The 144,132-nt window shown below is 39.4% G+C and overlaps 1 protein-coding gene across 1 annotated transcript; it reads right to left on the bottom strand.

Moving 5' to 3' along the window:
* Nucleotides 1-63,056: 63,056 nt before the first annotated feature.
* LOC134532346 (nose resistant to fluoxetine protein 6-like) lies at nt 63,057-134,119 on the bottom strand. Its single transcript, XM_063368772.1, has 8 exons — nt 133,992-134,119; nt 132,538-132,698; nt 125,905-126,073; nt 115,785-115,978; nt 103,071-103,212; nt 78,364-78,553; nt 65,849-65,991; nt 63,057-63,658 (listed from the first exon to the last, which is right to left on the bottom strand). Exons 3-8 carry the CDS (start codon nt 126,052-126,054, stop codon nt 63,515-63,517), a joined length of 963 nt encoding a protein of 320 aa, XP_063224842.1. The 5' UTR covers nt 126,055-126,073; nt 132,538-132,698; nt 133,992-134,119; the 3' UTR covers nt 63,057-63,514.
* Nucleotides 134,120-144,132: the final 10,013 nt, after the last annotated feature.

Below are 144,132 nucleotides of genomic sequence, written 5' to 3'. Positions count from 1 at the left end.
GAGAAACTTTAATCCTTTGTCTCTTCCATTGACATTGGTAAAATATGTTTCGTAGTTTGTGCCGTCGGTGCTTCCTCTGAGAGCACAGACCGTTATCTGTCCTCAACACCTGAACCAGTGTCAGTGCGACGAACACGACCGCGTGTGTAGTATAGTGCAGTGCCTCGAACGGCGTGACGTCAGTCACGGCCGGCTGTATACACGAAGCGCCCGGCTGGGAGTGGCAATGCGCAAAAGGGGGGTTCAGTGCATATGCAAGTTAACTAACAAACACAAACTAAAACTTTTAAGATGTCAAATAATTCTTATTAATTAATTAATGATTTTGTAAACTCTTGTCGTTCACAAAACTGGCCAGCATAATCTTCCTGCGCTCCGAGGTTTCCCGCGGAATTTCCTCCCTTCCTGGCCGGGTTGCCAGGGAGAATCATCAGTAGCCTTCCAGCACTCACCAGGGCCGGCAGCCCCGCGCACGCGGAGCCTCCAACTTTTCGCGCCTGATCCAGTATGTAACGTCCATAGATAATATTTCTAAATCTTCTTTCATCAACTCCACGGTCGGCTCTAATTCGGCCGTATGACGTGTCGTACGGTCCATAACTAAAATGTGTGACTCGACTACGAGTCTTTTCAGTGTGCTACGTAAACTTGAGTGTTTTTAGGTAGCCCGCTGAGGTGCCTGCACTTCACGCCTTCATAACTCCATACGGAGAACTTGAACATTGCCCATGCGGGGCGGTATTGCGCCTAACGCGAAACCTAACTTAAGAACGCATCACATCCTGGGGCGTGCCGCTGTCGCGAGTGAGGTACCACATCATTTACCACCGCGCCCGTACCCAGCTTAAAGTGGCCCATGCCACTACGAGGACGAGCCTCGATTAACGTAATTTCCCTGAATGTAGGGACTAACTTCATCCCAAGCCCGGGATTCGCTTGTTGTAACTTTGTTGTCAGATTTCAGGGTTAGTGTTAGTGTTCGCCATCAACCATGCGTAAGTGTCCATTTCAGTGTTATGTATAATTTCCTATTCAGTAATTATTAAATCTACTGTTTAACGCACCGTCTGGACTACCACGTGCTAATCACTTAATCCGCCATGCACCTTAATTATCGCCGACATAGCTCTCAGGATAGGCTGCACCCCTCAATATGGTAGTCTCCTGGAATACCGCCAGATGCTAACCAGTACCGCCAATCAAGGGCCGTGTGAGCGGAGATAAGGTCGACGATGATACGGCCAGCCACGTGAAAGTGTATTATGCGAAGTGAAGTACTGTAATGTGTGTCAACAATAAAATCAGTAACGTTCACTTGTGTTATTTTAATAGTACTGCATCCTGGGTGGCCATAACAGCCCGGGGGGCCCTTTGCAGACACGTCAATTGTCATGTCCACCATTTTGGCCTCGGCTGGTATGATAGCACAAGCCCCAAGTGCGCCACCCCTCCTACACACTCTATGGGCAGGACATTTAGTTCGCCACCCGCCCCTAGATAGCAGACAAAGGGGAATGTAAAGTAAGGTGACTTTGTCTACCTGCCCCGTCTAACTCAGGGCAAATATGTAAATATATGGTGTTGTGACAAGAAACTGTTAATGATACAAGTGAATGTAAAGAGTTTTGTAAGTCGAATATGTATGCACAGGAAGGGTACAGATGTGCCCTCCCTACTGAATATGTACATATTTTGTATATTTACCCTGGCTGAGCTAAGCCAGGCAGAAAGCTCTTCCCAGTATTTCTGGGCCAATAAAAGTGACTGAATACTTGAGCAGTATTGTTTTAGGCAGCGACCTCTCTGGAGGACCGCTCCTCCCCCTTCCTTCCTCTGGTAGGCAGCGACCTCTCTGCAGGACCGCTCCTCCTCCTTCCTTCCTTCTCTGGTAGGCAGCGACCTCTCTGCAGGACCGCTCCTCCTCCTTCCCTCCTCCTCTGGTAGGCAGCGACCTCTCTGGGGGACCGCTCCTACCACTCCCTGCTCTTGGGCAGCGACCCCTGCTCGGGGACCGCTCCCGCTCCTCCCTGTGCCCCTCTCAGAAGCCCGGGACAAGTCAATTTGGCGCCCAACGTGGGGCCAGTCAGCTTGGATAACCTGAGGACCACGCCCTGCCTCTACGAGAGCTATCAGCACAGCCGGAGCCACATCCACTTCCAGGAGTGCAGAAAACACCTGGTGGCGCCCAACCCAACTGAAGGATGTCTTCTGGAGCCTGTGCCGCACCTCGCTGCAGTGCACCGGATGGACCCAGCATTCCCTGTGTATGCTGCAATGCCCAGTTTCACCTACAATGCCTTGGTATCGTGGAACAAGTCAGTGAACAGGCATATATCCACATATGCCAGCCCTGCAGACAACTTCTGGTAGAGAAGAAGCCAACAGTTCCAGCTCCCCGGCGCTGCTTCGCGCCAAACTGCCCGGAGACAGCCCTAGTCCTCGTCACCTGCCAGGCCTGCCATCGCGACTACCATCTCGCCTGTCTAGGCTGGGAAGATACACCACTGGACCTTGCTGGGATGTCGTTTACCTGCGCCCAGTGTAGAGTGAATCCCACTTTACCTTCAAGTACAGGATCTGCAAGTGTACCTCGGCCCTTTAGAGGGCAGGATCATGAGGACCCTGTGCAATCTGTCCTCCAATGGGAGCAAGCCCTACGGGCACATGCAATCCACCCCACCGAATGGGTGGACCAGATAGGTCCATTACTACTTGGGGAAGCCTCTAGATGGTGGAATAACCATGAAGGGCTGTATGACACCTGGGAAGAGTTCACAGGGGGCTTCCTGAACCATTTTGGAAACCAATCAAGACTGGCAAAGCTTACTGCCCAATTATATGGTACCAAACAAAAGGAAGGAGAGGATGTCGAAAGTTTCTTACTACAGAAAAGGAAACTTTATAAGAGGCTACACCCAGGGAGAGACCCAAATGAATTTCTTCCTACCTTGTTGGAGCTGGTGCGGCCCAACCTACGGCCATTTCTACGGCATCCGCCTCCCGAGAATTTATCCGAACTTATGGTTCGAGCCACTGCCGTGCACCGAGACTGTCTCGAAACTAGGGGCACTGTAACAAGTAAACCTTGTTCACCACCAACCCTGGTACAAGAATATGCTACCCCCAACAAAAGGTTGCCGAAGTGTTGGCACTGCCCTGAACAACACTTTCACCAAGACTGCCCAGTGCTCCGCTGCAAACAGTCTGAAAGGAACAGCCTCAACACAGTAGACCCCTGGAGGGAAAGAGTGGTGCCAACGAGCCCTACCCCTACACCGAAGGTAGAAGACCTCAACTCCCAAGCTCGGCTCGAAGGTAGACCGACCCCGAGCCTTATGTGCGTACAGCACCACCCACAACAAGAACTGCCAAGAGTCAAGGTGCAACTGGACTCACAGCCCATTCAGGCTCTTATCGACTCAGACGCCACCACTAATTATGTGCGCGAGAGTGTTGTGCAGATAATAGGGACCCCTATTAATTCCCAACCCCAAATGGCACAGCTTGCCACCCAGGGATCCACCATGACCTTACTGGGCAATGCTGTGGTACAATGCTGCATAGCCGATGTGGAGATGGAGATCCCATGTCTAGTCGCAAAGGACCTTCGAGAAGAACTTGTGCTGGGCCAAGATTGGCTCACGCAGCAGCAGGCGATATTGGACTTTGAAGATCAAACTATACACTTTGGACGAACGTCCCGCCGGACTCTTGACTGGGGCACCAAAGGAATGGGTGACCTGAATGCCCCTAATCAAAGTGGTGTTAACCCTAATCCTGGAATCTGCACTGAACAACACAGAGACCAACCTATGGTTGTGTTGACGCAAGGGGACCAGAGACCTCAAGAAATTCCTTCCCTTCGCTCTGCCACAACCAAGCTAAGCCAAAATAACTCGGGCAGTGGTTTTCAGTGGTGCCAGAAAGGAGGAACCCCAAAGGGGAAATCGACCATGCAGTCATGGAGACAGCCGCTGAGCGGCACCCTCTCAAAGGCAAGATGCCACTGGAAGAAAGAGCCTTTTCCAGAACGAGGAATATGGTTTCCCCAGAACAGGATTCACCTGCAGCCATGGAGACGGAAAACAGATCTGTAAAAAAACCCCGAACCCCAGGAACCTACTAGCCCCTCTCCACCAGGACAACTACCTCCAGGACCCTACGACCATGGGAACGGCTGGGCAGCCCAACCCGCTACCGACTAACCTCCGCGAAGTGTAGTGGCCAGTGTAGAGGAGCCAGCCCTGGGACTGAAGCCCAGCGTGCTGACTCCTGGCATGTGCAACGATCCCAGCCAAGGCCACAGAGGGAGGGGGGCGAATTGTCATGTCCACCATTTTGGCCTCGGCTGGTATGATAGCACAAGCCCCAAGTGCGCCACCCCTCCTACACACTCTATGGGCAGGACATTTAGTTCGCCACCCGCCCCTAGATGGCAGACAAAGGGGAATGTAAAGTAAGGTGACTTTGTCTACCTGCCCCGTCTAACTCAGGGCAAATATGTAAATATATGGTGTTGTGACAAGAAACTGTTAATGATACAAGTGAATGTAAAGAGTTTTGTAAGTCGAATATGTATGCACAGGAAGGGTACAGATGTGCCCTCCCTACTGAATATGTACATATTTTGTATATTTACCCTGGCTGAGCTAAGCCAGGCAGAAAGCTCTTCCCAGTATTTCTGGGCCAATAAACGTGACTGAATACTTGAGCAGTATTGTTTTAGGCAGCGACCTCTCTGGAGGACCGCTCCTCCCCCTTCCTTCCACTGGTAGGCAGCGACCTCTCTGCAGGACCGCTCCTCCTCCTTCCCTCCTCCTCTGGTAGGCAGCGACCTCTCTGGGGGACCGCTCCTACCACTCCCTGCTCTTGGGCAGCGACCCCTGCTCGGGGACCGCTCCCGCTCCTCCCTGTGCCCCTCTCAGAAGCCCGGGACAAGTCACCCTACCTGCAGCCACGAGGCAAAGAACCCCGCCCACGAGAATAAATTCTAATCCACGTAATTTAATTATCATCTTTTCAACGCAGGCAATGGGGACGACGTCATATGCTTACTTAATAATTTGAAGATGAAATACAACATGCCAAGGTAAAATGACAATTATGTTATTGGACTTTAATCAGCATGTTGAATAAGAATAAAACTGACGTGTCCCGGCAACAGCGTCTGGTGCTGGAGTGGACTGAAGGACTCCCTGGGTTGTTCAGGCTAACCAGGATGCCATATTAAATGAAAAGGATACATGGAATACTTATAGTGGTTTATTAACACTGGCATGATGTACACAGTGCTATTGTACTCCTGATCTTTCCTAACATCTCTGCACTAATGTGGGCTCTACCTGAGGTAGCACTGATTATGTTGTTAGTGAAGGTCTCTTCCCGACGAGTGATGCGGTGGACGTTTCAGTGCGGAACTAAGTCACCACAGCTAATACTAAAGCGCATACATGAAACCCTTACACTTTAACTTAAGATGTAAACACTTCTATGCTGACTGGCCACGTGATGTGCGGCACTATACTATCGTGGTGGATGTTCCCGCTTTGAGCAAAGTTTCTAAGCTACATAGGCATAGGCATAGATGTCTACGTGTTAACTGTGCACGTGATGTACAGTACTATACCGACATGACGGATACGTCCACTACATGCTCGTTTGCACGCGAAGGCGGTGTTCTGAATGGCATGGAGACTGCTGGCCTCTGTCAGCTCCCGATGGTGACTACCTTTCTCCCCACCACTGGGCCGGAGGGAGACACTACCTCCTGCCAAAAAGCACAGAGCGTGGGAAAACAGAAGCGGACAGTTTTACGACATAGCCGTATGTTGAACAATTTGTATTTATCAGAAAAGTAATTTAAATTTGTTACAAGTTTTAGTTTGTCCCTGAAAAGAAATACATAAACCCTTTTGCCTAGTTCGGTGGAAGTGTCTCGCCACACACAGTGAAGTGATATTGCTAACATGGCCGGTAGCGGTGCTATCTTTGTAGCGTTCGCGCACTGCTCACACCTGCACTCCACTGCATAAATGGGCGCGTTCGTCGCACACGCTTCTGGGCAGGTGTTTATGATGCATAATGGCCTGTGTGACGAGAGGAGCACTGACGGGTGGCATCAGTAGGTTTAATAATATATTACTAACATAGACTCTACTCTTGTTGTTAGTTATGCCATGCACCTGAAACCGAAATAAAATATATTAATTTATCTTCTTTGTGAACGACCTGCCTCCCATGCACACGACCATCCTATACACTAAGGTTGACGTCGTCTGGCCGACGACCACCCCAGAGCCCGACCTGCACCCGCCAGTATACGCTCCCGCTAACGGAACACACCCCTGGCCATGGCCCACCCGAGTCAGGCGAGCCGAACAGCAATTAAAGGCAAAACCGCGGAAACCTGAGTAGACAAGAGAAGAACCATACCCATTCCTCCTGAAACATTAAATTAGGATTTTAGCGACAATAAAATCTCTTCCAGACACACCCGTTTGGAGTCTAGCGTAATCAGGTCACGCCTGGCGCGAGAGAGGCCGAGCCTCCCTCGGACGCCATGCCAGTTCGGCAGTTCAGCGCAGCTCACGGACGGGGGCGGACCTACGTCCCACGGAGAGGCAACATCCTTTGTCTACATCGAAAGTAACGTCCGGTAAATATAGTCACTAATTAACAGAACCCCTTTTATAACTTAACCTCTCCGTGAGTACCCGGTCCCTTTTTTCGGTCCAGGACCTAATCCGGCCGCATCAATTTAAAGACACCCCGCACCACACTTGGTCAGCGGGGCTGCTCTTCAGTATACGGCACGGGCCGCCTCCCGCAACTTACAGAACTTTATTTAAGGTCACGCGCACGGCGCTGACCACAAACCCGCAAGGGAACTTGGACAAACTTAATTGCGGTGCGTGTTTCACCACAGTGGGCACAACACCCGCGCCGAGACATTTGCATACGGGATTGGCCATCTCCAATCGTCCGCCCCCTTAATTCAGTGTATTTTTGTATCCCGTATTTTGTATTGCTAACTTACGTTACCCGAGTAACGAGTGCCACGTAACTTGTGCGCACCCCCTTAATTCAGTGTATTTTTGTGTCCCGTATTTTGTATTGCTAACTTACGTTACCCGAGTAACGAGTGCCACGTAACTTGTGCGCGCCCCCTTAATTCATTGTATTTTGTGTCCCCCCTTTGTGTTACGAAATTACGTTACCTGCGTACCCAGTGAGACGTCTGAGACGTAACAGCGTCCGAGGCCACGTAACGCGGAACACAAACAATACGGCGCCACGGAATAACGAGTAAACCCCCCCCCCCCCCCCCCCGGGGACCTCTGTAGAGTGTTGTATTGTGTACGACTCGTTCCTATGAATAAAAGGTACGACACCACGACCTCAACTCCACGTCTCTTATTTAAAATCATCTCACGCAACACCGCCGCCGGCCCTAGTGGGCCACGCAGGGGCACATACACCCACGATCCCAAATTCACGACTAGAAACGAGCTAGTCTGGCGCCCACCCGGACAACACAGATCAAGAACCGCCTTTTCCCACTAGGAGCCACACCGGGACTCGAGCCCGAGACCCCGGACGACGGCAAGGTGAATTAGTGGGTTCGAAAACATGGCAATGAAATCTTGTGCACATGACCTACTGTTTCTGTTATTTTTTATAATGTACACCAAGCTTAATGCAAAAGCTATTATCAGACAAAAAAATTGGTTGTCTGTAAAGTCGGTATACGGACGATTGTTTAATGTGACATCATCATAACAAAACATTGATTAAATGATTGCATACCTACTTTTATAATAAAATTGAATAATTTTTATTTTAATAATAAAAGAATAAATACTTGAAATTATACTAGTAATCAGATTTTTAAAATGCAAGAATAATTAACCTTTATTGCCGAAATTGTTGTTGTAATAAGCAATAAAAACCACATTTCTTCACTTCACTTTATAAACAGTCGACGAAACAGTTTACGTGTAGATGACTTGTAATTAATTTTAAAAACTGGTGTTTAGCTATAAAGTTTTAATATAATTATGAACAAGTTTTCATATAAATAAATTTTAATCCAATATCTATCATCAATTATATGAATCACCATAATTTTTTAGTCAATTGTAACATAACCTATTATTACTGCACTCGCCGACAGATGCTACTTTCTTTTAATAATAAAAGAATAAATCCTTGAAATTATACTAATAATCAGATTTTTAAAATGCAAGAATAATTAACCTTTATTCGTGGATTAAGGCAAAGTGGCTGACATCTGGTGGTTTGATTTTGAATCACCGAAGACGGTATAAACAAAGGGAGCGTATGCTTGGTTTCAAGGAGCGTTAAAGGATGGCAAGATGTTTTGGATTCGTGGTTTGAGTAAATTTTTTTGAATTAAGCAGTGTATGAGATATGTTTTAAGTTCGGAAGATACAAGATATTTGTGTAATGTATTGCTCAGTTCCGGACTGTAGAGTTTATTCAGGAAAAAATGTTTCAATGCATCGTTTTCTTAAGGACGCGAAGTTGAGAAGACGATGGGCGCATGTTTTAAGAATAGGCAAACCAGTAACCAACTATATGTATGTATGTCAACATCATTTTACGAAAGAGGATTTCTTTTATAGAGGTAGGTAATTGTTGTTTTTCTTCTTACTTACTAGGCTCTTATCAATAGTGGGTACTATAAACAGCAATTTCACCAAAATGGTAAGGAATTCCTTATCTCCGCCTTTTGCAATAAATTCAGAAAGGTTTATATTAATAACTAAAATTTTTACAGAATTTTTTACTTTTGTTTTAAAGAAGAGGGGCAAAACTAAATAATTACCATACTACAGCTCATAACCTATAATTCATACTCAAATCATAAAAATGAGATATTTAACTTGAATATAGGTACATATATAAAATAGAAAGTAGTTTTTAAATGATAATATCATCTAATCCAGGCCACCATAAAATGGCTATACATTTAAAAACTGTAAGCATTCATGACATTTTAAATATATTTTTTTAAAGACTCGTATAAAAGCGAACTTAAAACACTTAAGAATAATCTATATAGGAAATTTAATACTAAAGATGTTTATTTATTTTTAATTATTTTAATTTTTTGTAGGAACATGTTTTATTCTCAAGTATCTTCTCATTTCTCACAGGATACTAATAATTCTGTATTTTGAACTCCTTTTGCACTACATTGTAACCTGTTTTCCCAGCAAATCATTTTTCACACCAACACCACCTTCTACTGTGCTCTATTAGCACTTATCATAAGTCTTAAGGAAAAATATAAAATATAACCATTTCTGTTAAATCTTAAGTCATCATGTGGTTTGCACACGACCCGTCAAAATTCCTACACAAAAATCATAAACCATTCCACTACCATGCATTGAGTCATATTAAGTACACAACTAATTACGATTCATAATTCATAATTCTTAATTTTCAATTATAAACCCAGCTTAAGTACATAGTTACTATAACATGTTATCGGCTTAGAAACATTAAATGTTACATTTGGGTTACATTTGTATGTAAATACATTTTATAATTATCACCTACAGACACACGATAACACAAATATCCATTACAAATCTACAATCTCAATGCCGTCTTTGCCCTCCATTTTGTTATATGCAGTGCTGCGCTCTAGAAGTGCTAAATCCGCGATTTGCCTAAATTGTTGTTGTAATAAGTAATGAAAACCACATTAAATTTTCGTTTAAATATAATTATGAACAAGTTTTCATATATATAAAATGTAATTAAATATTTTACATAACCTATTAATTCTGCACTCGCCGACAGATGCTACTTCCGGAGGGGCCGGCGGATGACAGCGTGGACCAGCACTCCGACAAGAAAAGCACTGCGGGACAGATCACTCACGGTACCAACCAGCTCCACCCTGACACCCGTCAGCAGGATTCCGCCACCGACTACTGAAGGTTGGCCCCTCGCCAAGGGGGCCCACCCCCGCCTCCAGGAACGATCTTCCAGACCTCCACCCCCGTGGCCCATCAAAAATTGATTAACTTCCAAGGACTCAATCAATTGGAAGGAGTTTTACCGTGTACCTAATGAAATAATTGTAAATACCATGTATATGTTATCTGTGTCAAATGTTACTCTTCATGTGTGTACCTTACCAACTGATCCTATTAAAGGACGGGAATTTTTTGGCAGGGTGGACCCCCTGGGGGGGTCCCCCATTTATATATAAAAAAAAATGCAAGATTAATTAACCTTTATTGCCGAAATTGTTGTTGTAATAAGCAATCAAAACCACAGATTAAAATTCGTCGAGAATATTTAACGTTTTAATGTCTTCCAGTGCTCAAAATGCTATGCAATTGTGGCCCCGGGCACGACATTGTATTTATAATTCATTAATAATAACACCCATCGTGATAAACAAAGAAAGATATGTAATAACGAGTGCCTGGTTTTCGCGGCAGCTGATAGAGAAAGCACGATTCGTTCGGTTCGCATCCGTCACCGTAGATAGCAGCACCTGAGGGGAATAATATTATTTAGTTTTGTGCTGGGGATCTTTAAGGTTTCACAAGGATATGAGGAATGAACAGAAACAATCTGTGATTCCGTCTGAATATAATTACTCCATACTTAGGAAACCTATCAAAGATATTAAAAGATATTAACATACAATATAAATTACATACTTAAAGAGCTCTCAGGTATATTCAGAAAGAAAAAAAATAATATGGGCCGACCCTATATTATATTATAAAAAGGTTTCATTAAAAAATGCATAAACCAATAAAAAATACAAATATGTTTAAACTATTGTGCCGTTTCATGTTTCGGCACTCGTAAAATAGTAAAAATATTTTTGTTTTCTGTACCTAATAATTATTTTATATTGAGTCTTATAATGTTTACTTGTGTTTAATTACATTTTAAACCTAATTTAGTTTTTTTTTAAATTTAATTTTATTAATGATATTTACTTTAAATTTTTTTTATTATATTCCATTAAGCACACAATTCTATTTTTCGTTTGGCTTCAGTCAAAACCTTCCATTTGTTCGCCGGATGTTCTGTGCTAGCCTAAGAGTTTTTAGTAACGCCCGCCTGTCCGCCGTGTCCCGGCGTGCTGTCCACGTGATTGTCAGCAGTTGCTTGCAGTTTCTCCTCGCTTCTTCACGTGATTTCATATAAAAAATCTGTACTCTAGACCATTTTTTTTCCTAGAGCATTTTTTTTAGTACCGTCCACGCAACCTGGTGGCAGTTCGGTAAGCTTCCGATGCTCCATTGTTTTAGAATTACTTACCCGTTTCGTCCGTTGTTCTCGGCATTCGTCAAGATGGCTCCGGTCAGTGATGGTGGTTGATTAATGTACCTTTTCGCACCATAGTTTTTTTTTGGTAGACATCTCACGTAGAAGTGGTGTTTTTATTTGGTTTTAAAAGATGACGTAAAGTCAGTGTAAATTTCTTCAGCCTCCGATTTCGGTAAGTCACGAGAAAGCATGAGAGAGAGTGAGAGTATTTTTTGTTGTTGCCTTTTTTTTATTTAATTTTTGTTTCTCTGCAACCTTATGTTGCAGGAGGTTAACGTTTTGGATCCTCTTCAAGTTCTTTACGTTTGGGTTATTCTTTAACCTACCTTCAAACATTTTGTATTGAATCTACGTCCTGTCGGCCCGGGAAGCATGGTTCTGCGCCGGCTGCTGTACATGTTCTCGTCTTGAACATGTCACGGATATTTATCATCTTCAGCTAAGTCCGTTCTTTTTTTAATGAATTATTATTATTGTTTGTCGTCTAAACGTTTCGTCACCTAACGCTTACAAAAGAAAAAGACTTTCGTCGCCTAATGTTGGGCAAAAGATTTTAATTACCTAATGTTTCCAAAAAAGGACTTTAATTACTTAAATGAAGTATTTTTGTAATATGTTTTGTTTTGTTCCTGAAGAAGTTTTTAATCTACATGTAAAGTTATAGACTCAACTAGTAAAATCCTAATTATGGATATAACATGATATTTAAATTTATTATAAAAACTAAATAACTAATATAAAGTAATTTTTAACATTATTAGCCTGTAATTTGGGTGCACCCTAGGTTTACTATTGATAACAAATATTCCATTTTAATGATAATTTTATGATTTTGTTTACTTTTTTAGATGAGTCATTGTTTTTTTGTTTAGTTTAAATGTATTTTCTAACTAAATATATCACCACTAATAGATGAAGATACGTATGTTGTTGTCATTTACTAAACTAAGTTCCTCTGGACTTACGTAATTATAATTGATGAGGTGTATTCTGTTGTGAAGCTGGTTTACCCTGACACGTTTCCAGTCAAGCATTTTACTTACATAAACAAATAATTTTATAATATCAATATTTATTTCATTATAATTAGGTAGCAGTAACAAGTCAAATCAAAATCAAATAAAATAATAATTATAATAAACAACCAGTTGTCACAAGATGGTAGCAGAGCATGGTTACTTTATACGAGTCTATAGATAATATTATTATTTTGAAAGAAATAAGTTTTATGATGTGAGTTAATTGTTTTTTTTAATGTTTGATATGTTCTATTAGCCTACAAGCAAAAATTCATTATAATATATATTGACTTTATTTTTATTGATAATTGAAGCTTAAATGAGTTTTTTTAAGTTATTGTTTTCCATATATATATTCGTGTAAAGGTGACGAAACGACTCGTTAATGATGTTTTAATTAATTCAGTAGTATGTGGTACGAGTGCTTTGTCTTGCATGTTGAAGTGCTTTGGTGCAGGTTTTTATCTTGAGGCGTCGCCAAGGTCGCGTCACGTCTTCGCACACGTCTTTTTTTTATTCTTGTCAGTCTATGTTGCGTTTCAGTCGCTAATGTAATGAGTTAATCGAGTACGTTCATTATTTAAATTATGAGTTTTAGAACGATCGTTTGTATCTTGCGTTTAACACAGTAATATAACAGATTTTTCCTAGTGCTTCTCTCGTGACTTATTCTATCGGTGTTATTCCCAACTATTATGTGGATTATAATATTGTTTTTTTAAAAGAATTACAAGGTATGGTAGAACCTCTTATTTTTCTCTCCAGTGGATATGTTGAGAGTTGTCATTTTTTTTATCTGTCTTGATACGTCGTTTTGTTTACAGTAAGCCATTTATTTAATAGGGGAACTATAATTATTTAATAGCTAATATTAAGTTTATGTGTGATTTTGTCTTCGTTCAATATGAATTTTACTTTCGTTGTTTGAACTCCTGGAGTTTGTTTATAAAAAAATTCCCAGCCAAGATGGAGTCTTTCGCAGCACAGTGCTGCCAACTTTGAATGTAGTACTTTCATACTGACCCAATGTTGTGGTGTGTTTACTTCTGACATTAGTAGTTCTCAACTCTTATTTGTCATTTTCATTATTTTTTTTTTTGGCTTGACTTTGATGTCCAGGTTAGGCATTTTCTTAAAATAGTGGTTCTTCTTTTTGTGTTTTAGTAAATCATGAGTATATGTATTTTTTTTTGGAGGGTTTTATATTTGTAGTTACCTAGTATGTTATTTAGGAGTTAAGGTGTGGAGAGTTATTTTGTTTTAACACTTTATTCCTGCTTTCAGTTGAAGGTCCACCATTCGGGTCCACTGTTAGCGAATTAGTGACTTTAGGGTCCTTGACTCAGTTGATCGTGGACTGATCACCCACGTGTCCTAGTCTTTGAGTCCCTCGTAACTTTTGTACTCGAGTCATAAATAAATAAAAAACCATGGTACTAGTTTTTAAGTTGTTGCAACATTTAATTTTTTTTAATATATTATTTCTGGGGAACAAGTTTGGTTATAGGGTTTTCTTAGTTTGAATTTTTATGTTCAAGTAATCATGTGGTTATTAGTTGGTATTTGGGGTATGTATTTTCGTACAAGTTATTTTGTTATCATCTTCATGTTTGGTTTTCATGAGTTTTTTTTTGTGTCCATTTCACATAATTTAGGGTTTGGTGTATCAACTAGATTAATATCAACACTGATTTTTTCTGTTTTAGTTAATCATGTAAGATTGAGGTTATGTTTGGTAATTGTCGTTTAATTTGTCGCAAGTTGTTTGAGAGTTTTAAAATTTATATTCCTTCTAACCTATAAAATTGTCGTGGTTTTAATTACATAATTTGCATATTCTTTATTAATATAATTCTAAATGAAATTTCAATTTTATAAGATTGCAGGTTTTGTTCGTGAGAGAACTGTTTAAGCATTATTTCTCGTTTTCATAATATTTCAATGTTTCTGATTTTTTTTTGCAGATTGCCATATGTTGAAAAGTCTGTGGTTTCTTCAGTAATATTTAATTGATATGATGTTTGTTTACTTTTCGTGTATCACCATTTGGGGCACGTTTTTCATAACCTAACCATGATAGGTATATTTTCTTGTCTTGTTGCCATCGTTTAATAAGTTCCTTTTTTAGCAGGTGGTTTTAATCATTTTAATGTTGTTTCCTTGCCCATGTTTTGTTGTAGGTCATCTTGGGTATGTATTTTATCTAATTTCTTTTCAGAGACATTTTCTCGTTTTCTTCATATGTTCATTTAATGTGTGTCCCAGTGCTTTTATTGCACGATTTAATTATTGAGGTTATGGTAACCTAAATTTCATTAATATTATGGTATTGTCTTATAAGTATTTTTTTCCAGTAAACTTATTTTTGAATCAAGTATTTGAGTAATTTTTTTTTAGGTTGTGTTGATCTTCATTTGAAATTTTTCCTCTTGAGCCTATTAATTTTTTATTTTAATTTCACTATTTTGCATTTGTTTTGTTTTAATTATTTTGTTTCAGTGAGATGCAGTTAAAGGTCAGTGGTTTTCTTGTTAGAATTTTGTCGTTTTCTCTTTTGAATCTTTTCTTTAAGCACTATTAAAAAGTTTTATAGTTTTAATGTATTGTATGTAAGCAATTTTCTATTCTGGGAGTAAGAGACTTCCAGACGATATTTGGGTTGTGTTTTAATTGTGTTGTCGACTTTGGTCAAGTTTAGCCAGAGAGCAAACTTTTTATTTTAGGCAGGTCCTCTGAGCCAGAGCCATGAGCCAGTGCCAAGTCCTGTTGAGAAGTGTTTAGGCTTCACCAGCACTTTTCATTTTTGCAGGCCTCAGTCATTTTTTTATCAAACCATATATCTGCCATGGAAGATCCAATCACTCATTTTATAATAATAGTTTCATTTTAGATTAATAACATTTTGTGATTTTATTTGTTTTTAAATAATAATTAATTTTTTTTGGGTGCTTACTTTGATTCATTTCTTTTCTAGTTTGTTTGTCTTGCTAGTGTCATCTTTTAAAAATAACATTTTAATATATCCGTTTTGTTTCATGTCTTGTCATCCAAAACATATACTTTTTTTTTTTGAAATTTCTGTTTTGTAGGTTATGTGGTGAGTTCATGTGGGGATGTGGTGTGTTGTGTTGGTGTTGTGTGTCTTGTACATCTCTCCACACGACACAGCTATTGCACATGTTTTCCACACATTACACAGTGTAGTTTCATCAACCTAATCAGTCTTCAATTTCTTGCAGGTTTGTTTTGTTTTGAACTTAGATAATGTTCTTGTTTTTGATTTGTGTACTAGGGTTGTTGCTGTATGACATCTCTCCGGTGGGGTGTCTGCTGCATGGAGTTTGCTAGGGTGGTTGCGGCTTCGGCTCGGTGTTGCTGCGACTCACCGTTTCAGCCATCTCTGGTGAATTTCGTGTAGTGGAGTTCTGTTTGGTGGGATTGTCTTATAGTGACACATTCTTCATTGTAAGGTATGGTTTTTACTTTGATTTCTTCTCATAACATTTTGTTCGATTAACTACAGGCAGTTAGTTTTGTTCACTTCCCTTTTGCTGAATCTTAAATTTGTTCAGGTTATATTTTGTGTTAGTGGTCAAGCTTGCTTTTGCAGGTACTAAATTATTTCTTGAGTGTCTAAGGTATGGGACTTAGTCATTCACCTTTGGACGACCGTTTTCTTTGTTTTTATTTTCAATTTTGTGTTGTCGCTGAATAAGCATTTTGAAGATTTTTGTTTTCCTTTTGTTTGGGCTCATGTTTATCTTCATGTGTTGTTTGAGCTGCAGTCTTCAGAGCGGTATCATAAGATCAGGATTTTAGTGACCAGGATTTAAGTAGGGGTAAAGAATCCCCAAGTTTTTTTTTATAATAAGAAGGGGTAGTGAATCCCCAATTATGTTAATATGGAGGAGGTAGGAGAACCCCCAATTAAGCTGAATAAGTAGGAGGTAAAGAGTCCCCACTATTCTGAATAAGCCGACGGGCATTTTTTTATATGAGGTATGGTCCTCTTTTAAATATATAGTATGTAACTGGATGTCCTGGGTACTTGTACCACCATTCTGTCCTGTTTGTTCTACAATCACACATAAAAAAGTTTCGGTATTTTGGTAGTCTGATCTTCGATTAATTTACACTTTAGCTTTGAGATTTTTCTCTCGCAGGTATGTGAGCATCCTACGTTCAGCTAATTGATGTTGATGTCGAGACCAAGTTTTCTATAATTTTCTTGAGCGAGCATTTAAGTATTTTTTTTTATGATGCAGGGGTGAGTAGTCCCCATTTTGATGTAGAGGTGTATATTCCTCATTGAGTATTGAGTTTCTAAGGATAATATTCTATTGTTTCTCAGTAATTAACTGGGTTTTATGCTCGTGTCTGTGCTGTTTGTTTTTTAGCAGTATTATGATTTATTTTTGATTTCTATGTTTAGTATAGACTTTTATTTTTGACATTATTAATGCTTATGTCTCTTTTCTTTTGGGTAAATTGAATTGTTTTTGATGGCAACTTTTAAAACTTAAAATTTTTTTTTAAGACGGTAGCGTCTGTTTTGAGGAAAGGAGTCTGTGCCGTTTCATGTTTCGGCACTCGTAAAATAGTAAAAATATTTTTGTTTTCTGTACCTAATAATTATTTTATATTGAGTCTTATAATGTTTACTTGTGTTTAATTACATTTTAAACCTAATTTAGTTTTTTTTTAAATTTAATTTTATTAATGATATTTACTTTAAATTTTTTTTATTATATTCCATTAAGCACACAATTCTATTTTTCGTTTGGCTTCAGTCAAAACCTTCCATTTGTTCGCCGGATGTTCTGTGCTAGCCTAAGAGTTTTTAGTAACGCCCGCCTGTCCGCCGTGTCCCGGCGTGCTGTCCACGTGATTGTCAGCAGTTGCTTGCAGTTTCTCCTCGCTTCTTCACGTGATTTCATATAAAAAATCTGTACTCTAGACCATTTTTTTTCCTAGAGCATTTTTTTTAGTACCGTCCACGCAACCTGGTGGCAGTTCGGTAAGCTTCCGATGCTCCATTGTTTTAGAATTACTTACCCGTTTCGTCCGTTGTTCTCGGCATTCGTCAAGATGGCTCCGGTCAGTGATGGTGGTTGATTAATGTACCTTTTCGCACCATAGTTTTTTTTGGTAGACATCTCACGTAGAAGTGGTGTTTTTATTTGGTTTTAAAAGATGACGTAAAGTCAGTGTAAATTTCTTCAGCCTCCGATTTCGGTAAGTCACGAGAAAGCATGAGAGAGAGTGAGAGTATTTTTTGTTGTTGCCTTTTTTTTATTTAATTTTTGTTTCTCTGCAACCTTATGTTGCAGGAGGTTAACGTTTTGGATCCTCTTCAAGTTCTTTACGTTTGGGTTATTCTTTAACCTACCTTCAAACATTTTGTATTGAATCTACGTCCTGTCGGCCCGGGAAGCATGGTTCTGCGCCGGCTGCTGTACATGTTCTCTTCTTGAACATGCCACGGATATTTATCATCTTCAGCTAAGTCCGTTCTTTTTTTAATGAATTAGTATTATTGTTTGTCGTCTAAACGTTTCGTCACCTAACGCTTACAAAAGAAAAAGACTTTCGTCGCCTAATGTTGGGCAAAAGATTTTAATTACCTAATGTTTCCAAAAAAGGACTTTAATTACTTAAATGAAGTATTTTTGTAATATGTTTTGTTTTGTTCCTGAAGAAGGTTTTAATCTACATGTAAAGTTATAGACTCAACTAGTAAAATCCTAATTATGGATATAACATGATATTTAAATTTATTATAAAATCTAAATAACTAATATAAAGTAATTTTTAACATTATTAGCCTGTAATTTGGGTGCACCCTAGGTTTACTATTGATAACAAATATTCCATTTTAATGATAATTTTATGATTTTGTTTACCTCTTTAGATGAGTCATTGTTTTTTTGTTTAGTTTAAATGTATTTTCTAACTAAATATATCACCACTAATAGATGAATATACGTATGTTGTTGTCATTTACTAAACTAAGTTCCTCTGGACTTACGTAATTATAATTGATGAGGTGTATTCTGTTGTGAAGCTGGTTTACCCTGACACGTTTCCAGTCAAGCATTTTACTTACATAAACAAATAATTTTATAATATCAATATTTATTTCATTATAATTTGGTAGCAGTAACAAGTCCAATCAAAATCAAATAAAATAATAATTATAATAAACAACCAGTTGTCACACTATCCCAGTATATATTCTTAAAGTCCAGAAATGATTTTTATATGATTCACTTCTTCGAAAGTCGTAATTTAAAGAATGTTAAAAAAAAATGGTTTATAAATACTGTAGCACCGGAAGTCGGTGCTTCGCTTCCCGGAGACTAGTAGTCAACATGGTGCAAATGCGCCTGTTTGTTGAAGAGGAAGAGAGTGAAAATACCAATTCGGCGTCCAGCTCTTGGACCCTGTCTATGAACATTCCGAATCAAACATGATCAGAACTAGTACACAGGCAGTTAGCAAACTGGGCAGAAAATGCCCGCAAAAGGTAAGGGGAGTTGGGGAATGTCGCAGATAGTAACTCACCAGACAGGGAATTGGCTTCTAGTTTCTGATGCGCCGCCAGTCCGGATCTGGAGCTCGCGAATATGCGGCAGGCGCTAACGTTTCCATTATTTAAAAAGAAATTATATAAAAGAAATAACTATGATTATTTGTACTGAACAGATGGACTAAACAACTTAAAGAAATTTACAGGGATAGCATCCCTTGTCTAATCGACTACATCATCGGTTGCGGCCGGATGGAAGTCTTGTAGTGCGTCTCGTCGATCCGCTGGTAATCACAAACAGTCCATCTGGAATCGCGACGCGAAGTGTCCGCGGAGGAGCCGCGTCTCGTAATTAAAATGTAATGCTCAAGCCAAATTTTGGAGGGGGGGGGGGGGAGGGTAGAGACTAGGGCGTCCGGACCGAAAGGTTCCGAAGTTCCCCGAGTGGGAATCACAAAAAACTCTGACTTTGATATCTCGAAGTTGGTAGCACTGACCGATTTTAGCGTTACCTGTTGAGAGGTATCTGAAAAAAAAAAGAATCGACTTGCCCAAGACGTCTGCTATAGCCTGGGGCTAATGGCGCCGTCTGGTGCTGCACTCTGGCGGCCTACAGGGGAAGGTAGCTGGGAGGTTAGCAAAGTTGCCACCAGATGTCGCGGGCGTCAGCTCCATGCGCTGGCGACAAGAGAATAAGTTACTGTTTCTGCCGCTAGATGTTGTGTGTGGTCCATACTTGCAAATTTTTTTTCTATGGCAAATCGTCCTTGAAGTTGGTCGCTGCATGCTGGGTTCACGTCAGGGCAATGATCCTGGGCTAAATTCTGAGAATCGAGAGGGAGCTGGGAAGGGGAAGGGGGGACAAAAAACGCAACGACGCTGGGAACGAGCGTCCTAGCCATGACTTTCTAGGAGAGAACCTAAGACGTATGTGTGACGGGAAAGGCTATGGTAAGCTTGTCTCTGAGAAAAGGCAACAACTCGTCCAGAGCTGCTGTATGCAGTTTTGGTCATGCAAGGAAATAATGTTACAGGTCGAGAACATGACTGCAAGCGGGAGAAATGTCAAACGGGCTGCCAACGACGTCTTAGACTTGCATAAGATCAGATTGGTCCCTGAGAAAAGGTGACTCAGGCTACCGGCAAATTGTTTAACTACATAGAGTACACCAGCCTAACAAAGTGTAAATCACCCTTTTGTAACCAAATTATATAGAAAATAAAATTTCCAGAAATAATTAAAAATTATAATAACAATTTAAAAAATGTGCCGAAATACCTAATTTCCGGCACAGTTTTTATAATACGATTTTATAACAAATACACATCCCAAATACACAACACTTAATTATAATGTGTTACAATATTTTTTAAAACATTGTGCAAAAGATCCTGGGTGTAATTTGAATTATTATGAGTAATTGTAAAACACCATTGTTCGTTAATAACGTATTTGAAAATTCAACATTACTTTTAAATAACCGTACCGATTGTGCTGAAAATCGGTGGACGATCGTTAAATTATATAATATTAATAATTCAAATGACGAAAACATGATTGAAAAGTCAAATCGATTGTTGTTCTAATCGAGTGGAAGAGAGATACAGCGCATGCGTACAATTAGCGTAATGGGACACATCCGTAGTGGGACAATGTGCGTTACGGGACACTTTTTCATGCGTGCAGCCGGGGTTCATCGATTTATTAGACGTTGTCACGTCAAAAGCAGTGGAAATTAATTCATTTAATTTTGGTAGCCACATATTTTGTGGTGTGGCATATCAGAAATAAGTACATCCAATCCTTCTCATTTGATTTAACAGTTTTTATTACAAAAAATCATTAAGGGTGCTATTAATATGTATGCTTTGAGTAATTCCTTCGACAAGAAAATCTTATATCCAATCTTATTTAAATGTATGTGTGGCATAAACATTGCTTGAGATGTTCTCAAGTGATCGCAAACAAGATGGTCTTATGAATACCATCATAAGATTGTCCCATATTTCTTATTTCTGAGAAGACATTCTGTCTCATAGTCTTTGCTTGAGAACACCGTCGCAGAAACATGTTTCATAGTCACTGAGATCATGCTTAAGAACACGAAAATATCGTATTTGCCAAGACCGCTGCAGACATGTCTTAAGAAATTACTTGTTCAGAGCGCAGATTATGAACCTCGTATTTTTAAACTTATATAAATACTGTATGAAGTGTTGAAGCAATTTAATATGTTGTCGATGTTTGGGCCATTCCCGTGTTTCGGAGTCGCTGCCCAGCTGCACTGGCAGAGAAGGTTCATGCCACGTGGCAAGGTAACTAGCCTAATTTGGGTGAAATAAAAGAGTTTATGACGTTAAGTTGTGTTTACTGCAAACGTCACACACTGTACATGGGCTGTCACGGCCCCCACCTGTGACAGTCCATCAGGGCGAGGACCGGCTTCACGCACTTTGAGCGCGACACGACACTAGTAGTGACCTGACTGGCGGATACACGACATTGACGCGACTGACAGTGGTGTGAATGACGGTGACGTGACTGGCAGTGACGTGAATGACGATGACACAAAAGACTGACATAACTGCCGACGCGAACGATGGTGACGTGACTAACGGTGACGTGACTGACAATGTGAATGACAGTGATGTGACCGACGAAGACGCGAATGACGGGGAGGTGACAACGGTGACGCGACTGACAGTGTCCGTTCTGCTCTCACTCACAACTTCGTGACCGCACTCTCATCCCACTCAGGCGACTATCTATACCCACGCTCCGCGGCCTCTTCCCTTGCCGTGCACACATGAATCCCCCCTTCCCTTCGTGTGCGAGTGCGTGGACCCCACATGGTCAAAGGTGGGGAGACGCGACTCAATCGCCCGGGAAACACATCTACAGGTACACAACAACACAAATAGATATTTACACACTCACATAATTACATAAACAAAACACTTATGAAAAGACACATCACTGTTATGGTGGCGCCTCTGCAGGGTGTTCCCCTCTCGACCAAGGTCGTTTGTTACACTTTCGCGTACGAGCGCCGCGCCGGCGCACACGCAAGCCTGAAGCAGCAACGGGCAATAATGGCCTCAGCGAGCCGGAGGAGCACTTGGGACGACGTCAATGTGTTTCAAATGAATTTAGTGTTTGTTTGTGACCAGTGGTTACATTTTCAGGTGCCAAACAGACACTTTAATTTAAATATCGATTGCAGAACGAGTACAATGAATGTAGAAGACAGTACATTCAATGATGGTAGATCATGTTTATATTACTATCAAAAGAATTAAATATATATTTGTTACACCCATTGAAAATTAATAAGAAAAAACCTATGGCCTTACACTTGGGATGATATGAAATCACCTCCATGACTTCCTCAGAGCCTCTGTAGTGTAATGGTTGAAGTGTGCGATTTCGGACACAGAAGTAATGATTTTGATGTGATTCAAATCTCTTTACCTTTAAAACTAATTTTTTTAAAATAAAAGATTATTTAATAATACAATTATTACTTAAAGAAACAAAATGTATTAATAAATTATTTTATTTATCTAATTGCTATAATATCTTTAAGTAGATAAATAGTTCAGTCCATTAATTTCGCTATTTCATACTAAGCAGGTTTAATGACATAATGTATTATTTATCTTGAACTTATATTAAAAATAAATTATATAATCGCAAGTATTCTGAAAAAGAAAAAGGAACCTATATGATGTTAGGAAATAAAAATGCCATACCTATTATTGATGAATAAATAAACACTTCATAGGAACATAAGTCTTAATTTAGCAAGAAAAAGTTTTTTGTTTTAATTTTTTTTGTGATTATTTTTATTTGTTGTGAATCGTAATCGCTTTGCCGAGGTGGTGACATGGTAAGTTTGGCACTGGTTAGCAAGTCGCATGGAGACTCTATGCCCACAGGGCTGACTTCACCATGTGGCTGCAAGGGGGCAGCAATGGCGCAGACAAAAATACCCCAGGGTGTAAGCCCCTTAGGATGCTATGGTACTGAAGACACAATTACAGAGAAGTCCGGGTGAAATGTACATTTATTGTACAGCACGCTCGTATAGAATTTGCTCGAAGTCGTGGGGTTGATGTAATATGGAGTTAAATATTGACATGAAACACTTCCCTAGCACAAAATATATGCATTGCGGCCCGTTGCAGAACGTGACAACATGCGATTGGGTAGGCAAATTAAGAATACAGAGAAAACTGCAATACGGTGAACGAATATATTAAATTAAGCGGCTGGTGAATTTGTGCCAGCCGATGAACTAACCGCGAATTCTGAAAGAGAGAAAAAGTTCAAAAACTTACTATTACAGAGTAGGAAGATGATCAAAAAGGACGACGGGCTACACGGTGCGACAGGCATATAGTCCCACCGACAAGGGATGATGAACTGCCTGCTTACCCCGAATGGCCACAGCCACTAAGGGTCCCTTCCTGCGAAAAAGACCCACGGAATTCCGGAGTGGATGAGGCCAGGACTTTTGAGCGGATTCATATCATGTCAGAAATGATTAAATATGATGCCTTAAAAGTCAATAAAACATTCCCTCTTAAATTGGTGCATACTTAATGAGACATATCAGTGAACATAAAAATCCCCAATCGTTTGTCGCATGGGTGACAATGGTTATATCGATGGCTGCATTCATTCGGTACACAGCACCATGTTGTGCTCTCCTGGCACTGAGCATGTTAACCACATGCGCATAAATGCACAAATGCCCCTGTGAGGCGACAACCAGCCATAACCAATTGTGTGAGCCGAGAGAACACTAACTAGTGTCGTCAAATTCCCCATCTCTCCAAAGCCACTATGGATTTTAAGATTTTGCTTTATACACAAAGACTGAAGTCCCCTGCCCCTTCATTGCACTGGGCATGCACCTTTATGGTAGTTTGTGTGGGGTTTCGATTGTTTTGGGCCTCCAGCATAGTGGGAACGATTGTTGCGAGCCTCCAGCATAGTGGGGACGATTGTTTTGGGCCTCCAGCATAGTGGGGGAGTTGGTGTACACTGTTTCGAGGGGCTGGTGGCTCAGGCCTGTGGCGCGTTGTCCCGACACTGATATGGTGATTGCCAGGAATATTGGCAGTGGGGAGAGGACTGCACCACTCGCAATCGCAGAGCCAGCTTGGAAAGGTGTGTGTTCACTCTGACCTGTGCACCACTGGGTAGGGAGTTTGGTACAACGAAATATTCGTCTTCTATTTGGATGACCACTATGGTGTCGCACACTGATGATGTGGACTTTCTTCTGCCCCCTTGGTTGGGGTCCTCTTCTGCATCCATGGGCATTATTGTCACAATAGGATTACTCTTGGGGCAAACCATCTTGTACGGGGTTGCTGTGTTTGGTGGGGTCGGGAGTGCAGGGCTGCTGCTGCATCCAGATCCTTGGGCTCTTTAACACTCAATGTGAATGTGAAGTTAGTGAGGCTGGTATCCAATTAACACACTGGGGCTCCGTGCTTGGGTGAGCCTGGCCATAAGTCATAATCTGAGTAATGAATGATGGGGTCATCTGATGAGTTAGCCTCATCAGGGATACATTGCTGCATGGTATCCATTCATTGTTGCAGCTCCCATGTGGATGCTCTTCGCAACCGGTACCAAGGGGTTGTTAGCATGGTGGCAGCATGTTGAGGTGTCGCCCACAAGCTAGTGATGTCAGTTTCTGGGCACTGAGGTCTCTGTGGGCCCTCTGGTTTGATGGGTGGCATGTTGCTGATGGTGGTTGTGTTATCTCACTGGAGAGGCGGAGTTTGTTCTAAGTCCCCTTGGGTCAGAGTTACCTCATTGATGGGGACTAGAGAGATGTCATCCAGTGCACCTTCGCCACTCGTCCACTAGGCATTCGCTCGGCATAGGACATGGAGCCTAGCCGGTGTAATATCTAGTGGAGTTCTGTCTATTTGGGAGTGAGGCTAACATAGAACTTGCGACCACTCGTGGACAGTGGGTGCTGTCGCACATACACTAACTAACCAGGTTCCAGGGGAAGGGGTGGTCAGCTGGATAGTGAGTCCAGGTTTCGTGGAAGTGAGCCTGCTGCTCTCGCATGTTCCCGATGTGTCTCTATCGAGAGGTGGGGCTCATCTCCCTCTATGTCTCTCAGCCACTGTATGGCTACTCTGAGCTCGCCAGTTAGGGAAAGGTTCTCTTCCATGAAGAGTTCTGCAGGGGTGTGACTCATTACCATGTTCGTCCACCAGCGGAGGTAGTACAGCAGTTTGTGTAGGTGTGTGCTCTACTTAGATTGATGCTCCCACAGGCAGAGTCTCAGTTGTAACTTCAACTCTTGATTCCACAACTCTGTTGGATTGGCTTGGGGTTGATACATGGGGATGGTATGGTGGGGGACCCCCCACATGTGACAGTCATCCTACCAGTGCCGGCCAACAAATAAAACTGGGTTCCACTGTCTATAAGTAGGACCCAAGAAAGCCGTAGCAGGGGAATACCTCGGAGTCGAGCCAGGCTGCAATGGTGCCAGCCCTCACTTTCGATACCGCGAACGCCTTGATCCTGCAGATGAACAGGTCAGTCACCAAAATCAGGAAGTACTTTCTCTGCATGGTCCACGGGTACAGGCCCCTAATGTCGAGCGAAACTTTATGGAAAGTTTAGCACAGGTGCCTTGGCCTCTGTTGTTATACCCTGTCAGACTTAAGTGGATTCTGCTGTTGGCAGACTTTGTAGCACTCATATAGTCACGGATGTCCTGGGCGACTATGGGACAGTGGAATGTCTTACTTATCTCCCGCTGCATCTGGTGACGAACTGCCTGCTAACCCCGAATGGCCAAGGCCACTAGGGATCCCTTCCTGTGAAAAAGACCCATGCAACCTGGAGTATAAATGGCCAGGACATTTGAGTGGATTCACTTCAGGTCAGAATTTCTTAAAGATTATGTCTTAAGTGTCAATTAAAACATTGACTGTTAATTTCGTGCATACTTAATGAAAAATATCTGTAGACATAAAAACAACCCAACCTATTGTCGCATAGGCGGCAATCGATATATAAACTGCTGTGTTCATTCGGAGTGCAGCACAATATTGTGTTTATCCGGCACTGAGCATATTCACCACACACACATAACTGCACACATGCCCCTGCGAGGCGACAACTAGCCTTAATGGCATGTGTGAACAGAGGGATCACTAACGACTGTTGTCAGTAGGAACTAACTACTGTGTGTGCCAGGAATCTTGCGAGCTGTCTGCACGGGGGTGAAGGGGAAAGAGTGGTTCAAGGCCGGCAGGGGAATTAGGGGTGAAGGGGAAGGGAGTGTCATGCGATAGGAAATTCCGTCTCCTTCCTGCGTTACTAACCATGTGAAGTATATTGGCAGGTAGTGTGCGATGAGTAATGGAGGCGAATGCAAAGCGTAGGAAAAGTAATAAAGTGATTCACAGCAAAGAGAGAGAAATCATTAGTAAAGTAATACAATTTGTGATCAAGAAGCTCGTGAAAAATGCCTTTCGATTCCTATTCACAAAGCAACGGAACGTGCTGCAAATTATACAGATGTAAGGAAAGCAACAGGGATGCGTATTCGAAAGAAACAAATTGCAATGCCAAAAGAACCGCATACAACACCAGGGAAAAAGAAGTAAGCCATGAATTTTAAACATGTGTAATGTGCATTAGTGATATTAAACAAAGGGAATTGACTTGTCCCGGGCTTCTGAGAGGGGCACAGGGAGGAGCGGGAGCGGTCCCCGAGCAGGGGTCGCTGCCCAAGAGCAGGGAGTGGTAGGAGCGGTCCCCCAGAGAGGTCGCTGCCTACCAGAGGAGGAGGGAAGGAGGAGGAGCGGTCCTGCAGAGAGGTCGCTGCCTACCAGAGAAGGATGGAAGGAGGAGGAGCGGTCCTGCAGAGAGGTCGCTGCCTACCAGAGGAAGGAAGGGGGAGGAGCGGTCCTCCAGAGAGGTCGCTGCCTAAAACAATACTGCTCAAGTATTCAGTCACTTTTATTGGCCCAGAAATACTGGGAAGAGCTTTCTGCCTGGCTTAGCTCAGCCAGGGTAAATATACAAAATATGTACATATTCAGTAGGGAGGGCACATCTGTACCCTTCCTGTGCATACATATTCGACTTACAAAACTCTTTACATTCACTTGTATCATTAACAGTTTCTTGTCACAACACCATATATTTACATATTTGCCCTGAGTTAGACGGGGCAGGTAGACAAAGTCACCTTACTTTACATTCCCCTTTGTCTGCCATCTAGGGGCGGGTGGCGAACTAAATGTCCTGCCCATAGAGTGTGTAGGAGGGGTGGCGCACTTGGGGCTTGTGCTATCATACCAGCCGAGGCCAAAATGGTGGACATGACAATTCGCCCCCCTCCCTCTGTGGCCTTGGCTGGGATCGTTGCACATGCCAGGAGTCAGCACGCTGGGCTTCAGTCCCAGGGCTGGCTCCTCTACACTGGCCACTACACTTCGCGGAGGTTAGTCGGTAGCGGGCTGGGCTGCCCAGCCGTTCCCATGGTCGTAGGGTCCTGGAGGTAGTTGTCCTGGTGGAGAGGGGCTAGTAGGTTCCTGGGGTTCGGGGTTTTGGGACAGATCTGTTTTCCGTCTCCATGGCTGCAGGTGAATCCTGTTCTGGGGAAACCATATTCCTCGGTCTGGAAAAGGCTCTTTCTTCCAGTGGCATCTTGCCTTTGAGAGGGTGCCGCTCAGCGGCTGTCTCCATGACTGCATGGTCGATTTCCCCTTTGGGGTTCCTCCTTTCTGGCACCACTGAAAACCACTGCCCGAGTTATTTTGGCTTAGCTTGGTTGTGGCAGAGCGAAGGGAAGGAATTTCTTGAGGTTTCTGGTCCCCTTGCGTCAACACAACCATAGGTTGGTCTCTGTGTTGTTCAGTGCAGATTCCAGGATTAGGGTTAACACCACTTTGATTAGGGGCATTCAGGTCACCCATTCCTTTGGTGCCCCAGTCAAGAGTCCGGCGGGACGTTCGTCCAAAGTGTATAGTTTGATCTTCAAAGTCCAATATCGCCTGCTGCTGCGTGAGCCAATCTTGGCCCAGCACAAGTTCTTCTCGAAGGTCCTTTGCGACTAGACATGGGATCTCCATCTCCACATCGGCTATGCAGCATTGTACCACAGCATTGCCCAGTAAGGTCATGGTGGATCCCTGGGTGGCAAGCTGTGCCATTTGGGGTTGGGAATTAATAGGGGTCCCTATTATCTGCACAACACTCTCGCGCACATAATTAGTGGTGGCGTCTGAGTCGATAAGAGCCTGAATGGGCTGTGAGTCCAGTTGCACCTTGACTCTTGGCAGTTCTTGTTGTGGGTGGTGCTGTACGCACAAAAGGCTCGGGGTCGGTCTACCTTCGAGCCGAGCTTGGGAGTTGAGGTCTTCTACCTTCGGTGTAGGGGTAGGGCTCGTTGGCACCACTCTTTCCCTCCAGGGGTCTACTGTGTTGAGGCTGTTCCTTTCAGACTGTTTGCAGCGGAGCACTGGGCAGTCTTGGTGAAAGTGTTGTTCAGGGCAGTGCCAACACTTCGGCAACCTTTTGTTGGGGGTAGCATATTCTTGTACCAGGGTTGGTGGTGAACAAGGTTTACTTGTTACAGTGCCCCTAGTTTCGAGACAGTCTTGGTGCACGGCAGTGGCTCGAACCATAAGTTCGGATAAATTCTCGGGAGGCGGATGCCGTAGAAATGGCCGTAGGTTGGGCCGCACCAGCTCCAACAAGGTAGGAAGAAATTCATTTGGGTCTCTCCCTGGGTGTAGCCTCTTATAAAGTTTCCTTTTCTGTAGTAAGAAACTTTCGACATCCTCTCCTTCCTTTTGTTTGGTACCATATAATTGGGCAGTAAGCTTTGCCAGTCTTGATTGGTTTCCAAAATGGTTCAGGAAGCCCCCTGTGAACTCTTCCCAGGTGTCATACAGCCCTTCATGGTTATTCCACCATCTAGAGGCTTCCCCAAGTAGTAATGGACCTATCTGGTCCACCCATTCGGTGGGGTGGATTGCATGTGCCCGTAGGGCTTGCTCCCATTGGAGGACAGATTGCACAGGGTCCTCATGATCCTGCCCTCTAAAGGGCCGAGGTACACTTGCAGATCCTGTACTTGAAGGTAAAGTGGGATTCACTCTACACTGGGCGCAGGTAAACGACATCCCAGCAAGGTCCAGTGGTGTATCTTCCCAGCCTAGACAGGCGAGATGGTAGTCGCGATGGCAGGCCTGGCAGGTGACGAGGACTAGGGCTGTCTCCGGGCAGTTTGGCGCGAAGCAGCGCCGGGGAGCTGGAACTGTTGGCTTCTTCTCTACCAGAAGTTGTCTGCAGGGCTGGCATATGTGGATATATGCCTGTTCACTGACTTGTTCCACGATACCAAGGCATTGTAGGTGAAACTGGGCATTGCAGCATACACAGGGAATGCTGGGTCCATCCGGTGCACTGCAGCGAGGTGCGGCACAGGCTCCAGAAGACATCCTTCAGTTGGGTTGGGCGCCACCAGGTGTTTTCTGCACTCCTGGAAGTGGATGTGGCTCCGGCTGTGCTGATAGCTCTCGTAGAGGCAGGGCGTGGTCCTCAGGTTATCCAAGCTGACTGGCCCCACGTTGGGCGCCAAATTGACTTGTCCCGGGCTTCTGAGAGGGGCACAGGGAGGAGCGGGAGCGGTCCCCGAGCAGGGGTCGCTGCCCAAGAGCAGGGAGTGGTAGGAGCGGTCCCCCAGAGAGGTCGCTGCCTACCAGAGGAGGAGGGAAGGAGGAGGAGCGGTCCTGCAGAGAGGTCGCTGCCTACCAGAGAAGGAAGGAAGGAGGAGGAGCGGTCCTGCAGAGAGGTCGCTGCCTACCAGAGGAAGGAAGGGGGAGGAGCGGTCCTCCAGAGAGGTCGCTGCCTAAAACAATACTGCTCAAGTATTCAGTCACTTTTATTGGCCCAGAAATACTGGGAAGAGCTTTCTGCCTGGCTTAGCTCAGCCAGGGTAAATATACAAAATATGTACATATTCAGTAGGGAGAGCACATCTGTACCCTTCCTGTGCATACATATTCGACTTACAAAACTCTTTACATTCACTTGTATCATTAACAGTTTCTTGTCACAACACCATATATTTACATATTTGCCCTGAGTTAGACGGGGCAGGTAGACAAAGTCACCTTACTTTACATTCCCCTTTGTCTGCCATCTAGGGGCGGGTGGCGAACTAAATGTCCTGCCCATAGAGTGTGTAGGAGGGGTGGCGCACTTGGGGCTTGTGCTATCATACCAGCCGAGGCCAAAATGGTGGACATGACAGTATTTATCATTGGTTATGTTAGTTTTACAAAATATAACAGACGTGCATATGTTTTTATTATTATTAAGATTGCTACAGCATAATATATTTATGTGCAGGACACAAAAAAAAAACGCAAGATTGAGATCGACAGCTTCGTTAAATGTGTCATAAGAGACACAATCCAGGAATTCTATGCGGTTAAAAAAGTTGTCCCCATAGTATGCAAATTGATTCCCGTATTAAAGGAAAAGATAGGTTGGCAGTGGAGCCCTTCGTCGCTCAAGAGATTATTGCGAAGTATGGGCTTCGTCTGGAAACGGTGTGAAGACAGACTGCGTTTGTTAATCGAACGAGCTGACATAGTGATGTGGCGCTCCAAGTACCTCACTCAAATTAGACATTGTAGGTCTGAAGGTAAGGAAGTGTTTTACCTTGATGAGTCGTGGGTGGATACTAATCTCACATTACAGAAATGTTGGCAACGCAAAAATGACGTAACGGGAGTAACTAAAGGAAATGCAACCAAGAGGCTAATATTGGTTCATATTGGTTCAAAATGTGGATTTCTCCCAGGGGGATTATTGATGTACAAGTCAGGTACGACAGTCGGAGACTATAACGGGGAAATGAATGCTGCTAATTTTGAAAAATGGCTGTCCGAACGTGTTCTACCAAACTTGCCGCCATCTTCTGCTGTAGTAACGGACAATGCGCCATATCACTCCAAACAAGAGGATAAGCCTCCTTCGAAATACAGTACAAAAAACGAAATGATTACATGGCTAAAACGCAGAAGTGTAGAGTGTGATGAAAAAATGCTGAAATGTATGTTGATGGAACTAGTAGAAAAACACAAACCAAAGGAGAAAATATTTCGGGTTAATCAACTTTTAAAAAATGCAGGACATCATGTCATTCGACTCCCACCATACATGTGTGAGTTCAATGCTTTTGAATTAGCGTGGGCAAAGATAAAATGGTGCATTCAGGAATGTAATACCATGGGAGAATTCTCTGCGCAAGCACTTCAGATGCACACACTGGATGCTGTTAACTCTGTAACAAAGGATGACTGGGTAGGCTACTGCAATCATGTTCAAAAATTGGAAGACGAATACTGGAAGAGGGACTGCATCATAGACATGGCAATGGACCAGTTCTTAATAAATTTACATGACGACAGTGACGATGACCAATTCCTTTCATCAACAAGTAACACTGTAATGGACAACAGTGATGAAAATAGTGATACTGACAGTGCTACATCGTGTTTGGCTCAGTCTTTGTAAGAACTGGCAATTTGGTTTGTGGGATGACGATACTTTCTTATGATAATGTTTTGTCATGTCCACCATTTTGGCCTCGGCTGGTATGATAGCACAAGCCCCAAGTGCGCCACCCCTCCTACACACTCTATGGGCAGGACATTTAGTTCGCCACCCGCCCCTAGATGGCAGACAAAGGGGAATGTAAAGTAAGGTGACTTTGTCTACCTGCCCCGTCTAACTCAGGGCAAATATGTAAATATATGGTGTTGTGAAAAGAAACTGTTAATGATACAAGTGAATGTAAAGAGTTTTGTAAGTCGAATATGTATGCACAGGAAGGGTACAGATGTGCCCTCCCTACTGAATATGTACATATTTTGTATATTTACCCTGGCTGAGCTAAGCCAGGCAGAAAGCTCTTCCCAGTATTTCTGGGCCAATAAAAGTGACTGAATACTTGAGCAGTATTGTTTTAGGCAGCGACCTCTCTGGAGGACCGCTCCTCCCCCTTCCTTCCTCTGGTAGGCAGCGACCTCTCTGCAGGACCGCTCCTCCTCCTTCCTTCCTTCTCTGGTAGGCAGCGACCTCTCTGCAGGACCGCTCCTCCTCCTTCCCTCCTCCTCTGGTAGGCAGCGACCTCTCTGGGGGACCGCTCCTACCACTCCCTGCTCTTGGGCAGCGACCCCTGCTCGGGGACCGCTCCCGCTCCTCCCTGTGCCCCTCTCAGAAGCCCGGGACAAGTCAATTTGGCGCCCAACGTGGGGCCAGTCAGCTTGGATAACCTGAGGACCACGCCCTGCCTCTACGAGAGCTATCAGCACAGCCGGAGCCACATCCACTTCCAGGAGTGCAGAAAACACCTGGTGGCGCCCAACCCAACTGAAGGATGTCTTCTGGAGCCTGTGCCGCACCTCGCTGCAGTGCACCGGATGGACCCAGCATTCCCTGTGTATGCTGCAATGCCCAGTTTCACCTACAATGCCTTGGTATCGTGGAACAAGTCAGTGAACAGGCATATATCCACATATGCCAGCCCTGCAGACAACTTCTGGTAGAAAAGAAGCCAACAGTTCCAGCTCCCCGGCGCTGCTTCGCGCCGAACTGCCCAAAGACAGCCCTAGTCATCGTCACCTGCCAGGCCTGCCATCGCGACTACCATCTCGCCTGTCTAGGCTGGGAAGATACACCACTGGACCTTGCTGGGATGTCGTTTACCTGCGCCCAGTGTAGAGTGAATCCCACGTTACCTTCAAGTACAGGATCTGCAAGTGTACCTCGGCCCTTTAGAGGGCAGGATCATGAGGACCCTGTGCAATCTGTCCACCAATGGGAGCAAGCCCTACGGGCACATGCTATCCACCCCACCGAATGGGTGGACCAGATAGGTCCATTACTACTTGGGGAAGCCTCTAGATGGTGGAATAACCATGAAGGGCTGTATGACACCTGGGAAGAGTTCACAGGGGGCTTCCTGAACCATTTTGGAAACCAATCAAGACTGGCAAAGCTTACTGCCCAATTATATGGTACCAAACAAAAGGAAGGAGAGGATGTCGAAAGTTTCTTACTACAGAAAAGGAAACTTTATAAGAGGCTACACCCAGGGAGAGACCCAAATGAATTTCTTCCTACCTTGTTGGAGCTGGTGCGGCCCAACCTACGGCCATTTCTACGGCATCCGCCTCCCGAGAATTTATCCGAACTTATGGTTCGAGCCACTGCCGTGCACCGAGACTGTCTCGAAACTAGGGGCACTGTAACAAGTAAACCTTGTTCACCACCAACCCTGGTACAAGAATATGCTACCCCCAACAAAAGGTTGCCGAAGTGTTGGCACTGCCCTGAACAACACTTTCACCAAGACTGCCCAGTGCTCCGCTGCAAACAGTCTGAAAGGAACAGCCTCAACACAGTAGACCCCTGGAGGGAAAGAGTGGTGCCAACGAGCCCTACCCCTACACCGAAGGTAGAAGACCTCAACTCCCAAGCTCGGCTCGAAGGTAGACCGACCCCGAGCCTTATGTGCGTACAGCACCACCCACAACAAGAACTGCCAAGAGTCAAGGTGCAACTGGACTCACAGCCCATTCAGGCTCTTATCGACTCAGACGCCACCACTAATTATGTGCGCGAGAGTGTTGTGCAGATAATAGGGACCCCTATTAATTCCCAACCCCAAATGGCACAGCTTGCCACCCAGGGATCCACCATGACCTTACTGGGCAATGCTGTGGTACAATGCTGCATAGCCGATGTGGAGATGGAGATCCCATGTCTAGTCGCAAAGGACCTTCGAGAAGAACTTGTGCTGGGCCAAGATTGGCTCACGCAGCAGCAGGCGATATTGGACTTTGAAGATCAAACTATACACTTTGGACGAACGTCCCGCCGGACTCTTGACTGGGGCACCAAAGGAATGGGTGACCTGAATGCCCCTAATCAAAGTGGTGTTAACCCTAATCCTGGAATCTGCACTGAACAACACAGAGACCAACCTATGGTTGTGTTGACGCAAGGGGCATAGAGACCTCAAGAAATTCCTTCCCTTCGCTCTGCCACAACCAAGCTAAGCCAAAATAACTCGGGCAGTGGTTTTCAGTGGTGCCAGAAAGGAGGAACCCCAAAGGGGAAATCGACCATGCAGTCATGGAGACAGCCGCTGAGCGGCACCCTCTCAAAGGCAAGATGCCACTGGAAGAAAGAGCCTTTTCCAGACCGAGGAATATGGTTTCCCCAGAACAGGATTCACCTGCAGCCATGGAGACGGAAAACAGATCTGTCCCAAAACCCCGAACCCCAGGAACCTACTAGCCCCTCTCCACCAGGACAACTACCTCCAGGACCCTACGACCATGGGAACGGCTGGGCAGCCCAGCCCGCTACCGACTAACCTCCGCGAAGTGTAGTGGCCAGTGTAGAGGAGCCAGCCCTGGGACTGAAGCCCAGCGTGCTGACTCCTGGCATGTGCAACGATCCCAGCCAAGGCCACAGAGGGAGGGGGGCGAATTGTCATGTCCACCATTTTGGCCTCGGCTGGTATGATAGCACAAGCCCCAAGTGCGCCACCCCTCCTACACACTCTATGGGCAGGACATTTAGTTCGCCACCCGCCCCTAGATGGCAGACAAAGGGGAATGTAAAGTAAGGTGACTTTGTCTACCTGCCCCGTCTAACTCAGGGCAAATATGTAAATATATGGTGTTGTGACAAGAAACTGTTAATGATACAAGTGAATGTAAAGAGTTTTGTAAGTCGAATATGTATGCACAGGAAGGGTACAGATGTGCCCTCCCTACTGAATATGTACATATTTTGTATATTTACCCTGGCTGAGCTAAGCCAGGCAGAAAGCTCTTCCCAGTATTTCTGGGCCAATAAAAGTGACTGAATACTTGAGCAGTATTGTTTTAGGCAGCGACCTCTCTGGAGGACCGCTCCTCCCCCTTCCTTCCTCTGGTAGGCAGCGACCTCTCTGCAGGACCGCTCCTCCTCCTTCCTTCCTTCTCTGGTAGGCAGCGACCTCTCTGCAGGACCGCTCCTCCTCCTTCCCTCCTCCTCTGGTAGGCAGCGACCTCTCTGGGGGACCGCTCCTACCACTCCCTGCTCTTGGGCAGCGACCCCTGCTCGGGGACCGCTCCCGCTCCTCCCTGTGCCCCTCTCAGAAGCCCGGGACAAGTCAGTTTGAGTTTTTTTTTTATTTATCCATATGTTTATCTGGGATAGCACGAAATGAAGATAAGCTGTAGGTTTTGTTGTCCCATTTTATTTTAGTATATTAGTATATTAGTTTAGAAAACTAATTGTTTTTTCAAGACAGACTAGTTTGCTCAGTTAATTTAATAACTAAGATAAAAAAAAATGCTTAAAATGATATGTATGAGAGAAAGCCTTGAATTAAAATTTCAATTATGTGTTTAAATTTTCTTTTGTATCTCTGAAGAATGATTTTATATTTTAAAGAATTTTATTTTAATGGGATAATACATTTAATAAAATTTTCTTGGTTAAGTATGCCCCAGGCTTGTGATGGAGTGGGAGTTGAACCACTTTCCCCCATAACCTTTCTATCATTACCTACTGCTACTAATAAACCTACTACTTTGCAAGAAGTGGGAGAAGACTGGAAGATTCATATTTCAGTTATTATGAACTGAACTTGGTATTGATAAGCAGCAGTGTGCTAGGATGGACATAGTCTGTCACAATTAATTTGTTACCTTATTGGATGCATTGTTTTCAAGAAGTACTGATGACAAACACTTCAGAAGAGGTAGATTACTGTCATTGAGGTTTTCGGAAGCTAAGAAGCAGAATCTGAATTTGTTCTGTTCGAGAAGCTTGAGAGTGTTATTTTCCCCCGAGCTTCTATTTACTTTATTGTTTCCTCTTGTAGGCTAGCTGGACCAGCACCATGGAATGATGTTGGTGGCAGTAGCGGCCGGTGATGTTAAATTATGGGTGTTCACACACTCATACATACACACATGCTAACACATATGCACTCATAAAGAAAAAAAAAGACCTCCTACCTTACTGCGTACTAGAAGCCTGTTTTGGTGTCAGATTATCTGTGTTGGTGCGGCACCGTAGCAGTTACTGCTTATCTTGGAGTCGTGAAAGATATATTTCGTTTATTACACAAATTCATGTCTGTAATTGTAGCCCGAATTAACACAACGGAGCTTATTGAGCTGACTAGTTGTTTTTTAAGAGATTTTAAATTGTAATTCAAAATGGTAGATCGCTGATCAAGCCTCACATAAATAATAATAAATTATGTTTGAAGTTCTTGATTTTTCAAATTTGTAGCTGGGCTTAAGCTTATCAAAGTGTTGTGCCTGAAAGCAATGTGAAGCTAAAAAAATATGATTTTACAAACTTTAATGCTACAAAGGTATTGCACCATTATTTATTTGTAAAAAAATCCATTCTTCTGGTTTTCAGCTGAGCAAACTTGTTGATGACTTTATGATTAAAATCATGCATGCTATTTATTAGTCTTTTTTCTATTGACAACATTGCTAAAGCAGTAAGTCTTTCTTCTGACATAGTGTTCCTAAATTTTTAATTGTTAACTTTTCCTTGTAGTACGTTTTCTGTTCGCTAAAATTGTTTGTACGGAATTCATTATGGCGATTTTAAAAAATTGTACATGTTTGCTATACGCGCTAAATAACGCAGTCACATTTTCACAGTTAAAGTCTTACAACAAAGGGAAACTTTATAACATAGGTACCTCAGAAAAATGTTGTACTGCGTAAGGTACAGAAAAATATTTTACAAACGCACAGTCACACTAATTATTTAAAGATATTTACGCTCGCATTGAGCCACACGCAACTATTTGTTTCTACTGGACGTAAAAAACTGAAAACGAAAAGTTTGTTTGGTTAGGGGTGATAGTATTGGAGTGGACAATCCTGGCATCTACCGGGCTGATTTATAAGTTATGACTTACTTCTCTGATCAGTGCTGCTGTGCGTGCTGAAATATGGAACTACATCAATGAAACGCCAGGACAATCACGAGCACACCAGAGCCGTGCACTTGTCCAGTGTTAAATGTCCCGTAGGAGGTGACGTAATTCCTTCGTGCGCATGCGCAAAAGGACCGAGGCAGGCATGCAGGCAGCGCGTTTCGTGCATAGATACATTGTGAACACTACAGCGTTGCCGTATCGCCGCAATCGAAAAAATAAAAACAAACGTCCATGACAGATGCAAACAAAGCGACGAGTGTTACACGGGTAGCTGCCACTGGTAAAAGTAGATAAAAAGGAACTTTTAACTCTACAAAATAAATAAATGTTCTGTAGAAAACTGGGTGTGCACGTGCACTTGTGCTCTTTAATACCGGCCGCTACTGGTTGGTGGGCAGTGTGGCTGTCACTGGAAGACAAGTAGAAGTAGTTGAGTTTATGGTCGGGTCGTGTGTAGTGTGACCATCAACCCAGTTACTTTGTTACAACATTTTGATGGCGTACCGAGAATTTTTCAAGATTCCAGTGCTAGGAAAAGTCATCAGAGGTCAAGTTTTCTTCCTAAAGTTTTTTCTATGTTATCCAGTAATGCTGTTACCTTAGTTGGAATATTTTGAGGGTAAGAGATTTTATTGCGGTTTTCCAGTATTAGCTTGACAATTTTTTTGCGTGTATGCATCCTTATCTTCCCTGTAATTTTAGGTGTTGGTAAAGTTAACTAACCTAGGGTCAAATAAATTTTCATTAATTAAAGAAATAAAAGAAAAGTTCAATAAACAAGAATATGAATATTTGTTTGCTATGCTTGTTGGTAATGCTAGTTGATGATGTTTCAGAATTGTAAGCAGATGTCATGGGGACGAATCAACTTCCGAAGATGGTGTTGGAGAAGATGTGAGCCGCCCTGGAAGCCAGTCCAGTAGCCATTGCAGTTTGCAGTTTTGGCGAGTGTTCGTTCATTGTCAGCCCAGGGAGCTGCTCTTCTCGACAACATGCTGCTATTCTCGACAACACTGACTTCGAAGGGTTGCACCAACCATCATGAGATAAGATTAAAAAATTTTTGAGACACTGATTTAAAAATAGTAAGAAAATTGCACTTAGAGCATGGAATAATTGTTGTGATAGACTGCAACTCAAAAGATAATGAAAAACACCTTATAATTTTTTTTGTAGAAGCCATGATAATAATGGAATTGAATTATTCATCAACAAATACAGAGAAACAAACTTTTAATTTTACACATAAAGAGAGCCTTACTAACTTGACAATTATTTTTGTTGGGATCTCCAGCCTTATCGAGTTTAATATCAGAACGATCCAGAAAAACAAAACACCTTTTGTATTTTCTTCTATAAGAGAAAATAGGTACATAATTATGAAATACATTTTTTTTGGATAAATAATTTAGGCTTTTAATACTCTATGCAGAAGCTTGATTGTTTGTAACTAAGACAGATAAAATTGAATTTTTCGATACACGAAGAAAATAAGGTTATTTTCTGGTTGAAAAACTTTAAATTTCAGTATGGATGTAGCTCGATAGGGCTCGAGCTCCTTGAGGGGAAGGTCATGTCGCGGGTTGAAATTTTCCAAGGTTTTAGAAATAAAATTTAAGGAATTTACTGATGGACTCTGGGCTGGCCACTCTATTCACTCGCTGCTCTGGTGGCATGACCGGGTAATTGGGGTATGGGGCTGGCGCAGTGATCTGCTGGCATGCAGAATGAACAATTTCTTTTTTGAAGTTTGATTGTTCTGCCGCACACTTTGAGCAGTCTCTGGCCGCGGTTACTGGGGCGTGCTTGCGCAGCAGGCCGCGCAGTGTGGCCGCACATCTGGATGGAGGGGGTAGCCTGTGCAGCTGTCCTGTTTAGTTGTTTGTAAATTTGGTTTAAAAAATTCTGAATTGTTCTGGTAGGCGGTGCATGGAGGTTTAAGTGGGAGTTAAAAAGAGATCATGGCTAACTCTGAGGGGACTCTTTGCTCCTCAGTGGAGACAAGTTTGGTATGTAGTCATGTTTAGGGATCACTTCGGGGGGACTCTATGCTCTTCAGTGGAAATGAATTCGGGAGTAGAGATGTAATGTTTTAGGGCTCACTCGGGGGGAGGCTATGCCTCCCCCCCCGTGGTAACAAGTCGGTAGATTTGAGTTAGGCTCACTCATTGGGAGGCCCCTTGTGGCAACGAGTCGGTAGATTATGGTTAGGTACACTGGTCGGGATGCTGCCCGACCTGATAGCGAGTCGGTAGAGTTAAAATTTGACAGTGTAAAGTTCGTTCGAGTTACAAATGCAGGGGAGACCTTCTTATCAGTTGGAAAGTGTTGGATGTGGAAATGTTCAGGTTATATAGAAATATGAGTATAAAACTATATTTTCTTAGTTGTAATAATTAATTATGGATTGGATGTTATTTAAATAAAATGTCGGAAATTATTAGGGTAGAGTTTGGCGAAGCTCTCTCCCTTTCTCTAATTAATTTCTTACCATTATTATAAGTAGTGTGTAAATGGCGGTGAGGAAACCAGCGCTGGCGCGTGGAGACGAGAGCCGACCACCATCTTGGTTTGTGACTTCACGGCGGCCATCTTGGAGAGGGGGTGACCTTGACCTTAGACCTTCAAACTAGCCAAAATTTACCCAAAATTCCTCAAATTCACAAAAATTTCCATTTTTTATGGAAAAAAAATTCCGCCAAAAATCTCAAACAATAACACAATTCAAAAATTAAGATTTCGAAAAACCTCAAAAGTCGTTTGGCCTTAGAAAGAACTCAAAATCTTAAAAACGGCTTAAGCATCCATGTCTACTGCCTCCGATAAGCCATTTCTAGGAATATGGATACCATGATCGCCATATTGGATTATGACATCACCGTTACAATTTCCATTACGGTCGCCATCTTGAAAATATTTGTTTACTATTAGATTTTAATGAAAATAAATTTAAAATTTATAAAAATTCTATTAATAAAATTTTAATAAAAAAACATTTACGGCACAGAGCTCCGAGTCCTCGGTTCGAATCCAGTGAGGGCAAAACAAATGGCGACTGATCCTTCCCTCACAGTGGCTGCTGGCAGATTGACCCCCGCCACTTATGTCAAAGTATATATATCGTCACCTAGTATGATGTCATGTTCGCCATCTTGAAAATCCGTAATTTGTATGTTAGAAAAACAGGAAAATTTTTAAAAATCATGAAAAAAATTAATTAATAGAATTGAACAATAACAATTTAATAAAATATTACTTAAAAACTACTGTTGCACTTATCATTATGGTCACCATATTGGATTATATAAATGTTGCAAGATTCTTTATGCCCGCCATCTTGTTTGAGTACGATGTCATAATTACACTTTACGTTATTACCACCATATTGGATCCTATTAATGTTGCCATTAGCGTTACGGCCGCCATCTTGAAAATCCGTAAATTTAATGCTAGAAATTCGGGAAAAGTTCCAAAATTCATCAAAAAATTCACTCAATCAAGCAATGATTGATTCGAAACTCAGTTCTATCCCTGGTTGATACAAAAAATTATTTTATTTAAAAATACATCAAAAATGACAGGTTCGAAAATAAAACACCTCAAGTTCTTTCACAAACATAATATTTATTACATAATCTATGTTTACTTGCGAAAGCCAGAAATCTTATAAATATTTAGCCCTGCATAGGCGTGAAATGTCTAATTCTTAGCTCCAATAGGTTTATACTAGACAGAGTCCAACTACAACCTTTACCTTCATAATCCTCCTCTTCTTGACAGAGTTTCTGGATACCGTGTTTAACAGTTTGCTTCACATCGTCAGAATTGTAAATTACTGCAGCCGATGTCTTGAATGCACACTTCTTCACTTTGTCATCGAGCGGATATGGCTTTCCATATAAACAGTCCAACCACAAGTTATACTTCAAAGGTCCGTTTGTTGCTACGTCATCAGTAAGCTGATTGATTATGTTCTGTCTGATATCGGTAAGAAAATTACAAATGTCTTTCGAATCACTAAACGTATTTAGATAATAGTAGTCTTCCAATGTTCCACGAAATGCAGACTGCGCCAAGTAGAAGCCATTATCGTTCACTTGTAATGCTCCGAGCACAGTCTTAGGTTTAGTTCCATGTTCAGACGTCATAGCAATCGGTTGCTGCGCATCTGTTATTTTGGTTGTACGCTTCCGTGTCTCCAATCTAAAGCGAGGACTCGAAATGTCTGCAGGTAGTTCAGCTGTAGGTCCACGGACTTCACCTTTAAATTTTTTCGCATGATGTCGCAAACTGTAAATTCGAGTAAACCATTAAAGGCACTCATCACAGCGAAACTTCATGCGAGAATGATTCTTCTTGCATTTGCTCCGCTCATGTCTTCGTGCATCATGGGAAAATGCGAACGACGTATCACAGTAGCTGCACGGATACCGTGGTGATGAAGACGAGCCTTTCAGACCTGATCCAGATACTGGCGTTGCAACATTAGTACCATTTCCAGGCATACTCTTATGAACATCAATGCATCGTTGTAGTATTGAAACCTTTACTTTCTGTCGCACAGCAGGACCTTTACATATCTTCATGTGCGTTTTCATATTATCTTTTCTGGAAAACTGCTTTTGACATTTCTCACAACCAAACATGTTGCGAGGAGTATTCTTAGCACATTCTCTCTTCTGGTGTCAGCATGCATTACTGATGTTTGAGAAAATCTTGTCGCAGTAACGACATCGATGTTCGTTAGTTGTTGACGATTCTCCTTCCATTAGTCCGTCGACGTTGCCAACGGGATCTGCTCTACCATCGTCGTCGCTGATGTCATGGTTCCCTTAGTCGATGGTACAACCTCCATCGAGTTCGTCGTTAAAGACGGTAAAGATGCCATCGAGGTTTCAAAACAGGTAATTGACACGACTTATGCACCAGATGAAACAAACTAGGTGATCCTTACACCGTCGACGACAGTAACAAACTCAGCGACCTGCTGTCTAGAACTCGCTTATATACATGCACCCGATGGAATAATACGCTAGTTAAATAAAGAACCATTTACTATAATAATCGAGTCAAAACAACAAAAATATAAGCACATATGATCGAAAAAATTAGATGCAGAGTGATACGTTCTCGTCTCATTAATTCGATATCACCAATATACGCTAGGCTCCAAGAACTCCAAAGCTCCAAGAACTCTAAATGATCCAAATGCTCTAACAGCTCCAAACGCTCCATCAGCTCCAAATGCTCCAAAAAGCTTCAATACTCCACAACATCTCCAAATACTCCAAGTGCTCCAACAGCTCCAAATGCTCCAACAGCTCCAAATGCTCCAATGGCTCCAAAAGCTCCAAAGCTCCAACAGCTCCAAATGCTCTAACAGCTTCAACAGCTCTAAACGCTCCAACAGTGTAAACTGCTCCAACATCTCCAAATGCTCCAATGCTCCAATGCTACAATTCTCCAAACGCTCCAACAGCTCCAATCGCTCCAAAAGCTCCAAAACCTCCTAACGCTCCATCAGCTTCAAAGCTCCAACAGCTCCAACTGCTCCAAATGCTAAAATGCTCCAACAGCTCCAAATGCTCCATCAGCTCCAAATGCTCCAACAGCACCAAACGCTCCAACAGCTCCAAATGCTCCAATAGTTCCAAATACTCAAAATGCTCCAACAGCTCCAAATTGTTTCAATGCTCCAACAGCTCCAAATGCTCCAAAGGTTCATATCTCCAACAGTTCCAACAGCTCCCAATTGTTCCAAATCTCCAACAGCTCCAAATGCTCCAATAGCTCCAAATTCTCCAAAGCGCCAACAGCTCCAACAGCTCCAAATGCTCCAAAGCTCCAAAGCTCCAACAGCTCCAAAGCTCCAAAATTCCATCAGCTACAAATGCTCCAACTGTCTATGGCTCCATCAATCATTGATGTCAAAAGTATTTGTCTCCGAATAGTCTTAGGCCTTACGCTATTTGACTACAAGACCAAGAGGCTACGAAGCTACTATACTACAGAACTGCATGTAAACATGATTACTTAACTACGAAGCTACACGTCTACAAGCCTCCAATTGCCGCATCTGTCTTCGACGGAATTTTCTATTTTGCTTCAACTGCTTCAACAGCATTATGTTATAAGATTACATGGCTACTTGGCTCTAACTGACTACAATAGCACCATTCAGTATTTAGAGTTAATTTATCTCATGCTAAATAACCTGTTTAAAGTAGTGTCGATTTTTGTCAACAGATGAAACACATGTTGCTTACAGGTAAATATTATTTAGTTCTTTTATGTGGGATGCGGGATGCTCCGGGATACTCACTAACGATCGCATAAAAAGGATGGCTTCGCTAGACACCAAGGAGAAGGAAGTTCGTCTTGCATGTTAGTGCTTCACAGATGTCTCATGATGAATTATTTGACTGAGTAATGGTTGTTTATTTTTTGAAGTCCATCTGGTAAAAAAAAAATTGCAAGTGCTGATTTACTAGCAGACATTCACGAATTAAATGTAACTCCAAATAAAATGTCATGACTCATTAGGTAAAAAATCCTTCATGCAGAGAACGGTTTCTCAGAATAGACAGAAGCACTTGAATAAATCACAGGAATAATCAGGAGCACACGGAGAAAACCACCATAATATTGACAAGAATAATCAGGAGCAAACGTATTGACAAGAATAATCGGAATAACTTGGAGAAAACCACCATACTGTTGAAAAGAATAATCAGGAGCACACGGAGAAAACCTCCATAATATTGACAAGAATAATCGGAAACACACGGAGAAAACCATCAAAATATTGAAAAGAATAATCAGGAACACACCGAGAAAACCACCATAAAATTGACAAAAACAATCGGAAGCACACGGAGAAAACCACCACAAGTTTCATTTGATATCATAAAATTACAGAAAAAAAATTAATAAAATTTTTTAAATGAATGAAAAAATACAAAAATTCTGGCTTGTACTAGAACTCTAACTTTGCACAACAATGAGAAGTTCACAAGCTAGCAGAATATTGGAGCATTTGGAGATGTTGGAGCAGTTGGAGCTGTTGGAGCTTTGGAGCATTTAGAATGATTTTGGGTAAATTTTGGCTAAATTTAGGAAATTTTTGGCTAATTTGAAGGTCAAAGGTCAAGGTCACACTCATCCAAGATGGCCGCCGTGACGTCACGGCTTTCAGCTCCACGCGCCAGCGCCGGTTTCCGGACCGCCATTTACACACTACTATTATAATTACTTAAGTTGTTACATATAGATTATTATTGTTATTAATTTTCAAATGTTTATTTTTATTCTGTAAAGACTACCTGTTCCTTGAGACTGATTTGACTCAGTATCAGCCATAGCAGAGATCTTCCTTCTCTTTTACATTTAGGCTTCATTCACGAAGGAAGTTACCATCCTTAACGTTAAAGTACCATGCAGAGTTGCTAAAATGCCGACTTGCTCCTTTACTTTAATAAGTAAAGGCTTGCCTCGTCCTAAATAGAGAGGAAAGCCGAACGTCAAAGATCGTACACGAGCCTTAGTGACATCATGGAACATCATGTTTATAGGCTAATAAGAACAATTCTGTTATTTGTAAATCAAAGTTTACATTTTAAATGATGGCCTAAGCAAGACACTTATTTGTAGTGAATACGTATGTAACCTTTTGATATGTACTAGAGAATTTCAAAATACAAGTATGCATTATAATCATACTTTTTTGACATCATTTTATTCCTATTCAACATGCTAAATAAAGTCAAAAAAAGTAATCGTAGTGTTACCTCAGCTTTCATATTTCACCTTCAATTTATTAAGGTGAAACATAAACGAAACATATTTTAACGATTTCAATAAACGATACATAGGATGGGTAAAAAAAAAGATAACTGGGAAAAGTGTCACGACGAGCAGGATTGTTTCAAAAGGGTTTAATTGAGAATTTGTTTTCCTGCTGGATTAGTTGGCCATAAAACATTTCGCTAGTAATCAAAGAGAAAAAAAAAGTGTCAATGCTGGTGGAGTTGTGTTGGAAACAAATTTAAAACACATTTTACTTTTAACACATGGTGAGGGCAATTTTAAAGTCAAGGAGAATTTTAGATAAAATTGTATTCTATAAAAAAATTTCAAAAGCAGGTATTTAAGATTCAGATCCATCCCATCTCCCTATTACCAATTTTGAAAAACGAGCTTTGAGTCAGATTGGGACGAGTGCAGACATCTAGAGGGCATATCTGTCAACCCACCACATAAGTTTAGTAAATTATGAAAATTAAATTAAATTCGCGTGGTTTCTACTAAACTACAAAAACAGTCTGATGGAGATTGAAAATTGAAAACAGGATTGGGGTTTGGGAGGAGATAGTCTGATTAAATTGAGAAGCAGTTGAGGAATAATTAATATTTGTGAAACCAGAAAATTCTTTTTTCACAATTAATATTTTTCTTGAGAGCTAACTAAAGGTATGTTTTTTTACCCTGATGTTGACTCAACACCAATTTTTTCCTTTGTATTTATCTCAAGCAAAAATATTAAAAATAATATTTTTCTCCTATCTACTTCTAATACACATGCAGGGCTGTTGCTACAAACAAGCCTACCACATAAAAATACTTTTATTTCACATGGAACAAATTCATATTTAATTTCAAAATATTGTAGTTATAGTAACCCAGTTACATTAATTTGTTTGTTCATTGTTAGGCCTAAGATAAAATATGTTTTTTATTTGTAAATAACTACTTCATAAAATAATTTAGGGATTTTTTAATACATGTATGTAACATTACATTCAAATATTCCTTTATGAAGCAATAAGTAAACCAGAACCAGAATATTACATTACCTTTTTAGCTCTCTTTATGTAATAGCAGTTCCAAAATATATTATTTGTAATTCTTAAGGAGAGCATAATTTCTGGGGGAAAAAAATTTCCAAAATACATTTTTTTACGCTTCATGACATGTTTTTGAATAGTTATCTAAAGAGCGCATTGTTATAACTACTTGAAGTAATTTACCAGTAGTTTACTGTTTTAAAGTGTGGTTAAGTAGGGTAGGTACTACATTAAAACCTTAGAACAATAGGTTTAGTTGCGTCAGGTTACCTAAATTAAAAGTACTGCGGAATCATTGATAGTTATTTATATATGGTTCGATTCATTTAAAAATAAACTTTTAAATTGACAGAATAGTTGGTTAGATTTATTAGCTAGATTAAAAATAATATTTAATAGTAAAGAATTTGGTTGCTTTAATATACTTACATTTTAAATTGGTGTTCCTTAATAATGGTTCAGTGATTCTTATAATATTTTTAAGGTGGGTAACTTAACCAAACCGATGTTCACACTATTTATTATTTTTTTAAAGTACCTAAACTAAGCATCTGTTAAATTGCAAACTACTGGTAAACTAAATGAAGTTAAGAAAATATTTTCTCCAGAGTTAAGTAAGAATTTGTTCTGCATTAAATTCCTAACGTGTAAAAGGTAATAGTTTACTCCTGAAAATTATTATTTAACATGTTTATTCATCATCTACATGTTGAAAATATAATCAACCATTCAGTCTACCCCAGAAAAGATTACACTGGCTCTACTGCACCATACATCACTTTATTGAAAACAAGACCACTTACATAGGGGAATTTGAAGGAATATATCCAAAATGTTTTATTCATTTCAATTTTTGTTAGAACAGAATATATACTACAGTCGCGAAAATGAGTCCAGCACCATTCGAATGAAACGAGCAACATATGGTTTCTCCAATATTCGCAGACACGGGTGTTTCCGCAGAGGAGCGGGAGGCAACGTGCGGTCTAATTTTTACATGTAGAGCTGTCAGCAACCCAACCAGAAGCATCATCTGCGAGTCCAGATATTCACCCTGCCCTGAACTTAAAAGTGTTCTTGAAATCTTTGGGCATTTTACCATGCTAGCTTTTGTAGAAACGATTAGGATTTTAGACATTCTGGTGGCTGCGGGGAAGTTTTTTGAGCTGAATTTTGTCAGTGATAGGAATTTTGCTCATTCTTTGTTTACAAAATTCTCAGATACATTTTATGCGAAGTCATTAAAGTGCAGGGTACCTACGTGCATTTTGTAACTTCTGTTTTGGGCCATGTGTTTCCGCTTCGCACTAGGGAGAAACGTATGAGCGATTTAGTCTTCCGGTTACAAAAGCCAGACGAACCAATGATTGTTTATGTCAATTCGTGATCGATTACTCGACTGTGATAAATATAGGTCTCTCAAAAAAACTTTAGTGGACATCATAGTGGGGAACTTATCTCCTTTAACTTTGCGGCAATGCAGTTTAGTCGCTCCTCTCTCTAATCATGCGCAACTGAGTGCTTTGGCGAGTAAGATTGAAAATCGATTGATTGCGACGAAAGAGTACCAAGCGAAGTTTGCAGCCTGTACCTCAGGCCTTCCTACAGCGGACTGGGTCGCTTCGCCGTCCAACCGGGCGCCAGCCAGTATGCACAGCCCAAGCTACACGTTGCGACGCAGGAACTCGGAAAGGCACCTTCAACTGTTGCGGCAGTTACTACTGCGTCAAGCAAGCGATGTTCCAATTGTTGTAAATACAGGCATAGTACTACTGAATGCCCACATCCTCATCTCGCGTTTGCGAAAAGATGGTGTTTCCAATGCAAGCTACCCGGGCATTTGCGAGTATAATGTATGGGAAACGAACCGTCTTTACCCACGTGAGACGTGAGGCGTGTGAGCAGATAAAAACCAAAAATAACTTTGTGTTTGGCAAGTTTCACTTCACACAGGGGCGCAACAACAAGGGGGGGGGGGGGGGTAAGGGTATTGCCCCCCCCCCTTCTGAAACTTTTAATTGGGGGCAAACGGGGCAAAGAAAGTGCTGTGTAATCAATTTCTAGATAATAAAGCTGCTTAAATAGCACCAGTAGTATAGAAATGTTCCTCCGGAAACAGGGTCCAGGGTGTGGTGGCGGTGGTGTTGACCGCCATCTTGGATTGTGACGTCACGGCGGCCATCTTGGATGAGTGTAACGGGACACAGCGTAACGGGACAAGTAGGAAATTGACCTTTGACCCTCAAAATTTGCCAAATCGGGCAAAAATGCTCAAAATTCCTCAAAAATCGCCAAAATTTACATTTCTGTGAAAACAAATTCCGCCAAAAAAACCCTAAAAATTCCTCAATTCAAAAATCAGGATTTCGAAAATCCTCAAAAGTCGTTTTGCCCTAGAAAGAACCCAAATTCCTAAAAGCGGCTTAAAACTCCTAAGAGCTAGCCGCTCTAAGCCGCCGAGGTCATGACCTTGAAAACTAGGATGCCATGGCAGCCATATTGGATGATGACGTCACCGTTGCAATTATCGTTACGACCGCCATCTTGAAAATCTTAATTTATCATCCGATTTTAATTAAAAAAATTTAAAATTTATAAAAAAATTCAATAAATAAAAATTTAATAAAAAATATTTAAAAATCATACATAAACGACACGGAGCTCGGAGTCCTCGGTTCTAACCCGGTGAGGGCAAAAAAATAAAAATGGCGACCGATCCTTCCCCCGTGGTGACTGCTGCCAGACTGACTCCCACCAATTTTTTTTCAAAGCATATATATATATCGTCACCTAGTATGACGACATGTCCGCCATCTTGTCTTCGATGCTGGAAGCCATCATCATTGTATCGCTGGCTAGAGTGCGCTGATGCCATGTTAGTTTAATTCTTACCCGCTAGAGTGCAGTAATCATTTATTACTAAGGTGCCCGCCATCTTGAAATTTGGACGCCATCTTGGAAATCCGTAAATATTTAGCTAGGAATTCGGGAAAAGTTCCAAAATTCATTAAATAAATCACTTATTAATTTACATATTGATTCGATCCGCTCCTGTCTTCGGTTCGATGCCCGATCGATGTAATAATGTTTAATTTTACGTAAAAAATAATAATTTCAATAAACCATGTTGAACATTCGTAAAGAGACTCTAAATCCTCTACAACCATCATCCTATCAGACATCAAGACCACCATATTGGAAATGCGTAATTTTAATGCTAGAGATTCGGGAAAAGTTCCAAAATTCATTAAATAAAATTGTAATCTATATACTGATTGATTGGATCGACTAAGGTCCTTGGTTCGAACCCTGGCCGATACAAAACAACTTTAATATTTTAAAAAAAGTACTACTAAAATGGCAGGTTTGAGAAAATAAAAAACACCACAAGTTCCTTTAAAAAAACTTTTATTACATACATACTACACTACTACAAGTACAAAAAAAATACACAGACAAATTACTAAAGTCTTGTGGATTTCTCGATGTCTGCATCTGCCACCCACGAATTAAAGCGAGGTGGAAAGCCCCACCACTTGATGTAGGACCGTCCTTTTCTTCGTTTTATAATATTCTCCACCAAGTACGTATCGGGATACAACGTAGGCTGAATCTCTTCGGCATAGAAGCCGCCATGGATAGGTTTATGGTCCAAATCTTCGAGGTAGTAGGTCCTAGGCTCTGATTCACGAACATGTGTTACACGGAAAAGTTCAGGACTCCAGTTCGCAGTGAAACCTTTCTCGAAGATACCTTTCTGCTTGGAGATTCGCACAATGTCGCCGACGTTAGCTTTACGCTTTCGTGGATCTTTCTTCTTCGTGTTGGAAAACACTGTTTGAAGCAGGTGATTGTCCTTTACGTCCTTTGGCTTCATTTTCGTGGTAGAATGCACCGTGGAATTAAACTCGCTTATTAGTTTCGGCAAGATGTCAAGCCACTTGTAATTTCCGTTAGCCGTGAACTGCCGCCACATCTTGGAATGCAAAGTTCTGTTAAACCTTTCGACAACGGAGGCTTTGACGTTACTAAATGTAGAGTAGTGTTTGATGCCATACTTCTTCATCAAAGCCTTGAAGGTTGCATTGTAGAATTCTTTCCCGAGGTCCGTTTGCAGGTGCGACGGTACACGTCCATCATGCAAAATATTTTTCATGGCCGTGGCTACGTCAGTTGCAGTCTTTGATTTTACAGGTCTCGCCCAAGCGAACTTGCTATAAACATCGACGACCGTCAACATGTACTTGAAACCTTTATTCAATCGGGAATACGGTATCATCTCAACAAGGTCCGCCTGGAATAAATCGTCAATTCCACGAACTATGACTTTGTGACGAAGGTATTTCCGTCTACCAGGAGCATGAAGTTCGCGAGCGATTCCGGTTCGACTCATTGTATGTAGCCGGCTTCCCTCAGTTCTTCAAGTATGGAGACTATTTCGTTGATGTGCGAATAGTTTCCTACACTAAGCGAAGCATGTATAATTCTAAGGCGATCAACTAATTCATTAGGGTCGTCCCAATATACATAGTCAAATATCTGACCACTTTCTAGCTTTTTTAAACCTTCGCCATGTATTGTTAGTTCACTGAAGAGATTAGCGAGAATGTCGATTTTTTCATGATCTACGTCTTTATATACACCACTATCTGGATCGTTATACAGAAAATGTGCATTGGTTAGCTCTAGCAGTTTTTGAACTCTTGTAAGTCTTTGTGAGAATATCCTTTAGGCTCCCTGCGAAACAGCAATTCGTACAGACCCGGAGTCCCGCGTGTTTTGAACGCTTCTACGCGCACGATATTTCCTGGTAGAAAGTCTATTTATTTAGCACCGAGGAACCACTTATTATGTTTTCTGTACACTCCGTAGGTCGTGTCATTATTCCGGCTCGTAAACGATATCAGGTATGGTCGGACCATTGCATTAACTTGATGTCCCTTTTTCGGTATTTTTTTCTTGTGCATGGACTCTGTACTTGTTATGTCCTCTTCTTCTCGATCCGGTTCATACTTTCTCTTCTTTACAGTTGGAATTTCATCTTAAACTTCTGTCTTCACAATGATGGCTGGTTCTTCCTTGTTTTTAAGTTCGTCGAGGCGACTAGTGATTGGTTTAAATATCTCCTCATTTTCCATCTCACGTGCAAGTCTGGTTCGTCTAGCAAGTAAATATTTTTCACGAACAGACTGTATAGCTCGATGAAGGTCACTGGCTAGGTCCGACATTGTACTGGCTGAAAACTTATTGCAAGACCTCCTTTTATACTTTTTTATTCGTTCGCAGAAACTTCTTTCTTGTGTTTGGCTGAATCTGAATTTGTTGACAAGTGAGATAGTGATGCTTTCAGACTACTTTGAAAAGTCCTCAGATCGTCCCGTCTTTGTGCATTCGATACTTCAATCATGTCGCGAATGCGAGAATCCGAGGCTTCCACACGCTGGTCGATGGCAACGAGATACTCTAGTAATTCCTTTTTCACACTGTCTACTTTTTGAGCCAGTAGCAAAATGTATTTGCGGATATCGCCGTCATGAGACTTGAGAGCAGTACGTAAGCCTCGACTGCTACGTCCGAATTTCTAAATGCTATGACTCATGTTTGGCGATAAACTGATCGAAACCCTGTCTGTACCTGCTCTTATATAGAGGCCAGTCTTTGACTATAACTAGGAATCCGTGTTCTTCTTTCCAACACAAGGAACACATGTCTTTGAATTCCTGGAATGTCATGTAGGTGTTTACATGATCGTCGAAAGCGTGGCGTAAATTAAGTTCGTTCATGCTAAACAAAACTATGACATTTGCGTTGTCTCGTAGGAGATGTTTTGGAATACGACTGTACGTCTGACACAGGTAAACGCAGTCTACCTTGGCGTGTCTGCCCATGGAAAAGTACTCTTGTATTATGCCTTGTTTCTCGCACATTACATCGTCGAAAACAAACACGGAATTGGCTTTTGCTTCGCTTGGAGGTACAACATCGGTATTATCGCTAAACGGAAAATACTCCAGACCATCCACCGAGCGTAGAACAGTTGCTAGGCGCTGGTACTTTGGCTGTTGCAACGACTTGGAATACAAGTAAACGTTCTCGAACCGAAGACCGTTTGGCTCCTCCAGTAAACTCAGTAAAACACACGTCTTGCCACAGTTTGACGGACCCGCCATTATGCAACGTACGGTGGAAGTCAACAGTAAGCCATGTCGTGATTCACGCGCACTAAATACATCGTCTTGCGTAATGCGTACGGGCAAACACATGTCTTGCTTGACGACCTGCATTGTACTAAAGTAATTGTATAAAATCAAACACATTTATACTTTCTGGTCAGTTGTGTGTAATGACTCGAAGAGGTAAGAACAAAAAACACATCGGTGCAGGACTCGTGAACTCGCTGATAAACAATCTACCATTCGAGCTACACATTCCCGGCTACAGATTCTGCGGCCCCGGCACTAAACTAGCGAAAAGGTTAGCTCGCGGTGACGTGGGCATTAATTCTCTCGACGAAAAGTGCAAGCAGCACGATATCGCATATTCATTAAGCAAGGATCTGGAATCCAGACACCGGGCCGACGAGATATTGGCACAGGAAGCCGAAGATATAAGTAAATCGTCGAACGCGGGACTAGGAGAGAAATTCGCAGCGTGGGGCGTTTCCAAAATCATGAAGGCAAAGACGAAATTAGGACTGGGTGCTCGTCGAACCAGCTCCATCAAGTCAAAGACTAACTCACGCAAGACCAAACGCAAGACTGGCGCAGGCGTGCAAAAAGCCAAGCAAAATTACATACTCTCGACAAGAAGATTATAGGAGGATTTCTTCCTTTGCTTTTGCCTGCATTGGGTGCTCTCGGTGGCCTCATCGGTGCAACGAGTGGTATAGTGCGGGCAGTCAACACTTCGAAGAATGAGCGCAAGCAGTTGGAGGAAGCACAACGACATAATTCAAGCATGGAAGCCATTGCCATCGGTAAAAAAAAAAACGGCGCAGGACTCTACTTGCAACCTCACAAATCAGGTCGAGGCATGAGAAAGAAACGAATGAAAAAACCCTAAGTTCCCTACCGAAACGACAGCTCACCAACGTAGATTTAATAAAGTTCGCTCGAAAACTTAAAATACCAAATTTCCGCGGCGTGTTTATGCGAGACACTTTGCCCAGCAAGCCAAAAACGCACTAACACGCCATAATTAATTTAGACACGTCGGCGGGTCGCGGCACGCACTGGGTGGCCTATGTAAAGACTGGAAACATGGCCGAGTACTACGATAGTTTTGGAAATTTACGCCCTCCGCCCGAACTTAGGCGGTACCTGGGCCGGACCACTACGATGTTTTACAATTACGAAACGGAACAGAAGCCTAATCAAACTGCGGACACTTGTGTCTTCGCTTTTTAACAAACAAAAATTAGCTGACAAATAAAAATTGCTACTTAAAGGTTGTGCAGTGATGATAATTTATTAGTCATGTCGATAACACTTACCTTGACAGGTCACGCATCTGAGCTGCGGGCGGTTCATTTCCCGCCTCTGGATTTAGACGGAGAATGGTGTATCGGACTCGTAGATTTTCAAACGTATAATGCCATACCTAATATCGACGAGGAAAACTGCAATATCTGCTTCCTGAAAAGCGATGGGACCGCTCATGAAATACAGTTACCTGTTGGCTCTTACGAAATTGACGACATTGCAAAGTACATCAGGGATATGTTACCACAGGATGTAGACTTTCAACTGCGTGGAAATCCAAACATTAAAAAAAGTATTCTAACATGTAGTGAAAATGTCGACTTTACGAAACCTGGCACCATAGGTACGATGCTCGGATTCGAATCAAATGTTTATGATACAGGAAGAACGTACGAATCTACGCGCGCAGTAAACATTTTGCCTGTGCATGTCATAAGAATAAACTGTAATTTGGCAAGTGGAACGTATCTCAACGGAAGACTAAGCAACATGCTGCACGAGTTTTCGCCGATGGTCCCGCCAGGATATAAACTGGTCGAAGTACCGCAAAGTATCATTTACGTTCCAGTCGTCGTGAAGTGCGCACACGAAGTTGTCGTCAGAATCGTTTACCAGCAAGGACGATTGGTGAATTTTCAAGACGAAGAAATTACAATACGTCTGCACTTGAAGCGATGGGCATAAAGTTCGTAACACCGAACAGTTATAAAAGAAATCGTATTGTCGTGAATAAGAACAGTTCTCTACCAGACATCGGTGCATTAACACCTGGCAGCATAAAGTATCTTCTCAGTATTGGACAAGTGCCGAGTAAATATGGAAGACGAAATCCTCATCGTGGAAGATCCGGTCATTTTTGAAGACAGCATTATGAAAATGGAATTGCTAGAGTACCAGCCTTTCCTGCTCGGACCGTACACACTACCATCGGTAGTACGCATTGCTGTACAGCACCAAGATATTTGTACTTTACCTTCGCAGTCATTTCTACGTATAAGAGGCACGCTTACAAAAGCGGATGGTACGCACCCGACAACGACATCAATATCCTGCAATGGTATTCTTCACCTAATCGAGCGCATTACATATGTACTCAATGGCGTCGAGGTAGACCAGACGAGAGATGTAGGCATAACATCTGCTATGAAAAATTACCTTTCGCTCACTCCAAATGAACTGTCTGCTGCAAAGATTGCCGGTTGGGCTCTCGAGGATGAATATAAGCTTCCGGTTTGTGTCGAAGGGAAGTTCGAAGTTTGTGTTCCTCTGTCCATGCTTCTTGGATTCGCTGAGGACTACAAGCATATAATCATTAATTCGATAAAAGAGCTCGTACTGCTTCTAGCCAACACGCACATTAATGCAATTGTCGTCGCTGCAGAAAACCCTCAAGATGTCTCGCTAACACTACAGTCTATCGAGTGTATGCTGCCCCACATCCAAGTGAGCACCGTTGAGCGAGTCAAGATGTTGAAGAACATAGAAAATGGCAAGAACTTCGATGTGCCATTCCGATCCTGGAGCCTGGAAACTTATCCTGGCTTGCTCCATAGTCAGCGTATCAATTGGATAGTAAAGTCCAGCTTCGCTACGGAAAAACCAAGATACATCATCGTCGGGCTTCAGACCGGAAGACAGCTCAATGCAGGAGTAAGTCGCTCCGTATTCGATAACTGTCAAATACGCAATGTAAAAATATTTTTAAACAACGAAAGTTATCCGTACGTTGACATGAACATGGATTTTGAAAGTGGAAGATTTCTTCTAGCATATCAAATGTATGCCAAGTTTCAGCAAGCTTACTACGGGCGGATACAGTCACCGATACTTAGTCCAGACAGTTTCAAGAACAAGGCTCCGTTAATGGTGTTTGACGTTTCCAAACAGGATGATCGAATAAATTCAAACATCATCGACTGTAGGATCGAGATAACGACTAGCGGAAATATTCCGCCAAACACCTATGCTTTTTGTCTGATACTTCACGATCGGCTTGCATCGTACAATTGTCGAGACAAACTTGTGAAAATTCTGACATAAATACTGTTTAGTTTTCGATAATAATTTAGTTACGACCGAGCATTGCTAGCGAAAAGATGTACTGCAACCTGCAAGGTTTCCAGAGTCAAAATGGATTCGTGCTCAAGGGAATTAGCATCACCTCCGGAGACAAGACTCGAACACTCACTTTCTGACCTCCGTATCCATGGAAACTACTAGACGAAAAAAGTAAACGGTCGAATGAATGGCTATGTAAATACTACCATGGCCTGGAGTGGGACGAAGGAAAAATTCCATACCACCAAGTGAAAAACACTATTGAAGATTTACTAGTTCAAAATGAAATAATCTACGTTGCCGGACCGGAACAGAAGAAATGGCTGAGCAAGTTGTGTGATGCGTCAGTTGTAATTGTAGACCTACAGACCGACTACAGCTGTCCTTCCCTGCGTAAGCTTAGTGCAATATACGACGTGCAGCTACGTGACAAGTTTGAACGTGTCTGTGCCTGTACAAACTCGCAGTTAATGCAGAAATGGCACACACAGTGTTAGTAGGAGCCTGCATATATAAATGTCGTACCTATGTACGTGCCTTCAGTTGACGTTCGGCCTGCAAGAAGATGTTTACGTTTCATCCTGCTAACGTGTATGTGTGCGCAAGACCTAGCTTCAGCAGTGTCGAGTACAGCTACTGGGATTCCGGGTATCTACGTACATATACAGAAACCTGTGATGGAGGCGCTCAGCAATGGCGGTTCGCGCACTTTCCTGTGTCCTACGAACCGACTCAGCAGCTGGTAGATTGTTGCGAACCTGGAAACTGTGCCGTCTATCACATGAGACCACACACAATCCTTCCTGCTAGCATCGTTGAGGTAGTCGCCTCGTCTGCATGTGCAACACCAAACATGGACGTGTTGCAACCTGTTGCGACCTGTGATGCTTCTACGCAGACGTCCAAACGGTGTGCGTCTCGTCGTCGCAGTTCAGGCAGTGAATCTGTCCCAACTGGCACTGAGCCAAAGCCCAGGCGTAGACGTGGTCACAGACGTCACCGACCATGTCTTGTCGGAGTTGCCGACGTCGCAGAAGATGACCAGCTGGAAACCTGTGTTCCTGATCGCGTGACCGGCGAACCAGTTGGAACCGGAGTCAACGAACCAGTTGGAACCGGAGTCGACGAGTCAGTTCGTGCGGCATTAAAGACTTTGCTTGTGAAAATGCTTGATTCCTTAACCTAATATGTATTTGTGTACTTTTTAAAAATAAATGTGTAAAACTTGAACTCGTGTGTTTCTTATTTCTACAATTTTTTTTAGATACCTAACAAAATTTTTTTAAATACAGACAATATTTGACTCATGTAGTATACCAGTAGACCACGGGTATATAAGCGAGGTTCAGACGACTGGACCCACAGTTCACCTCTGACCGCGGTGCAGTACGGACGTGCTCTCTCCATTACGTTTCGTGAGATTTAGTTATGTCGACCGGAATAGACTGTCTACCGTCAGCAGCGGGGACCTCGTTGGCAGCAACGTTGATGGAGTCGGAGATCCTGATACCGACTGCAGAGGAGACCACGACAGTGTTGGAGATCCCGATACCTGCTGCAGAGGAGACAACGATACGTGCTGTTCCATCATCAGCTGAAGTTTCACCAAATGCATTCCAGACTTCAATTAATGAAGAGCGTACAGCGCATCAGTGCAAATATTGTGACGCATCTTTTACAAAACCTACGAATGCGCGCAGACATGAAAGAAGCAGTTGTCCGAATAATTTACTGAAACGAATACAATTTCAGTGCAATAAGTGCGGTAAACTAATTTCACGTCTCGACAGCTTACATCGTCATTATAAAAATTGCTCCGAGAATGCTAATTGCGAGTATAATGAACATGGTTATTGTTTTGACTCATGTGTTGTACCAGCTGATGAGACTATATAAGTGAGACCCTCGTGATATGAACTTCAGTCCGTGTCTGGCTGCGGTGATGAACGGATCGGATAGTTAGACTTGTATAACATAATGGACCAGTATCTAGCTATTCTTGAGAACTCGATGGAATCATTACCACTATCTACACAGACCTGGATCGAAGGTCTACCATCATCAGTGCAGAGCACGATGACAACGACGTCTACAGCTACACCTGCTCTCTCAGCACAGCAGGAGATTTCGACGCGTGCAACATCTTCTGCAGAGCAGACCTCAACGGCTTCAGAAGTTAATATGTCAGCAGTGTTACAATGGTTGTCAACAGTTCCAGTGTCATTGATGAAGGAAGGAAAATCCAGCGGTGTTCCATCACCCGACTGCACGTACTGTGAGAAGATCAAAAACTTGAAATTACGGGATTATGTAATACACAATTGTAGTAATAACTCTGAACGCATTAAATACCAGTGCAACAGATGTTTAAGCAAATTTGTACAATATGGAAGATTAAAATGGCACCTCAGGAATTGTGATAGACTGGCTGTACATTCATCGGAATCAAGCTGTATATTTTGTAACAAAACATTGGCAAATATTCAAAGTGCACAACGACACGAAATATATCACTGTCCTTTTAATGAAGTCGATAATTCGTCTTTGTGTGAAAATTGTGGTGTACCAATATGTCGACCTGATAAACTGAATAGACATTTACAAACATGTAAAAGACTTACTTCGTCTATTTAGAAGACTGTTTGAATCGAGAAATCCAAAAGGCTTTAGTAATTTGTCAGGGTTTTTTTGTACTTATAGTAGTGTATTGAATTTATGTAATAAAAGTTTTTTTAAAGGAACTTGTGGTGTTTTTTATTTTCTCAAACCTGCCACTTTAGTGGTACTTTTTTAAAAATATTAAAGTTGTATTGTATCGGCCAGGGATCGAACCAAGGACCTTAGGCGATCCAATCAATCAGTATATAGATTACAATTTTATTTAATGAATTTTGGAACTTTTCCCGAATCTCTAGCATTAAAATTACGCATTTCCAATATGGTGGTCTTGATGTCTGATAGGATGATGGTAGTAGATGATTTAAAGTCTCTTTACGAATGTTGAACATGGTTAATTGAAATTATTATTTTTTACATAAAATTAAACATTATTACATCGATCGGGTATCGAACCGAGGACAGGAGCGGATCGAATCAATATGTAAATTAATGAGTGATTTATTTAATGAATTTTGGAACTTTTCCCGAATTCCTAGCTAAATATTTACGGATTTCCAAGATGGCGTACACCTTAGTAATAAATGATTACTGCACTCTAGCGGGTAAGAATTAAACTAACATGGCATCAGCGCACTCTAGCCAGCGATACAATGATGATGGCTTCCAGCATCGAAGACAAGATGGCGGACATGTCGTCATACTAGGTGACGATATATATATATGCTTTGAAAAAAAATTGGTGGGAGTCAGTCTGGCAGCAGTCACCACGGGGGAAGGATCGGTCGCCATTTTTATTTTTTTGCCCTCACCGGGTTAGAACCGAGGACTCCGAGCTCCGTGTCGTTTATGTATGATTTTTAAATATTTTTTATTAAATTTTTATTTATTGAATTTTTTTATAAATTTTAAATTTTTTTAATTAAAATCGGATGATAAATTAAGATTTTCAAGATGGCGGTCGTAACGATAATTGCAACGGTGACATCATCATCCAATATGGCTGCCATGGCATCCTAGTTTTCAAGGTCATGACCTCGGCGGCTTAGAGCGGCTAGCTCTTAGGAGTTTTAAGCCGCTTTTAGGAATTTGGGTTCTTTCTAGGGCAAAACGACTTTTGAGGATTTTCGAAATCCTGATTTTTGAATTGAGGAATTTTTTGAGATTTTTTGGCGGAATTTTTTTTCACAGAAATGTAAATTTTGGCGATTTTTGAGGAATTTCGGGCAATTTTTGCTCGATTTGGCAAATTTTGAGGGTCGAAGGTCAATGTCCTACTTGTCCCGTTACGCTGTGTCCCGTTACACTCATCCAAGATGGCCGCCGTGACGTCACAATCCAAGATGGCGGTCAACACCACCGCCACCACACCCTGGACCCTGTTTCCGGAGGAAAATTTCTATACTACTAGCACCATTTTCCACCTTGAAATACAAATTTTCTCGGGGAGGACCCCCGGACCACCCACTTCAATAGGAGGAATCGATGATTCTTTATAAAAAGGTATATTGCCCCCCCTTTGGAAATTTAGTTGTTGCGCCCCTGACTTCACATGCATGGAAAGCAGGTTTTTAGATATATTTGACACTAGAGCAACTCACTCAGTTGTTAATCAAACATTGTTTGATTCCTTGACAGAAGAGTTTCCATATTTGCACAGGATGACTGTCAACGATGAGCATCTGCGAGTTTGTTTGGCTAATGGGAAGGTGTTGTCGGCTAATAAATGCATTACTTTGCATATTAAAATCAACTGTTTCTCTTGGACGTATGGATTCTGAATAATTCCGCAGATGTTATTTGATATGACTAAAGGTTTAGATTTTATAGTTCATGCTAGGAGCATTGTATACCCGGGAAAACAGCGTGTAAGGTTTGCTTTCGCGGCTGTAGTAGATGTTCCTTTTGTCTTGGAAAGCAATCGAGCGGTCATGGGTTCGCTTTGGGAAGAAATTCCCTGCGGTCTGGATGACCAAAATAAGAAAATGTTGATTGAGATAGTTGAATCATTTTATGATGTTGTAACTAAAAAGTTAGGCCGTTTCGACGTGATGCCATACCGTTTTCGTGTGAAGAGAGGCATCACTCTTAGGTCTCGCCCACATCAGCTGTCGCCACCCAACTGGACGTGTCTAGCCAACAACTCAATGTGTCTGACCACCAACTGGTCATGTTAGCATGATCACAAACTGGAAGAGCTAACCACCAACAGGTCTTTTTTTAAATATACTGTCGTGTGGAAATGCCCTGAAAACACATGTCAAGGAATGTAAAGGACTCGCTTCGCCTTCTAATAAGACTGTAAAAATCGAGAAACGCTAGTAATTTCCTTGTCTTTGTCCTTGTGATAGAGTATAAATTATGTAATAAATTTTTATTTGTAATATTGTTTTTTTTATTCCTTGAACCTGCTATTTTTTGGAAACTTTTTTGTATCAGTCTCAGATTGAACCAATGACAGGAATCGTTCGAATAAATCATTTTAATAAGTGATTTGTTTTAAAGATTTTTGGAATTTTTTTCGAATTTCTAATTAAAATTTACAGATTTTCAAGATGGCAGCCAAAACGGCCAACAAGATGGCGGTTGTCCTGGAAATAAATTAGTCCGGCACTCAAGTGGGTAAAAATAAACTAATATGGTGGCAGCACACTCTAGCAGACGAAAAATATGTTGGATCCAAAATGGCAGCCTCCAGCAGATGAAAACAAGATGGCTGTCATGATATCATACATTTTGGCTTAATATCTACCTTGGCATTAGTTTTGGGAGGTTTACTGCCGGTAACTTTTGTGAAAGAAGGACCCGTCGCCATTTTTTATCGAATGACTTCACCGGGATCGAACCGAAGAAATTTAAATCAAAGATTAATTAAATATTTTTTTTAATAATTTTTTTTATGGATTTCTATTTTAAAAATAACATATTTTTAAGATGGCGTCCTAGGTCAAGGTCAAGGCAAAGCTTCCCTCCAGAGGCTTACTGGAGGCTTGAAGACGGGTAATTTAAACCTCGATGAGGAATTTTAGTTTTTTTTAATGCCAAAATATTTTGAGGGATTAAGAATTTAAAATTAATGATTTTTTATGTTTATTCCTCCTCGAAAATTGAATTTTTGAATATTAATTATTTAAGATTTTTATTTTACTTTTTCCTTAACAATTGGAAATTTTGGCTAATATTTGCGAATTTTTTCAAATGTTTGATAAATTTTATTCGTTTTTGATAAATTTTTAACCAATTTTGAAGGTCAATTTCAATTGTAGGGTTCTTCCAAGATGGCCGCCGTGATGTCACAATCCAAGATGGTGGTCGACACTACAGAACCGGACCCTGGTCTCTGTGCTAGAACATACTATTATATACTACTATTTCAGTTAAAAGTTTTAGATTACTATTGCATTGCCTGCGTCACTATTTTTACCTCAATGTCTTACGATTTGGTCTTTCACTTGGTGACAAAAAATTCCTATTTAACCACTTGATCTTGTTTAACCTCCTCCTAAACATTATTTTCATAATTATTCCACTCACTTTTAAAATCTTAAATCACAGAAACCACAGGAAGATATATATATATATATTTATTTAATTATCACTACTTTTACTGACAATACTCATGTTAAAATCTTTTTTGGCATGCCATTTTGTCTTCAATCAAACCTTTAACCTGGAACAATTAATCCTGCACAGGTCAGATCCTAAAAGCTCTTCAAAATTCTCTTACTAAATGTGTCATGTTTTATAAAAATTGTCTTAAATACTTTGGTTCATCATGATGGTGAGCAACAGCAGTTAAAATACCCTTACATTATAAATCCCTGATGCAACTTATCAAAAGCCTCGTAAAGTCCATAAAGCAAGCGTTTGCCTGCTTTCTTGCAACTTATTTTTACCAAATTATTCAACGATCAAGAAACTTGCATTAAACAAGAAAATCTATCTTAAAACTGTAACGATTTTTATGTAAATTTAATTTCACTTTGAAATAATACACACATGCGCACTTATAAGTCTGAGGCTAATACAATTAATTACATTCTGTAATTTAAATACAAAAAGTAACATAAGTCTTTAAATGTAAATAACTCGCAGACATTTTAAACAATAAGTTTGTGTTTTTATGGCAGTATTTAAATATAAATCTATATAAAAACATTTTTGTATATAATATTTTATTGAAAACTACTATAGAATAAATTTAACGCAATTAGTTTGAAATATTATTTATAGATTAATGGAGAACAATATAATAATGTTCTAAGCTTAAATTATACGTCAAATAGGCCTATAACACTAAAAAAATTATTATTTTTTGGAATTTATTACGTAAATAGGCTTGGTATTGACTAGTTGTTCTCAAAGTTTAGAATAAGATCAAAGATTTAATATCTGTGTCATTAACATTAAACATGTCTTCTAATTTCACATCTATTTTGAAATTGTGCAAGAGGGTTTCGTGCATATTACTTTACATTCTAATTTAAATTGCTGTGATATGAAAACAAGCTATTACTGAGTTTTTATTTCAGAAGAACGTGGTTGTAGAACGTTTTGTATAAGAGTTAGGAGTCGAACAGGATTTACGTTGGTTCTAAGTTTTCTGTAGACTTTTTGGTAATAATAAAAACTTTCGATGGAACAGATAATGAGCTTTTATAAAACAATTATGCTGAGTGTTGCAGGAGATATAATAGAAGTGGCGTGATCCATAACATCTTTTAGAATATTTTATGAGAGCCTGTAAAATTTGTGTTTTTTAAAACAAATATATGTCAGTAGAGTGTACACGACTGTTTGTGTGGTTTACATGCACATACGTTAATGATTCTTAAAATTAAAGTTCCGTCTATAAAGAACTTGTTGTTAAAGAGATGTTATACTCAATAATGTTTATTTAAAACATATTGCATGTTGTTTCCCTGTACATATATATATATATATATATATAAATGTGTAATTTAACATGCTAATCTGAATAAATAAGTATATTTGTTTATTCGTAGCAAAATGTCTTTTGATTTCTAGAAAAATTAATGTAAAATTAAAAAAATTAAAATTTCAGCTAAAAAAAGACGCTTACTGAACTGATTACAGAGTTTAGTATGGTCGTCATGTAGAAGCCTGGTTATAGCAATTAACAATTTAATTTTGCTCTAAAAACACCTAATAGTTTTGAGATACTAGCTGTGTTACAATTGGTTCTAATTTTTCCTTGTCGGATTACCTTTAAGACATTCACCTTTTTGTTTTCATTTAACATTTATAATGATACGCGCATTTTGTAAATTGGAACATCCTTGTTCGTCAAAAACAATCTAAGAATGGGTAAGGGGATATCGCTCGCACCTTGGTCACTCGAAAAAGCGATATTTTGACGCTACAGCTTAGATGCTGTTAAGAGCATGTAGCCATGCAAGGGACGTACGAGGGGAACAGGAACACAATTTTTGTTTCCATTACACAGGCTTGGCTATTCCTCTGAAGCTAATGTTAATGCTTATACTATAACAGCAAAAGCCTGTGAGAAACTCTGAAGGACTAAAAAAAAGTCGTAGTGTAAACGTATAAAGTGCCGAGTAAAAACTGTTCAAGTCTCTTGCTTCTGATTGTGCTGGGCCAAGCGTTTCTGTAACACGAGCTTGCTCAGGGCTCGAACTGGAGACTCCAGCAGCAGCATCAACAGGAACGACGTTGCGAAGGAGAACACCAGGTCGCCGAACAGCATCCACACCTGCACACAGCCCAGCAAGATGCATCTTTATGCACCTTTTTAAACTATAAATCTGCATGCTACAGGGCAAATGTTTTAAACGTAAGAGACACCCCCCCCCCAGGGACTGATAATGCATCCATTAAAGTTTTCTTATAATATTTTCCTAAATATAATGCGGGAAAAACGTTTTGTGAGTTGTACTCCATAGTTCGATGGAAACGCATTACTCAGAATGGACAGGCAGAGCAAAATAGTGCTGACTTGGCACGGTCCGGTAACACACTCATAGTTTAAAAAACATCAGTCACCATAACGATGCTTGTTCGAGTATACACATATCGCTCGCTAACCTCTACAGGGACGACGTAATTGTAACGGTTGTAGAACTCTAAGAAAATGCCGTACCCAAGGATAATTTTCAACCATAATGGCCACGCCCTACAGACACTGATTTGTTTGAAATGCGCAGACAGTTGTTGAAGGTATATAGGCTGTACCAACAATTAAGTAATTCCTTGGTTTCGTAAAGCAAACAATGAGTTGTTGGGGTCATTAATGAATCAATACAAAATACTAAAATGTGACTATAATGACGATCAAGAACAAAGGACAGCTGCAGAGGAAGAGTCTGTATGAACTCCTGCATATATATGGGTACATTTCCTTCCGGTCCGAAACATCTGGGTGCGACGACTGCTCGCAGGACACAGGACACATCGAGCCACTAAAGAGAGGACTAACCCTAGCTGCTCATGTGGCATCTGGCATCCTCTCAAGATCAGTCGTTTGCCTTCTACTGAAACATTAGCCAGTCCGTGGTAATCGTAAAGTGTTTAAGTGATACAGATGATCAAAAAATGTTTGTGTTTATTACAACCAGTTAATAAAGTGATCATATCTCCTTCATATAATACACGATACACTGCAAACTTGGCTGAAGCAAATCTGTTTGAATCTCGGATACGAAAAGTTGGAACTTGCAGTATTAGTTAGCGACTGAAGATTCGTGTTTTGGGGGGGGGGGGGGGGGGGGGCAGAAGAGAGATATGTAAGTGCTTGTAAAGTACAAAATCGGTTTATTGATATGCTTCTGTGATAATGCAACGCACCTTTTATATTTAAAAACTTATGGAGAATTTTTAATTACAATTTTGTGCATATGATATATTACTCTGTAAAGTAATGTAGGATTAAAAGGAACTCTCAAGGGACAAAACCTGTCTTATTGCTTTATTCTTAAAATTAGCTGCGGCTTTTTTAAAACTAGTAGGTATCAAATAAATGTTATAAGTTTTATGTTTATTTATAGTGTTTTTATTTATGCACATAGTCTTTTGACCGTGGGACTATTAACTTTAAATATATTTACTGTATAAAGTTCTAAGGGCACGTTGCATTACTTAAATAATTGAGACAAAAACCACCCAATACAAAGGCAACACAAGATGCCACGTCGAACAGACAAGACTGAAGTCCGGAGTTTCATGAGCCTGTGCCTGTATCGCAAACTCTTTGTAAACGTATTTCTTACTGTTTCCAAGCAATTAATTAGGATAAAAAAACTTTAATTGATAATTTAATGCAATATACAGCTTTCATATTGGCATAACTATATACGTAGCAATACAATTAAAGCCAAAGAAACCTTATTTATTTATTTAATAGTCCTTTCAATATTAATCATAAATATAATCTTGCATTATTATTACTCATCTAGATTTTTTATTTCAGAATGAGTACATCAGTTAACTTTTAATATCAATTTATGTTATATAGCTCAAGTTAATGTTTTTAATAATTAATTGATTTTAATGAATTGAAATCTTCGATATTAAATTAATAATTTTGCTATTTTAAAAAACTTAAGTCCAGGGTAAAGTACAATCTTAAGTTAAGAATTTACCGTTATATAATTATAATATAACTTTTATACAGTACTGAATGAACAAACAATGATTATTATTTTACATTAATTGGACTTGAAACATTACCTATATTGTTTATGTAAATAAAACCGAACATTAACACAACAGTGAAATATGTAATTAAAAAAAAAACCTTTTTTTATGTTTACAACTTTTTGCTAAACTAAAAATGTAAATTTTATAAGATATGTTCTATATTTGGGCCACAAAATAGTTCTTACCCATGCTTACCTTCCAGAACATTAGCATAGCTATCCTTGAGGGTTTCACCAAAAATACTTACAGGGTATAAGGAAACTGTTTGGAGAGGTAACCTCAGGGTGCCTTTGTGGTATAGGTGAGCCAAAGTATGTACTAAGTATGCTCCATACACTAGCCGACTGAGCACACGAAATGGCTTCCACGAAAAAATACTTCCCAGGACATCTGAAAACCATTTAAGGAGATCATCTTAAAACAATCGTTTAATAATAATAATAATATGTACTTGTTTTTATTTAACAAATACTTATCCTGAAAACATATTTCATTATGCTTTAATGTGGGATTATTATTATTTATTTTTGTTCACAATATGTGTGGAACGACTTAAATGGTTGAACCTGAAATTTGTCAAGTAAAATGAAGATAACACCCTAATAATCACCGAATATTTTAGTTTACGAATTACAATAGGATGTACTTTGAAAGTTAGGTTTTATAACATATACATCGTTATAGATGCCAGCATAGGTGTATCAATGCTGCTCATTCAACGAACAGAGATACTTACACCGTGAATGCCTGTGATATTAGCACCATCCCTGCTGTCAATGGCGGGCGAAAACGTGATTCAAGTTGGTCACCACGAATTGGAATAATAGGGAACCATTGGGGTGACTTAGAGTGAGATACACGGGAATAATTTTCTCAACTATGGAGCCAAACAATGCCACGTGACGTAATACTTGATCGAAACCAGGTTGATTTTACGTAATATCTTGGACATATGGCACGGCTGATTAGTAGTGTACAATAAATAGTATGTCCTGGCCTTGGGTTCCGGGTGCGAATGAGGATGGGTTCAATGACCGACCACCATCTGACGTCACGGCGGCCATTTTAGACTCCAATATGACTAAAAAATGTCTCAAATTGACTGAACATGACTCAAAATTCATAAAAAATTCTCATTTTCGAGGGAAAAATTTCCATTTTGAGGGACAATTTCCGGTTTAAGTCCTCAAAAATGCCAAAGGTTTGAAATGTCCATATTGAGGTTTAAGAATCCATGTCTACAACCTCCGATAAGCCTCTGACGATATCTTGGATTATGACGTGAATGTTGCAATTTTTCGTTACCCTCCGCCATCTTGAATTTCCGTAACTATCAGATTCTAATGGAAAAAAATTTTAAATAAAAAAATTAATTAAATTAAAAAAAACAATAAAAAAAACACTTTTGCACATATCATTATGGTCGCCATCTTGGATTCTAGAAACATTGCTTTTTTCGTTATGCATATCATCTTGGATGTGTATGACATCATCGTTGCACTTTTAGTTACGCCCGCCATCTTGGATTTTGAATGTTGCAATTATCGTTACGGTCGCCATTTTGAAAATCCGTAATTTTTATGCTAGAAAATCGGGAAAAATTAAAAATTAATAAAAAAATTGAATTAATATAAATTTAATAATATATTATTTAAAAAAAATGGTTGTCTGTAATGTCGATTTACGGACGATAGTTTAACGTGACAACGTCATAACAAAACATTGATGAAATTATTGATCCAGAAGAAAATGAAATATCATATTCGGCCTGAGACTGAGCCGTAATAGGTTTTTGCAACCAAACCATTTAGGCATTAAAAATATTATATTCTCTGAGGAAGACATTTTTTTTTTTAAATTTTTCTATCTTTTGTATGTTAAAATCTACCTCTGCATACTTTTATGAATAAAATTGAATAAATTTTATTGAATTATCACTATTTTGTATGGATACAAAGGAGTGAAATGAAATGTACAATTTAATTAATAAATTTACTTTTATTTGCATTCATTAATTCAAATATATTTATTACTTTTGAAGTGTCGTGCGCGCCGTATTTATTTTTACAAGTACAAAAAAAAATTCCAGCCGCCGGAATTTGATACGTTAACCTATCGAATGGTAGTCAGCGTTGCTAACCTCACAGCCACGAGGCCATATTGAAAACAATTATTGTTTCAGATGTTATAGATTAAGAATATTCCACGCACGATATTTGTTTGAATTTCTTTTAACTAGCATATTCTCTGTTGGACTCGAAATATTTACACGCTCGTGGGCTCATAACTATAATACGGTGTGTGATTTAGTTGATCAAATAATAACTCATGACAAATAATTACAAATGTCAAACTAAAGCGTCAAAAGTATCATACCAGCAATAAATATTTAGTTACACAGCTAAAACAATACTTATAAAACACTGTATAAATATAATAATTTACACTAGTAATTAAAATAATACATACTTGTAAGAACGCCATTTCCTTGTGAATATACTCCCGTGGCGTTGTGCACAACAATAACCTCGAACCCCGGCCGAGTTCTCTGTACCGTCCGCAACATACCAGAGAGATGCCACGCATGCGTAAACAGGACCAAAGGGGCGTCAGTCATGGCGCCAATTGCAGCCATGGCTGGCCAGTAAACCCCAATAAGCACATGATGCACGCGCCCTTGTCCTGCATGGTTAAAAACCCGCATGGTAGAGTGTATAGGCTTCGGCCTGAGACACACTTAGGTCCTCTCCTAACCTGGACCCTCCCCTACACACTTAGAATTAACTTAGGCTAGGAAAAAAAAAACAGGACACAGTCGGTGGTCGTCTCTCGGGGCGTGCGCATCTCTCTCGCGGGCTGTTGGCTGGGAGTTCCCTGCGCCCTATTGGGTAACCGAAGGCTGGCAGTGCGTGTGGGTTTTGTGTGCGTGCTGAGGGCGGCCTAGCAGCGCCAACTGCTACCGACCGCGTCCCGCGGGTGGCGGATACGGGAGCCCAGCTCGAGAGTTGCAATCTCGCTGGGGTGGCTGTGAATAACCAATAGCAGTCCGCGGACCAATGGCCGGCCTGTGGAGTCGTTATCACGGCTGTCGGGGAGAAAGGTAGCCTGAATGTAGCTCGGCGCGCGGCAGAAAGCAGCTTCGTCGGCGAAGGCACCGCAGGGGAGCTCGATGTGCCCTGGATGCGAAGTGTAGACGAACTGCGGGCTGGAACTTGCGGAGCTGTGGACTGCCGCGCGCGCAACCGAACTGAACAGCATCAGAATTCTGAAGGAAGAGATGGCGGCGCCTTCAAGTTGGGGCCCTGTTGGAGCCAGTGGTAGCCTGGGCGGCGCGACCTTCAACCGACCCGGGAATTTGGGGGGCAAGAGGGTCCGACTCGCAAGATACTTCATTCGCCTGAACGACTTACCCCCACCCTGGCTTGAAAGGTCGTTGGCTGTTGACTGGAAGAAGGAAGATGAAGATGGCGCAATGTCAGGCTGCCTTTCGCTCCGAGAGCCAGCAGTTCGAGCCGGTTTACTGGCTCGTCTGCCCACTTCTGTCTTAACTGTGGCTGCCTGGGCAGCTGTGGCTGGGCTGACGTGAAGTCGCCCGCCCCTGGGGGCGCATGCGCCCCTGGCTTATAATAACCCAGGAGCTCCCAACTTTAAATGCGGGCCGCAATGCCCAAGCACCCAACTCCAGCATGGTTGATTTTTCAGCCCCTCCAACTCTTCTTACCTGGACCCTTCTTCCTCTTGTCCAGTAGTTACCTGCTTGCTTAATGCATGTTATTTGATCCCCGCATGAACCGGCCCAGGGTTTTCCCTGTGTCTATGCAGGTTTTACCTGGGTCACATTAGCTAGCTTTTAAGCTAGGGGACCAATGGGGCGTCAGTCATGGCGCCAATCGCAGCCATGGCTGGCCAGTAAACCCCAATAAGCACACGATGCACGCGCCCTTGTCCTGCATGGTTAAAAACCCGCATGGTAGAGTGTATAGGCTTCGGCCTGAGACACACTTAGGTCCTCCCCTAACCTGGACCCTCCCCTACACACTTAGAATTAACTTAGGCTAGGAAAAAAAAAAAAAAAACAGGACACATCCGTAGTGGGACATCCGTCGTGGGACATCCGTAGTGGGACAATTTTTCGTGCGTGCAGCCAGCGTTCATTGATTTATTAGACGTTGTCACGTCAAAAACTCACTTATGTCCTTGGTTAAAACTCAGTGACGTCAAATATAAAATCTGACTATAGATCCTTCCTCCATAGAAGCCCCTAACCGACTGACCTCCCACCACTAATGCCAAGGTATATATATCACCAGCTAGTATGACATCAAGTCCGCCATCTTGTTTTCGTATGCTGAAGGCAGCCATCTTGTTCTTGTCTGCTAGAGTGTGCTATAACAACATTAGTTTAAATTTGGTCCACTAGAGTGTAGTATTAATTTATTATTATAGAGGTGCCCCCATCTTGAAATTGGGGTACCATCTTGGAAATGTGTAATTATTAAGGTATAAATTCGGGAAAAATACCAAAATTCAATAAAAAAAATTTCCAATTAATACATTGATTGATACGATTAGTTATTGTCCTTGCTTCGATCCCTGGGTAAAGCAAAAATTTTAATTTTATCTAAAAAATTATCATTTCAATAAATATTGTGGAAAGTCCTAAAAGCAGCTTAGTTTCCTTTGCTAATCAGTCTCCAGTGAGCAGCTATGACTGCCATGTTGAAAATTCATAATAATTAACCTAGAAATTCGTGAAAAATTCCCAATTAATAAATAAATCCCTCATTAATATATAATCACTAGCTGTACCCTGCCACTCTTCGCGGTGGCACATTGTGGTTGCATGGATGAGAAATAAGGGACAAAACAAAGTATACATTTCATAGTAGTTTAATTTTGCAATACTTGTGGGTACACAATATTTTGTTTTGTTTTTCCATTGCCTAGGTATATATAAAAGCTATATGGTTTGCCGAAACGGGAACACGCATCATACAGTTGTCCATGTGAGAAGCAATCAGCATCTAAATCCAAACCACACAATTCTAAAGATTGATCTTGAGCTTAATTGATTGTGATTGCGAACGCTAATCGAATTGGGAATTGCAATCTTAAATCCAAATGAAATGGTGTATCAATCGGGATCATGGGAATTCGAGGGGGAAATCTTCACCTTTGAAAGGCAATGCTAAAACAGTTGCTTCATATACATTGTTCATCAATTTTTAACTGCGAGTCGCATGCCGTTGCAGAGTTTTGGCTGATTAATACTCCGCAAAATGTGGTGGCATCCCTGTCAGATCAAGTGAGTTCAAAAATTCCGTTTGATAATTAACTACCTCATCTGCTTCCACAACAGTGTGCATCGACTTATATGTAATTTCCTTACTTTGAATGCTTGATTGAATAACATTATTAATTTGATAGACATATTTATTCTTCGCGGCCAGGATAGCTCGTTCACTGAGCCAATCATGATTCCCATAATTAATTTGAATATTAGGAAATACTTTTTCGATCAGTTATTCTTTCGATGTTACTAAATTACAAAAATTTTCAAGAAATGATATTCGTCTTGATGTCTCATTGACTGGCAGCTGTCCGTTCCCAAAGTCCAGTAACTGTCGTGAGAATACCTCGGCTGTTTGATCATTCTGCAGCTGGACACGCATTTTCGTAGTCAACTGCAATGTACGTAAGTGTCGCAACAATGTTGAATATTTCAGACAAGCATTTATTTCGTCCGCTGGTGTCGATCGAGAAATTACAGACAATGTTTGCCTAAAATCTCCTGCGGGAAATATCAATGCATTCCTGAATGGTTGAACGTTTCCATGTAAATCTCGCAACGATCGATCAAGAGCTTCAAGGGATTTTTTATGTGCCATCGTGCATTCATCCCAAACAATGAGCTTACATTTCTGTAATACTTTTCCCATACCGGAAGCTTTGGAAATATTGAGCGTGGGATAGTCAATGATCTGCATGTTTAATGGTAACTTCAGGGCTGAATGAGCAGTCCTTCCACCTAGTAACAATGTTGCAGCTATTCCAGACGAAGCGAGAGCTAAGGATATGTCATTGATTGATCGAATCGTTGCCAACTGTAAGGAATGTTTTCCAAGTTCCTCCTGGCGCATCCAAGAAGAAGGTCCCCCCAACTCCACCACTTACCTTAGAGTCTTCCCTACCTAGACCCCTCCCTTACACTCTTAGTTTTAACTTAGGTTAGGAAAAAAACGCATAAGTACGGGTGTCTGCGAGCCTCTGCCTCTTTTCGTTGTCAGTTTTTGTGGAACGTGTTTCAAATCAATTTGAGATCGTAGACTAGTTGCCCTATGGCGACGGGAACCTCAGGCTTTGCACAGCCAAGTGATTGTCATTCTCATACGTCGTCGTTTGTCTGTTGTGTGCTAGGTGGCTGCACAAGAGTAAAGTAATTACTACTTCAGTTTCATTTTCAATTTGATACTTTTGTCAGATCGCCACTTTTAAAATTTAACGTTAATTTTTGAGAACATGTGTTGTCACGTAATTCTTATGCACTGAAGTCAGCGAACGATCACGGGACCATATGTGGGCGTGTCCAGGACGCCTAGAATTACGGTATGTTTAATTAAATATTAATTTTCATTCAGTTTTAACACCACTGTAAATGCTTATTATTTGTCTTGTTTCTTGCAGGTTTCTCGTGCCTGACAGGGGCACACTGTTGTACCCATTCGACACGTCTGTAATTTAAGTTTAACTTCCTTTGCGACACTATTGTGTGTCAATTGATTAATTTTATGTTTAAAGTATTTTGTTTCTATGGAGATAGACTGGCTCGTATATGCATTTATGGGTAAGCCTATTTAATTAGCAAAAATCTTGGTTTGTGAGGGCTCACGAGCATTTTTTTAATGCCTCTCCAGTACGATAATGACTTCAGGATGCTGTTGGCGCTGCAGCGCACACACACACACACATATATATATATATCGCCAGCTAGTTGTACGTCACATACGCCATCTTATTTTCGTCTGCTGGAGGCCACCATCAGGTTTTCGTCTGCTGGAGGCCACCATCTTGCTTTCGACTGCTAGAGTGCACCAATGCCATTTTTGTTTAAACTTTAGCCAATAGAGTGCAAAATCATTTATTACTGTGACGCCAGCCATCTTGAAATTCGGGCACCATCTTGACAATTCGTAATTATTAGCTATAAATTTGGAAAAAATATCCAAAATTAATTCAAACATCTGCAATTAATATATTGTTAGATTCCATCTATTTCTGTCCTTGGTTCAATACTTGATCAATGCAAAAAAATATTTCTGTATAATATATTTATTTCTATAAATATGGTGGAAATTCCTAATAAAAGCTGATATTCCTCTACTACTAGCCTTCAGTAAGGCGATGATTATATATTGACCGCCATATTAAAATTCTCTAATTATTAAGCTAGATATATGGAAAAAACCACTAAAAATTCACTGATTAATTTACTGATTGAATATCTATATTTATGCTATTGCTTTGAACCATGATCAATGCAATAAATATAATTTAATTGAAAAAATATCAGAATAGTGCCAGGTTTAAGAAATATAACACCACAAGTCTTTTACAAGCAAAAAATTTGTTATACAAATGTACTACATGTACATAAAAAAAGAAAATTTTTAAAGTCTTTAGCGTTTCTCGATTTACGCATTGACTATTCACGAATTAGCTTGACAATTTTTTCGTTTGAGAATCTTCTCCACCAAGTAGGCCTACATATCGGGATACATCGTAGGCTGAATATCTTCTGCATAGAAACCACCAAAAATAGGCTTCTGGTCCAAATCTTTGAGGTGGTAGGTACTAGACTTCGATTCACGAACATGTGTCACATAAAGATCGAGACTCCAATTCGCAGTGAAACCTTTCTCGAAGACACATTTCTGCTCGGAGATTCACGCAATGTCATCGATATTAGCTTTTCTCTTTCGTGAACCTTACTTCTTTGTGTTGGAAAACACTGTTCGAAGCAAGTGATCATCGACTGTTGGCTTTATTTTCGTGGTATAATACACCATGGAATTGTATTCGCTTACTAGTTTTGGCAAGAAATGAAGCCACCTGTATTTTCCATTAGCCGTGAACTATCACCACATCTTGATGCACAAAGTTCTGTTAAACCTTTCAATAACAGAGCCTTTAACATTACTAAGTATAGAGTAATGTTTAATGCCAAACTTCTTCATCAAAACCTTGAAGGTGGCATTGCAGAATTCTTAGTCGAGATCCATTAGCAAGTGCGATGGTACACGTCCATCACGCAAAATGTCTCTCATAACCTTGGTTATGTCGATTGCAGTCTTCGATTTCACATGTCTGACTCAAGTAAACTTGTTTTATACATCGATGACCGTCAACATGTACTTGAAACCTTTATTCCATCGGGAATATGGTATCATTACAACAAGGTCAGCTTCAAATGAATCATCAAGTCAGCGAACTACGACTATGTCCCGAATGTATTTTCGGCTTGCAGGAGCATGAAGTTCACACGTGATTCAAGTTAGTCTCATAGTATGAAGCCAGCTTCCCTCAGTTCTTTAAAAATGAAGACTATTTCATTGAGGTGCAAATAGTTTCATGCACTAAGCGAAGCATACAGGAGTCTTAACATGTCGAACAATTCGTTTGGGTTGTCCCAATATAGTCAAAGTTCTGACCACTTTTTAGCTTTTTTAAATATTGACAATGTACTGCTATATCACTGAAGAGATTAGCGACAATATAGTTTTTTCATGATATTAGTCTTTATGCCACTTTCCTGATCGCTATCGCGTTTTTTACACTTTCTTTTTTTTTTTTAAAGTAACAGCTTAAATTATCAATTTTCAGGCTGACTACAGCTTTTCTTCCCTGCGCAAGCTTAATACAATGTATGGCGTGCAGCCACACAAGTTGGAACGAGTGTGTGCCTGTAAAAACTCGCAACTAATACGGAAATGGTTTTCTGGGTGCGATTATATTTGTCTGAGCCTGCATATATCAAAATGTGTGCAACCGTTCATGCCTTCAGCTGTCGTCCGACCTGTAAGAAGTTGTTTTGTTTCATACGGTCAATTTGTACGTTAGCATAAGACCTAGCTTCAGCAGTGTTGAATAAAGCTACTGGGGTGCCGGATATTTGCGCACATGTACGGAAACCTTTGATGGAAGCGTTCAGCACTGACGGTTTTCGCACTTTCCTGTGACCTACGAACCGAATCAGCAGCTGCTAGATTGCTGTGAACCTGGAAACTATGCCGTCTATCACATGAGACCGCACACAATCCTTCCAACCAGAATCGAAGAGGTAGTCGCCTCGTCTGCACGTACAACACCAAACATGGGCATGTTGCAACCTGTTGCATTCTGCAATGCATCTACGCAGACGTTCAAACGACGAGCGTCTCGTCGTAGTACAGTAAGTGATCCTGTTTCAACAAGCACCGAATCAAAGCCAAGTGGAATCTGTGGTGCCTCACCGAAGCAGTCATCGCCGAAGAAGATGACCAGTCGGATACCTGTATTCCTTAGCCTGAGACCTGCGAACCAGTTGCAACCGGAATCGACGAGACAGCAGCGACAGCCAACGCAGCAGTCCGTGCAGCGTTAAAGACTTTGCTTACGAAAATGCTTAATGTCTTAACATAAATATGTATTTGGGTATTTTATTAATACATTTGTGAATTTTGAATTTGGTGTGTTTTTAACTATAGAATTTTAAGGTACCTGCATTTGAACCCCGTAAAAATTCAATTTTTAAAATAAGTAATTGTTTTGACTCAAGTATACCAGCAAACATGGGTATAAGCCAGTTATAGATGACAGGACCCTTAGTCCACCTCTGACCGCGGTGCAGTGCGGATCGGCTCTCTTTAGTACATTTCGTAAGATTTTGTTGCTGTTACAATGTCAGCTTTGATGGTCGGTGTACCATCGACGGTGCATACCACGATGGCAGTGACGTAGATGAAGTCGAAGATCCAGATACCGGCTGCAGATAGACGGGTGCTGTTCCATTGACTGAAGTTTCACCAGTAACATTGGAAACTTCAACGAACGACGAACATTCATCGCACCAGTGCAAATTCTGTATTCCATTATTCACCACAACTTAAAATTCTCGTTGTCATGAACGAAATGGATGTTTGAATAATGCTCAAAGAAAACCTTTTTAGTGCATAAAATGTAATAAACTAATTTTACGTCTCAATAACCTAAATATACATTATGAAATCTGCTCTGGAAAAGTTAAGTGCAAGCATAATGAAAACGGTTGTTGTTTTTGACTCATGTATTGTACCATCCACTGGGTGTATATAAATGTGGTAAATACGATGAGACCCTCAGTCCACCTCTGGCTGCGGTGCACTGCGGATAGGATAGTTAGATTTGTCTATCATCGTCCAGTCTCTAGCTATCCTTGAGAACTCGATGGCATCATTACCACTATTAACGTCGACCTAGATGGAAAGCATACTATCAATACCATATAGCAGGGTGTCAATGGCGTCAACAGTTACTACAACTCGCCCATCACTGCGGGAGATTTCGACACGTGCGGTATCTTCCGCAGAGCAGACCTTGAAGACTTCTGAGGTTTACATTTCATCTGTGTTACAATGGTTGTCAACCGTGTGAGTGACATCGATAAAGGACTGATGGTGTAAAGCATCGATAAAGCAATTGACGGTGTTCAATCACCCCTATGTTTGTACTGTGAAAACATCGAAATTTAAAAAAAATCGTGATTATGTAATACACAATTGTAATAATAACAAAAACTCTAAAAGAATGAAATATAAATTCAACAGGTGTAGTAGCCAGTTTATACACAATGGAAAATTGAAAAGGCACATGTGGTTTTGCAAAGAACTGGTTGAAAATTCATCAGAATAAAACTTTATATTATTTTGCAAAACATTAGCAAATATTCTAAGTGCAAAATGTCATGAAATATACCCCTGTCCTTTAAATTAAATCGATAATTCTTCTCTGTGTAAACAATGCAGTGTATCAAACAGTCGACCTGATAAACTGAAAAGACTTGTCAAGACATGTAAAGGACTCACTGTAATTAGTAAGTAGTCGATGCTGAAATAGAGAAATGCTAAAGACCTAAGTATATTGCTTGCTTTTTTTGTACTTGTAGTAGTGTAAAATTTATGTAATACATTTTTTGTTTGTAAAAGAACTACAGATGTTTAATTTATTGAACCTGACAATTTTAATGTATTTTTAAATTAAATTATTTTTTTTTGCATTGGCCAAGATTCAAAGCAAAGACAGAAATCCAGCGATTGAATCAGTAAATTGTTGATTTTTGGATTTTTTACCCCCAAATTTCTAACTTAATAATGAAAGAAACTCAAAATTGTGTTCAATATATGTCATCATCGGTTTACTTGAGGCTGGTAGTAGAGAAATGAAAGCTTCTTTAGGACTTTACATGTTATTTATAGAATTTAAAATTTTTATTAAACTAATTTTTTTTGTATCAATAAGTATCGAATCGAGAACGGGAATCGATAAAGTCAATCAGTATATTAATTACAGATTTTCAAAATGAATTTGGTAACTATTTTGAATTTATAGCTAAATAATTACGAATTTCAAAGATGGTGCCCAAATTTCAAGATGGTAGGTGCCACAGTAATAAATTATTACTGTACTCTAGCTGATAAAGTTTAAACTAACATGGTGGCAGTGGACTCTAGCAGCAAAAACAAAATGGTGGCCTTCAGCAGACGAAAACTATATGGTGGCCTCCAGTAAACAAATATAAGATGGTCGACATGGCATGATACTAAATGGTGATATATATATATATATATATATATATATGCCTTTAGTGGTGGGAGGTCAGACTGCCGGTGGCTTCTGTGGAGAAAGGATCCATCATAATTTTTATTTTTTCCCTCATTGGATTTGAACTGAGGACTCCGAGCTCCACGATGTAAGTGAATTTTTAATTTTAATTTAATTAAAATTTTATAATTTTTTTTATATTTTTTAAAATTTTTCTCAATTTTACTGATAATAATTACGGAATTTCAAGATTGCGGCGGTAACTTCAATTGTAACAGTGACATCATAATTTATAATGGTGGAAAATTCTAGATACAAAATGGCGGAAATAAAATGGATGTGAAATTCAAAATTGCGGAATCCAAAATGAAGGATGGAAAATGGCGTATACGAAATGACGGATACAAAATGGACGCTAGGGTCAAGGTCATCCATGATGACCCCCGTGAGGCCACAATCCAAGATGGCGGCCGACAATCACAATCCGAACTCCGGCTCCAGTTACCGGACCTACTATTATATACTGCTTAGTAGGTTTAGCATACACACGTTGTGACAACTTGTGCAATGAAAATAATTTTCAAAAATGAGGTTTGAATATTTGGAATATTTAGAACATGTAAGTAACAAATTTAAGTGGTTAATTGATTTTACATAACACAAACACCTATACACACATATATATTAAATTGTTCTACATGCAGATTTTTACTTTAATCCACTGTAGTTGAAATATTAAAATAAGATGATTTATTTTTAAAAGTGGGCTTACTTTTAATCATCTTGTATTTCTTGCGAAAATATCCTTTAAGTTCACGGGTATTAAAAGAAAATTATCGCTACCTATGCAAATAATTAAATTAAATTAATTGTCAATAACATTGCTACTTGCACAGCCCAATCGTGGGGCCAGAGTTGGCAACTCACCCAGAGACCCGAAAGTGACGAGGAGGATGATGCCTGCCCTGGAAATGGCGAAGGCGACTCTGCTCAGAGACGTGAATAGCCCAGCCTGCAGGGGAGTGTAGCTGGCGTCTGGCTTGTAGAACCAGTACGAGGCGAAGAACGACCCGAAGAAGGCCCCTTCGACCAGCACGAGGGCCAGCAGACTCATCGCCTGGGCAAATTTCAGGAGCATGTGAGGTGAGCCCTGGACATGGCGAAGACACTTTGCTCAGAGACATGACTTGTGCCTGGCTTGTAGATCGAGTACGAGACGAAGAATGACCTCAAGCAGATCTCTTTAACCAGCACGAGGGCCAGCAGATTCAGCGCCTGGGCAACATGTCAAAGAGCATGTGATGGGCCCTGGACATGGCAAGATTCACTCTGCTCAAAGACGTGAACAGTCCCGCCTGCAGGGAGGTGTAGCTTATGTCTGGCTTATCGAACCAGCACACTCAGCACCTGGACAACATTTCAGAAGCATGTGGCATGCCCAGGTGCTCGAATCTCTTGTGCACTCTGCGAGTATGCGCTTGGGGCAACAGTGTTGTCGAGTGTTGCGGGGCGTGTCGTGGTGTTCTCAAATACCAAAGACAAGCCACCTGCGCTCTCTACAACGATCGTCATTTCACAAGCTCTCCAGATATGATGGTAGTGCCTGCGGATGGTTCGATTTGAACAGTTTATTAATTTGGCCAATGATTGTAGCCTCGTGTACAGGAGCTTGGAAATTGACGATATTTTGTCGAGAGCGACAAAGTGTGGTCAAACTACCTCCCGTGGTTTGTCGTTAGTATTAAAAGTACTTAAATGAGGCCAACAGGAGGGAGAACCCATCATCGCTACCATCGAATCGAATTGGTGGACCCACGTGTTGCGGTATAAACCATTATACATTCCAATTAGTGAACATTGTGGGACACACCAATAGGTTTAGTGTGCCAAATGAAAATTTATAGCAGCAAAATGTTTCTCGAATATATATTGTAAACTTAAATATTCATAGCAAGGAGTTATCACGTCTTAAAGATACGTTAGAAATGAACACAATCTCATTAAGACTAGCATTGTAATTCTATATTACAGCGGCAGAGCGTGCGCAACCAAATACAATGCAGTTGTTTTGGTTAGTACCATGTCACTGGGAAAAAAGTATTACATTTTTTATATTAAATAATATTGCAGTGTGCGAATTGTACTTCTAGCCGAAAAGATTTATTAATATTTTTGTGTATTCAATTGTTGTAATAACATTTAATATATAGCTCAGTTTGTTGGTTTAGTTAATTCATATGACGTAGCCTTTATTGTTACTTATAGTAAATATAATTATTTAAAGCACAATAATAATAAACATAATTATTATAACTATAATTGAACATAGATCCGTTTCATTGCAAATAAGTTTCCCTATATTATTCATGGGCAAACGAATTATTTATAGGAACTACACCCCTGTTGAAAGGAACAGCGAGCTGGTTTTATTTCAATACAAATATAATAATGACGGCCGTTACTGTTATATATTGCTTGTTACTTTAAATTAGTTGGTAAAATAAAGTTTTAAAATGTTTAAAACTAGTTTAAGAAGTAATAAATTAAAATTAAAATAATAAACTCGGTAGCAGTACGAGCTCTTAAACGTTAAATGAGCAGAATTATTGCTATCGATTATCTCGGTGACATTCCAATTGAATGTAATTTTATATAACATTTAGTTACATCCCAATTCCCTTATATACTAAATTTTCAAAATAGCCTAGCAGGAAAATTCATTTCTTTAAGTTAGAAAATGCATAACATATTATTAGTATATAAACTTCGCTGCAATTTTTACATGAGTAGTATAGGAATGTATGTCCTGGCACAGGCGCCAGGCGCTAGTGCCTTTGCCGGGTCAATGACCGATTGCTCTGACGTCACTGCGGCCATATTGGTCTCAAAAAAATCCTCAAAATGACTCGAAATTTCCCGTTTTCGAGGGAAAAATCACCGTTTAGAGGGAAATTTCCCGTTTTTAGTCCTTAAAAATACCAGCAGCTAGAAATGTCCATATTAAGGCTTAAGCTTCCATGTCTACAGCCTCCGATAAGCCTCTGACGTTATCATGGAATATGTCATCATGGAATATGACATCACCGTTGGAATTTCCATTATGGCGGCCATCTTGAAAATCATTATTTTTATCCAATTTTAATGAAAAAATTAAAATTTATAAAATAATTCAATGACATTTTTTAATACATAATGATTTAAAAAACATACACCTACGACATAGAGCTCGGAGTCCTCGGTTCGAACCTGGTGAGGGCAAAAAATAAAAATGGCGACCGATCCTTTCCTCATGGTGGCTGCTGGCATACTGACTCCCACCACTTTGTTCATAATATATATATATATATCGTCAGCTAGTATAACTTCATGTCCGCCATCTTGAAAATCTGTAATTTTAATGCTAAAAATTCAGGAAAAATGTTAAAATTTATGAAAAATTAATTAAATAAATTTTAATAAAAATCTTTAAAACAGACAGTTGCAAATATCGTTAAGACCTCCATATTGTATTCTATAAATGATGCATGTTTCGTTATGCCCGTCATCTTGGTTGAGTATGATGTCATCATTTCACTTTTCGTTATGCCTACCATATTATATTCAAGAGCTTTGCACTTTTCGTTACGGCCGCCATATTGAAAAATGGTAATTAATATGCTAGAAATTCGGAAAAAAATTCAAAAATTATAAATAAATATTTATAAAAATTTAATACAATACAATTCAAAAATGCACTTAGGCTTGAAGTCTTCGGTTCGATCCTTGGACGATGGAAAAAAATTTAATTTTATGTAAAAAAATAATTTCAATAAATCATGATTACAATTCTTAAACATTCTTAAAATCTTCTACTATCAGCCTCCAGTAAACCATTATGACCACCATCTTGGAAATTTGTGTTTATTGACCTAGAAAATCGGGAAAAAAAAATTCCAAAATCCACCGAAAAATTGGTTGTCTGTAAAGTCGGTTTACGGACGATAGTTTAACGTGACGTCATAACAAAACATTGATGAAATGATTGCATACTTTTATGAATAAGATTGAATCATTTTTATTTTAATAATAAAAGAATAAATACTTTATAATATACTAGTAATCAGATTTTTAAAATGCAAGAATAATTAATCTTTATTGCCGAAATTGTTGTTGTAATAAGCAATGAAAACCACATTAACTTTTCACTTCACTTTATAAACAGTCGACGAAACAGTTCACGTGTAGATGACATGTAATTAATTTCAAAAATTGGCGTTTACCTATAAAGTTTAAATATAATTATGAACAAGTTTCCATATAAATAAACTGTAATCAAATATCTATCATCAATTATATGAATCACTATAATTTTTTATTCAATTGTAACATTACATATTATTACTGCACTAGCCAACAGATGCTACTTTTTCAATAATAAAAGATTAAATACTTGAAATTAATCTAGTAATCAGATTTTTAAAATGCAAGAATAATTAACCTTTATTGCCGAAATTGTTGTTGTAATAAGAAATGAAAAACACATTAACTTTTCGTTTAAATATAATTATGAATACGTTTTCATATAAATAAACTGTAATCAATTATCTAACATAACCTACTCGTCGACAGATGCTAATTTTTTTAATAATAAAAGAATAAATACTTGAAATTATACTAGTAATCAGATTTTTAAAATGCAAGAATAATTAACCTTTATTGCCGAAATTGTTGTAATCAGCAATCAAAACCACAGATTAAAATTCGTCGAGAATATTATAATTTTTATGTCTTTTAGTGCTCAAAATGATATGCAATTGTGGCCCCGGGCACAAAATTTTATTTATAAGTCATTAATAATAATGCCCATCGCGATAAACAAAGGAAAATACCTGAATGTATTAACGAGTGCCTGATTCCCGCGGCAGCTGATAGAGAGCACGATTCGTGCGGTTCGCGTTCGTCACCGTAGTGTGATACTACATCAGATCACAGAACACTGAAATTTTAATTTAAAAATAATTTATTTATGTTTTTCAGTATTTGTTTACATTTTTGTTTGTCACACATTTATATATCTTTCATGTTAATTAACTTCTATATTTGTTTTGGATAATTGCTTTGAGCTTCGCAACCTTTCTCTATGTTATTAATGTTAAATTTAATATCTTTTAAATGCCTAATTCAAGGCCGGTGATTGGCCGATAGATCGGCGGATATTTAAAAGACATTGTTGGTTATAGACGCTTTTAATTTTGTAAGGGAAGAGAAAAAAAAAACTTCGATGTGCCATCTTGTGGCTTGTGTGTGTTGTCGCGTCGGGCCTTGCCGACGTGACATTTTAAATATTATATAGCATCGCTACGTCTCTCAAATTGGCGAGAAAAATACGCCCCGAGCTTCGGCAAAGCTCAAGAGTAATGGTTTTATTAGGGCTTTATCTAAAACCATATATCATCAAATCTTCAGGTATTACTATATGCTATGTTGAATCCTGAGCAGTCGCGTCACCGAATCATATAACTATTTGAGGTAGTGATCATCTGCTGTCTGATTATCCTAATTGTTTTAAATCTATCTCCTTTGAATAATATTAAAGCCTCTAGTTTTCTTGGAATTATGGCACAATTAATATGTTGTACGACTTAACTCAGAAGTCTTGAAGGATATTGAATTTCATGCGAACCGACGAATACTGAACTAGCTAAATTTATTTTTATCTCCTAACAAATGAACTTTTGTATGTGTTGTGCCCAACGTAATTTTATTAGCTACTTAATATGTTGTTTTCTTTTTATTCGCAAGTGTAAGCGACCGTCTTTGTCATTTTATTTTTTTAATGATAAACAATAAAAGTATTATAATTAGTATAAAATTTATTTTTCTGTCTAATAAATAATTAAGTTGTGTACCTTCGGGTACTGGCGCCCATTAAAGATTCAGAAGCGCATGACAGGGAGAATTTATTAATCTGTAACTGTGAAAGGGCTCATTTACTGTGACAGTAAATTGTGTACTCAGCAGGGGGCATTACAGATTAAGAGTGACACACGCAACGTGGGGCTCGATTGTTTTGTTTTACAAAATTATCGTATAATTGCTAGACATGAACACTAAAGGGAGGAGTAAAAACAAAGGCAACACTAGTTCTAGGGACAGCAGCATGTCCGAAGACGACACTATCTCCAGTCCTGTAGCACATAATCTAGAGGATGTTGAAAATAGCCAGCCCACGAAACAGTTAGAAAATACAGATTTAGTTCCTACAACCAGTGGCAACATGGATGTAGCTACTATGTTTCAGTGCCTTGTGTCTAGACTAGATACAATGAGTGCTGACACCGCAAAGCTGAGGGCAGACACAGCAAAGCTAAGCGCGGATCTAAAGTCTAACACTGAAAAATTGAGCGCAGATTTCAATTCCAGGTTAGATTCTAACACTGCATAATTGAGCCTGATTTCAATTCCAGGTTAGATTCTAACACTGCACAATTGAGCGCAGATTTCAATTCCAGGTTTGATTCTAACTGCGGAAATACTCATAGTATACTCAGCTTAGAGAATAACCTCAAATTAGAGCTGCAGGAGGTTACTGACAGTGTAGCAACTGTGTCCAGCCGGGTAGCTATACTCGAAACACACACCGAACAAAAGCTGACCCAAATACAAAAAAATTGTCTAGGCACTACTCAGAAAATACAAGAGGAGGTAAGCAGTATTTCTGGACGTTTATAACAAGTTGCACAACAGGCTGCACGAAACCACTGTGGTCTGGATGAGATAATCGATGTAGTGGAGCATCGGATTACAAATATTACTCGCAAACAGGATGATCTAGGAAACCAATTGGAGGAGCGAGTAGGGCAGTTAGAAAACAGAATGCTCACCCTTAGGATAGACAACCTACCAGATAAACAGAATACAACCGCCGTTGCGCCTATGGCTAATGCGCCAGAGTCTGTTTCCCCAATTGCTACACCACATTCAGCTCCTGTACTTGACCAAGTGGCTGTTATGCACCACCCGGCCAGACAGTGGTCAGAGGCCATGCCACGGTTTGCTGGAGGGGAAAATGAGAACCTGATGAGGTTTTTAAAAAAAATTGGGGAATATTCAGCTATGTTCAAGCTGAACAAAGAAAAATTAAAATGTTTGAACACCGCCCTCCGCGAACACGCATACTATTGGTGGGAGGCTATACAATCATCTACCCACACTTATGCTGACTTCCAAGCTCAGTTTAGACAGCAGTTTTGGAGTGTACGCATACAGGGGAACCTGACAGCCAGATTGCATGGTGAAAAATTTGATCAAAAGAAAAACAAGTCCCTTGAAGCTTATCTTTCAAGAATGTTTGAGCATACTAGGTACTTAGACCTACCTATGAACTATGAGGAATTTATTTACATGTTTCTAGGACAATTACCTCATAGGTACCAGCTACATTTAACAGGGAGGAATTTTTCAAACATAACTGAGTTCAGAGAACAGTTATTAGCTTTCGACAGGTTAGAGCGGCAGGCGCGTGTTAGCAGCTCGGAGCACGAGAAAGCACCGGCACAATAGGCACCTCCACTTTATCAACAGTGGCAACGTGACCAGCCAAAAGTACACGTCAACACCGCTAATCGGAAATTTCACCATACCGGAAAATGGAACAATCGGCAGCACAGGCCGCACAAAACTAACGGCTGGAGTGAAAAGCGGAGTCGTCCCTGCAGCGAGGAGGACGAGCCGAGCCATTACCTGCACCGGAACAAGAAACAATAGCGTGGTGAGGGACATGAACAGCGGCCTCCCAGGTATGAGTACCCAGAAGGGCGACCAAGATCACCACGTCAGGGGTACCAATACCGATTGCCGAGATCACCGGAGCAGCAGCAACAGCTGGTGTTCCTTCCCAGTGGAGCTGAAGCCGTCCAGTCAGCGAACAGCACGACGAGTTTCCCCACTCTCAACTTCCTCCCGTCCGCGTCAAGGAATCAACAAGGATACTTTGCACGGCAAACGCCAATTCCTCCCAACAGCAATCAACTACGACAGCTGCAGCAACAACAGCTATCAAACTCAGCATATAGCGCCGCATTGGCTAGCCAAGCCAATGAGACGGCGTTTAACTAATCAGGATTATTGGTGATACGCCCCGATCCTTGATGTAGGAACCAGACATGGGGGTAAATTACTTATGAAAATTAAAAAAATAAATAAATAAATCTTGAAAAATTGGAAATCACTCCAAGAAAACCAACAGTCAATCCTGTGGAGTGGCAGATGCGTTCACTAGGAAATCTGCTTAGGGCCTACTGTCATGATGCACAGCAAAGCTGGCGTGATTACTTGCCATTTATTGAGTGTGTATTAAATCACACTATACACCCCTCTACCGGCGTTACACCCCATTACCTACCTACTTGCGACCACAACAACGTATCTGACAAACTTCCTGTAAGAGAGGAAATAGAAGAGTTAATAAGGGCAAAATTACATTTAGGAGCCAGGAATAGGGAAAAGCGCAAAGCCGGTCACAAGCTTCACCATTTCAAGGTCGGTGACCTTGTTCTTCTAAGGACTGCGCCAACAAGTAATAAGTGGGAAAACGTAACAAAAAAGCTTTTCCTACTCTACAGTGGACCATATGAGATTTTTCGAATACATCGGGAGAACTGTTACACCCTAAAAGAAGAGTCAACAGGTGTCACAGTGGGAAACTATAACATTAATCATTTAATGGCCTACCATGCACCAGTTGTGCAAGATATATAACACCAGAGTATACTCTGAATCAGCTTTATGTGTACTGTAATGTAATTGTGCCTAGAATTACTATTAACAGGGGCGGATCCAGGGCCGGGCGACCCGGGCAATCGCCCAGGGCCCCGCGCCTAGTGGGGCCCCGCGTCTGCCCTCACCCTGGCACCTGTCATGTAAGGTGTTCGAAATTAAGTTGTACACCCCTAATGTCTATTAGAACCTCTTTTATATGTATTACCCGCAACATGCAGGGGACGAGTGTCAGATAATCGGGTTGGCAATATGTGGATCACATTACCTGACACTTGCCAGCTGGCGATGCTGATTAGCGTTTGCTTCAGGTTACAGTTATCACAGATACGGCGACAAGGCTTTGCTCTGAGTGTCGTTTTCCTCTAATATATCTCTGGGGAAGGGCGGTGAAAAGTACACACAGTTGTGCTTTTTTTGTTTTATGTTGATATTACTTCTGCCAGTTATCAAAGGAATTGAAAGTATAGGTCGCTATGTAAACCCTGAACTTCCTCTCAACCTTCTAAATTTACGTGACTTTAGTCAGCGGCTGATAATTAGCCTTCCCTTCCCTTTTACGATATTCAAAAGTGGAGGGGGTGTGAACGTACGCGTTACAGACCGATGTTGTTACTGCAGTGTCGCCAGATCAGTGGAAATATTAAGTCATGTATCGTGCAGTACACATTTTGAATCTCTATTCGTTCGTCCTGTTATTTTGTTGTAACTACTTTCAATGATATTTATTAATAGGGATATTTATTTCTATTAGACAGTTTCATAATCAAGGCTGAAATTTTTATTTGTTAGTTTCAGTCAGATTAATTTACAATGACCTCTCGTGATCGTGACTTTGGTAGGAAATATGATTCTGGCAGTTCCAAACGGAAAAAAATTGAAAAACGCAAAGAACTTGAAAAAAAATTAAGCGATTCTTTAACAAAATATTTAAAGACTAATAAATTTACTGCAGATAAGGAACAGTTGAACTGTAATATTTTGCCTTGAAATGTTGTTGTTGGTTTTTTTTTTCCCTTAAAATCATTTATTTTCATAAGTGAGGGAAAAAAATTTACCTATGTGATTTTTGTACCAAATTAATTTTACGACTAATTTAAATAATAGCCTAAACAGCTATATAAGTTAAACCTCATTTACATGTGGCATATATTTGAGTATTTGTACAAAAACAATCCAAATTTATTTTCGTATTTTTATTTTTCTTCTTTGTATAATTTTATTTTATGTGAAAAAATATCGTATGTGTGTAAATGAAAAAAAGGAAATATTGTTTTTTGTTTTTGCTTTTGATTTTTTATATTTTTATTATGATTTCAATTTTAAAAATATTGGCAGCTTTTATAGACTTATAAAATGACCAGATTTAACCAGAATTAAATTGTATGCATTAATAAAACTAACCCAATTACAATTTCCACGAAAGAAAATTTCTTACCATCGTCGAAATTTAGGTTCAATGTAGGCTCAAAAGTTTAATTTTCTAACTTTCCGGGAGAGTGACCACAAATCCCCCTTTCCTCAGTGGTATTCCATACTCCAGTCTGATAAGACCCCCCCCCCTCCCTCCGAGATACAAGGGCCCCGCTGAAATAAATTGTCCAGGGCCCCGCACAGTCTAGGTCCGCCACTGACTATTAATATTTGTGTGTAACGGTGAATTTATACCAGAAGGTTAAGGTGTATAGTCAGCGGAGTTTATATATTATATTGTTTGTACTCAGTTGATTTCGGCTAGGTGAAGCGCAGACTTCCTAGCATTTATTTGGTTCAGTACGAGAGCAAATGCTCTTGTCCTTAGGCAGAGACCTAAAGGATCTACTGTGAACCTTGTGTACTGTAGGTACGTTTTATTGACAGCACCTAATAGTTCGGATCACACACACAAGTTTAGTAATTATACTGTACACTATCAGAACAGGCTGTATGTTGATGCTACTGTATACCTAGGCAATGAAATGTTGTACACAGACATCCTGACACACTGAGTGTAAACAAACACTGTAGCAACTTATAATTAGGGCTTACCTTGTTAGGATCCAGGCTACAGCCTTTTAACCTACCTATTTCCTAGGCATCCTCATGTATAACACTTTCTTCATCTCTCAGTAGTAAACTATTCTGACTAGGATTGTAATCCCACAGGATTACTATTTAAGTGGATATTTCACCTCATCCACAATTTCCTAACTATCACACAAGAAGAAATTTCTAGCTATCTGTCTAGCTAAAGACATCATTTTATTTTTATCTTCGAAATAAAAGAAATATAAACATTAATCGACTATTTATTTTCACCATCACTGACTTACATCACACTTATATATCACTCATTATAGCACTTTATTTCACAGTTTGCTGTAATAAGATTCTTCAGATTCTTCAGTGCTGAAATTAGTTTGGTGTAATATTTTAAGGCAATGTTAAAGACCTTGTGATGTAGTGATTGTTAAGGTTTATCAAAACCTAAGGAATGTGACTAAAAAGAAAATTTATTTATTTACTGTTATAGTAAGGACAGATAAATTAATCACTGCTAAGGGCAGTAAAAACAGTTAAAACAAAGAGCTGTATTTTAATCATTTACATAAATGTGTTGTAAATATTACTGTATTTATTGTGAAAAACAATGTTATTATTTTGTTATGTGTATAGGAATGTGTTAACCATATCAAACAGTAATAAATTAAAAATATTGTTGTGGGCAGAACCAAGAATGTTATTTTTGCCAGGTTCAATAATATAATGTTTATCCTATCAAACAGTAATATATTAAAAATATTATTGTGGGCAGAACCCAGAATATATTATTTCTGCCAGGTTCAATAATATAAGGTTTGCTATAATGTTTGTAAACAAACTTATAAATTTGCAAACATATGATATCAAAACAATTATAAACTACTATTGTTATTGTTTATGAGTTAATGAGTTATGTATAATATTTTAAGGAGTTATTATTTTAAAGTAACATTGTTTATTTTTAAAAGGAGGTTGCTTACACTTTATTTAAGGTTAGTTAGGGTAGCAAGAAAGGAAGAGGTTGTTTCCGTTCCAGTGTTTGCAGCGATTATCAATAGACTGTACGAGGTATTTCACTTGGACGCTTATAGTTAAAAAGCGGTGAATTTAGAGGCTAATGTGTAAAGAAGTGTCGAGTGTGTACACGAGTGCGCGGACGAACTACGGACCGTGATGACGTCTTATTCGTCCTCATCTACTGCATGTCAGTAGAGCAGCAGTGACAGCGTCCACCACGTCTGTCAGGGCGTGGGCATGACGTCCCACCGCAGGCCTGGGGTGGAGCGGCCGCGAGGCAGCTTCAGGGCATGAGTTGTCCGGAATGATTGCTGCCAATCCAGCTGTCCAAGGCTACTGATGTCCATGACGAGACATCCAGGGGCACTAACGGCACGGGTGACGTTACGTCCAGTACCGTCCAGTGGCGTCCAGCGGAGACGTGTATCTGCACACGAGCGGTATTGTTGCATGACCGCCACACTACACATGTTCACAGCTTAGAATTTTCCTACAGAACCAACACATACCTTGCATCCTGCGGCGGAGCTAATCCTCTTCTTCGCTCCCGAGACCTTCAACGAGGTAACTCATACCTCCCATATCAACAGCAGGTGTCTGTTTCCCCGACGTCACGAGCTAGCAGCTGCCTGTTCCGAATACTTTTTTTTTTTTTTTTTTTTGGTCTCAGGCGGGGGCGCCAAACAACCAAGGTTGGAACCTTAATGGGAGAGAAACAGGGGAGTAGCGAAAACAGACCGAAGGAAAAAACAAGATAACCAGGGGTCACAAAATCATAAAATTACGTGATTATGGGAAAGAAAAGCAGAGATCGCCCGAAAAATTTCAGGTGACGAAACTAATAGAGCTTCCGGGAATTTGAGCGGGAACGGAACGCGTAGGACACCCAAATCATGAAAAAAGAAAGAACGGTCCAGAAGAAGGGGACACTCCAGCAATATATGATTTAAATCGGCCGTAGGGGCACCGCACGAACAGGTTGCTAAGGGCAGTATACGAAGCTTAAAGAGGTGGGAGGGAATAGCAGCATGGTGGGTGCGTAGGCGGAAGGAGGTGACATAAACGTTCCTGCCAAACCGACCGAACCTACGCAAGATGTCATCATCTAAATTAGGGTGCAAAGAAGTATAGAGTGAGTCATGGGAAAGTACATAAGAGTGCCAGACATCTTCCCACTCACGATAAATAAGGCGGCCCAACATAGGGAGAAGCGTGACAGGGGAAGTCTGAGTAACCGCCGTACCCTCTTCAGACGCCAATTTCGCCAACTTGTCAGCCATTTCATTCCCAGGTATACCCACATGACCCGGGATCCATATGAAGGAAACTGGTGAGCCAAGCAGTGCTTGTTGATAGCATAGGGAGCGAATTTTCCAAAGTAACGGCTCGGCCGACGGAGCGGTCGAGGAGAGGGATTGAAAAACACTATAAGAGTCGGTGAGAATCACCGATGGCCCTAAACCTGAGGAAACGATGCTTAACAGGGCTTGATAAATAGCAAACGCTTCGGCGAAAAAAATTGTAGTAAAGGAGGGGAGTCGAAAAAGCTTAGAAATCCGCGATGAGGGAATAAAAATAGCCGCACCAACGGCCTCCTCAGTTTTGGATGCATCGGAGTAAATACGAACATGATCAGAGAACCCACGCAGAGCCCGAGAGAGGTCCTGCCGAGTTGTAAGAGGGAGCTGAGTTTTCCGTCCCACGGCAACACACCGTGGTATGTAATACTGTACCTCATGTGAAAACTCATATCGAGAAAAGGAAGTGGAATGGGTGGAAGCAATGCTATGAAAAGCATCGACAAGGATGGGCGGAATAGGTAGATCGAGTTTATCCACTGCCCGAGGAACAGTTGAGATACGAGAGAGGCGTGTAGTCAACCAATACTTACCCCAAATCCAGCGGAATCGGAGTTTAAGGGGCATGACATGGCAATCCACATGTAGATACGGAATCGGGGTCGATGGATACGCACCTGAAATGACTCGTAGGCAGGTGTTTTGAAGGACCTCCAATCTATGGATCAAGCGGGAAGGGGTGAACAAAAGGACAAAACATCCATATTCAAGAACGGAGCGAATAGTAGAAAAATAAAATTGCCGCAATACCACAGGGTCCGCACCCCACGACCGACGAGCAAGGGCTTCTAAGAGCTGAATCCGCTTCCGACATTTATTACGAAGGTGAGCTACATGAGCCTCTCCTGTACAGCGAGCATCAAACATAACACCTAAGTATTTGTGAGAGGTAGCCAAAGGAAGGGCAACGCCATTAAATAGAGGGAGGGGTACACCTACAGGACAACGCTTCCTGGAAAAGTACATGACTCGACACTTTGTGACAGAAAGCTCAAGGCCGTGGAGATCTAACCAATGTCGTAAATGAAGGAGAGCGGAGGTCAGAGTATCGGCAGCATCAACATAAGTTTTACAGGGGTACCACAACACAATGTCATCGGCATAGGAGAGGGAACGAACCAGCGGGCCCAAATGAAAAATTACATCCTGCGTATAGAGGAGAAACAAAATTGGACTCAAAGCACTGCCCTGTGGAAGGCCTAAACAACTAACCCTTGAGAGCGTGTCGCCAGCTACAACCCGAGGAATATAAATCCTTTCGGTAGTAAGAGCTTGTATCAGACGAATGATCTGGACCGGAAAGCCAGCAGAATCCATTTTGCGGTACAGGACAGGAAGAGAAACTCGGTCAAACGCCGTTTGAAGGTCGAGAAAAACAGCGGAGACGATACCTCTCGCTTGCATGCCTTCGCGGATGTAGGAAAAGAAGACACTAAGCGCGTCCGATGTCCCAAGACCTTGGCGAAACGCAAATTGTTCTGGACGGAGTAAGCGGTGATGTTCTAAAAACCACAGAATGCGAGCTTTCAAAATTTTTTCAAAAAGGATAGCGAGGCATGATCGTAGCGCAATCGGACGATAGGACGCGTGACACGATAGGGGCTTATTGGGTTTAGGTATAGGAAGAATATAGAATTTACGCCACGCCTCCGGAACAGTAGACGATTGTAACATGACATTATACAGACCTAAGAGGTAATGGGAACTGGGAATCGGCAAATGTGCAAGAACCGAATATGGTATTAGATCTGGACCCGCCGCCGTATTACCGCATCGGCTTAGAAAAGCTACGAGTTCGCCTTCGGAAATTGGCTGAAGGGGAAAATTGAGGGGAGGTCTGGGGAGGACAATCGACGCGGTATACGGGTGAATGGCAGATTCTTCCGGTACAAAATCCGGCACTATATGGGACATGAAAGGGGGCCATAAAGCATCAGGTAGAGGAGAACGTACAGCAGGATATGCACTACTTACAAACTGATTGTAATGTCGCCATAACTGTGATGTAGACGTCGAACGGGAGAAACCAGAACAAAATTTCACCCACGCCTGACGTTTACGCATGTTCCAAACACGTTTTGCGATGGCTTGTTGACGCTTGAGAGCGAGGTAGTTTTCCAAATTAGAGTGATGTTTGTATTGGTGAAAGGCATGACGTCGTGCAACGTTCACCTCATCACAGGAACGATCCCACCATGGAGCCGAGCAACGTCGTTGGGACAGCCCGCAGATATTAACTGGAATAGAACAAGTAATAGCGCGACACAGTTGCATATAGAACCAGTTATAGCACTGCTCCAATGAGGACGACGTGATAATAGGGGCGACTTTGTGAGTTTCACAAAGCAATGATTGGAACAAAGACCAGTTTGCCTGAAGGGTATTAAGCTTACAGTAAGTGGGAGAGAAGTGAGTAGAGGACTGACCGAAAGGATTGTGAGAGATCAACAACGGGAAATGGTCACTACCCCAGTCATCTGGTAAGACCTGCCAAACTAAGCGAGAATATAAATCAGAGGAAGCGAGGGTAAGGTCAATTGCTGTAGGTGAAACCGAAGGGTGACCATGCCAGGTAGGTTGACCAGTGTTAAGTAAAAGTAGACGCGATTGATAAATGGAATCCAGAAGGTGTGTCCCAGCAATGTCTGTTTTGAGATTACCCCATTGAATATGGTGACAATTAAAATCCCCACCCAAAATGAGGCTGCCGGAAAACTGGGAAAAAAAAAAGGGTCCAATCTGAGGCAGTGATACAGAGACGGGGGCGAACGTAAATGGAGACAACAGACAACACACTACCCTTGAGGTGAAGATTAACAGCTACAGCATCTACCTCAGCCATCCCCGGAGGAAGTCGAAGAGAAAGGTCCGAGTAAACCAAAGATTCATGTAAAAGAAGCGCCGTTCCCCGGCCGGGAAGGGTGGATACGACATTCCGGTAGCGTGGAATACGAAGAGGCCGAGAATTTAACCCAGATTCGGATATCATGAGAACGTCTACATAGGTGGACGTAAGAAACTGTATGAGAGGAAATCTGTTAGAATGAAGAGATCGAGCATTCCATTGCAAGAATGTGAGTGGATGTTGAAGCATGGTAAAATATGCAAAGAGACGCTAAGAAAGGTGGAAGAAATTAACCGAGAATAATCTGAAGGAAGGATTGAAACAGTCCTTCCTTGTCAAACGACACTGTCGGGTTCTGCCGTACCATATTAAACATAACTTCCAAGGTATCCATTAAGGAGTTCAGTTTAGAGCGAGTGTGCGCAGAATATGGACCTGCGGAGGAAGAACGATGTTCACGGGAACCATCGAGTAGAGAGTCTTCCCCTGGGTCGGCAGGGCTCCTAACGGGTACTTCGGGAGAAACGCGGGAAGTGGCAGGCGACGGAAGATCAGGAGGACTAGGCTGTAGAGCATGCATTGAGAGGTCTGGGGTGTCCGGTCGGAATTGAGCATAATAACGACGAATATCAAAAGAGGGGGAAGATCCCTGACCCACCATAGGGGGAACCGCTTTGTAACAGGTCAAGTATCCATCAGGCCGACTATTCTGCGTCACAGAAGGTGACTGAACTCTCTGTGCATATGAGTGATCAAAGCGAATTGGGTTAACTGAGGGAAGTTGCACAGCCCCCGATAGGTGGGGAAAGTCTGTTGGCGTCAAGTGGGGACGTAGCGGTCGACGTACAGCTCGAGATGGTGGACGAAATGAAGTCTGTGTTGTAACCAATTCCTTGGCGGCGTTGTAGGGCAAATTATTGTGAGCCATAACACGCTTCACCTCCCGCTCGTACTCCCACATAATGCAGTTTTTCTTATCAGTAGCGGAATGAGACCCGTGACAATTCACACAACGCGGGCGAGCGGAATGAAGACACTTGTCAGGCTCGTGGTCCTCACCACAGTCCGGGCAGAGCGCTACCCGGGCCCGACAGGTCTTAGTGGAGTGACCGAAGCGGAAGCAGCGGTGACACTGAAGGACGGACTGTACTCGTGGGGAAACCGGGAAACGTTCCTTATAGATGACAATAGCATCAGGCAGTGATTGTCCTTCAAAAGTGACTTTGACCAATTTGATGGGTTGTCGCGGGCCAGACGGAACAAATCTAGTAAGACGTTCCAGGGACAAAACTCTGTGTGAGGGGGACTCAATACCCGACATCAGGTCTTCTACGTCAACGTCCAGAGGTACTCCGTAAATAAGGCCTTCCCTGATTAGTAAGCTCTGAGGAATGAAAGCTGATAAATTATGTGCGCGAGGGATCTCGGATCGCAAGAAGCGATTAGCGCCATGGAGAGAGGTAAAAGTTATTTTAAGTCTATGCGGACCGGCCCTTTGAATGAACTCAATGTCCGGATTCGGGTGCAGCTTACGGCCGACAGAGAGGGGATGGAGGTTACCGACATGTTTGTCATTAGATTCGATAAGAACAACATAGGGACCTGGGTGTCGATCGGGAAAAACAAGGTTCCAGCTTTGGTTGTACCTTATTTCTGAAGGATCAGGAGGTGCCGAATCAGTCTTGCGGTTAGCCTTAGTTGTCCTATCTTCTGAGATGTCTTCATCCTCTCTTAATTTTCGTTTGCCTTGTTGTGAAAATTCAGATTCCATAGGTAATATATGTAGAGATGGTAATGATGAATCAGAAGTTTCTAGATTATTCCATGATGTAGCCACAGTGCGAGCACGACGATCGTTCCCGCACGGGACCACAAACACGACTGTGTTCCGAAGACGGAAATAAAGATGGCGAGAGCCGTTACAGCAGCTGTTACGTCATCGCAGTGCTACCAACGTTTGATGTTGTCAAGTTTCAGTGTTTAAATTGAAATTTTTGGTACGACCTGAATTAAACCAAATTTTGTGCAATTTTATGTTAAGTAAGGCCGAGAGCGGCATCTGCGATACTACATCAGATCACAGAAAACTGAAACTTTAATTTAAAAATAATTTATTTATGTTTTTCAGTATTTGTTTACATTTTTGTTTGTCACAAATTTATATATCATTCATGTTAATTAACTTCTATATTTGTTTTGGATAATTGCTTTGAGCTTCGCAACCTTTCTCTATGTTAATAATGTTAAATTTAATATCTTTTAAATGCTTAATTCAAGGCCGGTAATTGGTCGATAGATCGGCGGATATTTAAAAGACATTGTTGGTTATAGACGCTTTTAATTTTGTAAGGGAAGAGAAAAAAAAAACTTCGATGTGCCATCTTGTGGCTTGTGTGTGTTGTCGCGTCGGGCCTTGCCGACGTGACATTTTAAATATTATATAGCATCGCTACGTCTCTCAAATTGGCGAGAAAAATACGCCCCGAGCTTCGGCGAAGCTCTGAGAGTAATGGTTTTATTGGGGCTTTATCTAAAACCATATATCATCAAATCTTCAGGTATGTCTATATGCTATGTTAAATCCTGAGCAGCCGCGTCACCGAATCATAGCACTATTTGAGGTAGTGATCATCTGCTGTCTGATTATCCTAATTGTTTTAAATCTATCTCCTTTGAATAATATTAAAGTCTCTAGTTTTCGTGGAATTATGGCACAATTATTATGTTGTACGACTTCACTCAGAAGTCTTGAAGGATATTGAATTTCATGCGAACCGACGAATACTGAACTAGCTAAATTTATTTTTATCTCCTAACAAATGAACTTTTGTATCTGTTGTGCCCAACGTAATTTTATTAGCTACTTAATATGTTGTTTTCTTTTTATTCGAAAGTGTAAGCAACCGTCTTCGTAATTTTATTTCTTTAATGATAAACAATAAAAGTATTATAATTAGTATTAAATTTATTTTTCTGTCTAATAAATAATTAAGTTGGGTACCTTCGGGTACTGGCGCCCATTAAAGATTCAGAAGCGCATGACAGGGAGAATTTATTAATCTGTAACTGTGAAAGGGCTCATTTACTGTGACAGTAGATTGTGTACTCAGCAGGCGGCATTACAGTAGATAGGAGCACCATAGGGGAATAATATTATTTCGTTTTTATAATACGATTTTATAACAAATACGCATCCAAAATACACCAATATTATTTATAATATGTTACAATATTTTTTAAAACATTGTGCAAAAGATCCCGGGTGTAATTGGAATTATTATGTGTAACTGTAAAACACCATTGTTCGTTAAAAACGTTTTTGAAAATTCAACAATACTTTTTAATAACCGTACTGATTGTGCTGAAAATCGGTGGAAGATCGTAAAATTATATAATGTTATTTATTCAAACGACAAAAACATGATTGAAAAGTCAAATCGATTGTTGTTCCAATCGAGTGGAAGAGAGATACGGCGCATGCGTACAATGAGCGTAACGGGACACATCCATAGTGGGACAATGTGTGTTACGGGACACTTTTTCGTGCGTGCAGGCGGCGTTCATCAATTTATTAGACGTTGTCATATCAAAAATGCACTCATTAATTTACATATTGAATCGATACTTGGTTAGATCTATGGACGAAGCTGAAAATATATTTAAGTAAAATACCAGAAAAGGGTCAGGTTCGAGAAATAAAGCACCGCAAGTTCTTTTACAAACATAATATTTATTACATAATTTATATTTTACTACAGGATCACTTGCGAATGCCAGCTATCTTATAAACATTTAGCGCTGCATAGGCGTGAAATGACTAATTCTTAGCTCCAATCGGTTTGTACTAGACAGAGACCAACCAGAACAATTACATACATAGTCCTCCTCTTCTTGGCAGAGTTTCTGGATACCGTGTTTAACAGTTTGCTCCACATCGCCACAACTGTAAATTACTGCAGCCGATGTCTTGTATGCACACTTCTTCACTTTGTCATCGAACGGATATGACTTTACATATATACATTTCAACCACAAGTAATATTTCAAAGGTCCGTTTGTTGCTACGTCATCTGTAAGCTGATTGATTATGTTCTGTCTGATTTCGTCAAGAAAATTACAAAGGTCTTTCCACTCACTAAACGTATTTAGATAATAGTAGTCTTTCAATGTTCCACGAAATGCAGACTGCGCCAAGTAGAGTAGAGTGGGGTAAAAGTGCGCGGCGGGTAAAAGTACGCAGTGCTGGTATATTTGTTCCCACTAATATTATATTGGAAAACCTGAGTGGGTGTTAAAGGTGTCATGTTGGAGCATCGTTACACGTAAGAACAGCTGGATAGTACGAACGGCATAAAAACCATGAGGTAAATATTGTATTTCATGATACTGATGTAATATTTAAATTTCTTGGAACTAGTTTATCAAGAAAGGAGTTAGTGTACGAAAATAATACGCTAGGCTGTTTGATAAAGTGGTTTTTCCCGAGTGTCGTAAAGTATCAGATAGTTCGCATTGCATACCACAGATAGTAGCACTTCCTGGAAATGGAAGAGAAGTATTGCGGGGGCAAAAGTATGCAAGTATAAGAGGGGTAAAAGTTTGCAATGCGAACTTTTACCCCGCATACACATCTGTAGTTTACAGTCCTCTGAAATATTGTGGGTAATGATTGTAATGTGATCTTTTTTGACGTGACAACGTCTAATAAATCGATGAACGCCAGCTGCACGCACGAAAAAGTGTCCCGTTATGCACATTGGCCCGTTATGATGTGTCCCGTTACGTTCATTGTACGCTTGCGCCGTATCTATCTCTCTTCCACTCGATTGGCTTATGCGTCCGATTTCATTTCTAAACATTGACTAAAGTTTTAATTGTTAACATTGAAACTTTATTATTTGAAAAAAATTGGCTGTCTGTCTGTAAAGTCGGTTTACGGACGATTGTTTAACGTGAAAAATTATGGTCATTCATATAATATTGATGATAGATATTTGATTACAGTTCATTTATATGAAAACGTGTTCATAATTATATTTACACTTTATAGCTAAACGTCAGTTTGTAAAATTAAGTACAAGTCATCTACACGTGAACTGTTTCGTCGACTGTTTATGAAGTGAAGTGAAAAGTTAATGTGGTTTTAATTGCTTATTAGAACAAAAATTTCAACAAAAAAGGTTAATTATTTTTGCATTTTAAAAATATGATTACTAGTATAATTTCAAGTATTTATTCTTTTATTATTAAAATAAAAATGGTTCAATTTTATTCATAAAAGTTTGCAATCATTTCATCAATGTTTGGTTATGACGTTGTCACGTTAAACTATCGTCCGTAAACCGACTTTACAGACAACCAATTTTTTTTGCAGGAATTATCAGAGGAAAATGAAGCGAAAGCTGTGTACTCCAGAGATTTTGACGATAGCTCGACAGAGACTTGCATAACGAGATTCTAAACGTAGAATAGCTACAGATTATGGCATTTCAGAGGCCACTCTACGTAAAAGACTCAATTAAAGTAAGAATCCCTTAGTAAGGAAATTATTACGTCTAGTAAGTTTACTAAAACAATTTGTGCACCAATAAAATAGAGTTCAAAGAAATAAAAAGTTTAAAAAACTCACAATTTTTAATGGTTCTGGCAAAGAAAGATGTTATTTATGATAACTGTTAAAATACATTATAACCCCTACTGTTTTTTGAAGCTGATAACATGCTAACATTTGCCACTTAAATCCATTTTTCTGTGTTATTAGTGTTAAATTGTAATGAATTAGTGTCTTAAGTAAAACTCATATGAATCTAAATAAATTATACAATTCAATTTTTCTTTTACAATTTTATGGTAACATGCGAACTTTTGCCCCACATCATGCGAACTTTTGCCCCACTGGTGGGGCAAAAGTACGTTTTTACTTCATGTCGGCAAACACATCCTAGCATTCACAATATTTATAATTATGTTAAAATACCTAGTTAATAAGACTCACGAATGATAATAGGTTCTATGTTACAAATAACAAATTGTTTGCTCTATTAACATGACAGATATTTGAGTCCAAATGTTAAGTGCGTCCTTTTGCCCCACTCTACTCTAGAGGCCATTATCATTCACCTGTAGAGCACCGACCACAGTCTTAGGTTTAGTTTCATGTCCAGACGTCATACCAATCGGATGCTACGCATCTCTTTGTTTCCCTGTACGCTCACGAGTCCCCAATCTAAAGCGAGGAGTTGAAATTTTTGCATGTAGTTCAACAGTAGCCACACGGACTCCACCTTTACAGTTTTTCGCATGTCAACGTAAATTATCAATTCGAGTAAACCATTCATGACACTCATCACAGAAAAACTTCATGCGAGAAGGATTCTTCTTCTCCTCTCATGTATTTGTGCATCATGAGCAAATGCAAATGTCATATCGCAGTAGCTGCAAAGATACCGTGGTGATGAAGACGAACCCGAACCAGATGTCGATGTTACTGCAGTTGTACCATTTACAGGCATACACTTATGTACATCAATCATTCGCTGTTGCACCGAAACCTTTACTTTCTGCCGCGCAGCAGGACCTTTGCATGTTTCCAAGTATTTCTTCAAATTAGCTTTTCTTGTAAATTGCTGGCGACACTATTTACAGCCAAACATTTTACGATAAAGGTTTTTAGCACATTCTCTCTTCTCGTGTCACCAAGTATTGCTGATGTTTGAGAAAATCTCGTCGCAGTAACGACATCGATGTTCGTTAGTTGTTGACGAATCACCATCCATTGAAGTTTCCATCGAGGGCGAAAAGACGTCCTTCGAGGATTCCTGTGCAACCAGTACTGAAGTCTTTAAGCTCTCTTCTACTGGTACCACGACTGTTGAAGTCTCCTCCAGTGTTGACGACGTCTTTGCCAACGGCTTATGCTCCATCTTAGACGTCGCTGACGTCAGGGTTCCCGTAGACGATGGTACAACGTCCATTAGTTCGCCGTTAAAGATGGTAAAGATGCCATCGAGTTCACAAGAACAGGTAATTACGCGTCTTATGCGCCAGAAGAAACAAACCAGGTGATCCTTACATCATCGACGACAGTAACAAATTGAGCGACCTGCTGTCTAGGACTCGCTTATTTACATGCACCCGTAGGAATAGTACGCTAGTCAAATCATGAACCATTGACTATAATACACGAGTCAAAACAAAATATAGAAAAGAAGCATATATCATCGAAAAAATTCGATGCGTTGTGACACGTTCTCGTTTCATGAATTCGATGTAACCAATAGACGCTAGGCTCCAACAGCTCCAAAAATCCAAAGCTACAATGCTCCAACAGCTCTAAAGGTCCAAAGCTCTAATGCTCCAAATGCTCCAACAGCTCCAACACGCTATTAACACGCAATGTATGCACAATACACACAATTTACGCGCAGTACACGTAATGAACACACAGTACACGCAGTAAACGGAACGAACACGCAATGTTCACGCAATTGAAGCGCAATACAAGCTAAGTACACGCAATGTACGCAATTTTTACGTAATGACTACGCTTCATTCACGCAGGTCAAGCATTTAATGAAAACGAAGCACATTTGGACGGAAATTCTACAAAACGAAAGCGCATTTAACGAAAAGGAGGTGCATTCTCACATATATTCAAATCGGTACGATGCCATCGACAATGATAAGTTATATAATGTCTACAACAGTATATAAATCCAACAGTTTTTAGTTCCAAAAGTAATTGGCTCCAATAGTCAATGGCTTAATCAGTCTATGACTTCAAAAGTATTTTGGCTCCAAAAATCATTGGCTCCAACAGTCATTGGCTCCAACAGTCATTGACTACAACAGTCATTGGTTCAAACAGTCATTGGCTCCAACTGTCTTCTGCTCCAACAATCAATGACGTCAAAAGTATTTGACTCCAAATAGTCTTAGGCCTAGCGCTATTTGACTACAAGACTAGGAGGCTATGAAGCTACGAGACTATAGGACTGCATGTATACATGAGTACTTGACTACGAAGATACACGTCTACAAGGCTCCAATTACTACATCTGTCTTCGGCGGAATTTTCTCTTTCTGTCAGAAAAATCCTGATGGGCTGCCCATCCAAGGGGCAACAATACAGACAACCTTTCAAAAACACCCCTGTCAAAGATATCGTGATGGGCTGCCCTTCCAAGGGGCAACAATTCAGGATTATAAAATTACGAAAATAGACACATTTTAAGATACTGGAAGGGCTACCCTTCCAGTCGCTTTACAAATTAACCACTGTCAGAAAAATCCTGAAGGGCTGCCCATCCAAGGGGCAACAATTCAGACAACCTTTCAAAAACACTACTGTCAGAAAAATCCTAATGGGCTGCCCTTCCAAGGGGCAAGTTTTCAGAATTATTTAAACACTTAAATAAACATGTTTTCAGAAATGAGATGGGCTGCCCTTCCAGTCGCTGTACAAACAACCATTGCCAGAAAAATCCTGAATGGCTGCCCTTCCAAGGGGCAGCATTACAGTCGCCCCCGCCGACAGGCCCGCGTCGCAACGATATATCGATAGACGCGAGACGGCGCAATCGATGTAGGACAAGGGAAAGCTTCTCCGATTTATGGATATATATTTGGTAACAATTTACAGTAATACTTTTAAAAAACCATGGAAGGCTTTTTTTGTCTGCTAAAAATTGTTCACTGTGCAATTACGCCAAACTAGTTGGCCTGTCCGGTCTTTCTGTTATGGCGCGCGGAATTCGCGCGGGAATAGTCCGGGCAGCTGCGAGTAGCCCGCGGCCTCGGGAGTAGAACTCAGCCCTCCGGGAGGGACGCACGCGCCGGAACACGTGGAGCAACTCAACACGCACCGGGCAGGTCAGCTACTGGGCAGCACCATGTAAAGAAACCCCGCGAGTGTATTTCATAATTTATTTCCGTACATTCTGAACATTCCCGTAGTGACTAATTACTGTGTGAGTGACGCCTGAGACGGCCAGTAAGGGCACAAGAAGTCGACTCTGCCGACGTACCGCTGCCTCTAGTCACGTGGCCAATATCCCCCCTGAGATAGTCTCGTGTATCAGTGCACGTTATCACTGATTGGCGCCGGGCACAACCGCAATCATTCAACACCTATCCGCGAGGCGGTGGGTTAGACGTCAACTGAATATAGGAGATTCGGTGAAAATACGCGAGCAAATGATGTCCAGCGCTCCTAGCGGCTACCTCTACCTTACAAAACTGTCCATTCTGTCTTAAGTAAACAAGATTTGTGTTCCGTGACACCTTAAGTAGTGACATTTTTTATCAAAAATATTTTTGACCTTAGGTTTCACCGAGCACCCATAAAAAGTATTGGATAACAGTGACAGGAGTCTCTCATGACAAATGTGCACACATATTTCTGTATTAATGAAAATTTCATATTCAATACAGGTACATAACAATAGCATAAAAATTAAATACTATTCAGTGGCAACAATGTGAATGTTAATATTTTAGAAGCACAATTTTAAATATTTTTTTTTTGTTAAATATCCTGATACAAACAGCACTATTGAATTTATGTAGATTAAGGGCCGGGAGTTTTAAACATTGATTTTAACAATGTCGCATTTAGTATGCATGCACTCACTCACCTTGCCGATCCTGAACTTGGTGTGTTCACGCTTCACTAGCAGCACACCGACCATGACACCTATAAAGTATGGAGCTGCTCTGTTCTCAGTTCTCACATAGACGTCGGTGAAGTACTTGTAGCTGACCACGTCAGCTGTGTTCCTGCAGACCACATATTACATTACAAAGTGTATCACAGTTTCCTGCAGTGACACAATACCCATCGGTCATCACACTCATGCGTGTCAGTATTCCTTTTCCTAATGCATGTTTTGTGTAAAATAAAATTTTGGTTCGAACATGTAAAATATTTAATACGTCAAGATATTTTGTATGGCTTCGTCCGACTATATTGTGTGTTGTTAAAGTTCATTTATTCACAAGACTTAGTTTAATTTTAAATTGTCATATAAAATTTTATATTGATTTTGTAAGGAAATATATTTTTTAAAATTTTTAATGGTTATTTTAACTTACAAGGTGCTAATTTGAATATTTTAAAATAAAGAAAGTAATTATAAGTTCCAAACCTTTGTAAAGTATGGAATTTAATTCTTATCGAAACAACGATACAGCTGTTCCAACGATCCTGTTCCAGCTGCCACGGTCAAATCGCGCACAGAAAGTCACGAAACAAGCTAGCTGCACTTGTCCCTGGCGCGTGCCTAGAAGGTGAATAGCACCCACCTTCCCCCAGTTTACTGGGAATCCGCAGTAGAGATTTTATTAAGTCTTAATCGAAAATTGACATCCTTTCTTTGACATCACGTTTCTTTAAACAAACCAAATTCTCTAGGGATTAGAAAATTCTCTGGAGAATACGTCGTAAGTGAAAAAGAAAAAATTATTTAGGTGTATTAAGACAATAACTTAACTTTGAGCGGATAACTTTATAAAACATTATATTTTTTTAAAAGATTAACTCTTATTTCACCCAAGATAGAGATAGAATTTTACAATGTGGTAAAAATGGGTTTTAGGTTTTGTATGTTTACTATTCACATTACGATCATATTACACACCCTTTGATAAGCTTTAGACATAACATTTATTTTAATAAGAGTAAACTTAAACTTTTTGCAGCACAAATCTCAAACTAAATTTAAAAAAAACCTTAAGAGACTCATTACAAAGAGATAGAAATAATACGCCATATAATAAGGGTATTATTATCTAGCGGTACTATAGAAAAGTATTGTCACCGCGTTTAATGGTCACGAGACGTTTCGAGTTGATTTTATACATTAAAAACACATATCGACACAAGAGAAACATAACCGTACCTATGTTGAATCATCATCTTGTGACATCACAAGTCATAGATACTTTCTTCTTTGAATTATGAATTATGTGGCCTACAACTTTACGCCAAATGACCAATGGATCAATTTGTTTCAGTGCAATCATCAATTTCAATTCGTATGTAATCAAATATCAACATGTAAATGTCACACCCATGCCTTACCCGGGACTCGAACCTAGGACCCCTTGCACCGTTAACCGGTGTGCATCCGACTACACTACGGAGATCGGCACAAGTCATAGGCTCCTGCGATGTGCTGTTTAAGACAGTACCCTTCAAGCGAAATCATGAGGGTTCCTTCAAAACAGCTTCAAAATTAAGAGTACCAACCGAGATCTTAGCAAGAAGAAGAATACAACCAAAAGACTCGCATATGAATCGATTGTTTGGACTACAGTGAAGTACCTTCTAGAACTTTCTGTAACTGTCCCAGACTTTCTATTTCATCCAAGAGAGTTTTAAAGGGGGAGGTAGGAATTTAGGGTATAAACACTCGGCGTTTTCGGCAGTTCAGTATGTAGCAGCAAGGACCATCAAGACGATGCCACCATGAATCAATGACATCCAAGAGAGAGATAGAGAGAGATAGGGAGAGAGAAAGAGATGCTCGAGAGTATGGAGTTTATTGGAGAACCAAGTATATATTGTGTTCGTTATTTTCTTTCATGGTTATAGTTATTTGTATAAGTTTGATATATTTGCCGTTGTACAAGTTTACCTGTAAATTCATTAATGTTTTCTGACACATTTTTTCTTGGTCTTTTGTGTGTGATGCATCTGGCAAAGTAAAGGTTAGTTTTTTTTTTTTGGTGCTCATAATGCTCTGCACATGTTTGCACTTTCTGCTCCTTCTGTGCTGTTCACATGGTGGCCATAATTATTTTAGCATAGTAATACTAACTTTACTTTCCAAAGCCTTGAAATTATTGGTAATTTTAAATTGTGTTATTTTTCAGAGAATTAAGAATGTATCGCTCAAAAACATTTATTATAACGTAACTTGATATATATTTAACGGCTGAGAATAATTTTGAGTTAATTTCGTGTGATCAAAAACAAAATATATAATAACTTCATTGTACCTGAAAAAATAAGGAGAGAAGACTGATTATTTTTGTATTGTTCATGTAAAGTTAGTTTTATCTTAATAAATTTACTTGTCTTGTCTTGTTAATGTTCTGCCCTCTTCTAAAGTTTTCAGCATTTAGTTTATTTCCGTTGATTTTCATTTAATATGCAGGTTAGGTCCCATCTGCGCAAGCAGGTGTTTACCTTGTGATTTGGTAAAAGAGTAAGTGCCTGCAGTGATTATTTTGGGACTAGATGGGACCGGGCTCATTTCCTGCGCAACTCTGAGTACCTTTGTTATTTTCCTTTTATAAGTGTGGCAGAATATGTAATAAATGGTGAAAGTGCATAATCTTTGATCGGAAAAGTTGCTGGGTGTTTGTAATCATATCTACAGGACCCCGTAATGGATTGATCCATTTCCTAAGCAAGGCTTCCCTGAGCGCGTTCCTTACCGACGCTGGAATAGCATGTCAGGGATCAGATTCGGTGGACCAGTTGCGGAGTGCAGCCCGTTCATTAGTTAGGGAAGGACAACGAGGTCGTTAGTGAATCGTGTGAGTCGATTCTAAAGAATTTGAAATCTCTACCCAGTAGTGTGGTAGATAATGTTCCTCTGCTAAAGAGTCTTGGGCTGTCTTCGGTCGTGTGATTTTTGGTATAAATTTTGAAAGTTAGTAAACTGGGCATTTGTAGTGAGAAAGTATTTTTTTCTGCAGCATTGTTCAAAGTTCCCGAGTTACTTCAACCTATTTTTAGTGAAGCAATCCACAAAAACTGAGAGTTAACCAAATTAAACCAAAAAGTGTGATGGAATGTGGGCTCGAGCATTGCGATTCAGAAAATTAGACTGCAGATCCTGGATAGGAGTCAAAGATCGCACGATTCTATGCATTCGTTTATTTATGAAAACATGTGTATAGTGGATGTGGTAGATTTTCCCTGTGAAGAAATTTATTTAGTTCAATTCAAGTTGTCTAACTTCACACCAGTCTTTTTTTCTTCTAAGAAACCATCCACATTATTGGAGATGCTCATTTTGGTCACACAGATAGAGTAACCATAAATGACAGTGGTACCAGTATAGTTCCTAAACCTAGAGTATCAACACTTCAGAAGTGTGCTTGATGATCTGCAAAATGTCACCAATATTAGCTTAGGCTTATGTGGATATTTCTTATTTGTGTTGGAAAACACTGTTTGAAGCAAGTGATCATCATCTTTTGGCTTTATTTCGTAGTATAATACACCATGTAATTGTATTCGCTTACTAGTTTTGGCAAGATATCAAGCCACTTGTATTTTCCATTAGCCATGAACTGTCCTCACATCTTGGTGCGCAAAATTCTGTTAAACATTTTGACAACAGAGGCTTTGAGATTACTAAATGAAGAGCAGTGTTTAATGTAAAATTTCTTCATCAAAGTCTTGAAAGTCACATTGTAGAATTCTTTTCCGACAACCATTTGCAGGTGCGATGGTACACGTCCATCTGGCAAAATGTCTTCCATGACCTTGGTTATGTCAATTGAATTCATTGATCTCACATGTCTGGCCCAAGTAAACTTGCTTTATACATCGATGACCGTCAACATGTACTTGAAACATTTATTTAATCAGGAATATGGTATCATCTCAACAAGATCCGCTTGAAATAAATCATTAAGTCAGTGAACTACGACTTTGCACCGAATGTATTTTCGACTTGCAGGAGCGTGAAGTTCACTTGCTATTCAATTTCGCCTCATAGTATGTTGTCAGCTTCCCTCAGTTATTCAAAAATGGAGACTATTTCGTTGATGTTAGAATAGTTTAATGCACTAAGAGAAGTATGTAGGAGACTTAACCTATCGAACAATTCGTTTGGGACGTCCCAATACACAAAGTCAAAGTTCTGACCACTTTATTGCTTGTTTTAAATCTTCACCATGCACTTATAGTTCACCGAAATAATTGATGAGAATGTCGATTTTTTCATTATCTTTGTCCTTATATATGCCAGTTTTCCAATTGTTATCGCAAAAAAAAAATGCATGAATTAGTTCTAGAAGTTTCTTGTACTATTGTAAATCTTCAAGAGAATATCCTTTAGGTTCCCTGCGAAACAGCAATTTGTACAGACTCGGAGTCCCATGTGTTTAGTGCTCTTCTACATATATGCTATTTTGTGGTGAAAAGTCTATTTCTTTAGCATCAGGAACCACCTAATATGTTTCCTGTGCATTCCATAGGTCGTGTTATTATTCCGACTCATGTACTATCGATAGTATTGCCGGACCATTAAATTAACTTGGTGTCCACATTTCCGTAACATTTTCTTGTGCATAGACTCTGTATTTGCAAAGTCCTCTTGTTCTGGAGATAGATCATATTTTCTCTTTTTTGCAGTAGGCATCTCGTCATCAACTTCTGTCTTCACAACAATGGGTAGCTCTTCCTAATTTTTAAGTTCGTCGAGACCTTTATTAATTGGTTAAATATCTATCAATTTCCCATTTCACGTGCAAGTCTGGCTATTCCAGCAAATATATATTTTCCACGAACATACTCAAGATCACAATGAAGGTCACTGGCCAGGTCTGAGATTGTACTGCTCGAAAACATATTGCAAGACTTACTTATATAATTTTTTATTCGTCCGAAGAAACTTCTTCCCTGTGGTTAGCAAGATCCATTTTCATTGCCAAGCGAGTTAGTGATTTATTCAGGCTACTTTGAAAAGCCCTCAAATCGTCAGGTCTATGTGCATTGGAAACCTCAATCATGTCGTGAATTCGAGAGTCCAAGGCTTATGCACGCTGGTAGATGGCTAGAAGGTACGCTATTAATTCGTTTTTCGTACTTTATATTTCTTGGTCCAGTAGCGAAATGTATTTTCGGATATCAGCATCGTGATACTCAAGAACAGTATGCAGTTCAATAGTGCGACTACTACGACTAAACTTCGAGATGCCATGACTCATGTTTGACGATAAACTGATCGAAACCCTGTCTGTACCTGCCTTTATATAAGGGCTAGTCCTTAACTATAACTAGGAATCCGTGCTTGTTTTTCCAGCACAAGAAACACATTTCTTTGAATTCTTAGAAAGTTATGTCTGCGTTTAAGTGTTCGTTATATGCACGATGTAAATAAAGTTCTTCCATTCGAAAAAAAATACTAAGATGTTCGCGTTGTCCTGTAGAAGATGTTTTGGAATACGCCCGTATGTGTGACACATGTATATGCAGTCTGCTTTGGCGTATCAGCCCATGGAAAAGAACTTTTGAATTATGTCTTGCTTCTTGCACACGACATCGTCGAAAACCATCACTGAATTGGAGGTAGCACATCTGAATTATCGGTAAACATAAAATACTTCATGCAATTCACTATTGGTAGAATTATAGCAGGCGCTAGTACTTTGGTTGTTGCAAAATTTTGGAATAGACGTACAACTTAAGAACCGAAGGCTGTTTGGTTCTTCCAGAAAACTCAGTAGAACGCAAGTATTCTCACAGTTGGATGGCCCCTCAATAATACATCATATGGTAGAAGGCAATAACGAGCCATGTCGCGATTCGCGCGGACTGGCTTCGTCATCTTGCATGATGCGCACAGGTAAAAACACGTTTTTTCCTGACGACTCAAAATTGTACTGACTTAATTCTATAAGAGAAAAGGCATTTATACATTCGTCTCAGTTACATGTAATGACTCTAAGAGGTAAGAACAAAAACAGATAGGCTCAGAATTCATAGACTCGCTGATTAATAATCTGCCTTTCGAGTTGCACATTCCAGGGTACAGGTTCTGTGGTACAGGAACGAAACTAGCCAAATGACCAGCTCGAGGTGACATGAACATTAATTCTCTTGACGAGAAGTGCAAGCAGCACGATATTTCCTATTCCCTCAGTAAGGTTTGGAATCATGGCACTTAGCTGATGATATATGGGCTCAGGAAGCCGAACATACATGTGAATCACAAGATGCAGGACCTGGGAGAAAATCGCGGTATGGGGTGTATCCAAAGTCATTGAAGCCAAGACTGAATTAGGATGGTTGATCGTTGAAACAGGGCCCGCAAGACCATGTGCAAGACTGGTTACGGCGTGCAAAAAGCCAAGCAAAAAAGATAGACTCTCGATAAGAAGGTTATTCGTGGAATTATACCGCTACCTTTACCTGCATTGCCTCATCGGTGCTATGAGTGCCAGCATTGAAGCCATTGACATGAGTAAAACAAACGGCACAGGATTTTCCTTACGATCCTACAAATAAGGTCTTTGCATGCAAAAGAAACAACTGAAAAAAACCTTAGTTCCTCGCCAAAAGTCTGCTCACTAATATAGTATTAATTTAGTACGTTTGCAAACTGAAAATACATTTTTTCCGAGGAGTGCTTATGTGGGACACTTTACCTAGCAAATCAAAGACACGTGAGTGTGCCATTATTAATTTAGAAGCGTCAAAAAGCCATGGGACGCACTGGGTAACATACTTAAAGACTGGAAAAGAGGCCAAATACTTCGACAGTTTCGGTAATTTAAGAGCTCCGCCAGAACTTAGACAGTACCTGAATGAAACAACACTGTACTACAATTACGAAACCGAACAGATACCTAACCAAATAAACTGCAGATACTTGTGCCTTCGCTTTATTCTTGAAAAGATATAAGAACTCGGCAGTTATGAAAATTAATCTGTTATTTCGAGAACACTTATGATGAAGGACCATAATTAGGAGCTGTGGGAGGTCTATTTCCTGCTTCTGGAGTTGGAAGGGGAATGGTGTTTCGGACTCGTATATTTTCAAACGTATAATGCTATATTGAATATCGACGAAAATAACTGCAAGATTCACTTTCTGTGAACTGATGGGTTCGATGAAGAAATATTACGAAATATTATGAAATTTATGGCATTGCTAATTACACCCACGAAATAATCACGGGGTGTAGACATTTTAAAATACTTGGAAAACTAAACACTCAAAAAAGCATTCTAATATGGAATGCAATTGCCGATTTTTCGAAACCAGGGACCATAGGTAAGTTTGCTCGGATTCTAACTAAAGATTTATGATTCAGGAGAAACGTATTTTGTAATAGTATGTGAAGTTTTTGAATTTTTTGAGTTTTTGTTTGGTGGCTCGACTATTGTCCATTATATTTTACCCTCTGTTTGCGTGTGGCTGTAATTTGTGCACCATGGTTTCGTAAAATGTGTAAGTTCCCTGTCGTTCCTCCACCAGTCGATATGCATGCCGTTTGTAAAGCCTTATCACGTTCGGTTTTACACACCTCTCCCACCAAATGGCCACTGAAGGAAACTGCTGTTTCCGTCCTCGCCAACATTGTCATTGTTGTGTGAAGTCAGCTGTCACTTCTGTTTTTTTTAACAGTTCCGTGTTGAGACGCCACGTGCCTCTCCCATACCGTGTAACCTCGGAAAATTTTTCATACGTGAATATTAATGGTAACGGATATCTACTAGTAGTACCTTGTATCAACTACTACTGCCAGCAAGATAAAAAGACAATTTACATTTTATTACGACGCATACCTGATGACGGATTGACCGACTTTTTAATTGTCTGTTTATCCTGCTGGCAGTTATTTCACTCATTTACAGGCGAGTTATCAGTGTTGAGAGAGTTGCGTTTGTTTGATACACGCTTCCCTGGTGGTCATCTGCGTGAGTGATGAAATTGAAATCACCACAAAAAACTATCTGGTTGCAAGCAGCGTTAAAGAAAGGTATCAAATATACATCGAAATTTTTTTTCTATCCCGTCTCGCCTGAGTTCCAGAGGGCGCATATATTTTCAGAAGCAGTACATCATTGATTACGTCCTGCCATCACCTGGCTTGATGGATGGCAACGGTGATCTTGAATTTTCAGTCCAGCGCGAGTTATTATCGGAGTTTCCCGTTCCCGATCGCCAGCATTGGTGTATACATTGAAAATATGAATGTCACAAAAATCATGTGTCACAACTTCTTGTAAGAACGCAATATCGACTGTCTGGATTTTAAGAAATATTTCTAGAGCTGATATTCGTGCAAGGACCGAGGCCGCACAGATATTTAACGTAATATTATGGCAATGATTGTAATAATTTATGAATGAATGGAAAGAAAGTAAATCCGCAAAAACACACACAAAAAATCCTTATAACATAGGTAAACATTAACCAGTCTGGATAACTTGAGGAAAGAGTTGAATTGTTTTGTTTATTTCCGTAATGTTTGTTATTCATGTATGTTTGCGGAACAATTTTCCGTACGTTCTGGTCTTTGTGAACTACGCATTTTTCAATAACTGATTTGGCAAGTTCTAAGGATTCTCGTCGGTTCGTTTGGTCGGGTTGTTCGAGTTGGTACCGTGCCATTGCTTTCCTTGCTGGGCGTTGACTACCGGTTATTCTGTCTCGTTCGTAAGATCGTTTATCTCGCGTGTTATTTTTTGTCACTTTATGTGTTGCCGTGTTTACATTTTCACCTACTCCCATGTCATCCGTCCACAAACCAGTTTGCAATACGTTATCAATTTTCGAACCACCCTGTGTGTGTTCTAATTTTTCGTATCGCGTGGAGTGTTGGTCAGTTGTTTCTCTCACCTTCGCCTTACGAGCATCGGTCAAAAGCGAGTTTAGGTTGACAGCTCGCTCCTCAACTGTTTCCGCAGTCAGCGTATGCACTGATGGTTCCCGGTCACACGAGTGTATTGGAGGGTAATCCTGTTATCCAGAAGACACGACAGTTACGTCAGCCCGATTGCGTGAGCTGTCTTCAGACGTGTTCGGTGCGCCCCACCGGCGCGCGTCTCTCTCCTGGAGGCTCGGGCAAGCAATGCGCTCGTGCGCAGTGGACTGGCAGTAGCTGCATGTTCGCGTTTGACTCGGGTATGTAACTACACAACGATATCTATCACTTGTTTCATAGGACGGAATATCTTTTCCAATTTCATTTTTCGCAAGACAAACTCCTAATTTTACTTTATACTTGTATTTCGTGCTCCAAACCTCGTCTTGCGAAGTTACAACACGACCGTATCGTACTTGTTCTGTACGAATTTTATGATTTTCTATATATTTGGGCAGGTTGAGGATTGTTACTATTTTTAAGTTGTCATTGACATGTTCAATGGAGATGCTAATCCGTTCTTGATTGGCAGTTATGAAAGATGACAATCAATTGGTGCGACGCAAAATGGCTTCACATGGTCCAGACGAAACAAATTTGAAGAACATAGAGTTTTGTTGTCCGTCAAGCTGTAACGCCTCAATTAGGTCTTCCGTTACATTCACAACCGTATCTAGCCGCTCGTGTATTTTAAGGGCAGATGGCTTTTGGCAAAGACTATACGCAAAGTATTGACTCGAATGTTTGACATAGTTACCTTCCACTATTAGTGACACAAATTAAAACTTGCGTCTCACTTCAGTGACATTACCCCACTTGCCCCCCGAGTAACCTGCGTCACGCTCGGAACACGATGTGCCTCGGTGGAGACCCACACAGAACTCGATGACTTCTACCATCAGACTAAGATCTGATCCTAACCTAACTAAAAATTAAGTGTATTTGGGAGAGGTTTGGGTTAGGGAGAGACTCTAAGTGCGTCTCAGGCCGAAGCCTAATCATGCAGGGTTTAAGCAATGCAGGAGAGGTAGCATGCATAATGTGCTAGGATTGGATTGACCAACCATGTCTGATTTTGGCGCCATGACTAACTCCTCTCACTGACTATTCTATATTAAAACTAAATAAGTTGGGCCCATGTAAAACCTGCATATACACAGGGAAAACCCTGGGCACTTTCATGCGGGATGCAATAATCATGCATTAATATCAGGCAGGTTGGTTACAGGAAACAGAGGGATGGTTCTGGAAGAACAGTTGGACAGAGTAGAAATAAACTACTAAGCAATGAGCGGGAACTTGGACATTTCTGTCCGCATTGGTTTTGGAAGTTAATAGTTTGTTGGGGGCGAATTTCGTCGTTTCCCGCCAGGCTGCCAACCAGCTCGTGTAGGTAAAAGTAAAGATTTAGTGTACGCTTATGTAGACATTAGTAAATTTAATTATGTTAATAAAACGCGAGATTCTGCATCGGGCCTCACTCTAGAATGGATAGAGCGTCAGGTCACCTGTCGCCTTTCAATGACTGTCGGTAGAGCGAAGTTATCCAATCTGTCATTACAAAATCCTTAGCAACATAATCTACGCTTCATGAGCTGCGAGTAATTAATTTAAATAAGAAAATCACGAGTTGGTGCATCGGGACACACTCAGGAGTGGATAGAGCGTCAGGTCACCTGTCGCCAGCAAAAGGCGGTCGGCAGTTAACGAAATCAGCTAGTCCTTCATCACGGAAATCTGATGCGCGGTCTCACTCGCTTATATACCCGCGGTCAGATTCACGGGCGGTCGGAGGCTGAGCGCACGAGCTGGAACAAGCCTGTGCGACCATGAACAAGCCCAGACAAGCTGAAGCTGTACGCTGTGGCTGCTTCGACCAACTTTGAGCTGTTCGGTACTGTTCATTACAGAACTGCGAATATATTTTCAGTAATATTTTCCTGTAACATAATATTTCGAAATATGTTTTAGATAATAAATACAAGCATAATTTATTTAAACAATAATATTCTACAGGAGGCATGTAAGCTACGCCTAAAAAGCTAAACACGGGAATGAGTTGATATATTGGTAGAAAGCTTGGCACATAGACCACTAGAGACCTAACTCATTAAATATTGTCACGAACGCAAGAGACCAGACCGCGATGCCTGCTTCAGAGCTGGCTGGCGGCCCCACACGGTCACTGACTTCACGCGCTATCCATTGACGTAAGACATCCCACGCACGCCTGAGCGGATAACAAGGGTCATCACTACTCCCCTACATCCTCCGCTCCCCACGACATGCTTCGGCGCTTTTATCTATATCGCTGAGCGGCCTTGAGAATTCCTCTATTCTCGACGCTTCGGGGCGTCGGGTTGGCGCGGGATGACGCGACTCACCCCAGCCGCACTCGTCAGTTCTAGAAGGGTGCCACATACTCCTTAAGCAGGGACGCCGTCCACCGGGGAAGTTCTCGGGGCGGCGAGAGTTAGGCAACAGAGTGTTTGGGGGCGACAGTCTCTCGCGGCGGCGAGGACCGGTGAGTGCCGCGAGTGCAGCGAGAGTTCGGTGACGATGTTTTGGGCGACAGAGTACCGTGATGGAAATTCGCGATGAGTATGGCAACGGAATGTGGCTAGAGTGCAGTGACGTGTAACACGTGAGTGAGTGCTGTGAGTGCCGCGGGTGCGGCGAGAGTTTGGCGAAAGAGTTCCGCGACGGAGTTCCGCGGTGAGTTCGGCGACAGGTTTTTTGGTGACAGAGTCCCGCGAGGAGTGCGGCCCAGTTCGTAGTGCGGACTGTGGAACTGGACAGACACTGAGCGATTTGAGTATAAACATTTTTTAAGGGCGAGTAATTGGTTATTAGGACATTTAAGTACAATTATTAATTATTCATGTAAATATTATTAATTAATAAAACTGTAAAAATACTTAATTGGGCTATCCCTTACGAAACCAGTTCACCTCACTTTATAAATCGTAACAATATGTTTAATATTGAGGTTTGTGATGTAATGATGGTCAAGTCTAGTAAACCGAAAAAAAATACATGGAATATATATATTCTAGTTTTATAATTTCGTTTAATTAAACATTTATGATCACCCGACCAATATTTGTAATATTTTTAATTATATTACCTAGTATACTCGTATAAAACATATTTCTCAAACTTCGACTCGGTAGCTGAGCGGACAAAGGTGACATGTGGACAAAAGGTTTTTGTAATATTTTCTTTTTATTTAAGCTATTTACTGTAAAATGATAAATGAATATATATATTATATGTAAAGTGTGGCAAAAGAGCACTGAGGGCTTGAATGTCTCTGCAATCAAAGACAAAACATGTAAAGTATAGACACATGTCAATAAAAATCTATTGAATTGTTGATAAATAAAAGGACGTGGTTTCGAATCCTCCCTTCTCCAAGGTTTTTAACATATTTTGGATTGTGGATGAAATAATAACGAACGTTACCGAAGATGGTGGGTGAAGTACCGATCATAGTCAACGTGCGGCGGACACTCCCGAACATGCGCGAATCTTTCCGATTGTTAAGCCACAACGAGTAAGCTACCAAGTGGGAGTTCTATAAGAAATACATTGCACCCCGTTAGCCCCTATTCCCATCTACTATTATAAATATGTGTATTTTTTACATCAACATAACACACAGATTGTACAATAATATACGCCATGTAATCTCACAGCAAATTGCGTTGAATGGTAATTTATTCATGACTTACTTAGCAAATGGCAGTAAGAAAGCTTCGGCCTCTTTCCACCAGGTATTAAAAATGGGCACTAGAATAGCGAGCGTGGACAGTGACGCCAAGAGAGAGTATCCCAAGCATGGCCACCGGCCAATGCAATACACCAGCAGGATACCCACGATGAACAGTTGAGTGTCGACGGACAAGTACCATGACTGGAACATGCACTGAAACAAGACACACAGTTCCGTCGTTCTCACATTAGCAACAAACTGGACAGTGTTTTCTAAATTTAATTTCATGATTCTATGACTCATTTTTTTCAAGATAGATGAATCACGAAATTATGTAAAACTAATTCGTATGTTAAAAACTTGTGTCAATAATTCATTATTTTTTAGGTTTTAGTAAGTTTTCATATTTATTAAACTTTAAATAACGAAATTTTTGATTTTCAAGACATAATTTTTTTAACCATTATTTATTTACAATGGTAACATTATTATCTGTAAACAAGATTATTGTAAAAAAAATATACATATTTGTCTTTCCATGTTAACCATTCCTAATAGAAGAAAATACGAATTTTTTATTAATGAACAAGCAATGCTGTGAAACCTTAAAGAGCTGTACTAGCATTGAGAGGAAGCAGGCGCGAACCTCGGGCCTATCTATCCTGACTGCGATTTTCCATGTTTTCCCGAATTAACTTCACGCATATACTGGGATTTTTACTGTACTTTGGCCAGTTACTGCCTGTCTCCTTTCATTTGTCTAAGTCCATGTATGACTTAGTTTCCAATGAAATATTAAAAAATAAGTAAACAAATAAACCTTTAAAAAATGTAAATAATTTGCACAGATATGCTACCGTTCAGTGCCTTTCAATTTGTAGATTTTGTAAATATTTAATACATTTAAAGTATTTGCCTGGATGTAAGTACATTTATTACAGGTGTCAGCCGCCATCTTGGATAGTAATGTTACGGCCGCCATATTGTATGACCTTGAACATTGACATGTACCCTGTTGTTTCCGCCATCTTGGATTGCACTATCTTAAATTTATGTTGGAGACTCCTATGCGTACAAGCAAAAAAACAAATGTTCAGCAACCGAATGTAATGAGGCCTGGACATGACTTTAAGCCTTATACTGTGCTCGGTGCATTACAGGTAAATAATATCGGATTATATATGGCGCAATCTCCATTTCGTGGAATGCTGAAAGACTACTATTATCTACATACGCTTAGTGAGTTTAAATACATTTGAACTTTTCTTGACGATATCAGGCATAACATTATCAATCAGCTAACTGATGAAGTAGCAACGGACGGACCTTTAAAATTGAACTTGTGGCTGGACTGTATCTCTGGTAAGCCATATCCGTTCGAGGACCAAGAGAAGAAGTGTGCTTTCAGACGATGTGCAGCAGTCAACCACAGTACCGAGAAACTCTTTCGGGAAGATAAAGACCATGTAGGGCTGGTCTCTGTCGTCATTAAATCGATTTGAGCTAAGAATTAGTCCGTTCAAGCCAATGCGGAACTAAATGTTTAATGACTTGCTTACTTTATAGTAACTGTCCATGTAGTCGTATAGGATATATGTATTAATTGCATTTGTAAAAAAAAATATCTATTTTTAACTAGTAATTTTTATGTTATATTGATTTAATATTTTATTTAATTACTATTTTTTGCATTGGACATGTATCGAACCGTGTACAGGAGTCGATCGAATCAATCAGTAAATTAATTGCATATTTATTTAATGAATTTTGGAATCTTCCCCGAATTTCTAGCTAAATAATTACGTATTTCCCAGATGGCGCCCAAATTTCAAGATGGTGGGTGCATAAGTAATAATAAATGAGTACTGCACTCTAGTGGACAAACAAACTAACATGATGGTAGCAAACTCTAGCAGATGAAAACAAGATGGTGGAAATGATGTCATACTAGCTGGCGATATATGTACACTTTGGCATAAGTGGTGGGAGGTCAGTTTGCCGACAACTTCCGTGGATGAAGGATCAGTCGCCAATTTTTTTGTTTTGCCCTCGCCGGTTTCGATCCGATGACAGAACGCCATGACGTAAGTGCGTTTTAATAATATTTGATTAAAATTATTTGATCAATTAATTTTTTTACAATTTATATTTTTTAAGTATTTCTAGCATATAAATACATATTTTCAATATGGCCGGCTTAACGGAAATAGCAACGGTGCTGTAATAATTCAATATGTCTTCAGAGGCCTATTGGAGGCTTATCGATATGAAATTTAAGCCTCATTATGGGTTTTTTAAGCCTTTGGCATTTTTTAGGACTAAAACGGGAAATTTTCCTTTGAAACGGAAATTTTTTCCTCGAAGTAGAGAAATTTTTAATTTATGAAAATTTTAAAAATATTTTTTTTTGGTGGAATTTTATTCCGAAAAACTGAATATTTTGGCCAGGTTTTGTAAATTTTGGGAAAATTTTGAAGTTCAAGAACAAGGTCGACATTAAGGTCAAGGTCAAATTCATCCAATATGGCCACCGTGACGGCACAATTCAAAATGGTGGACCGGCACCTCAGCACTTCACCTATAACCCAGTCCCCGGACCAGCCAATATACACTACTGAGAAATACAGAGATTCTCTGTCGTCTGGAAGTCGCTAATGCACCCATGGCCGCTGGAATAATATATGAATCAAAACATGCTTTACATTTACATTAATACGCGACTCAAAACAACATTCAAGAAAGAAAGCATTTTTGGATGATTATACATCAATAGATAGCATATTAAAAAATACATTCGACAAGAGAAAGTACATCCGACACACACAGGAGCACAATACATACACTGGATATGAAATGAACACATAGTACACAGTAGGCACAGAGTACATACACAGAACACGCAATGGACACACAGTGCACAGACGGGACATGGAATGGACACTCAGAACACACACAGGACACGAAATGGATACACAGTACAAACGGGACACATATGACATGCAATGGACACACAGAGCACACACAGGACACGAAATGGACACACAGTTAAAACTGGACACAAAGGACACGCAATGGACACACAGTACACATAGGAAACGTAGTAAGCTCACAGGACATGCAATTGATACACAAATAAAAACCGGACACAAAGTACACACACAGGACACGCAATGGGCACACAGTGCACACACTGAACATGCATTTGAAAAAGAAGGAAGCACGTTTTGACTAAAATTCATTTTTGCATGATGCTATCTCGCCACAGGAATACGATCTCATCACAGGGATACAATAGGAAACAGCTCCAAAAGCTCCAGTGATATTTGACTACAAGACTAAAATGCAACAGGTCTATGACACTGCGATTTAACAAGGCTCCAACTAGCTTCAAGACTACGAGGCAACAAAGATAAAAGACTAAGATGCTACATCGAAACAGATTTAAGGGATACAGGTTTCTTTGAAGCAGTTGCTCCGTATTGCCGGCACGGTTCAGCATTACATCCCCTCCTTTCCCCTCCCCCCTCTCCATCTTTCCCCTCCCTTGACAACTTCCCCTTCCTCCCCCTCTCTTCCTCACTTCCCAACCGCCTCACCAGCACTCTCTGACGAGTGGTTTACCGGGCCTATATATACTCTGGCTCCTAGCTTTTTCGTCGGTCTCTCGGTCGTCTGACTCGAAGGCTGTCACTGTGGGGGTGGCGCTGCATTCTGGTATGTACTCGGCTGTGAAACTTTAGCGTCTGTATTAAGTCTGATGTATTATTCTTGCCTGCGCGTTGTGGCCGCGCCTTCACCTTTGTATTTTTGCCACGATATGTAATGTTTCGTAATTGCTATCAATGTTGGACCCTTTAGATCTTTGTTTGAATTTAGTTTCTTTTGCTCACGCCGAGTACTACCTGTAGCTTGCGTAATATTTCTGCGGTTGTATATGGGCATGCCACGATGGCATTGGACACTTATTGTCAAGCCGCATTATAATTCATTTCTTGATTTTGCTTTCAGCCTAGCGGCCCATATTACTTGTTTGCTACTTCTAACGCTTCGCCACCACGCCCACTTTATTTTCACATTGTTTTAAAGTGTATGATTGATTGATTGTATTTATTCGTTGTGGCTTCCCGCGGGAGCGCACGAGCAGCGCATGATTATTATAAATTATTAATATATCCTTTGTTAATATGTTTTCGCTCGAGAGGCAATTTTCTGTGAATAAATAATATGTTGGTAATCTCTTTTATATATTTTTTTCCATAGCACCTGCTGTCCACTGTCATGGGGTTTACTGTAAAACCCCCCATCCCTGTTTTCGGTCTTAGTCGTAGCTTAAGGTGGCTACATCTTCTCTTAGAAACTAAAAGTCTTTGAGACTGTATGTATAAGAGGCAGCATGACAACAAAGGCTACGAAACTGCGAGGCTACAGGACTAAAAGACTACGATGCAACAAGTCAACAAGGCTACGGCGAAAGTTAATTTATATCATGCAAATAACTTATTGCTTGAAATACAGTTTCTTGAGACAGTTGGGACCACATGTATGTTGTACAGGCAGTCCTGTTTTATTTGGGAAGCAGGATGCTCACTCATAATCGAAAGAGAAGATAGTCATCTAGAAAAGAAACTTCGTCCCGCATGTCAATTTTCTTTAGCTGTCTCACGTCATCGTCTAAGTAATGAATCTTTTCGTTTGACATGCTGTACAGTCAGTAGCTTTTTCATGTGGAATGCGGGATGCTCACTCACGATCGCAAGAAAAGGAGGGCTTCGCTAGACACAAAGAAGAAGGAAGTTCGTCTTGTATGATAGTGAATATCAGCAATCTTATGGCATGCTATTTGACTGAGTAATGATTTTTTTTAAATTCCACCTGATAAAATTATTTTAGTGCTGATTTAGTAACAGAAATTTTCTAATTAAATGTAATTCTAAATAAAATAGCATGTCTCATTAAGTAAAAAAAAATCATGCAAAGATTGAATCCTCAGAAATAAACAGAAGCACTCGAACATCAAAAAGGTCCCACCAGGAATAACCAGGAGCACACGGTGAAAACCAAAATATGCTTCGCCATGAATGACCACAATAACTTGGAGAAACCAACAAAATATTGGCAGGAAAAATCAGGAGATCATGGAAATAACTTACACACGTTTTCCAAATCAATATCAGTGAAGTGAATCACAAAAAAAAAATTACAATACATTACAAATAAAAATAAAAATTAAAAAACAACTAAAAAATCTGGCTTTTGCTCCAATTCTATCCCTGCTGAACAATAGAGAAGTTCACAAGTTGGCAGAAGCTAATTGTAAATTTTAATTTATATATTTTTTTTTATCGAAGAGGAGATTTTAATGGCTGCAGTGTTGTACCAAGTTTATATGTTATTTAAGATTTAAAATGCACATAAGGAATTGTGATGTTCTGGTTGCGCCTTCATCGGGATCAAAATGTATCTTCTGTGGCAAGACATTTCTGTACATGCTCAGTACGAGGCATCATGAAATATATCACGGTCCACTCAATGAAACTGAGAACTTGTACTGTGTGCTTTATGTGGTAATCAACTGTCATTTAGAGATTCCCTGAAACTAAATTCCAAGGTATGCAAAAGACTTGCTTCTTTCTCTAAGAAGACTATAAAAAAGAGAAACTCTTGTATATTGCTTGTTATTTTGTACTTGTAGAATTTCTGTAATCATTATTTTTGTAATTTTGTGTGTTTTTATCGAACCAGTCTTTTTTGTAATTTTAATTAAATGATCTCGTATTGCATCAAGCAAGGATAGAACCAAAGTATGATATCAAACGAATAAATTATTATTTTAAATAATAATTTTTAAAAATTATTTTTTTTTATTTTTCCTGAATTTCTAGCTTAAAATTTATACAATTTAAAAATTGTGGACGCCACAGTAATAAATTATTCCTGCAATCTAGCGAGTAATAACATGTTGGTACTGCCAACACACTCCACCAGAAGAAAACAATATGTCGGATACAAGATGGTAGCCTCCAACAGGCGAAACCATGATGACTGTAATGATGTCATACTGTTTGGCATAATACTTATCTTGACATTAGTGGAGGGATTTCAGTCGGTCGGGTGGCTTCTGTGGTGATATGAACCATCGCTATTTTTTTATTTTGCTCTCGTAGAGTTTGAATTGGAGACTCCAAACCATAAATTTTTTTGAAATAAAATATATATTATTTTTATTTTATAAAATTGAACATTTTTAGGATTTAAATATGATAAAATATAAAGATTTTCAAGATGGTGGCCATAGCACAAATTACATTGTTCTAGAATCCAAGATGTCAACCATAATGAAAAGTCTGGCGGTCATAACGAAAGAACATCATTCTAGAATCTAAGATTCTGGCAAACTAAAATGACAGAATAATTTTATTAAAAATTAATGTATTGAATTTTTATAATTTGAAAATTTTTTCCCGTTAAAATATGATAATAATTACGAAATATCAAGATGGCGACTGTTACGAAAAGTGCAACAGTGGCTTAGGGAGCCTTGACCATTGGAAATTTAAGCTGCTCTGAGGAATAGTTGAATTATTCTGGAATAAAAATGAGAAATTTTCCCTAAAAACTGATATTACCTCTAGAAAAAGGAAATTCTCTAGAAATTTGGAGGAATTTTGAATTATTTTTGAGGAATTATAATCAAATTTGATACCAAAAAATGGCCGCTGTGACATCAGAGTTGGTCGGTCATTGACCCGCTCCAAGCTCCTAGATCCAGCTCCTGCGCCAGAACATACTATCCGTTACTACTAATATCAAAAATACGAAAACTACTAACCACAATTTTACGATTTTGCGTTAGAGAGATGCTCATACACGAGTCATTCAGAGCTCTTCTGTTACCGTATAACTTTCCTTCTTTGCTGTATTTATTTTACTATTAACAATAAGATTTGTAGTGAACAGCAAGAATATAGTCAGCATAAAACAGACAGGTAGAATGGTGTGTGTTATTTTTCCAGGGAATCCGTATTATTAATCAATATTAAGCTTAAAATGATAATTATAGGAAAACCATTTAATATTATATTTTTAAAGTAGAATTATACTTAACTACAAACTTTGTGTGGACATAAACATAAACCAAACATATAATAAATTGTAAAAACGTATTGCTCTGTCTTTTTTTAAACTTTTGTTTACTATACATATATACAATATTACTAAACAATAGTTTACAATGTCAACTGTAATAAAGTATAAAAAAAGAATAACCTTTTATGATTTTAGCTACAAGTAGTTTAATAAATAATAATAAAAAGCAGGTCATTTTTATGCATATGTAGAGAACAATAGTATTAATAGAGTTCCTAGTTCAGAAATCATTCCAGCTAGCACATCACATTATTAAGTAATACTCAACCTGGTTAAAATTTGGGGTTCGCTGCGGCTAGCTTTAAAACAGTGGCAAGCAATGAGACGAATACAAACGGGACCACTGAGTCTGAGAGTCTCTTAACTTGAAGAATGTCAATTTACAGTGATTAAATGTAGCTTATAAATGTGGCTGTTTATTAAAAGTTCGTTTTAGTTTACGTGAAATCGGTATTTTGTTCTCAAATGATATGTATGACACATTTTTCTGGTTCACAAAATGCTATAATAACTGTATGTAGGTGAGGTAAGCGTCAGTAGAAATGGTACATAAATACACTTAAAAACAATTAAAAATGCTTCATCATTGTTGCGAAGCTGCTAAATTACGCTAGATCGGTCAAAATATGACGGTTTTAGAACAAGCGTCACTTCATTCAGAATCATCATTATCGAAAAATGGTTGTTGATTTTTCATTCAAAAATGTACTTAAATTTTTATTCCTATCTTTGATTGGCTGGAAGGTCGTACAAATAAACGTTTTTAAAGGTAACAATTACACAACCAAAATGTAAAAAAAGTAATTTAGTGTGAAAAAATACAGTTTTAATATTAAAACCACACGGAAAGTATTATTGTTCATAAAATAATAATATTTAAGTTGTCAAATATCATGCCCAATAGTCTTTAGAAGGTATGAGCATTGTGTCAGCGTTGGAACAAAAAGGTGCCTTTAAATCATTTGTGATATACCTACGTGTTTTAGCACAGCGTAATTCAAACCCTAAACTAACACTTCCTATTCAATTACAAATGCAAGTTAGATACTAAATAAAACTGCATCCAAATTTATGTTTTGCATATTTTTTTGTGTTTATTGCAACTTTTCTTTTAATGGGGTGAATATTCGATGAGTATTCATTATTTTTAAAAAATACATCCCTGAAATTAAATGGTAAAAAAATAAAAATTATTACGTTACCTATTTCCAAGATTCTGACCATAAAGCGTGTAAAGCGGAAACTTTTGGTTTAAAATACAAAAAGAAATAATTCTTCCAAATCTACTATATCTAAGCGTTAGATATTAAGAATAAAACAAAACACAGAGTTACGAATTGTACTTATTCAGTTTTCCGTATGTCGTCTTTTAAGAGCGTAAAAAGTGAGGAAGTTTTGTTTAGTCATAAAAATTTCTTATTTCCATAGAAAAAATGCTGGATGTAAGAAACTTAGTGTGATTAAAGTAAATAATTAATTACGTGGAGTATTTTTACCAATTTTAGATATTCAAACCCAAAGGCAGTGAAACGATAGTATGTGATTTTTTATATTAATAAATCTTATATCCAAGCAAATTAAAATAAAGTTTAAAAAACTGAGCAAGAATGACATACAAAATAATGATTTACCATAATGTTTTAACCTTTAACACTTTTATACATTTAACTGCAAAAAGAGTGAACAGGCGGTCAATGTTTTTTGTTATAAATGTCGTATATCTGAAGCTAATCAAGCAGAATGTAAGTTATGTGGTATGATTTATAAACATGCAATATCTACCAAGTCTTTTTAGAACATGCAAATTACTACTTTTTAAAATTTAAATATAAATATGGTCTTAACAATAAATAAAATGTATTCTGTTAAGATCAAATTAAATTTAATACATTAGAAATGATAAAAAAAGAATACCTTTAGTTACCTTCACTTATTCAACTTATTTAAACTATCACATCTTAAGTTGTAACAATGGTTAATATTATTTAAAAAATAAAAAAAAATAATGATATTCATTCAATCATTTTGGGAAAGAAAAATTCAAACTCAATATAAATATAAGTGATAATACAATTATTCTGGAGTTCACTTCTGCGGTCAAAAAAGAAAAATAAGGAAAAAAAAGATTTGGTTGTTTTTTCCGATTAAAAGATATTGCTATATTTGCTAGTTCTTAAATATTACATTGCATATCTGTGGGAAAAGGAGAGAGGGTTAAAACATTTGGGTTTTGGTTTAAGTAATACTAAGCAAACTAAGAATGAACTGAAACGTTGTATAAAATTTTTTATATCTGTACTCTATACTTCAAATAAAAAATGCAATCGCATCAAATATCTTTAAATATTGATAAATATTTGTATTAAAGTGAAATGATTTAATTATTAAAAGCTTAGCTCTAACCATAGTAAATAAAAGTGCAAGTGTAAACGATGTCATAAACTTTGTTAAAATTATTTAGGTGTGAGTTTAGAAATGTTTTAAATTGTTACTTTATGAAAAGAAAATGATTTAAGTGCGATTTAATTTTCAAACACACTGAAACAGATGTTTCAAAATCATATATTTAATCTATACTAAAAATTAAAAAGGCCTACTCATAAATACTTTAATACTTAAAAAAATGTAATTAACACAAGATTAAATTTTGAAATAAATTTTTATGCACCTGACAATTTAGTCCGTCTATTTATTTAGTAAAAATGTTTGGAATTAATTAAACATACTTATTTAAGTGGTTATAATTAAGCAATAATATGAATTTGCGTTAGCGAAGTCGTGGGTTACTAGCCAGTAAATAACATTAAGAGCTTTTAACTGTTTGTAGACCACATGATCACAAAGACATAACATTACAATATTTCAAATTACTTGAGTATTAATTAAAATGGTTAATCATGATACAAAGGTACGCCTTCTTACCTAACATCCATAACATTTCCTAGCCTCAATGACCAAATGAACAAGAGGAACCACAACAGGGAATCACAAACCATGTTGTCCGGGTGGACGTAGTTGTTGATGAACAGCAGGTTGGTCCACCAGTTGGCTCGACAGCGGTCCCCCTCGAGGACCACGGTGCTGGTCCACAGTGGACCGGAGCCCATGCGGTGGAACAGGCTGGCGTGGAAGAACACTACCATCGCGTACCCGGGCACCAGTCTGCAGGAGAACAGCGCGGCGTGAGCCAGGCCCTGTGTCGCCTCGCCACCTGAGTGCCAACTGCACGCCATCATCTGGACGTCAACATTAGCAATTATCAGAAATAAAATAATAGTAATGTCCTGCGTCGTACAACATTTTTGACGGTGCTAATCTTTAAAAAAGTAAGTTAAACATAATCAAATGCATTTTGCTTCAAATGTTGGTAATATTTTATTTGCTGTGTTACATAAATAACACTTTAATAACAGTTGTTAGACAGTTAGCATAGTTGGTGTAAAAATACGTGTCAAACACAAACAGAAGTAAATCTAATGAAATATAATTTCAGAGCAGGGGCGCAACAACTAAATTTCCAAAAGAGGGGGGGGGGGGGCAATATACCTTTTTATAAAGAATCATCGATCCCCCCTATTGAAGTAGCGTGGTCCGGGGGGTCCAAATTTGTATTTCAAGGTGGAAAATGGTGCTATTTAAGCAGTTTTATTATCTAAAAATTGATTACATAGCACTTTCTTTGCCCCCGTTTGCCACCACTTCAGGGTTTCAGAGGGGGCGGGGGCAAAATACCCTTGCCCCCCCCCCCCCTGTTGTTGCGCCCCTGTTTCAGAGGACCTGTTTGGTTTCAACTCTGTGGGACGTTGGTGCAGTTGTCGAGTCTGCAGGTCTTCGTGCGTTGACCGCGCGCCGAGCCTCGCTGCCCCGGTGACTCCCGTTTGTCTCGAGCTGCGTTGTGCTTGACAGCGTGACACATTGCCCGGCGGCGTGGCAGGGGTGAAGTGAATGTCCGAGAGGAGATCGTGTTACGCCACGACACGAGATGGTTGTGTGTGTAGAGAGAGAGAGAGAGAGCCCATGTCAGTCCAGGGCAATATTGCTAGGTTACTAAGAACACTAGAAATGCGTGAAGCAACTAAGACGTAGAGTCCGTGAGGCGCCTCGGGCCTTGCCGCTGTGCGCAGTACGGCGGTGCTCTCGATCGAGGTCCAGGGTTCGACCCTCTGGCAGAGCACAACCTACAGCGACTATACTCCTTGTACAGGACTGAGCATGCAGAAACGACGAATAAATGAATCGGTCCCTGCAGAAAGGGCCTTAGTCAACCATACATTGTTTGAGATAGCTAAAGAAAACTAATTTGCTACTTAGATATTAGTCAGAAAAAATAGGAAAAAATCTTTTAAAGTAAATGAATTAATATGTGTGATTCTGCGAAGGTAAAATCATATCAATAATAATCCTTTGACGTGTATGATTTTTCAAAAAACTGGACTGAGTTACTTTCTACATGGTTAGGCAATCATGAGTAATCAAATAACTTGAAATGCTTTAATTACTAGGGTTAATGAAACAAAAAACTTGACTATTATTTAATAAAAAAATTGCATTTCACACTGTATATATATATACACATATTATAACAAACCAACTTGAAAGACAGCAAGTTTAAAAACATTCTTCTGTGAGTCATACTCATTTCCATCATGTACTGTACTTCCTTACTCGTCCTCATCGCCTGATTCAGTAGCGGTAGGCCACTGAACGATGCTGTTGTAAAAGTATTGATATTCGACGGGTACAAAGCGAAGAAGTTTATGAAAATAAATTATTTTTGCCTTTTTCAAAGGAACCATTCCTGATAGGGAGGCGTGTTCGGTAGGAATCTTTGGTACTGGTTCCACGGGTTGTGAAGACGGAATGTATGGCTCACTAATCTATGTATAAACTCTCATGCTACAATGATACCGCTTAACTCAGTATCGTAGGACGAATACATCATTTTGCTAATAACAAAATAAGATTTTGGTCTCGTGGAACACTTTTGCAGAATCTTTCTAATAAAGTACTATTCTTCTTGAAATCTAAAATGTTAAAATTTGTGTGCATTGCTGGATGCTATTTATTATTAACGCTTCAAGTCCATGTATGCTCACTGAAAAGTCTGTCATGGCATTCTGACAGTGATGCAATTTAGGCCTACTTACAATCTATAATGTAAAATAAACCCTTAAGCTCTAATTTTATTACACTGTTGATCTGGGATAAATTAGCTATATTTACTATTGAGATGTAAGAATAATGTACGCAGAATTGTTATTTAGAAGACAATTTCAACTAGATGATAAAAGGATTCAGTCACTAAGATATAACTACACATCTGGCATGCATAAAAGTTTTAATTTATATGTACAAAAGACAATTTTCACTGAAGGCAACTAAGCATAATTATTTGGGTAGAAATATAAAATAACATAAATGATATATAATTAATATTTCAATACATATTATGTAAATATATGTTAAACATATTATATGGTTGGTAAAAGATGTGTGCGTTCACATCTTTTTAATGTCACTCCACACAATTCATGAACTAAAATAATTGGCTTTTCTAAAGTTTTTCGACTTCTATATAGGAATTTGGTTCAGTTAGTAAATGTTATTTGCAAACAGAATATTATTCCTAGTTTCTAAATGGAAAATGCTTCACTAATTAAAAAAAAAACTTTATGAATAACCAAAATAAATTTTAAAATAAAACGTAATAATTTATTGAAAACTTTGGTCAGAAAAACGTAATAATAATTGAGTATTTTAAATGTTTTTCTCATGTTTTATAAAGGTGTAATCTTGATACCCTTTTAGATAACTAATTGAAAAATTATTGGTTGTCTGTAAAGTCGGTTTACGGACGATAGTTTAACGTGACAACGTCATAACAAAACATTGATGAAATGATTGATCCAGAAGAAAATGAAATATCCAATTCGGCCTGAGACTGAGCCGTAATAGGTTTTTGCAACCAAACCATTTAGGCATTAAAAATATGTTATTCTTTGAGGAAGTATTTTTTTTTTTTAAATTTTTCTATCTTTTGTACGATAAAATCTACCTCTGCATACTTTTATGAATAAAATTGAATCATCACTATTTTGTATGGATACAAAGAAGGTGTAAAATGAAATCTACAATTGAATTGATAAATTTAATTTTATTTGCACTCATTAATTCAAATATGTTTATTACTTTTGTAGTGTCGCGCGCGCCGTATTTATTTTTACAAGTACAAAAATGAAAGTAGGCCTATAGCGGCGGCGGGGATTCGATCCGTCAACCTTTGGATTGTAAGTCAGCGATGCTAACTGCACGGCCACGAGACCATATAGAAATAATAGTTTCAGATGTTGTATATATATTTATAAAAAATGGTTTTGTTTTGTGGAAGTTATAAAAACGTATGTAGTCCACCATGTTTATTTATTATAGTGGTAGGCGGGAAATATAAAATATATTGTCGGCTGCTAGTCGGCCGCCACGTTCATACTAACTTCAAGAACGTAGAGAATGTTTTACGCTTTTTCGCAATTACACATTTAACGACGAAGTTTGTTCGTCGTGAAATTAAATTAGAATTCAATAAAAATGCCCTTGCAGTTAATAAAAAAAATTTGTTATTTTAAGAAAGAAATTATGCTTTAATCTCCAACCCAGACGCTCGTGGTGTGCTAGGGTCGAGATTAAAATTCGTCGAGAATATTTTACGTTTTTATGTCATCCAGTGCTCCAAATGATATGCAATCATGGCCCCGGGCATGAAATTTTATTTATAATTCATTAATAATAACGCCCCTCGCGATAAACAAATGAAAATATGTATTAACGAGTGCCTGGTTTCCGCGAAAGACAATGAGCGTAATGGGACACATCGTAGTGGGAAAATGTGCGTAACGGGACACTTTTTCGTGCGTGCAGCCGGTGTTCATCGATTTATTAGACGTTGTCACGTCAAAAAATAATTGTTTATTTTTCAGTATTTATGATATACCATTATTTCAAAATATTATGGTGCAAATTACATGATTTACTTCAATCTCAAATCACAATGTTGCATAAAATAACATAAATATAATATTTTTGACCTTATGCAAGATAAAAAAGGTTAAGAATATCAGATGAAATATTTTTTTATTAGTAATTTAGTTTACATTAAACTATTGTGAACATAATTTCGGTTTGCTACAAATCCCACATTTTCTAACATACTTAAAAAACCAGAACGAATTCAACGTGTAAACTTTTTTTGTTACTATACAAATTTTTAACCATTTGTGAAAATAATTATATAGATTCACGCAGCACACCGCATGTAGAAGTAACGTCAGGTAAAAGTATTTCATTTAATGCACCACTGTCATAAACCCGGTGCCCGAAGCACACGTGCAACAGCGCGCCGCGCCCAGCTCGACGGGCAAGTCATCATTTTCTCTAAAGCCGCGGTCAACCACCGCTGACGTCAATCCTCCAACGGCCATCGGCGAACACAAAGTTCTGACCCTGATTATTCTCTCATAGCAGTCCAAACTTTTTAAGCCCTAATAAATACGTAATACAAAAAAAAACAAATATAAAGTTAATAAAAATAACTTAATAAAAATTATTGCCAACATATTATAGATATATAACAAGCCTACACTTGACTGAAATTTCTAGAGGCAGCTAAACCTTTCTGGAAACTGTGGCCTTCGGCTAGAGCCTATCGGCCAGCCTGGAATAAAAACGGTAATAAACCACTTAACTTAAAAATTTAAGATAAATAGAGAAGCGTCTTAAAACATTCTGTTACCAAAAAATCAATAAATAAAGATTGGCTTCTAAAAACATAATTAGGGAAAATAATGTGGTGGAAATGCTATAAAGCTAATTTTATTTCAGAAATTTGGGTAAACTTTGCAGGTACTATTATTTTGCATTTCAAGTGTGTGGCCATTAGGTGACTTTAGTTTTGTTAATTTTTTTAACCTAAGCTCTGGGCAGTAATATTATTTCATTTGGCTAACAGTTGAGCAATTGCTGTTTAATTCAGTTGTTTACCTTGTTCCACCCTTTCATTTTAAATAGTTTATTATTGTAGCTCTTTTAATTTGTTCTGGTTTCTAATTTTGTTGGTTTCAGCATGAATTTTTCAACGGACCGTTCTTGCACGCAGTAGCCGCGCGGGCGCGGTGACGTCAGAGGGCGACGACAGCGCTCGTGCGCGGCGTGGCGAGAGGAGTAACTAACTCTGCGGAGCTGCTGGCCGGCGGCGCTGCCCGCAACCCTACTGCAACTCCAACTGTCTTTCGAAGGTAATAAGTCCCCTCGCGACTGACGACATAATTACCGGCGTTTGGTCATTGTAGCGTTTATGAACATACTGAGATCGCTGTTGGTGATAATAACTTTTTTCGTATTACCTGCAGTGGCCACAGTGAACGATTCCTTCGGTAACACGCTAGTGCAGTGTGAATAACGAGGGGGACCTATTTTCGTAACGTAAGCATTTGTTACGTCTGTTAGACTTTTAGGCAGAATTATTTGAGCAGTTACCTTCCGATCTTTCTAATATATAACTGTTTTGTAGTGACTTTCAGAGTTTGTGCATTTTGTGTTGCCACCAAAAATATATCGGATATACGTTACGTCCGCAAGCAGTACCGAGATATTTTATAGAGTGCAGCGAAAAGTGGCGTCATCGAGAACTTAGTTAACTTGTTTCGGCCTCACGTAAGCTTAACGTAACATTTTACCTATCGTCGTTATTCACCGATTTCCGAGACTGTCGTATAGTTATTTAAACTGTTAAGACCAAAAAAATACTTGGGCCCATTAGTGGACTCTTTAGGGATTAGTGGACTTTGTTCTAGTTTTTAAGTATTTAGGTTTATGTACAGCATGACACGTTGTTAGGTAATTCATATTTTAAGCATACATATTTATTTATAAATGTTTCAGGCGCCTATTCGAAACGCGCGTTTATTTACAACTATATAAGGGTAAAGTTAATTGGAGTAAACGAATAGTGTGCGTGCACCCGCCATATTAATATGGAGTTTTTGTAATTTTTTAATGATCTTTATTTTGAAAAATTTATTAAAAATAATTTACTATCAAAGCTTTAGGTGTTTTGTTTGTATGATATCTGCTTTTACTATAAAATCGATTTTTTTTAGCAAAACACTTCTATGGAGCCTATTATTTTTGTTTATTCTAGGTATTTTGGAGGTGAAATTAATTTTATTAATTTTGAATACTTCGCCCTCTAACTTCATATCAGAGCGAGTGTTGGGAAAGTGGCCTTTCGCTCATTGGGAATGAGTGAACGCCCACAAGTGTATGCTGCTTTTTTAAAAAATATTTTGTTAATTCAATGTAATTTGACATTGTACTACACAATACTATGACATTGTTTATTTTTATACATTATTCCCATTTACCCTCTGTTTTGGTTATAACCGGAAAAAAATATAAAATATTTATTTTGATGAGAAAATGTAAAAATAATAAAATTTGTTCCCAAAGTAAATTAAATATAAATTTTTATACTAAAGCCTTGTTATACTGTTTACAAACTGTTGGTAATGGATCATCATTAAACACTCAATGAAAGCATTTAAAATTAATTCTTATAACAATGAATACGTTACCTTAATAAACGAATGAGAAAGAGTAATAAAATGTTGGCAGATTTATGCTCTTGTAGATACTTGAGCAGGTGATAAGCAAGCAAAGCCCCGCTTGCCACGAAGTAGAAATCCACCAACAAAGTCCCGTTTATCAGCAGAGACTCAGGCAATCCTCGGAAAAACTGTGAAAAAAATAAGTACATTATTTTTAATTTTTTTAAAAATTTAAATGAGGTTTCAAAAATGTCAAAAATCTGTAAAATTAAAGAAAACATATTATATTTTCAATAAATGTTTTTATTTTTACGAACTTGAAAAAGGTAATTTCGAAGAAATAATGCATTTCATGTCCATTTATTCACTAATTATTACCAACTAGATCATTGCCCAATTTATGTCAACTAGTTACTCTGCTAACTACACAAGTGGTCGGACCACGCTCAAGCACCATTGTCTCCGACGCATGTCTTCACCAGGCCTCACACGCTACCTCGCAGTCGCTGCCTCGTCAACTCGAAGGCTCCTCTCAACGCACTCGCTGATGTCGCTACCAAAAAGACTAGCTCAACTGGAGAGCTTCTGCACACAAACACGAGCGGATGTGGCTGAATAATGCACTGGTTGCTTGATTTCAGCAACACGTCCTTATCTGCTGCCTGGAAGTTTTCCAGGTTGCATTCTCTGGCCCCAGGGCCTAGCAGGATTGCACAGAGAGACGCTGCGGTGGTCCAGGCGACACCTGGGTGAAAGCGGCTTGCTGGTGTCAAAGCAGAGCTGTCATGTCGCTGAGGCAGTCAGGAGTGGCATGCAGCCTGATCGCTGGGCGAACCCCTGCAACACCGTACCTCCCAACCACCGAGCAGACCTGCTGCCATTGGGGAGCACTGCTCTTCCTTGAAACGGCAACACTTTTCTTTTCTGTTGGAGATTTACACCATGCCATCAGGCTGTAAACGTAAGGCTGTAGTCCTGGTTTTCTCTATCCCCAGTAGCTGACATACCTCCTGGAACACAGCTGACTTGGTCTGAGTGCATTTCCATTAATACCCCAAACTTGCAAATGAGTTGGCCAATTGGCGCATAAGAATGAACACAAGCTTCTGATTACGCAGTGAAATAATCAATTGCCAGTAGTGTACCTAATCGTTAAATTTTTTAGTCTTTGGAAAATATTCGGCCATTTATTTGATTTATTTCTCCGCATCCGGTACTGTGGTCCTTTCCTAACTCAGAATGTAAGGACGAACACTGACGTGGTGGATTTGGCTGGTATAAGAATATTAGCACCAAGTCAAAAATATAATTACACTTTTACTGCTTTTAACTGCACGTCACCTTTATCCCATCATGACAAGGCAAATAGCGGTGCCACCCGCGAAACGCTAATAACACAAATAAAAGTAAAAAAAAAATGTTACTCCCCATAACGAATACAGAGCAAAGCCAAATATAACCAAACCCCAAATTTAACTCACCTCAAAGGCGATAGAACGAAAATGTGACAGTGTTACTTCATATCAAACTGCAAGCTGAAGAGGAGAAAATTTTTAGCCATGTTGTTAGGTCGAGAGCACAAAAATGGCGCGAAGAAAGAAAGTAATGTAAAAAGTTTACTTAGCAATAATCATAAGCCAATAATCTTAGAATAAATAAAGTTATAGAACGTAAACTCCCAAACTAGGCCACCAGACACTTGTTAGCGCCCCTGGCGGCTGCGTGACTAACTAACGACACACATGAGCACGAGCGGTTTAAATGATACAAGTTGTAATTAGAAGTACTGTTTTGACATTTTCAACCATAAATCTTAATAATCAAATTTTGGTCAGATATATAAAATGAATATTAAGATTGTGACATAATGTTTATGTCAGAAATTTAAAAATTTAAATTTTATAATAATTTAAAATGTCATCAACCTCTAAAATTTAAATATTTTTCTGATGAAAATTAATTCTGGTACCGAAAATTTTATAATTGATATTGTAAATAGTATTGTTTAACCTTAAAACGGTTTTCTCTATTACAGTATGTTATTACAAGCTTAGATAGTTTATGCATTTATTTAACAATTAATGCAGACATATTACAATGGTTTTACTAAATTGCATTTATTGTTTTTAATTATTTTTTATGTTGGTGATAATGAACCAACTTTTTACTAAACTGTAAAACTGTAAAACCACTGTTTACATTCAGCACTATTGATTATCCTACTTTCTACTAATATTATAAACGCGAAAGTTTGTAAGTATGGATGGATGTTTGTTACTCTTATACGTAAAAACAACTGAATGGATTTGGATGAAATTTGACCTACAGCTAGCTTATAAACTGGATTAACACATAGACCCCATATTAATATGAAATTCGATCCCTAAGGGAGTGAAAAAAAAGTGATGATTTCAGTTTATAACAGAAAAAAATTATAGGTCATAGACATACAAATAGTGAGTGAGTGTCATTTCTCTATGTCTGACACACGATCATACACATAGTAAGGTCTGACGAATCAATATTTTTCTCCTTGGTGAGACCAGTCCGCTTAGTGGAGCTCGCAGTGGTTAGCAAAATAAAGGCGCTAATAACAGTTTTGTTCTTAACTTCGTCAATAGATAGAGTTGCCTTGAATTTTAAAAGCATCATCGTTTGATGCGTTCGTCATGTCTTTAATTTTCGTTTGTTTGTGCCGTATGCGTTCCTATACCATTCATCCGATTGCGATGAAATTTCGGTGATTTGTTATGCGCATGCCCATGAAGGTTACTGAGACGGTATAAGTATTTTTCAATAGTTGGAGCACGAATCGTGTCAAAAAATGTGTTTATTTCATTTTATATAGCGGCACTTCGTCTGTTTTTGTTGTATAAGTGCGCACGCATGACACAATTTATTTAAATATTAAAGAGAGACAGAGATAGAGTGATATATATATATATATTGAGATAGAGACGGAGAGATAAGTTGAGATAGAGCGAGGTATAGAGAATGAAATGGGTTAGATAAATAGATATACCTATAGATGTATAGAGCTGTATAGAGACTTATATATAGAAGATATAGAGATAGTGGGAAGTATATATGTAGATATAAAGAGATAAATAGAGATATAGAGATATATAGATGTATATAGATGTAGATAGAGATAAATATATATAGAGAGATGGATAGATGATTTGTAAATGTGGAACTACTTCAAAATTTTTTCAAAACAAAACTGAATGAGGCATTGCAATGCAAGCCGAGCGTTAGCTAGATAATGGAATCTTATCAATATTAGTCATCTCTTATTTTTCAGCTTTTTTCTATATTGCTTTATAAATTCAAAGTCTAAATTACGTACAGACCAGGTAAATAACTATAAACTGGCAGAACAACGTCTGTCGGGATCTGAAAGTGATATAAATTAATTTTCACACTTGACATTCAAATTCAGAAGACAATTACTAACTACATCTGATTTAGAAAAAGGTAACCTCTTCCTTTAATTTTTAATTTTATCTTACCTCGTGTGGCTCTTCCATCATATATATCAGCCGTGTGAGAAGTAGGTACCACATACTTTATGTTCTTAAAGGATATGTCTGCGATTATGTTTATTATACAAATAACTACACAGAGTGTAATACAGCCTAGTAGACTTTAAACTTCTTTAAGCCTATATTAGTTTTTATATGTATAGCAAAAGTATTGTTTATCCAATCAAATGGCTGTTTTATTATATTAATAATAATTCTGTGAATATTAATATACCCCAATATTAGTGATTGTCAGAATCCATTAACTTAACTATATTGGAAACCATATGCTGGACTATATAGCAGTATTTACTATCAATATCTTTTAATGTCACTTTCTAGCATACATTAAACAATCAATGCAGTTAAGAGCAAAACAATCAAAATTCCTACTTAAGTTTATGTTGGTACACAGACGAGTTAAATGTTTGTAATACATGCAATACTCTAACACATAAGGGTTTGATATAAAAGAAAAAAACTTCTGATGCTTTATAGGATTTCACATAAAAACCTATTACACTCTCAGGGATGCCACTGGTTTTCGGTTACCCAGTTGCCGATGATAGTAATTTATTCTGTTTAAAAGTGACTATTCTCATTTACGGAAAGGTTATTATATTCAATATTTTATCACAATCACTGATTCTTCACTCAATGATTTTGGTTAGTAAACGTTTCCCGTTCAAGCACCAAATCTAAAGTGGCTTCAGTAATTACACAATTTCAATTCATCAAGGCAATAGCTTTACAGTCATAGTACTTACACCGTATACTTGGAGAATATTACAAATGAAATATCTCTACTACGATAGAGTCTCTGTGAAAAGCTACAATACATGAGGTCTCTACTTTACACAAGTTCAATATTAAATTGGCCTCCAATATCACCAAGCAATACCAATACAGGACAATACACAATTTCACAGTATAACCCATGTTATGGTGGTCAAGAAATCTTTTTTTTTCTTCTTTCCTGAAAAACGTTTAAGCTGATTTCATACCTGAATGTTACAACAATAACAGCCAATCATATAATTTGTTAATACATTTTAAATTTGCACCAGCTGAAATTGGCCTATCATAATGCTCATATCATATTACTGAGAGAAAGCTATAGTGATCCCAATTAACAATTTATACATACTATCTTATGATATAATACCAAGTTTTCAGGAATACAGTGTCAATAAGCGTTCTGAAAAATCATAGAGAAAATTTTTTGTCTTGAACTGTATTAAAAGTTTATAGATACTCAGTCCAAAGTGATAAATTTGTCCTGATATGCAAGACTGTGTTGATTCATCTGAATTTATGATAATAAAATTACAAAATATTTGACCTCTGTACTTAAGTTATAGTACACTGTCATAAATAACAGTCACTCAGTGCAGATTTCAGTTATTAGGTAAGTAGTATACAAATGGGCGTCCGGGCACAGGCTTTAAGGCTGAGGAGCGTAGGAGCTGCACGCACGAAAAATTGTCACGTTCCGGTCGCCATCTTTGATAAGCGTAACTGGACACAGTGTAACGGGACAAGTAGTACCTAGACCTTTGACCCTCAAAACTTGTCAAAATTGGGCAACATTTGCCCAAAAATCCTCAAAAATCGCCAATGTTCATTTTCGCGGAAAAAAAATCAGTCAAAAATTCTCAAAAAATTCCACAATCCAAAAATTAGGATTTCGAAAATCCTCAAAAGTCGTTTTGCCCTAGAAAGAACCCAAATTTCTAAAAGCGGCTTTTAACTCCTAACAGCTAGCCGCTTTAAGCCGTCGAGGTAATGACCTTGAAAATTAGGATGCCATGCCAGCCATTTTGAAATATGACGTCACCGTTGCAATTATCGTTACAGCCGCCATCTTTAAAATCTTTATTTATTATCCGATTTTAATAAAAAAATTAAAAATTAATAAAAAATTCATTTAATAAAATTTTAATAAAAAATATTTAAAAAACAAACATTTACGACACGGAACTCGGAGTCCTCGGTTCGAACCCGGTGAAGGCATAAAAATAAAAATGACAACAGATCCTTCCTCCACGGTAGCCATCGACAGACTGACCCCCACCACTTATGTCAAAGTATATATATCGTCACCTAGTATGACGTCATGTCCGCCATCTTGTATTCATATGCTGGAAGCCACAATCTTGTTATCGACCACTAGAGTGCGCTGACGCCATGTTAGTTTAATTCTTACCCGCTAGAGTGCAGTAATAATTTATTATTACTGTGACACCCGCCATCTTGTCATATGGACGCCATCTTGGAATTGTGTAATTATTTAGCTAGAAATTCGGGAAAAAATTCAAAATTCATTAAATAAATTGGCAATAAATATACTAAATGAATCGATCAATTCATGTCCTTGGTTCGATCCCTGGATGATGCAAAACATTTAATTTTATATAAAAAAGAATAATTTCAATAAACCATGTTCAACATTCGTAAAGAGACTTTTAAATCCTCTACTACCATCATTTAATAATCCTTTACGACCGTCATCTTGGAAATTGGTAATAATTAACTTAGAAATTCAGGAAAAAGTTCAAAATTCATTAAATAAATTTGCAAACAATATACCGATTAATTAATTAGATCGACTAAGGTCCTTGGCACGAACCTGGAAGAAGCTAAAAATACTCTTAATTTTTAGGTAAAAATGCCTCAAAAAATGACAGGTTAGAAAATAAAACACAAGTTCTTTTACAAACAAAATTTATTCCATAATTTCTATTCTACTACAGGATCACTTGCGAAAGACAGCAATCTTGTAATCATTTAGCCCTGTATAGAAGGGAAATGACTACTTCTTAGCTCCAATCTGTTTTTACTAGACAGAGTCCAACCAGAAACGTTACTAACATAGTCCTCCTCTTGACAGAGTTTCTGGGCACCGTGTTTAACACTTTGCTTCTCATCGTCAGAACTGTAAATTGTAACAGCCGATGTTTTGGGAGAAATTCTTCTCTAGGTCCTCGGAATGGATACGATTTACCATATAAACAGTTCAGTCACAATTTATAATTTAATTTCCGTACGTTGTTACTTCATAAGTAAGCTGATTGATTATGTTCTACTTGATATCCTCAAGAAAAAAAAATGTCTTTAGCTCCAAATGATCAATCGACTCAAAATGCTCCAACAGGTCCAAATGCTCCAAATGGTTCCAACAGCTCCAAAAACCACCAAATGCTCCAAACAGCCTCCAAATGCTTAAGACAGCTCCAAATGCTCCAAATGGCTCCAACAGCTCCAAATGACTCCAAATGCTCTAAACGGCCTCCAAATGTTTAACAGCTCCAAATGGCTCTAACAACTCCAAATGCTCCAATATATTCCAAATGGCTCCAAATGCTCTAATATATTCCAAATGGCTCCAAATGCTCCAAATGGCTCCAAATGCTACAAAAGCCTCCAAATGCTCCAAAGGCTCCAAAGGCTCCAAATGGCACCAACAGCTCCATCTTCAATTGGTTCCAACTGATTCCAATTACTTTTCTTATCGAACTTGGCATGATTACTGACATGTCTTTATTAGTATAATTTTGACTGGCAGTGGTAACGTTTTTACACCTTTAAGTTATAAGTTTTATTTAGAAATCAGATTTAGATAAATGGTAGATACCATCTGGAAAGAAAATATATTAATTTATCTTCAAGTTTATACACATACATTTAATTTAAGCCATTATTGTATGTAGCCAGCTTCCCTCAGTTCTTTGAGTATGAAGGATATTTCTTTAATGTTCGAATAGTTTCCTGCACAAAGCGATTCATGTAGTAGTCGTAGCCTGTCAACCAATATGTTAGGATCTTCCTATGAGGTATAATCAATCTCTTCTGCTGCGTTCATCATCCTTGCATATTATAACAAATATCTCTGGTGTCTATCGTTTTAACAGCAACCACAAGGTCACTTTCGTCATCGTGCCAGTGATTATCACAAGCTTGATCAGGATAATTTATTTTATTACAACGTTTCCATCGTTCCATCGTTTTGGTCTCAAGCCACCATCACAGTCTTCGCTCTTGCATGCTTTTGGTGCTTCAGCAGAGTACTCAATCATGTCAGCCTTAGATGTGTCAGCACAGTCTTCGTTCATGCCAGCTTCTGATGTGTCACCACAGTCTTCAATCATGTCAGCATCACAAACTTGATCAGGATAATTTATTTTATTACGTCGTTTCCATCGTTTTGGTCTCAGACCGCTATCACAGTCTTCGATCTTGCCTGCTTTAGGTGCTTCAGTACAGTACTAAATCATGTCGTTTAGCATTCTTTCTCAAGGTAAATACCTTGCTACAGTATCTACAGTCATGACGTTTTGATACAGCAACAAATCCCGAATCAGGATTCATATTAGTTACTGAGACTAATGCCAGTTGCAAACTAAGTGTTTTAAATTAGATATATTACTTAAATATAATTTTTTAATAATTTTATCAGCGAGAATTAATTTATCTCATTCAAAGGTACTTGTTGCAAATAGTTCTGCTTTTCAACAACAGATGTCGCCACATGTTACTTGCAGGTAAATAACATTTAGTTATTTTATGCGGGATGCGGGATACTCACTAACGATCGCAAAAGAAGGATGGCTTCGCTGGACTCCAAGGAGAAGGAAGTTCGTCCTTCCTGTTAGTGCTTCTTAGATTTCTCAGAGATTATTATTTTGCTGAGTAAAGATATTTTTTTAATTTCCACATGATAAAAATATCACAAGTGTTGATTAAGTAGCAGAAATTCACTAATTACATGTAACCTTGAATAAAATAACATGCCTCACTAAGAAAAAAAATCCTTCATGCAGAGATCAATTTCTCATCTGTAACCAGAAGCACTCGGAGAAAATCATAATATGCCGAGTCAGGAATAATCAGAAGCACTCGGAGAAAACCATCAGATGTATAGTCAGCAAAATAGAAGCACTCGGAGAAAACCATCAGATGTCTAGTCAGGAATAATCAGAATCACTCGGAGAAAACCATCAAAATACTGTCAAGAATAATAAGGAGCACACGGAGAAAACCACCATAACTTTGACAAGAATAATTCGAAAGCACACGGAGAAACCACCAAAAGTTTTCTTAGATATCATAAAATTACAAAAAAATAATAAAGAAATTAAAATAAAAAAATTAAAAATACAAAAAAAAATCGGCTAACTTGTGAACATCTCATTGTAGTGCAAAGTTAGAGTTCCAGTACAAGCCAAATTTTGTTTTTTGTATTTTTAGTTTTTTATTTTAAATTTTTTATTATTTTTTTTGTAATTTTATGATATCTAAGAAAACCTTTGGTGGTTTCTCCGTGTGCTTTCGAATTATTCTTGTCAAAGTTATGGTGGTTTTCTCCGTGTGCTCCTTATTATTCTTGACAATATTTTGATGGTTTTCTCCGAGTGCTTCTGATTATTCCTGACTATACATCTGATGGTTTTCTCCGAGTGCTTCTGATTATTGCTGACTAGTCTGCCGCCCTCTCTACCTCAACCTGGCCAAATACCAAGGAGGTACAGAGGCCAGCAGTGAAAGCATGGGGAACGGGCTCAATGGTGCCTTGTTAGGCGTGTAGAAAATCATGAGAACCTTGAGCCGACTGGGTAGGCCATATTACAGGATAAAATAGTTAAATATATATAATAGTCAAAATTAATACAAACAGTGGTTTTAGTTAAATGAATACAGCAATATCGTTTCTCTGTTCCTTATATTTTCTTTTCTTTAAATTCTTTTACTTTAAATAATAACAATAACAAGTTTAATATCAATTGATGAGTATACAGTCATACTTATAATAAAAATAAATGTTAAGATAAGGGGCCCCTTTAGATATTTAAGTTAAGCACATTGATTTTGATGTTAAGAATTACATAGGTTAAAAATTACATAGGTTAAGTCAAAAAAAATTAATTATTAGTCCAAAACAACGCCGAAAATGTTAGGTTAAAATTTTATCTTTTGATATGTGGTGGCTCATGGTTGCTCTTCTGCATGCAGAAAGTAACAAAGAAGATCTTTCCTGATTAGACGAGCTGCATCAGGCACTGAGGAGCACCATGACTCAGGTGACGCAGAAGTTGTGTGTCACGAAGTAATCGCGCCCATGGCACCCACGCCTTCCGCACACACACACTTGCGGTGTACGGAGAATTAATTAAGACATTGATGTCAAGAGATTAAGAAACGGCCGAAGCTAAGGAACAGTTACATCATGGCCGACATGCTTCAAAAAGAAAGACGTATTATTTTGTGCAACTGAAGAAGACCATAGAGTTGAGACATGAAAGACTGCACATGTAAAACAAATAGAGTTACACTATAGTGCGATTTCCCAAATCAACATTCATTATGGACAGAAGTAAAATTATTTTGTTGTAAAACTAATATAACAATTTTTAACACAGAAACTTTTGCTTTTATAAATATAAATTATGCTGAAATTGTTGGTTACAAGATGATTTACAAATTCAAGAATAAAAAAATTATGGCTCCCAGTTTGCTATACAAAATAAAATAAAAACAATAACTATAAAATAGATAAAGTGAGCATGCGCATTACTACAAATGTGCAATGGCACACACTCCTCCCCTCAAAGGGCAACAGCCGGTGAGTGGCAACAGTTAATAAGTCCCAAAATTAAAATAACATCCCAATTACAACAATACCCACATAAACACTTAGCTATATATATCTAAAAAATTACTATTCCACATTAGACGACGAGGCTAAGGGAAACAACATTGTCCCGGAAGGGATAGGAGGTGAAGGATTTGGGGGGGTGGTCGAGATGGAGCGCAACTTCAAGAACAGGATAACGCTCAAAATGAGGATACAAATTAAGACCAGGGAGGATATGGATATGGCAGCAAGGTTAAAGTGAGAGTAGGACTCAACGTGTTGTTGCTTCGGACGAAAGAGATTAACTACATCGTGAAAAGGAGCACCGTTAGGACGGGACTTTAACATAACATTAATATCCTTAATAAGAGAAGCATTGATGGTTAAATTAGGGAGTGATGCAAAGGACGGCTTGCTAAGGTTAAAATTAAATTTTGGTATGTGAATAGAAGGTAAAGTTAGATTGAAATGTAAAGTAGAAATTACTGACCCGTAAGTTTTGAAAAATGGGCTTACAATGTCACAATGGGAAACATTATTTATATATCCACTACCAATTAAAGAAATAGTTAAAGGTGGAAATGACTCCGCAGTTGATCGACACAGTAAGGTAACATCCAATGAATGATTACTAGCGAATAACCAAAGTGTATTGGTTTTTTGAAGGAAAGGTAAATCCAGGGAAACAAAGCTTTTATCACAAATTTCATAAGTGGGTTTACCAAGAAAAAGGTTAAACTCACAATTACTGACATGAACATCAAAAAACGGAAAGGTCGGGGAACATAAGGTTACACCGTATTTTTTACAACCCGAGAGAGAAGAAGAAAACACAGGAGCAAATATTTTTCTGTCTGGACTAACCAACAAAGTGTCGTGTACATTGAGTAAAAGATAATGTTTGAACTCAGAAGAGAAAAATGGGAAGGCGAAAATGTTATAAGCCTCAAAACTGCTATCCTTGTTTGCTAGAGGCACGTTAACAATGACATTTAATGAACCATTATAGACGATGGCTTGGACTTTACTCAAACCATAAAACATGTAGAGATTATCATGCGAAATTGTAGCCAACATATGCAAGGGTAGGGCAATATACTGTTGAATTTTAAACAAAAGATCAATAAACACCGTGGGTGTTAGAAGAGTGGAACTTAGTTGTCCATGAACACTGTTTTCAATAGCTTGTCTTAGATCGGAAATTTCCAGCCGAGCACTAGATAATGTCTCACTAACCCTAAACAAAAGGGTATTTAGATCAATTCTCCAACTTATTAATGTGATTTTGTCCCAGACTTCATGGATGGAGCTGTTTAATGCTTTGTAAAATTCATTATGGCTATTTAGATAATGTAACGCCAAATTTTTGATGAGAATAGTGTTGTTTATGACTCTGTCTTCTAAATTTTTGACCACAATCATATGATGTAACATACTGTTAGAAATGTCATCTTGATTCTCGTTAAC

This window comes from Bacillus rossius, chromosome 5 (genome assembly GCF_032445375.1).
Source record: "Bacillus rossius redtenbacheri isolate Brsri chromosome 5, Brsri_v3, whole genome shotgun sequence".
Classification (NCBI taxonomy): domain Eukaryota; kingdom Metazoa; phylum Arthropoda; class Insecta; order Phasmatodea; family Bacillidae; genus Bacillus; species Bacillus rossius.
Note: the sequence above shows the minus strand (reverse complement) of the source record. Positions and strands in the feature narration are given on the sequence as shown.

Excerpts from the sequence above, each read along its gene's own strand:
- LOC134532346 (XM_063368772.1), bottom strand. The coding sequence starts at position 126,054 with ATGGTAGTGTTCTTCCACGCCAGCCTGTTCCACCGCATGGGCTCCGGT. Across the intron at positions 115,979-125,904 it reads ACGTCCACCCGGACAACATG|TGCATGTTCCAGTCATGGTA; the intron begins GTTTGTGATTCC and ends GTCTTGTTTCAG. Across the intron at positions 63,659-65,848 it reads AAACAGTTTCCTTATACCCT|GTGTGGATGCTGTTCGGCGA; the intron begins GTAAGTATTTTT and ends GGCTGTGTGCAG.